Here is a 144179-nt window from a genome sequence, read left to right on the forward strand (position 1 = left end):
GCCCTAGAGGAGGATGAGCAGACCCACTACCCCACCATGAAGGTGGCGCTCATAAGAAAGTTTGGACTAACACCCGAAAAGTACAGACAGAAGTTCCGGGGTAGTCACAAACTGGGCACACAGAATTGGGTGGACTTCCTGGACTATGCAAAGAAGGCACTAGAGGGTTGGATTCAGGGCAGTGAAGTGAGGAACTACGAGGGGTTGTTTGATTTAGTACTGAAGGAACACCTGCTCGAAAAATGTTTCCCTGAACTGCGTCAACACCTGGTGGATAGCAAGCTGACCAATCCCCGGAAGCTTGCTGAGGAGGCGGACATTTGGGCTAGTACCCGGGTGTCCACAAGGGGGACTGGAGGGGATACTCAAAAGGCCGGACAGGGCGCCCCCCAGAAGAAAGAGGGAGGGGAAAAGAAAAAGGAGTTCTCCAAAGGCCCCCAAAATAACTTCCAAGGGAAGGGAACAGGATTCACCCCTAGGGCTAACCCACCCAGAAACCCTAATCCTGGCCAGAGTCAGCAGCCAAGGGTTGTCCATTGCTACGAGTGCGGTGGCGTTGGACACTACAAGGGAGATGCGAAGTGCCCAAAATGACCACCCCCTCCCATTGGAGGAAAGGCCCCCGGTGTAGCTAGTGTAGTGCTCGGGGAGGAGATGCCTTTAATTAAGGGAAGGGAGTGGGCGGGTGTCACTTTAGTGTCCCTGGGAGAACGGGAGATGGTTCCTAAGATCCAGGTGCCCGCAAATACCGTAAAGTATGGGCAGTGGGTCACCATTAACGGCCAAAGAGGGGAGGCTCTGAGAGACACAGGAGCCAGTATGACTATGGTGCGTAGCCAACTGGTGTCTCCAGAGCAGGTAATTCCCGATGTACTCCACCCAGCCGCGATGGCTGACGGCAGAACAGGCCACTATCCAGTGGCCGAGGTTCCCTTTGAATGGGAAGGGGTTGCAGGTTCACTTCGAGTTGCCGTAAGCCCTGCCGTGCCAGTCGATTGTCTGCTAGGGAATGACATGGAGCACAATGCTTGGAAGGAGGTGGAATACCGGACTCATACTGAGATGCTGGGTACACCTGACTGGGCCTGTGTCAGCACAAGGTCCGCGACTACCCGGAGAGGGAGTTCGTTTCGGCTGGAGCCTGGAACAAAGGCCCAGCCAGCTGCCAGTCAAGGGAAGAACCGAGGACAGGAGGAGCCTGCCTCGGCGTCCGCACCCCGTAAGACGGATAGGCCACCGGAGGTGGTGGACCAGGAGTCTGCGGTGGGGGATGTCACCGAACTGGAGGACCTACCCATCCCGGCCGAGTGGCACGTGGAGGGAGGCCCGTCCAGGGAGGAATTCTGCCAGGGCCAGAGGGAGTGCCCTACCCTTGAGGGGCTGAGGCGTCAGGCCGCAGCCCAGGCAGCAGGGAACATTGAAGGGAACTACAGTGTTTACTGGGAGGATGGCCTCCTCTACAGTGAACCCAAGGCACCCCTACATGGATCGTCACGAGCCTTGGTAGTTCCTCAACGTTATCGAGCCTTCCTTCTGGAGTTGGCTCACGAGATCCCCTTGGCAGGACACCTGGGGCAAGACAAGACCTTCGCCCGTCTTGTCCCCCACTTTTATTGGCCTCAAATGAAAGTGTCGTCCGATACCTACTGCCGGACATGTGTGTCTTGCCAAGCCAGTGGGAAAACAGGGGTGAAGCTGAAAGCTCCCCTGGAACCACTTCCTGTCGTTAGCACCCCCTTTGAAAGGGTGGGCATCGACATTGTGGGTCCGTTAGATCCGCCAACGTCAGCTGGTCACAGGTTTATCCTGGTTCTGGTGGATCATGCCACACGGTACCCAGAGGCAATACCTCTGAGGACCATAACAGCACCTGTTGTGGCTAGGGCCCTGATGGGAATCTTTACCCGAGTGGGTTTTCCCAAGGAAGTTGTGTCCGACAGGGGGACCAACTTCATGTCAGCGTACATGCGGGCCATGTGGAAGGAGTGTGGAGTGACCTACCGGTTCACCACTCCTTACCACCCCCAGACCAATTGTCTGGTGGAGAGGTTTAACAAAACCTTGAAAGGCATGATCAGAAGTCTGCCTGAAAGCCTGCGGAGGAAATGGGACGTCCTCCTACCCTGTCTATTGTTTTCCTACAGGGAAGTGCCACAGAAGGGAGTGGGCTTCAGCCTCTTCGAGCTTTTGTATGGGCACCCTGTACGTGGACCTCTCAACCTGGTGAGAGACGGATGGGAAAGAACTCCCAGAAAGCTTCCCCAGGACGTGGTGAGCTACATGCTGGCCTTCCGGAGCCAAATGGCTAAGTTGTGGAAGCAAGCTTCTGACAACTTGGAAGCCAGCCAAGCAGTAATGAAGGCGTGGTATGACCACAACGCTCACCCGGTGGAATTGGAGCCTGGCCAGAAGGTGTGGGGGATCGAACCAGGAGAGCTTAGCGCCCTCCAGGATCGCTGGTCAGGACCCTTTGAGGTGTTGGAGAAGAAGGGTAAGGCTACCTACTTGGTGGATCTTAAAACCCCTCGTCAGCCCCTACGGGTGCTGCATGCCAACCGCCTCAAACCCCACCACGAGAGGCCCGAAGTCATCTTGATGATGGTGACTGACGGAGCAGAGGACGCGGAAAGCGAGCCTCTCCCAGATTTGTTTGCGTCTCAAGAGAAGGATGGGTCGGTGGAGGGAGTGATTCTCTCCCCATCTCTAACTCCTGAACAGCAGGAGGACTGCCGCCAGGTCCTGGGGCAGTACTCTTCGTTGTTCTCCCTTGTTCCGGGTAGGACTCACCTCTGCGTCCATGATGTGGACACAGGAGACAGCCCACCTGTGAAGTCCAAGATCTACCGGATGTCAGACAAGGTGAAGGCCAGCATTCATAGTGAAGTCACTAAGATGCTGGAGCTAGGAGTGATCGAACCTTCTAGCAGCCCCTGGTCCAGTCCGGTGGTACTAGTACCAAAAGTTGCACCAACGGGTGCCCAACCGGAACTGAGGTTCTGTGTGGACTACCGGGGACTGAATTCAGTAACTAAAACTGATGCTCATCCGATCCCTAGGGCGGATGAATTGATTGACCGGCTGGGAGCTGCCCAATATCTAAGTACCTTTGACCTTACTTCTGGGTACTGGCAGATCTCTTTGACTGATGGAGCAAGGGAAAGGTCAGCCTTCTCCACGCCCAATGGCCACTACCAGTTCTGTGTGATGCCCTTTGGGCTCACGAACGCACCTGCCACGTTTCAGCGCCTGGTAAACCAGATCCTCACCGGAATGGAGAGTTTCTCTGCTGCTTATCTGGATGACATAGCCGTCTTCAGTAGCAGCTGGGAGGATCACTTGCGTCACCTGCAAGCTGTTCTCCAGGCCCTGAGACAAGCTGGATTGACGATCAAGGCCAGCAAGTGCCAGATCGGGCAGGGGTCGGTAGTGTACCTTGGACACTTGGTGGGTAGGGGAGCGGTGCAACCCCTCCAGGCGAAGATCGAGGCCATCATGGCCTGGGAACCCCCCAAGACACAGACTGAGGTCCGAGCTTTTCTGGGCCTCACGGGATACTACCGCCGCTTCGTGAAGGGGTACGGTACCATCGTAGCCCCCCTCACGGAGCTCACGTCCAAGAAACAACCTCGACGGGTAGTCTGGACGGAGGCTTGTCAGCAGGCCTTTGTGAAGCTGAAGCAAGCCATGTGCGAGGCCCCGGTCTTAAGGGCCCCAGACTTTTCCAAGAAGTTCATTGTCCAGACAGATGCATCAGAACATGGCATTGGGGCAGTGTTATCGCAACTCAATGAAGAGGGTCTGGATCAACCCGTGGTCTTCCTATCCCGGAGACTACTTCCCAGGGAACAGAAGTGGAGTGCAATAGAGCGTGAAGCCTTTGCAGTGGTATGGGCTCTGAAGAAGTTGCGGCCATACCTGTTTGGCTCGCACTTCCTAGTTCAGACCGACCACAGACCCCTTCGTTGGCTGATGCAGATGAAGGGGGAGAATCCCAAGTTGTTGAGGTGGTCTATTTCCCTACAGGGAATGGACTTTCAGGTGGAACATCGGCCTGGAGTGGACCACGCCAATGCAGACGGTCTCTCAAGGTATTTCCGCCTTAGTGATGAGAACTCCCAAGGGGTTGGGTAGCTCTCCCCACTTTCAGCTGGGGGGGGACGCGTGTTAGACCTGTCAGCCCTTTGGGTGGTCCCTCCTCATCATTATTTATTTTGTCCCACTTTTGCCTCAAACCCTGTTAGTATTTTTCCTTTTTGGGAACCACCAGACTTTTTCGTATTGATGCAGATTCAGGGAGCCATTTTATCTACCCCTGGAACTTCTGTCTGAGGGCCTGGAGCACAAAATGGTGGCCACCTCTGACATCATCAGAACCCACTGGAACCTACTAGAACCTTCTGCAACATTCTGGAACCCTGTGACAGTTGGAGGCGGTTTGGAATGTTGGGAAGCTAAGCCAGAGTTGACAGTTGGAGCTGGCAGTTGGCACCTGACTGGTGAAGAGAGAGCAGCAGAAACCTGAAGGAGGAAGGAGTGAGGCAGCAGGGGTGGAAACTTGTGCCTGGAGTGGGGTCCATAAACCCACCCTTGATACTAGTCCCTACTGACTGAGCCCAGCCTGGAGCCCTGTGTGGGAGAAAGCAAGAAAAACCATCTTAAGGACCTGGACAGCAGGAACAGGCCTTAGAAGTAAAGAAAAGCAAGAATCTGACCTGTTTATTGGTTTCCCTGGAGTCCGACGTCGAGAAGCCTGAGACCTGGAGCCCGAGGTGGAGAAGCGGCGCTGACTGGAAAGCAGACGTCGTACCCGGAGCCGCCAGAGGTCGAGAGAGGGCGCCGACGGAAGTCGTGGAGAGTACCAGAGGTCGAGGAGGAAGACACCTGAGGTCAAGTGATCGGCGTCGACGGGGGAGTGAAGTCCGCCATCCGGAGTCGCCGGAGACCGAGGTGAAGCGTGCCGGAGGTCGGGAGTGGAGATCGCACTCCGGAGTCGCCGGAACCTGAAGAGAATCGTGCCGGAGGTCGGGAGTGGAGGTCGCACTCCGGAGTCGCCGGAACCTGAGGAAAGGAGCACCGGAGGTCGGGAGTGGAGATCGCACTCCGGAGCTGACGGAAGTCGACATCGAGTCAAGGCCGGCCGACGTCATCGAACCGGAGCCGCTCGAAGTCGTCATCGAGCCAAGACTGCCCGACGTCATCGAATCGGAGATCGACATCGAGCCGAGGCCGCCGACATCGAACCGGAGCCGCCTATCGACGTCGTCAAGAACTGACATTGCGCCGAGGCCGCCGACATCGAACCGGAGCCGCCTCATGGCGTCGACACGACTCCAGCGGCGTCGGAGCTTCATAAAAAGGGCAGTAAGTGGAAAAGAGGGCGCCTAAGGCCCTGTGGAGCCCTGAGAGACTACCCTAGGGTGCTGGAACCAGCTTGATTGTGCCAGGGGTGAGCTGAGACTAATACAGAGGGGTTGTGTAGTGTGGGAGAGCCAGATCTCTAGATTCCCCCTTTATCTACCTCAGTTTAGGCCTCAGCCTTGTCCAAGCCAGGGAGTATACCCCTCAGGCCATCCAAATCTTTACAAGCTGGGATTGGGTCAAATCATCCCATAGTACCTCAGGAATGTGAACTGATTTACAAGTGTCACTGTTGGCTTTTATTATTTATTGAGAGCACTGTATTTATTGTATTTATCCTATTTATGGCCTCACAGTATTTATTGTTTCACAATATTTATTGTCGTACAGTATTTATTGCCTCATAATATTTAATTGCCTGTAATGTAATGCACTTATATTTATGCCTTGATTATTTATGATCTACCTTATTTATTGAATCGTTAAGACAGTATTTATTTGACGTACCCTTCCACAGAAAAAGCCTTGTGTACTGTAATTGTCTTATTATTTATTTAATCAGTAACTAAGAGAAAAGAAGATAAAGAGATATATTTTCAGTATAATTTTTAAGGTGTAGTGTCGTTTTTGGAACGGATGCACGCATGGTTATTGTGTGGGTATGTCGTAGGCTTAACACGGTGCCTGACCCCTGACCACTCGAGCCAAGCTACCACTGTGTATGTCTGGAAAAATCCTGTTACCACCACCCTTCCCGGTGTGGGAGTGGGGTTTTTCTAACAGTGCCTGTGAGTGCAAGGTACTGCGCATGCATCCTCATTTTTGATACACCATGTCCATTCATGGCCTAGTAAATAACGCACTTTAGTTTTTGGGGAGGATGGCAACATGGACATTTCTACAGTCCTTCTTTAGCAATAACAATACAAACGTTGGCCTGATACTGGGTAATGTAATTGTTTGATACACTGCCTAGCATGCTGACTTCAGGTAAATGGGGTGTGTAGCCTTATTTCTACAGATACATGGCTGCACTTAAGGACGGAGGGACATGCAGTGTTTTTGCAGCCATACAGTAACACTGATGGTTTGGACAGTGGAAGTCTGAACAAACATTGCCTGTGCTAATGGATGTCATAGTCCATGAGGTTTTCACATGCTAATTTGTGACATTACAAATGTGCTTCGTCCAGAGGGTACTGAAGGATGTGTCTACAATTTTCATATTGCCACCATGGATATGTATGCATTGTGCACAAGATTGAAATGTCTGAGTGTAACACTCTTCGTGGAAATTCACCTATGACACATCAGATTAATGTACTTAGGAAACATCATCCTTCCATTGTTTTCATTATGTGTTTTGACTCGCATGTGTAGGCACTGTTTGCCCTCTCTTGTACATGCATGTGAATGTTCTGATGGCCCACGTTTAACCTCAGTGTGAGTCCCCCTGGCCTGCACAGACACTGCCCAATTTGACAAGGACCCATCAGTAGAGAGAGTGAAACATATGTGTTGTCTGCCCCCCCTATTTCTCAATTAGCTATCTTAGGCCTGAGGATTAAACAAGAAAGACCTTGTGAGAAGAGTGTGAGAATGTAAGATCATGTCCCTAAATGTGATCTCCATGACACAGGTAGCCATTCACAGGCCAAGACATTGAGGGGCCTGTAGTGTTGGACACAGTGAGTTTGCCCCGACACATCATTTCCAATGTATTGTATGTCTTGCTCCCTCACATACTGCATCAGAGATGAGGGCCTTCTTCACTTTGCTTTCTGTGCTGGCTAGGAGTCCCTCACGAGTCAAATGCTTTTGCATTTGACTCATGAGGGACACTTAGTAACGACTAGTGGAACTGCAGCTTCTTGAAAGGATTTCAATGCTTTTGCATTTGACTGGTGAAGGACACCTAGTTACGACTAGTTGAACTGCAGCTCTTTGTAGAATTATTTTGATATTGGATACTATAATATTCACTGTTCACTGCTAATCTCGTCCCATAATGCTTTGCAGGGCATTTGGTTGGGATTGTATTTTTGCCCATAACTGTGCTTGGGGTGATCCTAAGAGTATGGGACCACCACCGAATTGTTCAGCAAGATGTGTTCTTTGTTTTCAAGGCATCTGCTTGGTTCTCTCCCTAGGTTAGGGAGGATCCCAAAATCATCACCTCTCTCACTGCCTGCTAAATTTTCATTTTCACTTTTGTGGAATGACTATATGCATTTTAGCATGTAAAGATAGAGATATTTGTTATTTTACCAAAAGTATATGAGGTTTCTGTTCAATTGGGAGTCCAACGAAAGGAAGTTGCGGAATTCACAGAGTTTTTGTTCAACTTAGTACCCCTGCAATTACACCCACCCTTAGTAATCTTTAAAGCATTGAGACCCACCCATGACAATGTGTCTGCATTAGGGCTAGTGATAATTGTAGCCATATTTGGGGGGAGAACATGGTGTGAGTAAAAAACTGGGGAGGGTGTGTTCTAGGGCCAGTTCAGCTCACTATTTGGGTGGATCCTTTTTTATAGAGACAGTCTAGGTCTTGAGATAACAGACTTCCAGTTTCCCAGATGACTATAAATGGGTGTAAAGTAGGCTAAATAGGAACTGATTAGATAGTGATTGGAACAAAGGTGCAACAAGTAAGGTTTGATGGGAGATCTGGGTAAGAGTTTGCCAATCCGGTGTGGAGACATTAATCAAAGATGGTCCCTCGCTCTCTGTACGTAACTGGGATACAGACTGGTCTACTTTCCATGAAGAGTCAGATGGCCCAGAGTCATCCTTTTTTTATTTCTGTGATTTTCATTGGTTAAAGTCCTATTTTATTCCCAAGGATACAAGATTCTAAGATGACTTCTCCCTGTACATAGCTGGAATTCAGTCCTAACTTACTTTCTACGAGGAATCAAATGTCCTAGGGTCCTTTTTAGGTCTCGCCTGCGAACGCAGCGCGAGGCGCTGCTCGCAAGCGAGATCTATTGTTGCTGACTTGCCTCGGAAGTGGGACAGGAGATGTGCACGCGCAGGCTTTTGGCGGATTTGAGTTGGTGTACGCGCCTACAGCCACGCGGCGTGCACATCTCCTGTCCCGCTTCCCTCGCAAGCCAGCTTGCAGTTTCACTTTCGTCAACACGCACGTCCTAGGCAGCCTCATGCTATTTAATATTTTTTTTTTAAATGCGCACGCGCGCTCCAAGCACTTACCGTCTCTTGTTGGGACTCTGCGCTGCTCCTCTGCTTTTCCTGCCGGTCACTGCAGCAACACGCGGGGCTCCGTTTTGCTCACAGGAGCCCCGCCTGAAATCCTGCTTTGTCCACACCATGCACCATTCACGAAGGCGGGGTGGGCTCCCGCCGGACTTCCTGTATTGTTTGGCGGCCCCCTCCCTGGGCCGCACGAGCCGCGCAGCACTCATTAAAAGTCCGGTGGTGTTGAAGTCCTCACACGCCGCTACTGGGCACGAGCTGCAGAACATGCAAAAATTACATGTACCGCGCATGCGCGGGCAGCCCTCGCAGGTCTTCTCCCCGGCCCGGATGTGGAGCTGCTTTCTCTTTGGCTTGTTGACATTCCTAGTGGTGCCAGAGACGGATGAAAGGGGGCTTCCTTGACTTCAATTCATTAAATCCCGGTCGCGTGCGTGCAGGTTTGTCTGTGGTTAAAGAGAGCGAGGGAGGACGCGCTGCTGTCATGGCATTACAAAGGGGTACGTGCTTTGAATAACTTGTTTTCCTTGCATTCTTGTGTTTAATTTTTTTCGACCCTCACAGCCGGAAGAATGTGGTGTCAGCAGGTCGGGGGTGGGGACATAGCATGTTCCAAGCTGTGGATCCTTCTAGTTTTTATATTGCCTGTGACTCCCAAGCCAAGAGAACCTTTCAATATCGGGTCAGAAGGGCAGAATATTTTATATCATCATTAAAGGCATGATCCGGGGTGCGCAGGAGTGTAAGCAGGACAGAGCATAGACAATGAACCGCAGGGCCCACCCTTGACTGCATATGCTCACCTCTGTGGCACTGTGGTCCGAACTGCCTGACGTTCCCCTCTGCTGCCCTCACCGCATGCACGAGGTGCCTTGAGTTTAAACTTTAAAACTGCTTCCCTTTAAAATGCAAAGCGAGTCCTCGCGGATGTTTCTATTGCTGGGGGCAAAATAAAATACGGCGGCCTCCCCGAGCATGAGTCAACAGCACGTTGCAAAGGAGCTGCGAGCTCTGCATAAAGAGTGGCAGGAAATCCATGCTCCGGGTCCCAAGAGCTGATTTGCTTTCTACACACAACATAGCAGGGCAGGGCCTCCAGCTTGTACGTGCAGACCCAAAGCTATGCCGAATCCCGTCTGATTTGCTTCTAAAGACCCGAGGGCAGGCAGCAAGCCTGCTGCTTTCAGTTATGCATAGAAAGTGCTTATAAACAGTAAATCAGCATAATGCCGGGCAATTTACTTCAAACTTGATAACATATGGTACTGTGTATTGAGGGGGCCCGGTGCTCGCAGGGTCCAGTCGCATCAGACAGACCTTCAGTCAGTCCTGTCTTTTTAGTCAGTTATGTATCAATGGGGTAACCCGGTAGACCACTGGACCAAGGGAAGGCTGAGTAAATCAGCACAGACACTGATCCATTGGTGTCCAAAGCTCAAGGGCCGCGTGAGTCGGTCTGACAGCTAACTGTCAGACCGACTCACGCGGCCCTTGAGCTTTGGACACCAATGGATCAGTGACTAGTATTGGAATACTACACCTTCGGAGCACTGACTGGCCCCTTCCCAATTTTCCAGCTTGATGCTTGCTGCTGATGCTGGTGTAAGCCCTTTCCCTGGTCCTGATGAAGACCCCAACCCCAAGCAAACCAATTTGCTGGCTCTAATAGGGGTCGAAACGTCGACTTACTTCTGTCTTCAATCAACACAGGAGATTGTCAGTGAATGTACAACTGCTGTCTTATTCTGTGTTGTCTGATTTAAATTTTGTGGCCATTTAACTGGCAGGTTAGGTTCTTCAACGAATTGTGGATGTTCCTAAATTTTTCGCAACCTCCCTCCCTCACAACGCCCTGCACTAATCCCAAAATCTTGCACCTATCACGTACCTTACACCTATATATATTTGAAAATGTTGATATTGTGATGTTTTTGGCTTTGATTTAAATTGCTGATCTTCTGTTTGACTGAAAACTTGGATAATCAATTAAATGATGATCATACATGCAAGTAATAGGTGTTGTCGCTAAATTTGTTTGAATTGCTAACAAATGTATGTTCTTTTACATTTCCAAATTTGTTTCCACTGTGACAATTCTTTGTGTACCTGTCTTTTTAGTCAACAGACCGTTATGATTTAAGGCACATATGCATGGACACTGGCGAAGGATGACCAAATTATGTGACAGGGTTAAATAAATTATGTGGCAAGGAAAAATAAATTATGTGGTGTAATGTGGTACATTTTACTTGATTATTGTGTCTTTTAATAGCCGTTAACACAATCTGAGCAAAGTTTTCATCTCATTATTACCAGTTTAACACACAAATGCAACAATGAGCAACACAAAGGTGACCAGTCAACCTCTGTCTTGAGCCTTCCACTCCGTGGCACCATGCGTTGCCGAGTTTTTAATAACTCTTGATCCATTTGAGGTAGAAACAGATTTTCTTTAGTTAAAATGTGCAAATTATGAAGCAGCTGATGGATAAGGTGGCAAATGCAGCAAATACATAAATTTGAGGAAAACACCAAGGTTACAAAATCGCATAAGATACGTAAAGTAGTATGAGGATATATATGTAGAAGGTAGTGAGTCGTAGCATGGGAGCCTCAAGAGAGGTCTGCTGTGGTTGGTTCTCTCCAAATGACAGAGTCCTCATCCAAGGTGATTTAAGCGTAACACCCCAGGGCAGTTTCTTGCTGTTCTGAGAACTCAACTGGACTTTCTATGTTGCCAATGAAAACGGAACTGGGCATGTCCACTACCTTTAATCTCAAGAGCCTTCAGTATGTTGTAGTTGGGGCTCTGGTCAGCTGGAAATGGGATGGGCAAGCAACCCTCCCCCCCGCATATCTGCTACACAAGCTGCATAACATCATAACTGTGCTGTACGCAGCACACTGCTGCACACCGCACACTGCTGCACGCCTCACACTGCTGCACGCCTCACACTGCTGCACGCCTCACACTGCTGCACGTCTCACACTGCTGCACGCCACACACTGCTGCACGCCGCACACTGCTGCACTCCACACACTGCTTTTATGCGAGTTTATGCTACTGACATTGTAAATGACAATGCCTTTTATTTGTTTTAAAACCTAAACATAAATAAAAGGCATTGTAATTTTACAATGCCAATAGCTCAAACTCTTATAAATGCGAGACCTATTGCATTGCAAATGCTTGTTTACTTTCTGGGAGTTTTTTGGGCAAAAGTCCTATCCTATTTTCATTGCCGAGTCATATGTCCCATAGTCCTCCTTTAGTTTCTGTGATTATCTAGGGCTAAAGCAATAATCCTATGTCTCTGTTGAGCAGACTGATGGGACCACCATCTTGCAATAGGGCCTTTTGGTTACGGATGGTCTGAGCAGGAGAGATGGCTTCGCTGTGCAAACGGACTATTCTGAGCCATACACATCCACCATAAGCAGAACAGTGTTTAGCAACAGCACCAAGCTTAGTCCAAGCAAAGACCCCACTCCTGCCCGATACTCTACAATCAGCCCCTGTCCTCCTGCGGGCACTCACTCAGCTCCCCTGCAGTCAAATGTAAGCAGGAGAAGCAATCCACAATGCAATGTCAGATCGAGTGCTCACCTCAGTGGAGTATGACATTCAAATTGCTCAAGCAGTGCGAACCCACAGTCTGCAATCCGATGCCGACAAAGCTAACTGTGGTCAGGCTCTCAGTACTCACTCGGCATGAGCGCCAGCAGCATCAAACAGCATCCGTGATCCGAGGAAGGTCATGAACCATGTCTTGTGGCCACGTAGATGCCGGCCTGCCACCCTTGATTAGCCACCTCATTGAGAATTCACAGTAAGTAATATAGGCAGGCAGGGAAGTGTTAGATGGCACTGGTCATGCAGAATGTTCGCCACTCGCGATCCTACTCCCAGGAGCTCCCCCTTGTTGCTCCATCTTTAATCTTTAATTCCAATAGCCCTGATCTTCACCAAATGCCTTTCACTTTCTACCCTGACTCCAAAGAGACAGATGAATAATAAATAAGATACTATGTCACACACGTCACAAATACAATAGGGATACTATTAACCTGTCTGCTGTAAGTAGATGAAGGAGAAAACAATGCACTGAACTACAGGGAATGAAATAGGCTATATAGATGGTATTTGGCATCTTCATCACAGAGTATCCCATACACCAAACGTGAAATTAAAACAGGCACTTAGTTTCACTTTACTCACTGACCTTACCCAACACCACAAAATATTTTCAACAAATCAATTTGTTGGGCAGTAAGGAAAGGAAACTTGACTTACTCTACTGCAGGGTAGGTACGTAGAGCTTTTGCTATAGAATTAGACTGGTGTTTCTTATCATTGATTCGTCATGTGCCTAAGCTTTGGCTTATTTAGTCACTGTAATAGATGAAAGACTAAACGGAAAATCTGAACAGGTGTAAAATAAATTTGGTATGGGAAACCATTAAATATATTTTAGAATCACTTCAAATGGCCATAGAATGTGGGGCATGCTGAGAATGGATTTGTCAATTTTTTGGTAGACTGGAACAAAAGAATTTATTAAAGAATAAAGGAGTGAAGTACTAAGAGGTGACTGAGTCGGTGAAGGGAAAAACACCTTGTGTGTTCGTTATGCAATACATTGAAAACATTATAAATGCCACATACATGCCATATCAACTGAATAAGATGCATGTTGCACAGCCAACACTGCAGTCACAAATTGAACCATACTGCACTTCAGTCATGGGTGGTGAAATGCAATTTGCAGGGAGGGGGGTGATGAATGCTGATGAATGGAATACATGTCTGCTTCACTTAACAAATACAGTGAGTCAAGGGATGGATTAGAACAAAAATTAAAATACCCCCACTTTGAACCATAGTTTTGATAGCCATAAAACAAAGTAAGCAAAGTAGGTGAACACTATGCCCCTCTCCAGAAGTGCTCCCTTTTTTAGTCATCCAAGCAATTATTCAATCATCCTTTCATTCTTCTATATTCACCCATAGCCACCACGATTTAAGGTTTACTTTCTCTCATCTAGTCTTTCACATCAATTTCCAATCCATTATTCATCTATTAAGCATCCACCTTTCTTTCAATCATACTTTCACCCATCCATCCATTTACTCAATACCCACGCACACATCCTTTTACCCACCCACCCACACATCCTTTCCTTTCACTCATATACAATTTCATCCATCTTTTTTTTAAACTTCAGTTATTTCCTGTTTCCATGAAGCCATTATTTTTATTGTTCATTATGTGAGCTTTTGCTGAGTTGCAGATAGAAGAGCCCATAACTAAACCACCGCTGTAGCGCTAAAGCGGGGGGGAGTCAGGATCACGAGTCAAGGCGATGCCCTGATGCACCTGTAGTTAGTGAGCATAATAGTTATTGTCCATAAGCAATCAATGTGATTTACCACCGCCTGTCCCTGCTGCCATTTCTCCCCCTCCAGCAGAATCTTCTTCTCCTCCTCCAGCGGCACTTGAGCTAGTGGCACTCTGTGTGGCTAGAAAAAAAATCATTCAATTTTTAGATGTCAGATGTGCCTCCCCTTAATTTTTTTAATCAAAATATTATAACCGCAATACATCACTATAGTTCAGTTAGTACTGCAGTATCTTCTAGCAAAAATATCACTCTGGGCACTTTGTTGGTTAACAATGTTAGAAAACCAGGTAGTCAAGCCTTTGAAAAACCTTTTGTTCTGGAGGGGCAGAGCTATAGCCTATGATGATGATGACTGTGAGTCATTGAAGCTCAATGAAGAGGTGGAATGCTAATGGTCTATGAAAGACATATGGTGTTGGTTGGCAAATGCAATGGGACCTCGTACTTTCAAGCCATGTTGCACAGTCATGGGAACTGCTGGTCTATTGTTTAAATGAATTACACAGCACAACATTTGGGGATGGGGGAGGTGGTCCTTAACCATGACCACTCTCTTGTTAACTGTTAGAACATAAGCTAGACAAAGAAAGCCTTCTCAACAAATATAAATGAGGAATATTATTTATAATACTAGCTTACTTGGGCCTGCAATCTTCACAGTAGACAGAAGAGTACCAAAAATCTGTACTTAGTCTTACAGTACCACAAGATGTATCGGGGTAAGGAAAAGATAACCAACGAAGCACAAGAAAACTACAGACTAGTACAGACCGGAAAACATCAGCTACCAAAAAAAACCATGAAATAAGGAAAAAAAGATAATGCAGGGATAACAGGAATTAGACAAAAATTGGATAGGGGAGTTGGAAAAAAAGGAGATAGTATTAAAAAGTAAACAAGGGAAAACTAAATATAGTATAATAGTGGGCAGAGGTAAAAGTTAGAGAAATGGTAGAAGTTAGAGAAATGATAATATTAAATATTAGGACTTGCTGGGCTGAGAAGAGCCCCCAGCAGTGGGGCTGGTGGTTGGCACCCCCCCCAGATCTTCCCAGACCCTCCTCTGGCTTGCCCCTCTTCTTGCCTTTGGGTGCTAATGTAAGAAAAGAAGAAGATAAAAAAAATAGATTAGTTGTACAATTAATCCTAAAAATTATTATGACAGGCAAACGTGGTAGCATTGTACTTATCTAAATCAGATCGCCTATAGTACTAGTATCGACTGTCATTGAGTTGGTCATACTGACCCTAAAATCCCTACTCCAAATTTCCTTAAAAACTACATTTGGAATTAATGCGTTGCATTGAATGATCTTTGATTCTATCCTCATTTCTCATCCCACTTGATGTACCAACTCAGGCAGATTGATAAGGAGGGCGGAGGATTGAAAAGATTAAGAAGGGATTCAAAAACAGGCCCAGTACCATGAACAGAGTAAGAAAACAGGATGGCCGCATTCAGGCACAATTTCCAAAACGATGATGTACTCCACGTTATGTATGAAATAAAACATGAATGGGCGCATGGGGAACTCCACCTGTCTGCAGAAGTGTACGTAGTGTGGTGGAGTTTTTGGACCACTCCACAGAGTTTTGTGTAGCACAATTCCACAAACTCTGCCCAGGTCTAATGTACGTGTCCCATGTTTAGTACTACTCTTTGATCAAAGACAGCCTTCAAGACCCAAACCTGTCAGGGAAGCCTTGGGAGGGGTGTACTGTTGGGCCTGCCACTCCCCCATCCCAAGCACCATAAAAACTCCGGCGCTCGCCCCTGACTCTGGGGTAGGGCACCATATGCATCATGCCCCCAATTATTGAGTGCACCACAAGCTGCACTTTAACTTCTTAACAGTGGAGGTGTGAATCCGCCAAACATCCCGTTCAAACTCTCGTGAAATTACGACCTCTCATGAGAACAGGTGGCCATGTTGGGTGTAGCTCCTGTTTAAGCCGTGCCCACTTTCGAAAATCTGTTCACTATTTTACACCACACCTGGGCAGGATCTCCATGTCGGTCTCCACACCCGAGGGCTCTTTACACCTGGATAAGTCTTCAACCTCGAGGCTGCAAAGGAAACACAAAGAACTTCAGAACTATATAATGCTGCAATGCGCTTATGAGGGTGGCGCACAAACACAGATTCTTAATTATTTTGTTTTCAGGAACTCAGATTACCTTGTTTGCATGCCACTTGAACCCCAAAAGGGAAGTACTACAATTTATTTTACTCTGCATTAGTCACTGAAAATAACATTGTTTGAACTGTAAGCTTGACAAGTTTACGATGTGAGTGTGATATTTGGAACTGATCTTTTTTCTCTGAGAGTTTGAGTTGAACATGTCTTAGAGTGTATTTCAATGTCTGCAGTGAGAGTCAGATTTCAGTGTATCTAACCTTGGTTGCAGCAGTTCTGTTCAGTAGCATGCCTATGTTACAGCACAAATTCCCAACAGTCATCCACATCTCAGAGTCAGATAGTTAATACTAACCAGTTGACAAGACGAATTGTCATAACCAGAACTAACCAGAACCCAAGGGTCTTGAAAGTTTTGGTATGTACACTACTACTAACCTACTAGCTATTTGGGGAGTAGACAAGTAGAGCTCATACATTATAATCTTCGTTGTGTTTCAGCACTTAGGATTCTTTACCCGGAACTTACAAGAGAGAAGGAGCATCAAAGGCAGGAAAAGGGACACTATCAGGTACACCAGGGATTCACTGGCAATAAGAAGAAAAAAACCCGGGGGCATATTTACAACAAAATGGAAGAGCATGACGCTGGAAGAAATTTTGTTGTGTCGCTATTCGTCATTTCAAAAATGCAGGGATGCGCCATATTTACAAGAATATGGTGCACTCCTGTGATTTTCCTTGCGCCAGTGCTAAAAAAGCAGCCTAACACCAGTGCAGACACCCTTGCACCTTACGTTGCAGAGATGACTGTTTGTGCAGGAAGGAACACTTCCTCCACAAAAACAATCATTCTATGTAGACTGCAGAATGCAGGACACATAGAAAGAGCAAAAAAACGAGGAGAAATAAAAGTTTTCTCCTTGTAGCTCCTCCTCGAGTTTGTATTTGGAAAAAAAAAAGCTTTTAAGATTTTGGTGTAAGTATCCATTACTTTCAATGGACCAAAATCTTTCACCGCAGAGCAGGTTCTGGTCTCTATACTTGGCAAAGAGTAAAGGCAGGGTGGCAGAAGTAAAGTCCTCTGCAAAATTGACTGCCTTTACTCCATCCACCAAACTCTAAATCCAGCGCTAAGCTTAGGTAAACGTGATGGATGCACGCATTCTAAATATACTCCTCAGTGTTTTAACTCTGAGGTGTTGACCATGCACAGCAAGATAGTTTATAGTAGACTTGAGAACATGCAGAATCTGAACCCAATATTCCCTGACTCGAATTTGCAGTTTATTCTCATTAAGTATTTATGGAAAAATGTACACATTATAGAGACATTAACCGCGGAAAAATGTATGTATATACAATGATGTATACTCTATGCCAGGGTGAAATTTCCGCTATGCAGGCGTGATCTCATGTAATGTTGGTATATTTGCATCATGCATGTTATGTGAAATTCCTGAAATTATGCGATTCAGCCACTTTACATAAATATGTGCTGGTTGCTGAAAAGATTTAGCGTGAGCGCTCGGGAGCAGAGAGAATGACGAGTGCGAGCGGCTGCTGTATGTGCCATGTGGATTTTTTGGGGATTTCATTTGGCATGAAATGCATCGTTGTGTCCCAAATGGATGCAAGGACACATTTTGCGCTCAAATATAGGTTCCGCTGGCTGTTTTGCATATTGCATAATTGCTCAGAATTGTATTCTTTTCCCCAAAAAATTTTACGTAACTCTGTAAAAGCAAATTACATGCATTTCACTTACCCGTAGACAGCCACAAGATGTGAAGCAGACATTGAAATCTATATTGCTCACAAAGGGTAAGACTCATTCACTCAAACACCCTCCAGGGTAGTATGTTGAAAATGCAGTATGTCAGCTTTGTGCTTCTTGTACTGTTATTGCCCTGGAGCTGCAGTTTCCAGGCAGATGTGATCCTTGGACAGGATCTGTGCTGACACTGCCTGCAGCCCTGAGCCCTTGAAGGAGTGGAACATGAGCTGATTAGAAGGAGGGCAGCATTCCCCCTCAAGGTGAATATGATGCTATGTAGCCATAGTCCATGCATGCCTGAGGGTGGGGAGCTTAGATTCATGTTTTACTGATCCCTCAGATTCGTTTTTTTTTTTAATTCGCTAAAATGTATTACTGTAATCTGAACAAAAGATCTCCATTCGATCAAAAGTATCTAAATATAGGAGGGGAAAGAAATTGAAAGGCGGGTGAATAGAAGCGTAGACTAATTGATGCAGATTAGACGAGTGGAAGAGAATATAAAAAGTTAGAACGATGAGAGCAGGAAAGAACACGGGTAAATAAATAGAGGTAACGGAAAATATGGAGCAGTGAGACCAATAAAAGAAAGAAAAAATGATTAAAACAGAATGAGTATGACTGTGATAGAAGGGAAGCAACAAAGGAGGGGAAAAGGAAGAGAAAAACAAAGAGATGGATGAAGAAGAAAATAAATATCGACAGATTTAATTAGAGAAGAGCAAAATCGTACTTACACAGAGAGGGAGGGGAACCAAAGGAACAAGTAGGGCAGAAAAAGAAAGAAAGTTAGTGACTGAGAAAGGCTGGACCAGCTAAACAGAGAATATGGTGAGAGAGAATGAGAAAGAGAGAGAGAGAGAGAGAGAGAGAGAGAGAGAGGGAGAGAGAGAGATACTTTTTTTTAACTATAGGAATTTCTCCAAGTTCTTTAGCTTCAGAAAGTTAAAGGATGAACTAAAGATCATCCTAGTCCTTGCAGAAGATCCATGGATGGCAGAAAAAAGCAGTGGACTATCTGCAGCCCCTGACAGAATCAGAGACCAAATGAAATGAGTGAAACTATAGTGATGTTGAAGCACTATACTTACCATCGCAATCCAGTGAGAAAATCGACTGGAGCTAAATAGCTTCAAATAGAAGCATGTGGTGAGACAGGATTGCTGTCTCGGTTCAACGCTAATCAACATCTAAATGTCCAACTAAGTAGTTAATATGGAAAAAAAGCATTAACCATGGGGCTACCCTTAGACGATGCAAATATTAGCTGCCATTTCTACACTGACGCCTGGTCCTGCTGCCTCTACACATCAAAGTGTGCTACCAAGCCTTGATATACTTCAAACCTACAGCAAGCTGGTGCTTCAAAATAAATACAACAAACTTCAAAGTAATAATCTTCCCAAAAATCGAAAAAACATATAATAAATACAGGTGAACGATAAACCTGAAACCATTGATCAACCATGGAAATACATTCAGCAAAACTTACAACTTCACCCAAGCTGTGAATTTCCACCAAAACCACACCACACATGTGTTCTACAAGGCATTAACACTGTGAAGCACTGGATGAAACTATTCAGTGCTGTTACTAGCTCAGTAGTCTCACATGACTGTGGAGTCCGGGGCTCTGCAAACACAGATATTTAGCCCAAGTGGGAATCCAGCTAAAGGAAACTATGCATCAGCTGTACTACAAACAAGTACTGATGGCAGGCAGCCATGTTCACAACAATTGTCTGCCAAGCAGAACAAGAGGGACACCCATTAAAACAGACGGACATTTTTTAGACTGAATAGTAAAAATATTCTTACAGTACAAGGCCCAAAGATACTCGAAAGTTGCTTGAAATATAAATTAACAGACGATCTGTGTCCTCCTTGGAAAAGAAATGGAGATGGTGTAAAAGACAATCATAATAACTGTCAGTTTTTGACACAAATACCCTCTCACAAAGTTATTAAACAACTTTAACTATCATCTCTATCTTTACTTGTATTTGGTGTTATTCCTACCTGCTTCCTTTCACCTTTGCCTGACCTTTGCAGATACAACATATCTGTGATCCCCAATTTTCCCAGTCTGTGGCTAGAGAGCCCCCTTTGACCCTGGTCCGATATTCTCCGATCACAGGGGAAATTAATTGTAAGAAGACTTTCGCATTGTTTTTTTTTTTTTTTTTTTTTTTTTGAAACCGTTTATTACAAATCTCAAGAATATACAAATATGGGCCCACAACCTTCCGGCCGGCCGCTAGGAATGGCGGAAACATAAGGCATACGTTCATAGAACACTTGGCGTTACAAAGGAGCATAAGCAGGAGTTATCAACATCATGGGCCACAGCCATAATACCCCACAGTACGGTTTCATTTTATACAAACAACAAGAAAACAACACCCACAAGGCTACCCACAGTCAGAAGTAGCAGCACGTGCTCCCCAATGGGGAACCCCAACTATCCAGAGGAGTCCAAAGAGGGGAAGGGAAACAGAGCGAGGACTGGGGGAACCCTGTGCCCGGGGCTAGGGGAAGGAGTCAGCTAAGGGGACGGGGCTGGGGAGGCAGCAGGCAGCAACGGTGGCGCGCAAATACTCCCACGGTAGGCGTTCCAGGGGCCCCACACTTTCACCCATGTCCCAGGCTTACCCCTCGCAACATACACCACCTTTTCTCGAAACATGCACCAGTCCATGTGCTCTTTCCAGGCCGACAACGCCGGGGGGTTCTGGGATCCCCACAGTTGCGCAATATCACGCTTAGCAATCATATATCCCAGAGTCACCCACCACGTTTGCGGAGCCGAGTAGTCAGTTGGTTCCCACACATTCAACAGGCATCTCCTCGCTTCCGGCAGCAGCGCAACACGCGTAACCACTCGCAGGACCTCGTGCACACCGCGCCAGAATCGCTCCACCTTCGGGCATTCCCATAAAATATGCAGGAAGGTCGCCACGGCACCACAACCACGCTTACACAATCCATCCTCAGTATAGCCCATACGCTGAAGCCTTGGCCCCGTCATGTAGACCCGGTGGAGTATCTTAAGCTGGACGAAGCGAAGGCGAGCCGGTATAGCCACCTCCTTCGGAGAGGCCACCGCGGAGGTCCAGTCCTCATCGTCCAATTCCAGACCGTCGGCAACCCAAGCCTCGCGAAGGCCAATCAGCAAGCCCGATCGATCATTAATCAGTTTTTTATAAATAAGGGAGATCGTGCTGTCTGGGACGTGGCCATCTAGCACTCTATCCTCCAGGGGGGAAGACTCCGGGATGGAGGCGACGTCTGGGAAGACGGAGCCCAGTGCATGACGGATCTGCAGGTATCGAAAGTATTCACTGCCCTGCAACTGAAACTCCGTCTGCAGCATCTCGAATGTTTTAAATCCTCCCCTCGACCAGAGATCCCCCACTTTACTGATGCCTATCATGTCCCATCTCCCAAAGCCCTTCGAGGTCCAGAGAGAGCCCAACTTCTCAGACGCATACAGCGGTGACGCCCGGGTCAAACGGTCCTTCCACCCCATAGCTGCATTAGCCGCATGCCATACTCTGACCATGACACGCGTAGGTCCCGTCAAGCGAGCGTCGGGCGCGCCAGAGTAGAGCGCTCGATTGTAGTCGCCACCGGGCAGTAGCATCTTGTCCATCTCAAATGCCGGGTTCAAGGCGGGCCCATAGAGGCCATGGTTAATTGCAGCTAGCTGGGAGGCCCTGTAATACCGTTTAATATCCGGGAGGGCAATCCCCCCGTCATACCATGGGAGCGTCAACTTCGCCAGGGCAATGCGCGGCCTCCCGTCCCAGAACAGGCGGCGCTGTAAACTCTCCACCTCACGGAAGTAGCGCGCCGGGACTGGGTCCATAGTGTTCTGGAGAGCGTATAAGAAACGTGGCAACGACATCATCTTAAACAACGCCGCTCGGCCGAGCGGCGAAAGCGGCAGGCGCCGCCAGCGCACGACGTCCTCCTTCAAGCGCTGGAGAGGGGGAAGCAAGTTCCGCTCGTAGCGGGCCTCTGGGTCCAGAGTAATGTAGACACCCAGGTATCGAAACCCCTGAGAGGCAATTTGAATCGGACAACCCCGCGGAAGGACAGGAGCCTCCCCAGAGAGCACATACACGCATGATTTAGCCCAGTTGATGACAAGGCCTGAATTCCGGCCGAATGAACGTAAAACATCAACCAGGACTATGAGTGACTTACGTGGGGAGGCTAGGTACAAAAGGATGTCGTCAGCGTATAGGGACACACGGTCCTCATACTCGGGGGTCCAACGGAGACCACGGATGGAGGGGTGCCACCGCAGCCACTCCGCCAGGGGCTCCAAGGCCAGCGCAAACAGGAGCGGCGACAAGGGGCAGCCCTGTCGCGTGCCCCGGCCCAGCTCGAATGGGGCCGAAACTCTTCCATTCACCACCACCTGCGCCAATGGGCCCGAATACAACAATTTGACCCAACTGATGAAGCCCGGGCCGAATCCAAACTTCGCCAGCATCGCCCAAATGTATGGCCACTCAAGCGTGTCAAACGCCATAGTGGCGTCTAAGGACGCCAAAATGGCCGGCTCCCGCACGAATGGGACACGTGCGAGCACCCCGTGCAAGCGCCGCAGATTAAGGGCCGTGTTGCGATGGGGGATAAAGCCGGACTGGTCTTGGTGGACCAGGTCGCCCACCACGCCGACCAGCCGATTGGCCAGCACTTTGGCGAGAATTTTGGGCTCCGCATTCAAGAGCGAGATAGGCCGATAGGATGTGACCCGGTCCCGAGGCCTCCCCTCCTTGTGGATCACCACGATAGTAGCCAGACGCTGGTCCGGCGGGAGGGAGCCCAGCGAGTGGGCCGCCAGGAACATCGCACGGAGGTGGGGTGCCAGTACATCTGGTCGCAACTTATATAACTCGATAGGGATGCCATTCGGGCCCATGGCCTTGCCAGAGGCAACCGAACGTATGGCGAGGGCAATTTCGTCGGATGTAGGAGCGGCATCCAGCGACACCCTGTCCTCCTCCGAGAGGGAGGGCAGCGCGATATCCCTAAGCAGGGAATGGGAGTCCTCCTCCGAGCAAGGAGAGACCGGAGAATACACCTCGCGGAAATAATCCGCGAAACAGGAGACAATTTCTTCTGGCTCGGTGACACTCACACCATCCGTCCTCTCAATCAGCAGGACCACACGATTCACTCTCTCCTTTTTATCCAACCACGCTATCAGTTTGCCCGCCTTATCACCCACATCATACAGTCGCCCCTGTTGCTCCCTACTGAGGCCCCTGGCCGCCTCCGTAACGAGGGCCCTGTAGGCCGCCTGCTTAAGTTGTAGGACATGTAGTGCAGCATCCGTCACTCCGCCCTCTAAATCACCCTCCAATTCAGCAATTTCGGCCTCCACCCGGGTAACCTCCTCCCGCTCGCGCCTCCGGGCATGGGAAATAAGGGACAGGGCCTCTCCTCTGAGAACTGTCTTGAAGGCTTCCCACAAGGAGATAGCCGAAGGGACGGACCCCACATTCTCATCAAAGTATCGCTGCAAGGATTTAATCACATCAGCGCGAATGGTGGGGTCGCGCAGGTACCAGGCATTGATGGGAACTACCCTGCCCTCACCCCTCGGAAGGACATCAAAATGGAACAGGAGCGGGGAATGATCTGAGATACCCCGCGCCAGATGGCGCACCTCCCCCACACTCCCAGCATAGGCCGCCGGGACAAGGACATGATCAAGCCGTGAGAGGCTACCATGGGCCCCCGAGTGGAAAGTGTACTGCTGCTGCGTGGGATGTTTTAAGCGCCAGCAGTCCACCAATCCCAGTGTATCCAAGAGGCCGGATAACCACGCCTGGGCCCGGGGGAGGTCCCTAGGGGGGTGACGATCCAGAGTCCCAGAAACCACCGCATTGAAGTCCCCCCCAACCACTAGGAGTCCCCCCGGAAGGCCCAGGAGGAGGCGCCCCAGGTCTGCAAAAGTGGTCGCCTGTAGCCCCGGTGGGACGTATACTGATACAAAGACCACTACTTTGCCTTCCATTCTCCCCACTAAAACAGCATAGCGTCCCCTATCATCATGGCGCACTTCATCAATTTCCAACGGGAGCGAGTTCTTCACCATAATGCCCACACCCCGTGAGCCCGACGTGAAGCCCGAGTGGGCCACCAAACGATAGCCACGCCGATTCATGGCACAAAAAGAGTTTCCAATAAGGTGTGTCTCCTGCAGGAAGACTACATCGGGTGAGATTCGTTTCAAATACTGCAGGACCACACCTCGTTTGATCCTATCCCCAGTCCATTAACGTTCCAAGACAACAAAGTCAAATCCCTACCCCCCATCACACACAGGAGCCATCAGTCGTCCCCCGGAGAGCACCTTAAAAACAGTACAGAAAAGGGTTTGCCTTGTGGTAAAAACGAACAACACCCCACCCCAACTCCCCCACCCCAACAGAACTCCCCCCTCCCTGCACCCCTGCATGAGCCCAAACAGCCCCCCCAAAGTGCAGTGTGCCTGTCGCCCCATAGATGGTGACACTAACTAGACCCCCAGAGGAGGAGGGAGAACCCCCAAGAGACCCCACACGACCTCCACAGGAGGAGACTTACTCGAACAGGCAAACAGTCAAAAGTGACATCAATTTTGTCCAGAGCGAGGCATAATATTAGTCCCTCAGTCCTGATCCGGCGGGCCCTCTCCCCCCACCGCTCCCCCCCCACCCCCCCCGATCCCGATCCCCAGGCAAGGTATCTAGCCAGTCCCCGGCTGCTTCGGGACGATCAAAAAAGTGCGTGCGGCCATCCAACTCCACCCGCAGCTTAGCCGGGAAAAGCATAGCGTACTTGAGATTTAGGTCCCGTAGACGACGTTTGACTCCGAGAAAGCTTAGTCTCTGCTTTTGGACCGCTGGGGTGAAGTCAGGATAAAAATTTATATCCATATTGTCGAGTCTGACCGGCCCCTGTAGTCTGGAGGATTGCAGGATAGCGTCTCTGTCCCGAAAGTTGAAAATCCGGGCGATGAGAGGCCTCGGGGGGGCTCCGGCCTTGTGCCTTCCCCCGGGAACCCTGTGGGCCCGCTCCACCGCGAAGAATTTACTCAGTCCCCGGGGCTGGAGGTGGGTGAGAATCAAGTCCTCCACGAATAGATCCGCCGCTGCCTCCTCACGTCCCTCAGGCACCCCGAGAATACGGACATTGTTCCTCCGGGCCCGACCCTCAGAATCCTCCAGGCGACGATCCATCAGCGCGCTCGCCTGGCCAAGCCGGCGCACCTCCTTTTGGAGGGCTGCCACATCCGTCGTGAGGCCCGATGTGGTGTGGGCCAAAGAATCGACCCGGTCATTAGTCTTGGATAGATCGGCCCTTACTAGGCCAACATCCACGAGGACCGAGTCAATTTTCTGCGCCAGTGTATCAAAACGCTGATCCACCGAGGCCTTCATCTCAGCGATGGCGCCCATCACGTCCCGCAGGGTCAGATCCGCGGGCAGAGCAGGAGCATCAGTCGGGCCCTCAGGGGACCTACGCGGCACCTCGGGAGATCCCTTCTGGAGGGTATAGCGGTCCATGCTGTTAGACTGGTGGACTGCGCCACGTCGGGTCGATTTCACCTTTGCCCGATCTCCATCTTGCTTTGTGGACATGGTTCCAGTCCCACGGCCGTGCCAGGCACGTCGTAAAGGGCGGGCAAGCCGGTTCACGGGATCCGGGGGGGGGGTAACCTCAGGGCCGCGGGGCAAGTCACAGCCGGCGGGCCGGCAGGGCACCCCAACGGGGCCACACCACCTCACAGTGCCCAGCGACCCAACCTCGCCGAGACAGCAAGGAGGGTGCAAAAGCGAAAGTGAAAGTGCGGGGTACGCGAGCCGCCGCGCCCAGCCCGCCGCTGTTGTTGACTTTGCCTCCGGATCACCCCACAACTCCAATCCGGGGTCCGGCGTGGAGAAGGCCGCAAATCTCAATCGGTGCTACCGCCGGAGTCCGAGGTCCAATTTGGAAGCGGAAAGCGGGTGCCACCTCAGCTCGGGCTCACCAACACAGTCCCCTCATCTAGGACAGGATATTGTCAGGATATATGTAGGAGGTCGCGGAGGTCCTCGGGAGCCTCGCACCTACGCGGCCATCTTGGTTGCGCGCTAGGCTCCTCCCCATTGTTTAATTTCTTGATGTCACTTGGCCCTACACCTTATGGAGCAGGCTGTTCAGTGTCAATGAAGGATACCTAAATGGCATATTAAAAGGAACACTATTAGCTACTGAACTGGTCAATTTCAGACCCATTTCTACCTATATTATCCTGGCCAAAATCATAAAAAATATTGTTTGCAGACAACTCCAAAAACTACTTGAACTACCTGGAGTGCCAGGTATTAACATATTGTTTGTCCACCTGGCAGGGGTTTGGATAGAACTGCTGAATGGCTCACTTCCTCTCTGAAGAGCAGGGCACGGGAGATGAAGATTGGTTTAATCTTCTCGGAGACAGTAACCATTGGCTTTGAGGTGCCTCAGTGATCAGCACACTCTAGGCATTTATCTCACCCCTCTCTTTAACTTCTTGCCTCAAGTGTCCATTCAATCACACACAGATGGTTCACAGGTCAGTCTCCATGTAAGAATTTAGAACTACCTATGTCACACATGATTGCTAAATCCCTGCAACTTAAGAATTCCAAAACAGAAAAAAATCACCATTTTAGAGGGGCTCAAGGCAGACTCAAAGTAACCGCTCCCAAGCCTCCTAAAAAATGTTGCCATTGAATTTATTTTGGTTGACAAATGAAAACCTGAAGGGTGTTTTTTGATTCTTAGGCAACACTGTCACTTGTCCTTGTTAGGCAAATGTTTAGTACTTGCTTTTCCGGTTAGTTAAGCTAAGAACCCACTTGTCTTTGGTGTCGCTGCAACCATATATTCACTCTCATTTCGAAGACTTCATTGCAACTTATTCAAAAAGAATATCTTAGAAATTCAGCAAGTTCAATAAACTGTTAGTAGGGTGATTAAAGTAATCAGTGTGAGGCGCAAAGATCATGTTTTGACTGGTAGGAGATCGCTGCACTGGCGTCATGTGGGCGAACGTAAGGGCATATCATCAAGGTGCGGCAATGATATTATCGCCGCTTTAGCGTCCATTTTCGGGCAAAAAGTGGCGATAATATTATCGCATTATTTACAAGGACACGCTAGCGCCTGTTTCCTTGATTCTGCTCCCGTTTTGTGAACGCCTCGCTTTGCATCTCTAATGAGATGCAAAGTAGGCGTTCCCTGGGAAAACAGATGGGATATTATCGCTAACTGTCCTTCGCCGTATTTACAATACGGCCCTGGACACCCTTAGCGATATTTAAAGACGCGCTAACAACAGTTATCGCCGTTATTGAACGTCTGCTTTTTTCCTGACTAACATATATTTTAGATGGGAGGTGGATTGAGTGACTCAATCCACATCTCCCTATTATCAAGTATTCCTCTATAGCTGCATTTCGCAGGCCATCACCGGATTTCACATCACCATAGAGATAAGCGTTGTAAATTACGCGATATCTCGGCGATCTGATCCGGCGATAGCTGGCGTTAGGCAAATCTTCGCTAAGCCCGCTCAGCGCTATTTAACGCTGTTCTTTGATAATATGCCCCGAACTATGCAGAAGGTGTTTGGGCTCAACAATTCTCCTTAGGGAAATGAGCTCTTCAGACACCTCTAGCAAAAAAATATCACTCTCAGAAATTCGTTTGCATCCTAAAGATTGTTTACAAAGACATTGCATCATTGGAGTTAATAAAAGAAAATATGCGCCCACTGGGAAAATAGTTATGGAAATTATATTTAGCACATAAAATGTATGCTAATAGATATTTAAGTATAAAACATTCTGGCATACATCCCTGCAGGCTGAAGTCCCTTCCATCATGCGTGGGGCATACATCAATGGGGATTGGGTCAGATGAAGTTCAACTACTTAAAAGACAAAGAGTAATCGAACGCCCTAACCTACATTTCAGTCAAGCTAAGCATTGTCCATCAAAAGTGTATAATGACATAGTTATTTTATATTTAGGAAACATTGCATTAATTCTGTAACTATGTGCACACTTTATCAAAGGTAGTGCTTTTCTAGGCCACGTTGCACGATATCTGTCACATGTATTCATCTTTTGCTTTCTAAGAATGTGCTTTCAGTTCAAATACCATTTGGTTCTTTGAAATATTAAAACAATTGTGGACTCTCTTCCCTGATAGATACTGTGGAGTTTTAACTCGCATATTTTAGTAAATATTATTTGATACTGATATTTTTTTTTTTTAACAAGAAGCACATACGATAACCACCTCTGCTATCTTAATTATTTCTGCTTAAAGCTTCAGCTGAAGTATCTTGTGAACTCAGACATTGGTTTAATACGTTTGTCCAGCCTTGGACTGCGCTAACAAAAGAGATTAAAAAGGGACAACCTGCAGAAAAGCAGAGATATATTTGGAAGCCCATTGAAGAAGAGATGGGGGAGAAGAATAGTAGATAAAAGATGTGAAGAGAGAGGTGTAAGTGCATCTTGTCAAGAAAGTGTCTCTAATGAATCGGGCTAGTATCCATCAAAAGTAAACCTTTCCGTCGCAGAAGAAAATTGTGGTTGAGCTGTGTTTCAATTTCTTGCTTCTGCTAACGATTCTCTTCACGAACAGCTTGGAACCTATTTTCAACATCCTTAAAAAAGAAACATTTGCCCATAAGAGCTCTCTAGAAATGTCCTCAGAAAAGAGGATTTTTAGGGGTTTTGCAATAATGAGTTTCTGGCTGATGCCATACCTTGCTTTAAGAAAGCGCTGGCCCTGGAGAGACATTACAAATCTCCCACAGCTGTGCATTGGCAACTCATTATTGACCACATTAGGGCTGAGTACTGGGGCTGAATAATCAATGGCCTTCTGTATATTTGAGCACCTCTGGTTTCAGTGTCCTGCCATGCTGCTGTGTAAGGTGCCTGGTGGCCTTCTTTGGGGTGTTTCACAACAGAGAGCCACAAAAAAAGAACTTTGCAATGTAACTCTAATGTGCTTGTAATCCATTTATCCTGTTACTACAGGGAAAGGTCTTGTCATGACACCAAATAAAACACACCTAGTGCTGTGAGGACTTGATGCAGCCACGGTAAAATTAACATCATCTGTATACTTCAGAATTTCGATTGTTGGAAGCTTCAGGTATCTGTATAGAGCTCGGTTAAGTGTAAGAGATTGACCTCACCAGGAACATGTTGCTGTTGTCATTACCCCCAGGTCCCTCCTGTCCTCGTGCCGTTCAGAAACAAGTGAGATAATCCTATCTCTTTCCAACAGAAATAAAGAACGAAGGAATGCTGGCCCTACCCCACCCCTCCCATCGGGAGTGCATAAACGTACCTCACCCAGCATTCCCATTCTTTTTTTGATGTCTACGGACAGAATGGGACAAGTCAGGAGCTGGTGGGCTCCAGAGGGACTCACGCCCCTGCTGCCGGGCAGTGGAGATGTTGCTGGTGTTCGTGTCTCCCTCCCTGCCTGGCTTGGAGGAAGACATGCTGGGTGCCTGCTTGTCAGTTTTGCTTACGGTGGTGTCCGGCCACTCCTCCTGGGTTGCTGGGCACCTGTGGAGGTGCAGCATTTCTTCCTTTCATTGGTGGCCTCTGCTATCTGTTTCCTGGCTGTGACCTGGGCGGGTGTTGCTCCCTGCGTGCGGTTCCTTTCCAGGTGGCTTTGCTTGACTTCTGCCGTCTGCCGTCTGAACAGTACAGGAAGTCAGGCGTTTTGGATGCCAGGAGGCTGCGGTGATGATTTGGAAGTTCCTTTAAGTATGTCCGCAGAGGTAAGTGCTGCATAGCGGTTTTGTGGTTCCTTTGTTCTGGTGCCTGCAAACATACTGCCCTGAAAACGCCTGGTCTCGTATGATATTAGGAGTCAAGCAGAGTTGGCCGTGGTTAGTGCTTGGATGGGATTCCTCATGTGAATACCAGGTGCTGTTGGCTGCCCTGAAAGCACCTGTTCTCACCTTTTCTCAGCAGGATCAGGCTTGGTTAGTTCCTGTTTGGTACTTTGTGATACCAGGTGCTGTGGACTTTTGGATCAGTGGCTGGTTCCTGGTGCGCCCCTGTTCCTGGTTCAGTTTCTGTTTTAGGTTCCTGTTGTAATTTGGTATTTGCAGCAATGGGTAAACATTCCAGGAGGCACAAACAAGTGGAGTGCTCCTCCTCTTCGTCTTCTTCTGCTCCTTCTCAGGCGTGATCTAAATGCAGCAGAGATTGGGATGATGCCAGAAATAAGAGACTGATTAAGGAAACATTGCAGGATGTGGGGGAGCCCGTTCCAAGGACTCTGTTCCAGTTCAACCCTCTCATTCTTTCAATTCTGAGGAGGATTGGATGAGGGATGAGCAGCATAAGGGTGAATGCATTGATAAGGACATGTTGCCAGACTTGCTGAAGCATGTCAAGTCCAGGTAGATAAGAAGATGGATGCTTCCCTACAGAAGTTTTACTCAGGTTCCCATTTGGTCCTGCAGGCAGGCATTTATGGTACTTAGGGAAGGGAAGAGGTATGGCGCTGCGGCCAGGGCAACTGACACCGGACGCTGGGGCTCACGGTTCGATCCCTGGCAGCAGTGGCAGGTCAGCCCAGCACCATGTGACTCTGGGCAATAGCTCGCTTAATCTTCCCGACAGCCCCCAGCGCCGGGATGCCTCCGTGTAGCTGTGCGCTTTACAAATACTGGATTTTTACTTAGGTAGCGCAGTCTGTGATTTCGGATATCAAGGCTCTGTATCAGTCCCTGGATGATAAGTCTGACTGTTCTGGGCTTTTGGAGCATATCGAGCAGCAAGTGGAATTTCTTTCTGATGCGTCTTTTGACGTAGTGCAGGCCTCAGTCCTTTCTTGGGGGGGGGGAGAGGGGCTGGTGAAGAGGCATGCCACAATCTGGTTTTGAAGGACTGGAAGACTGATTCTGCTCAGAAGGCTTCTGCCCTACGCTTGCCATTTCAAGGACTACGATGTTTGGTGAAGAGTTGGAGGGAAAATTGCACAAACTTTTTAAGCTGAAAAAGTTCTCTACTTTTAAGCAGTCCTCCGCGGCGGCTGTTTCTTCTAAGCCTAAATCCCTCTTTCATCCGCCCTCTTGAAAGACAGTTTTCTAGAAGTCATGGGTCATTTTCTTCCAGCAGGGGTCTGGACAGAAAAGCGAAATATCTCCTGCCAAAACCTTGTTCCTGACTATATGGTAGACGATTCAGGATTGTTGATCAGAGGTCGGCTTCAGGTCTTTCTTCCGGCCTGGTTGCAGTCATGTTCCGATGTTTGGGTGCTGGACATTGTTCAAATGGGGAATTGCATCAAGTTTTCAAAGCATCCTCTGGATTCAGGGGTTTGTCCGACTCCTTGGCTGTCCTGTTGGACCAAGAGGGCTGAGCTGTCTCTGGGGGTCGCGTCCCTTTTGGCGAAGGGGGCAATTAAGGAGGTACCTCCTCTGGAGATGAGGAGGGGGTTTTCATCCCTGATTTTTCTTGTGCCCAAAGTGACAGGGGAGTTCCGTCAGGTGCTGGACTTGAAGGCCCTGAAGAAGTTTGTGGTTCATCTGCCCTTCAAGATGAAGACTCTTCAGAGTGGTCAGCTGGCAATGAGTTGTAAATATTTCTTCTAGAAACAGTATTGAAGATCCATATCACAAAGTTGGTCATAAATAATATGCGATAAAGAGAATTTTGCATCCCTGGGGCTCCCTCCTGTGGGTACTCTGACGTAACCAAACCACCGATCCAGGAAAAGGGGATGTTTCTCTGCTTCTTTCACTGTTGCACCACTTTCCATGTCTCTGCACCCTTCTGAACCCCTCGACTACAATTTCCCACTCAAGTGATCTGACCTCAATGAGTTATATTCATATTGACTCACTACTCTTGACCTCTAGGCCCATATTAACTATCTATGTATAAAATGAAAACTGGCCCAGAGGAAGAAGAAAAGAACATACACTTTTCTTGTAGGAATAATTCCTAGGGAACCCTCTTGAAACAATCAGGATTAGGATTACACACTTGACTCACTCAGTGGCAACCCTATAGTTCAAAGTAGGTGTATTTTATGTTTCTGGCCATTCCATTGGTGAGCAGTAAATAGGGTGTTCCCATGGGAGGGCACTGAAAAAAGGTATGGCGTAAGTGGTAAGCACCCACAAATTTATGGACTTTAATCAAAATTGTCAACTCAGTTCACCAGGTTCATTGCTCTTCTAAACGTGTGCAGCAGGTGTGATGAGAGTGGTTAAGTGCGTTTGGCACTGCCATTATTTCACAAAGTGCAAGAAAAGAAATTTCATTGTGTGAAAATAAGAAACATGAAGATAGAAAGAGAAGCTGTACAGTTGAGCTGAAAGGAGTACTTCATTACTACAAAAATGAAACATAAGAAAGAGTATGACACTACCCGGCATAGATGTAATACATTTTCTTATTAATAATTCTGTCATTATTCTTTTGAAAAGAATAGTCTATAGATGGGTTGAGATCTATTACCACAATAGTAAGTAGCCTACTGCTGGATTGATGTCACTTTTCATTTTTAGTCCCACAGTTTGTTGCCATCGATGTTGAACACCATAATTTCCATGACAGTTACATGAAGGAAACTGGCTTCTCGAATACTTTGGTCAACCAGTCGGTAAGCACCTTTACTTCACTTAGTCAATTGCTACACTAAAGGGCCACTTACAAGTACACCGGAAATAAGTGGGCAGAATCAAGTTAGAATGACTGGTGTCCATAGTGGTTCCTTTTCCTTAAGGCCACCCCAACCCTATGGTTCCACTTGGTAATCCCTGTTAACTTCACCCATCAGAGTTACTGATGTCCCTTGTATCAGTAACTCCAGGGTGGGGGATTTAATGGGGCCAGCACAGGGGCACTTGTAACATGGGTCTAATTCAGACATATACTTGTGAAAGTGTCACCAAACCACTTACCTCTTTAGGAAACCAGTCCAGCCTCCTATGGGCTTGCTTCAGTGTGTATCAATTGAATGTTTTTATATCACTTTCAACGTACACAAAATACAACTAATCCAAAATGCTGCATAAAGACTCCTTCTCTGTCCTCACCCAATAGGGCGTATGACTCCTGCCCTGCAATACATCCACTGGATATCTATCGCTAGTTAGCAACATTCAAGACACTCTGTATAGTCCGAAATTGCTCTGAAGGAAAAGGAGCACTCACTCAACTCAAAATTCAACTAAAAATCAGCTTTATTCAGCTTAAAAACAAACCATAGAAGCACAAAAAAATACAGAAGTTAGTAATACATACATCAATATTGGCATCATACACTAAATCACTTTTCCACAATTTACAGGAGATACACTTCATCTAGTATATACAGAAACAGAATAAAAAACAATACAAAGATCTACATGCATGTGGCTACTCCCTAATTCTTTCTAACGGACAGTGCAAATGATTCAAAAGTGGCAGGCATACCCTTGGTGAATTAAATTTCTGCTGGAACACTAGTGCTGGTTTATACTGTCTAACGTTTAACACAGTTTAACTCAAGCTCCTGAATTCATTGCAAATATTGCCATAAAAGATACATACATAAGTAAGAACAGCATAATATCCATATAAAGTGTACATAGGATATCAATCATTTCATTTTGCCAAAGATCATAGTGAACTCAGGTTTCTCCCCTGGTCAACATCAGGGTCCATTTGCCCATGCCAGGACAAACAACGAAGAAACTTCACTTAACCCTTTTCCTTGATCTCCCTGCTGCCTTTAAAAAAGCACAAACACCATAGCAAATGTCAAGGGAGCTTAACAATTGTAGCTAAAGTAAGGCATCCCTACATTTCCCAAGCCGAAGGGAAAAGGACCACTTTAGGGGTGCGCAAAAGTCAGGTCATTTGCTTTTGCATAATTGCATGAATTTATGGCACAATTACACATAATTACAAGAAATTATAATCTTCCATTCTGTGCTATATTTTACCACAAAATGCTTCTTTGCCTCAATTTCGTAGCAAGGATGCATTTAAATAAGAGCACCACGAACAACAGCTGCTTTCATTCTATTGTTCCTTTGTTTTTGTGGTACATTTTCAATACAGATTACTGCAAATTGCATCATTTGTGGTAAATATTTACTGCAGACAGCACATAATTACACAAAGTGTCATTATGGTGTACTTTTGGGAATTTTGTGTAACAAGCGTAACCAGTAGTGGCCCATCCCCTGCCAAAGTGGCGGGGCAGGCCGGAAGAGGGAGTGAGGTTGGTAGGGGAGGGGAGGGGTTCAGGGATAAAAAAAAAGTAAAAAAAATAAAAATGCACCTTAACGTCGCAGCCATCTCCCTCCGCATTGCGCTATTCCTGCTTCTGGGCACAGGCTCCCAGACTGCACTATGATCAATTATGATGCTGCATGAAAGCAGCATCAGTATGGGCCTGAGTGCTGGAAACTTGCGCTCCCAGGCAGACTGGGAGCCTGTAACAGCTCTCTCCAGCCTCAGTAACGTAGCTGGGGCTGGAGAGAGCTTTACTGCGCATGAAGGTTTGGCCGGTCTGAGACAACTGGTCAAAACCTAATGCACAGTGAAGGGAGTACACTACCACTCCCCCACTAGCAGTGTCATCCCCTGGACCCGCCCGAAGACTTGTCAGAGTCCTGGGGTGGCTCCAGGGGATAAAACAAAAACTATAATAAAACGGGGTTAAAACCCGTTTTAGTATCATTTTATTTGAGGGTGGTGGCGGGGGGAAGTGGAGCTTCTCTTCCCTAGTGAAGGGCCGACGCTGAGCGTAACACAAAGTTCCTGAAATTACAAGAATTACACCAGTGTCATTTCTATTTCGCCCAGACCTAACCATTATCATGATAAGTCAAATTCAAACAATAGAAATAAAACAGGACTCTGTGCTCCAGGTTTGCATCATGCATCATAATCCCACCTCCCTGTTAGAAATACATAGGAGGCATCACTTTCTCGTGGAATTCACCAATCTGGAACTCATTATCAAACAAGATTCTAGGCATTCAGTAGCAAACATACTTCAGCAGATAGCTGAAAACATGGTAAATTCCAAGATAACTACTTCATCCCACAACCCTGGATAGAACTCAGAAGGATAATAGCACATTGAAGAACAATATGCAGTCTACACTCCACAGAGGTGGACACAACTTTCTGTCCAGGTAAGTTATGAAAAACTGAGCTATGTGTAGCCTGGGTATTATATACTAATGTGAATTCATTTATATAAAGAATGGACAAAGCAAGGGCTGCCTTCATTCAGATAAAGAAGATCTAGAGGTCCAAGGGCCTAACACTGCAAACCAAGATAAGGCTTTTTAACACCAAAGTAAAACCGGTCTTCCTATATGGAGCATAAACTAGGAGAACAGCATGACCACCACCAACAAAGTCCAAACCTTCATCAACACCTGTCTGAAGAAATACTACAAATTCGCTGGCCAAACACCATCAGCAACAATGACCTATGGCTGCAGATTTTCCAACTCCCTGCTCATGAAGAATTAATGAAAAGAGTAGACGCTACGGCTGGGTAGGTCACACCCTTCACAAATCTGCATCAAACACCACCAGGCAAGCCCTGACCCCGAACCATCAAGGGAAAAGGAAAAGAGGGAGGCCAAGAAACACCTGGCGTTGAAGCCTTGAGGCTGACTACAAGGAGATGGGTTACACCTGGTGTCAGATTGAAAGGACAGCCAGCACAGAGATTTCTGGAGAATCCTGCTTGATGCCCTATGCCCCAGGTGGGGTGCTAGGCATACGTAAGTAAGTTAGTATTACATATTTAACCCTCATGGACCAAACTAATACAAATATCATAACACTCAAGGCCTGATTCACAAAGGTAAGCTTACACTTTTTTAAAGCTTACAATTCTTTGCAATTCACTAAAGAATATTCTGGGTAATATCTTTACGACTGTCTATTAGGCCTGGGTGGTAAACTCCGCTCCGTTCATGGTGCACGCGGAGTGGAGTTTTATCCTCGCTAACACTTGCCAACGTTAAGTTGGTGAGCGTGAGCGTGGAAAATCCAATGCTAGACCACCTCCCAGGGAGATTTCTCAATGCGGGTGGTCGCGGATGGTCATGATCGTGCGCATTGAGAAACCTTCCATTTGCATTGAAGAAGCAGCCTCTCAAGTAGAATATCTACCCGAGCAGCAGCAGAAGGAAGCAGCGCCCTCTTGCGCTACATAGGGTGCAGTTCAAGCCGATTTTCCAGCACAAGACATACACCTCACTAAAAATCAGCACGAACGGTGTGATCTAACGTACTTCACTGCTTGTGGAACTCCGCATAGTGCAGCAGAGTTTTTTGGTCACTTTGTGGAGTTCTGCATAGCATAACACTGTTAATTCTGCCCAGGCCTGCAGCCTATCTTTGTATGGGCGGAGTCTCTGCCATAACTGCAGAGACTCTGCAGTTGTAAAGATGCTACTAGTAAAACTCCTTTCTGAATTGCATAAAATAGCAAACTTACACAAAAGTGTTCATTTACCTTTGTGAATCAGACCCTCAGCATTCATACAGACAATTGTAGTTGAACCAGGCTGCATAACAACTCCCTTCTACAGTTTGAACCTCTTGCACTCACATAAGACAGAATCCCTATGGGTCATGTCCATCACCCAGTACTGTACGAGTCCACAGCAATAAACTACTCATCACCATCTGAACAGGCATAGAATAACTAGAGACCTTCCATATGTCAATGGCCAGTGGAAGACTCTAATTTAGTCCACCACTTCAGGTTCTAAATACTATGATCACTACTGACATTCACAATGAGAATCAAATATGGGATGATAGTAACAAAGTTCATCCCAACAGTTCTCCCCATCACTTTCCCCCTCCAGTCTATGCCTGTTAAGGACCATAAACCTTGATAAAAAAATACGTTGGAATAGATAACCCAGTGTAGCAATCCGCTAAGTGGACTACAAACATAGGAAGTACCATAAAAGGACCTGAAGAGCTTCTCAAAGCTGCCAGATTACTTATAATCATAAACCTAGAGCCTATATCTCACAGTTCTTCACTCATCACACTACTATGTTATGAGTTCTATAACACTATAAGCGCGCCTCTGTGGGCATCAGCACAATGTGGAATCAATTCCTACATAGGATCAAAACCTAGAAAACATCCCTCCAACCATGCCTCCTACAAGAGATAGTAAGCCCTATCTATATTCAACAATACAAACTACATAAAACAATGCACAGTATGTCAAAGGTACATTCAATTGGTAAATATAACAGGCACTCCCCCTCATTAATGGAAAGGGCTGGATGGATGTTGCATGTGTACCATGCTGATGTGTGTAGGTATCTGCCTCGGTATTTTACATGGAAAGAAACAGGCTTTAAGACATCACGAATTCTCAGCAGAATTGAAAATCTGTTGTGGGGAGTTGCCGACACCTGTATGTATGCGTACTGGAGTATTGTGTGGGACAAAGATGGAAAGAGGTATGTCTGATTTAGATTAAAACAAACTAGTGAATACCTGTTCAAAGGAAACTTTCTCCACACAAGGTTTCAAAACATTTCACGAACTGAATTTTTTTATTTCTCAAGTTGTCAAATACAACCTGATGAATGTCTTTGATTTTGAAAAATTTTCTGCATTCCCTTTATCGCCAGAAATACATAGACCATTGTGTCGCATTAACTCTCCACCCCGTTTTAGTTTTCTTTCCTTTTCCCCTCCCTTCCAAGCCGATAGAATGGTTAACTGCGCTGATACAAAATACACAACCGCACAATGTAACTACCCAGCATGCTTAACATTGTCCATACTCCAAATGTTCCGCTTTAACCACTTCAGCTGTGACCTTCCCCACTTTTCAGACTAAAAATTATTTTTCAGTGAGCCCATTCGAGAGCAAATGCATGGCACTTTATGTAAGGCCTCGGAAGATGGGAAAATTGCGTTCAGTAAGAATCAAATTTGATTAACTTAGACTTTTTCCTTCTCTTTTCTAGATGCGCATACTGTCTGCAATTCTGCAACTTTTGGAACTTTGGGTATAGTCACAATGTGTGTGTAAATTCGGCAAATTTCACCATCTCTGTACCTTTACACTTTTAATAGGTGCACATGTACTAAACTATCACAACTAGAGCTGACAATTTACCAAAAGTAGAGTATTAGTTGGACAATTACAAAAACACACAATTATTGGAGGAACCTGCTAATCCACATTCAGTAGTAGAACAATTGCAAACACAGGCAGGAAATGAGAATAAAGAAAAGAGTTGTCATGTTCCTACATTAGCAAAACTGTGGTGTTTGATTTTAGAGTGGAACATTTCCCAAGCAGTAAAGTTCTAGAAAATTAGCACTTTTCCTCTACCATAGTGGCCCATATTTAGGTGCATGTGATTTCGATGCCTATAATAATGTATTTGTTTTCATAACTTAGGTGATTTTCTTGACTCTGCCTCCTTTATCCTAATTTCTGCCAATGTATGAGGGTGTGCTTTGAGTAATACTCATAACAAAGCTGAGATTGCTTTGCCTGCACTCATATCCTATCTTTTACCTTTTGTACTGCTGCTCTACCTTTTCCATGTTTTCTTGTAGCCTTTATTTAACAATTATTTGACATTATTTGCACAGTACTTCATTGGGATTCATCACAGTCGGCTTACTTTCATTTTTCAAAATCGTATAGTTGACTTTTGTTTGCTCATTTAATTGCTCTACCAGTCTTTTCTTAAATTATTTATTAAAATAATTTGTACAAAGTTTTACCTGACTTGGCCCTCTACTACCATTCCTATTATTCAGTGCAAATGTGAGTAAGTTACAGCTTCAGATTTGTTTTGCTCGTGTCTGTTAATGACCTAAGTTCTCCACAGTGCCGGACGTATGAAAATGGGCAGATTATGATGCAAGTAATGAGTGAAATGTAAATGAGCACATGTATTCTATATGCACTATGCACCTATAAAAAAAAAAAAGTAGGACTGGGCGGTAACCTCCGCTCTGCTCGTGGAGTTTGGGGAGTTTTGCCTCACTCCACACTAAACAGAGAGCACAGAGTTCCAAAAACACTCTGAGTAGCAGCGCTGGGTTTTTCCTCTCTCGTGAGTGGGAGCAAGTAAAATCCAATGCTAGACCGCCTCCCCGAGAGATTTCTCATCACGGGCAGTCAAGGCAGGTTGCCACTGCTCGCGTTGAAAAACATGCCACTTGCGTTGAGGAAGCTGCCGCTCGAGTAGAACCTCTACCTGAGCGGCAGAAAGAAGCTGCACCCTCTTGCACTGTGTGAGGTGCAGTTTGTGGAACAAACGCCCAGCACTAAAGCTCATCCCGAGCAGTGTGACTTATCTCACTCCGCCACTTGCAGAACACCGTAGATCGTGGTAAAGTTTTATGCAGAACTCTGTGAATCCGCCCAGGCCTACAAAAAAGTAGGGTTTGCAAAGTTGAATAATTTTCTCTGAAATTTTAGGACATTCTTTACAAAACATTGTAAGCTTGACAAAATGTACGGTTATTGTAAAATGTGTAAAAAATGCAAGAAAACAAACCTGCAAAAGAAGGTTTTGGGGATAACACTGTCAGCAATATTAGGAAGAGAACTCTCTTACACAAAATGTTTCCCTCAAATTTCTGATCACAGATGAAGTTTTTTGTCCTTCACAACATGTCAGAGGTCAATTTGACATTCACTCACATCTACCAAAAGACAAGTGGACATAAATGAGGGCAAATTTGTGATGTGCCTTGAATCACAATATGCAGTTCTTAATCACTCACGGGTAATGTAAAAAGCTTATGGGTTGTGGAAGAGTGTCTGCAAGGCCCTTTAGTGAGCCACCAAGATAACTAATATAGCCATCATGCACACTGGGTAGAGGCAAATAAGAGTCACTTCGAGTTAACAGCAATTAGCTAATGAAGAGCTATGTGAGAATTCAGCTTGACTTTGGCTTATAAAAGTACACCTTTAATAGCCAGGGTCACTGGAAAAAACATTATTTTGCTGCATATGTTTTTCCGCATGAATGTGATGTCAGTCAGCCGCTTCATAATTTCCAGATTTTAACAAAAATATTTGTTCCTAAAACAAATAGACAAAACATTTGTAAAAATCTGCAACCTTGGTGCAATGTAGTGCCAGATACGTTGTGAAAGTCGACTGGAAATCATCAGCTGTTAATTGTTGTATTCAGGCATTTAAGAAATGACAATCTTGGCCAGGGATTGCTATCTTCCCCATATGATGAACTGGGGTGAGGGTTTTCTGCAGCATGACACAATATATACTGAGAGGTGATGTAAAAAAGAGGAAACACTCTGCTTAAGGGATTTATGATAGAGGGAAATTGCCATTATACATTTATGCATGACAGCAAGGAAAGATTGGTAAGATGCCCAGAAATGTGTCCTTCCCTAGTTAGTCTTAGTACCAACAATGCTGTCATATTATGAATCATCATATTTCGGAAGACCAAGTAGACTACATTCTTAAAATTACGATTACATTTGTCCTACTCAATATGTTACACACCACCTTCAAGATATCTGCAATAAAGCAGCAAGGTTGGTATTAAGCGCTTGATAACCATGTAACAGTACACCTGTGTCACTGTTCTGGGTCCATAATACACGCATGTGCAGTCTATTATTATTCTCTTTTCAAATGTATGACAGAATTCTGCATGCATTTTTCACGCATGCCGTAGAAACTCCGTCATTTGAACGAATGCGTCTTTAGCATGTGACTCTGGGCAATAGCTCACTTAATCTCCCCGACGGCCCCCAGCGCCTTGAGGCCCTGAAGTGTGATTAGTTTGCGTTCTACAAATACTGGATTTATTTACAATTTAGCACACATTTTTTCTGCACGCAAGTCATTTTAACAACTTGCCTTAGGGGGGCGCTGGATATTGGAATAGTTTAATTTGCTATTCCACCTCCAGTCTGCGCAACAGCAGAGAAGGTATTGGACTTTAATTCCAACACCACTTCACCATTGCCCCCTCCTAAAGCAAGTTGTTGTAACAACTTGTGTGCAGAATGATTGCATGCTAAAGACGCATTCGTTCTGTTGCCAGCGCTGGGAAAGCACAGGGTGATACCCGCTTTGTCCTAAAGGACGTTTCCCCTCTTTTCAGTTAATATTGTCTATAATTACAAGAAATGGGTAGTCAAAAGAGTATCTCATAAAGAAAATGAAAGATTGTAACATTTAGGAAAAAGATATACCCAATAACTCTTTTCTTTGACTTATGCATTGCATTGCACAGTGGTATCTACAGCAACAACACAGAGATGCAAGAACAACCACCACCACTGTTGAATTCAACTAGCAGCACAACACCATTCCCATCTCCGCTCTCTGGTACAAATAAGCAACACTAGCATGTGTAGCAGGATACACAAGAAAATAATTTATCCACTATGACAATAGAGAAGATGTTACATGAGTACCTGGATGACCAAACAAAATGTTAAATAGATCATGAGCCAATGATGTATTAGCATGGAAACATGTACCAGTGACTAGAAATCAGTAGAGTGTCAATACAATATATATTCTGTCCTATAGCCAGTGTATCCTTTGAAAGTGTTTTCAGTTTGGCTAGGGCAATTGAAACTGCCAAGAGGACCAGTCTGCATCCTCAAAATGTGAAGAAACTGACTGATCAGAATGAACAAGGATTTAATTCTTTTGAGTCTTCCACAGAATAAACAGAGGTGGATTCTTCAGGCATCATTGTGACCCATATTTCAGAGCCTCTGTTGGAGATGAAACCTACATTGTGCGCTAATACAGTAGTTGTGGAAAGAATAACAATAGAGTAAAAAGGACTTCTTCAACTAAAGTCCTCTCTTTGTCTTCTTGCATAATATGATGTGTGATTACTTTCGTACTGTAAAGTATAAAAGGAGTAGTGTGTTCAATGTGCAAGGCACATCGTTGTATAGGGATGCAGTCATGTTCAACTTAGAATTAACAAAGACACAATAAAATCAACCTTCAGGCCAACAACAGATGTTTTCATGATCAACAGCTTTTTCGATGCATTCTTTAAATAGCTGAGAGTACTACATGCCTAACCTGGAATTTGCATGCTGCTCCATTGTCACTGCATATTGTGATACCTGCACTGGTTGTTTGAGAACTATGGAAAAAGAGAGGCAAATCACTCTAAGAGAGAAACTGAAAAAGGTGAAATAAGTTCTTACAGTTGCAAAATGCTTAATGAGATGTTTGATTAGAGGCTTTCCAACGCTAAGTGCAAAATTAATTTTGTTTCATCTGATTGATAAGGGCACATACTGCATGTCTAGGAGGGGTACATGATTCACTTTGCTGTACGCCAAAGTTTATGCTTTATTTTATATGGTCAATCTATCATATATTAGTTTTTTTTGAGACATTCCTGTTTACATTGATTATCGAATCTCATTTTTCTCATTCAACATAAAACATCCAGGCAAGGGACTATAATAATCTCATACCAGCTGATGTCTAATTACCAGGATCATGTTTTTGATCAATCAGCCAATAAGTGGTCAAAAAACACGGACTATAATATTTCAACCAATGATATTTTTCAGTGATCAAAGAGCCTTATGATACTAAATATTTCCTGCCTGAGAATTGCAGATCAAATTTAAATATTTCCAAAATGCTGAATATTATACAGTACAGGAACTAGTTGGTTGGCAAATGTAATCAAATAATGGGCATGCATATTATGTGGGACCTAAAGACTATGCTGCTGGGCTACTCTTGGAGTATCCCAGTGGAAAATTCAGTTTTCTTTTTTTTACTATATTCACTTCAAGACTTAACATAGCCTGTCTAAGAATATAGGTGGTACGTTTAGTTTCTAGCACCTCGTAGAGGGAATTTGTATTTCATCGTGGGTAGACTTTTCTCTCCTTCAAAGGGATTTGAGCATACAGACATTAAGGGGGATATTGCCCCCCTTATAGACAGGTTAAAAGTATTTTGCTGGACACTGTGATGAATTCTGTTAAATCTAATATTCTGTACATTAATGCGCTTTTTATTTTTCTGATAATTGAAATTTAAAACAATGCTGCTAAAAAGTATATCTTTTTACTTCTACTCTTTAGAATTAATTATAATGTAATTCTACTTAATCTGATTTCCAATTGAGCATTGAAATGTTTATCCTGTAAAGGCCCAAAGTCCCATCTGCACTCTTCTGGCTAGTATCAAAAAAGAGAGGCACACATTGCTGGAATAGAAGCAAGTGATTTTAAATGATGGCTTGTTACTCTGGGGGAGGGTAGATGATTAATGTGTCTTGAAATTAGGAGCTTTCCAAAGCTATATGAAACATTTGTTTTTTTAATATCTTGGTGATGTGGGCTCTTGCAACATGTCTTTAAGTGGTACTTGATCCACCTTCTACTGTGCCAAATGTTGTGCTCTTCTATAAATGACCAGTTAGTCACCTGTTTGGTCGCCTGAGACCTTCTCATTTGACATGCTTTTCATATCTCATTCTCATTTAACAGGTCTTTTGAAAATGTCATTCTTTTGTTCTGTGGTTTGACCTTGCAATCACTTTATTTGCCCAATGAGAAGATACATTCACATTTTTGTAAAAACTAACTTTTTTATTATATTTTATTGTTCCCTCCTAACTGAATTTCCAATTAGGGAATATCTGTACCTTAGGAGTTTGCAGGCTTTTAAAGTACAGAGATTCAAGGGTTACTATGAATCCATTTGTGTGACAGATGTGCATGTCTCACAACCGTCCCCATAATTCCCTCTTCCCAGGGACTAAATGTTTCCAACATGAACATATCACACAATTGGTAGGGTAGATGCGATGTAAACAATTGTAAACCTATGAGAAGGAGGCCAAAATGCAAAGTCACCCACATTGTTCTGTGCTCAGATGCTCCATGCTCAGTCCAGCACAAAGAGTTGCATTCATGGTGGAGGGCACCACAAGGAGTAGGAAAGCATCGCATGCAGCCTTCATTATGGTGCGAAGAGCAGGCCAGGTGTCTCGGCAGAGCGTCACTGCAGCGCGAAAATCCTGTTTTTGTCCTGGCCGATCGGGCCAGAGCTTCACGGTGGCGCTCCCTGCAAGCGGTTGATGTTGTAGCATGAAGGGTCTGGTTGATGGAACTCCATGTTGGAAGAAACAAATCCATAGATTTCTATGGACTGAACTTATTTAACTTTTGAAACGTGATATCTTTACTTGTGTATGTTGAGTTTTAGTCATGTTGGTCTTGTTTTAATCAGATAAATATTGACTATTTTCCTAAACTGGTGTGGTGATGAGGTGGCAAAGCTGTGACGTTTTATCTTTCTAATTTAGCAATTTCCAAAGACATACATGTTTGCCATGATTTTTTTTACCCCAGGTTGTTATGTTCCTATCGTTACGTGAAAGTCTATATTAGTTATTGATTAGTTAACTGAGTATTTGTATGGGAGAGTGAATGTGTGTGTGTGTTTCAGTGGGGGGGTGTGACTGCACAAAGATGTGTGAATAGTTGATTCAGTAGGTATATGAGGTTAAGACTGCATGTTATAACAGTTGTTTGGGTGAGTGAATTTCTTTATGGGTGAGGTGATGAGCAAATATATCTCTCAATGGTACATGCCCAACAAACTAGAAAAATAAAAGGCAGTGTATGTGACAGTTGTATATAAATAAGTATACATAAGACTCAGTGATTGTATGAGTGACTGTATGGATAACTGTATACTTGTAATAGTGATTTTATAACACACTAAGTATGAGTTACTATCTATATGAATAAACAAAGGGGTGTTTGTATAAGTGTGTAGCTGACTAAATGTAAGTATGAGCCATTGTTTGCATAAGTGAGTAGGATGACTGCATAAGTGAATAGGATGTGTGCTGGTGTGTAATGTCAATATAGGTGTATAAGTATATTTGATAGTGTTCTATTGATCATTGACAGCATGTATAAGTGAATCTATAGGTAAGTGATTAGATGTGTGTGTAGATCTAGGAATCACTGAGTGGGTTTTTAGAAACTTTTATTGGTGTGTCAATGGATTCAAATATGGTACTCTGTATTTTACAGTGAGTGATGAAAGGTTATACTAGTGTATGATGAGGTATATCTGATTGTCACGTGGATGATGTCATCAGTGATGTCATTTGAGATGTCATCAGTGACATCATCAGCAGTGGATTGCGGGCGCGCGAGTTATAGTTAGCAGAACTAACTGTAACGGAGGAATTTCAATGGTTTTGTATGAGTGAAATGTCCAGCTAACTATAACAGCCCTGAAACCTATGGTTTTTTCAGTGAATTTCTAAGGTTTTTTAAATACAGGTTTCCGGCTCTCTCTTCCAAATACCAATGCAGTATGCAATGACAGGGCGGGAGCCTCGTGGCTCCCACCCTGCCTTAGCAAACTACAGTGTCCCGGGATGGGCACCCCGGGACACTGCAGAAGCCGACCCTGGGGGGTGGCGGTCCCCAGGACCATCAAAGGCTCCAGGAGGGGGCCCCCCTCCCAACAATTTACAAAGCCCCGGGGGTGGTGGTCCCCGGGGATGGGGGGTCCGTCACGGACCCCCCAATTTGAATATTTAGAGCCTCGGGGAGGTGGCGGTCCCCGGGGCGTGTTGGGGGGCTTGAGCCCCCACACAGGTTTTCTATAATTTATTTATTTTTTAAAAGCCCCCGGGGTTGGCGGTCCCCCCACATATATTGACAAAAAGCCCTGGGGGGTGGCGGTCCCCGGGGCTTGGGGGGTCCTTAAAGCCCCTCCACCCTTGTTTTTAAAAGCCCCGGGGGGTGGCGGTCCCCGGGGCTGGTGGGGGCTGAGAGCCCCCCCACATAATTTTATAAAGCCCCTCTGGGCCCCCATTACATTATGCAAATTGCCCCCAGAACTTCGTTTTTTTTATTTCAGCTGAAATTCACGCTAGGTGTGGGAATCTCGACGATTATTTAAAAAAAAAATTGGGTGTCCCTGGGGTTCTTGTGGGACCCCCTGAGCAGGCCTAGGGGGTCAGGGTGTTTCTACCCTTCCCCCTTTTTGCATTTTTCGCTTTCTTTCACTGCTTTCTTGTGCCTTGGGTCTACCGAGGCACAAGATGGCTGCCAACACTTCCTGGTTTGAAGTGTTGACAGTCAATTAGCATAAAGCTCGTGATCGGGAGGATCCGCGGCCCTAGATATACATGTGATTTTGATTTAGATTTTCTCAGGAACTACTGAACGGCTTTACACCATTTAACCAAAAGGCATGACTCTGAACCAAGGTCTACCTTTCTGCCAAATTTGGTGTAATTCCATTTAGCAGTTCGGGCTGTAGCTGCGATTAAATGTTCCTATGGGAAATTGCATGGGGAAAACATGTTTTGGGACCCCCTTTTTTCTTGGCTCCCGCTTGACGAATCACTCGGAGATTTTCAGGATAGGAGCGGACCGGAGCGCCCTACCAGTTTTCAGATTTTCGCAAAGATTCGTCAACCGGCGCCAAAGTTATTACAAATAGAATGTTGCGGATTTCCTATGGATAATAGGTCCTAACTATAACTACCTACTAGGTAATATATGTGTGTATATATATATATATATATATATATATATATATATATATATATATATATATATATATATATATGTATATATATATATTTATATATATATATATATTATCTACTGGCGGTCGCCAGTAGATAGTTATAGTTAGGACCTATTTTCCATAGGGAATCTGCAACATTCTATTGGAAATATCTTTGGCGCCGATTGACGAATCTTCGCCAAATTCTCCAAACTTTTGGCCAGCTCCGCTCCGCTCCTACCCTGAATGTTTTGCGGTGATCCATGAAGCGGGGGCCAAGAAAAAAGGGGGGTCCCAAAACACGTGTTATATATATATATATATATATATATATATATATATATATATATATATTCATACCAAAGAGCGTCCACATAAAGGTCTTGCAAGTGTGGCGAGGTCTGCCTGTTCTTGAGTGCACTTCGAATGTGGACGCTCTTTGGTATGAATTATTGACGGCCTGTCCAGGTCGTGAAGTAGCACCGCTACCGAATAACAGCGTGGACTGCTGATCGCGGATACACGGCGATCACTTGGCAGAGGAACAGGTCTGTGGCACATGAACCAAAGGCGTTGCTGGGGGCCCATTGGAGGGCATAAGAAAATAAAGATTGTGTCTGGCTGGCGGAACCAATTGCTGGTAAAAATTTCACGAGCACTACAAGTCCCAGAAGGCTTTCGGGACTAATTCATCAGTGGGAGGTACAAATACCATGACACCTGGTGCTCATTTCTGCCGCCACTGCACAGCCCGTGAACAAGAAGCATTGAAGATTCGAAACGCGTAGGGCTACGAAAAGAATTCCCCGAAGACTCTGCTGGTTCAATCTGAATAAAGGTCTTGCAAGTGTGGCGAGGTCTGCCTGTTCTTGAGTGCACTTCGAATGTGGACGCTCTTTGGTATGAATTATTGACGGCCTGTCCAGGTCGTGAATTAGCACCGCCACCGAATAACAGCGTGGACTGCTGATCGCGGATACACGGCGATCACTTGGCAGAGGAACAGGTCTGTGGCACATGAACCAAAGGCGTCGCTGGGGGCCCATTGGAGGGCATAAGAAAATAAAGATTGTGTCTGGCTGGCGGAACCAATTGCTGGTAAAAATTTCACGAGCACTACAAGTCCCAGAAGGCTTTCGGGACTAATTCATCAGTGGGAGGTACAAATACCATGACACCTGGTGCTCATTTCTGCCGCCACTGCACAGCCCGTGAACAAGAAGCATTGAAGCTTCGAAACGCGTAGGGCTACGAAAAGAATTCCCCGAGGACTCTGCTGGTTCAATCTGAATAAAGGTCTTGCAAGTGTGGCGAGGTCTGCCTGTTCTTGAGTGCACTTCGAATGTGGACGCTCTTTGGTATGAAATATATATATATATATATATATATATATTTATATCTTCTCAAAGGTGCCCCTGCAATAAGAGACGCACTCCTCCAGCCAGTGATTTCACAAAATCATTTATTTAAAGGAGCAAGCATTGGTCCTCAAAATCGTTTTTATGCACACCAACCTACTGGAAGGTATAAATCAAATGGGAAAACAACTGCAAGTCCCAGCGTGCACCTGAATACCACGTATGGTGAAAAGGCACACCTGAGGCCAGGTAACTAATTTTGAATGGCGCAGGGGACTGTGGGAATCCTGCAAAAGTGTGTGCATTTAAGCTGCCTCTGAGGAAAGAGCATGAGAGCTCTGAAACGCGTCAGGCAAGGGGACAGAAACTATCGGACTGGCAATGCTTGCTCCTTTAAATAAATGATTTTGTGAAATCACTGGCTGGAGGAGTGCGTCTCTTATTGCAGGGGCACCTTTGAGAAGATATATATTTATATATATATATATATATATATAATCTTTTCATTCATGCCAGATATCGACAAATGGAACAGACTCAAATGCGGACAATAAGTTTCAGTTGAATCCGTCAGCCATAACGCGTTTCAGCTGCTGTAATGGCCTTGGTCACATGTCATGTACGCTTTGTTAATTTCTTTTCATGTGCAGCAGGAAATTAACATGAAAGAAAGACTTTTACCTCCATGTACTTCAATTAAAAACAACAATTTAAATTCATTGTCATCAATTTAAATAATAAAAAGGAACATCTGGGCAAGCTTTTCTTCCTAAAAAATGTCAGACAAGTGTCTTATTGTAGTTGACATCCCTGGTAATAAATGATCAGTCTAGACATATAATATCAATGATGGACAGCACAATCCATTGGTCACTACTGCAGTTATGATGTATAACATTTTAAGCATCTGATTTGTTTCAAAGTGCTAAATACATAGAAACTCTCATACCTTTTTTATAAATATAGATATTGTCAGTCATTCTTTCGCAATAATACCACATTAATACCAGGCTAGTGTCCTTAACATTTCATCTGATTTCTTAAAATAAATCAGCATTTGTTGTACAAAATGTGCATTATTATATACACTAAAGTGCTTAAGTGCAGAAGGACTGTACCATCATTCGGCAAGTGCCAAAACATGTTCACATCTGAGTCCTAAAAACAAATCACTGTTCTGTTGTGCAAAATATGCATTACTATATACAAGAAACTGCTTAGGTGCAGAAGAACCATACTTCCATTCGGCAAGTGGCAAAAGAGTCTAACATATTCGCACCTAAAACCATCTTAAAAAATATGTCTAAAACCTATTATTTTTCTCCTTACCACAATGTCAATAATCTGTACTCAGTCCTTTTAAAAGGGTGGAACCTTAGTTTAGATTCCTTTTTCTAAAATCCCTTATCTTTTATCTATTAAGTTAAAACGGAGGTAAAATTTATAACATTCTAAATAGAAACTAAATAGAATAAAACACATTTTTTCCATATTGCTTAATCCAAGAGTCAGTTTATAGACAGTAGTGCAATTCCTCATCAAAATTTAACCCATTGGCTGTTTTACTGTCTAATATGATTATGTATCTTGTTTCCAATTCACACAATATCCTGGTACAGTCGCCCCCTCTCTTACAAAGTGGTACTGCGTCGATCACAAAGTGTCTGATTTTTTTCATGAAACATTTCAGAATGCCGTGCCATTGGATAAGATTGATCTTTGTTGGTTAGCGCCCTCATGTGCTGTAAGATTCATCCATGTACTTGCATGTCAGCACATAGACTGCAAACTATTTTGTAATTGTATGCCCCACTGATTTTTACCCCCTCTTCTGTGAACGGGTTGTAGTATGTGGTGGTATTCTGGTCTATACTGCAAGCCTTACAACAAGTATATTTCTTAAAACCACTTGGGGGTCTTAACCAACTTTGTTTGCGCTCTATCTCCGGGCTACTGCTTACTATTGCATCTCTAAGAGATGGGGCTCTCTGATATGTAATAGGAGGATGTTTTGGTAGTGCATTTCCTATAACTGGCTCTGATCTCACTATGTGCCAGTTTCTGTTGAACAGACTTCTGAGCTCTTTATCCTGCATATTGCATGTGGTTAGGTATCTCAATGGGGCCTTACTTACCAAAGCCCTTGATTTTTTTGTGGAAAATACCATCGCCTGTCTTTGATTTATGTTAGCTGCTTTGCGGGCTTTCTCAATTACAGAGATATTATATCCCCTTTCTAGAAATCTGTTAATCATTTTATCCTGGCACTTTTGTAGGTCATTCTCCGTGCTACAATTTCTTCTCACACGCAGCATTTCACTATACGGAATGCTTAGTTTGGTGTGGTTAGGATGGAAGCTAGAAGCATGGAGGGTAGTGTTCCCTGCTGTTTCCTTTCTGTGAAGGCTTGTTTCTAGCTTTCCTCCTTGAACAAAAATGTCTATGTCAAGAAACGTTACCTTTGCCACACTGATGTCATATGTGAATTTCAAATTCAGTTCCTTCCTATTCAAAAGTTTCACAAACTGCTCTACTGTGCTGACAGTACCCCTCCAAATTAACAAAAGGTCATCTATAAACCTTGCCCACATTACTATGTGCTCATCTCATATTCTTGCATGTTCCCTGTGCAGCACCTGCTCCTCCCATATATGTAGTTGTTATATTGGTATATTTAAAAAACATTAGAAATTTCAAATATAGATTATAATTATTGTTTTTAAATAGTTTTATATTATATATGTTTATATAAATACAGACACATTCATATATATGAGTGTGTGTTTGTTCAAATAAGTTGGAATTTATATACACGTTTAAATATTACTAAAACATTTAAATTACAATATAATATTGTTATATGTTAAAATAGTTTATATTTACTGTTTTTAACTATATATATGTATACATATATAAATGTTTATTATCTACTGGCGGTTGCCAGTAGATAGTTATAGTTAGGATCGTGTTTCCATAGGAAATCTCCAAATTCTATTTTGAATAACTTTGGCGCCAGTTGACGAATCCTCGCGAACGTTTCAAAACAAATGGGGCGCTCCGCTCAGCTCCTACCCTGAAAGTCTCGGCGTGATTCATCAAGCGGGGGCTGAGAAAAAAGGGGGGTCCCAAAACACGTTTTCCCCGTGCATTTTTCCATAGGACCTTTAGTCGAAGGTACAGCCCGAACGGCTGAACAGAATTACTTGAAATTTGGCAGAGAGGTAGTCCTCAGGTCAGGGAAGTGCCTTTTGCAGGTCTGGTGTCAATCTGTTCAGTATTTCCTGAGAAAATAGCATTTAAAAGCATATAAATATCTATACGCGCGCACCGTGCGCGCACTGTGCGCGCACGGTGACGTGCGCGAGCGTAATTCTGATTGGTTGTTAGATGTCAGTCAACATTCGAATCGGTCGAAATCAGGAAGTGTCGGCCGCCATTTTGTCCCTCGCACTGAAAAGGAAAGGGGGAAAAAAGGTGGAAAACGTGAAAAGGGGGCAGGGAAGAGAGTGCCTGACCCCCTAGCCTTTGTCAGGGGGTCACAGAAGGACCCCCCAGAGGGAAAAAAATCATTTTATTTATTTTTTTAAAAATCGCGGGGTGCGCGCACGGTGCGCGCACGGTGAAAAACCTTGAAAAAAAATATATTAATAAATACATAACTTAGCATTTAAAAAAACGTACAAATTCACTTAAAAAACCATAGGTTTCACACATGTTATAGTTAGGAATTAGCATTTAAAAAACCTTGCAAATTCAATTAAAAAACCATAGGTTTCACACAGGTTATAGTTAGGTGGATATTTCTCTTGTAAAAAACCAATGAAATTCCCCCGTTATAGTTAGTTCAGATAACTATAACTCGCACGACCGCCACTCTATCACAAGGATGATGTCATCATTGATGTCATGAGTGATGCCACTGACCATGTCATGAGTGATGTAATATGTGACGTCATCAGCAGTGGATTGCGGGCGTGCGAGTTATAGTTATCTGAACTAACTATAATGGGGGAATTTCATTTGTTTTTTACGAGAGAAATATCCACCTAACTATAACCTGTGTGAAACCTATGGTTTTTTAATTGAATATATATATATATATATATATATATACATATTAAAAAACAATATTACTGTATATATTTTTCTTTATTAGTGTAAAACGATATTTTGTCCTATATTTTTGTACTTATCATTATATGTATAGAAAATAGATATTTTTGTGATCGATATTGTTGATACAATATTTCTGTGTCACGAATGACTGCCTTTCCTTAAACTCTCTCTGAAAGTTTGGTATGACAGAAGAGCAGTCAGTCACATATCTGCTTTATGACCCCATGTTAAATGTTACACCTGCAGTCATTTCTGACTTATTAACAAATAGTGCTTCATATGCTAAGGCATTGGAGTCCACACTAATTAGGAAAAAATCAGTATGAGTTTCTGAAGGCAGAATGGTGCCATCCTGTGTCTATAAGTTCTAACCCACCGTACATACAATGCACGACGATTGTTGGGTGTAATCTGATTATTCCTATACAGCCACTGTGTATCTAATGCTATGTAATGTTACAAAACTCAATATAGATTGTTTAAAAAACATGAGCTACTGAATGCAGAATGCTCATTGTTAAAATGTCCAGGCTGTCTGAAGGTATCATACATCAGATGGGATAACTTGGCAGCTCTGTAATTACCTGCTAGAATCTACTCTGAGAGTCATCACACTTGGAAGAGAGTCAATCACATGTCAACCGTACCATTGGCAGTCTGCATAACTGAGAAATAGTCAGGCACATGACAGCATCACCTACAAAAGGCCTGCAGAATGGGTAAGCGTCAGCCCCATCTCACTGAAAATTGGTAGAGCTGGATAAAATGATTTATCAGGATCACGTCTGAGAGGCCTAATGGGTTACAGTTAGGCATATATCAGTTCGGCATTGAAATGGACGATAGAGTTAGGTCAGAGATTGTCATTTCTCGTTCACTATCAAATATCCTACTGACTACACTCCCGCACTTTGTGATGAGATGGAGGGTGTGGCACAGAGAGGAGAACGCCTCAGGGCATGAAAGCAAGTGAACATGCTCCCCATCAGCTAGTATAATTTCTCCCACCCACTGATGGAATTACTGCAAGGACTGCTATGCGTCCTTTCTGGGGGACGAATTGGCACAAATATAACTGCTGAAGGTCTCAGGGTGAATTGTTGCTTGTGGGTTGTTGAGGCATGTTATCTGCAGCCTAAATAAACTACCAAGGAAACTAAAGAAAGCTCCACTATTCCTGCTTAGTTGATGACCTCTAGTGTCACCTGCTGGTTAAACCCATCACAGCATCCTCCCACAGTTATTATGAAGCCTGACAAGATACTCTCAATGCAAGATGGTGAAGGAGCCCTTCAGGGTCACGGTATTATCTCCTTATACTGTTATTGGTGGAGACAGAGTTATTTATTTTATTGCCTAATGAATTTTTCCTCTCTCAAGGTGGCATCAGTATCTTCTTTGAAGAAAGTTCATCCCACCCTTTTTGGCACCTTGTCTTGCCACAACTTGTTGTTTATAGACAGTAAGGTGTGTTAGGAAGGGCACGTCCTTATATGCCTATCTCAAAGAAGAGATTATACAAGAGAAGTTGAGGTAATAACCTGCCATTGATACACCACTGCACCGTATGATGAATATTAGGAAACATATATGAGGTGGATTTGTCGAGCACACATTCACTTTGATGGAGCTCTTGGGTACCTGTGACAGATAATGGATGTATATCATCATCCAACATAATGGTACTAAATGTATCCAGCTCGGAAGAATGAAAGGCCGAGTGGACCTGCAAGGATTTGAACCTGTGAGTAACCATGGGTCAAACACAACTTAGGCCCTTGCAAATTTGTAATTACATCAGCGCAATTTGCATATTTTAAGGTTTTTTAAGTTACTCTTGTTACAATAAATTACTGAAATTACGCTATTATCAACCTGCATCTTTGTAGTCTGAAATCCTACAGCCGGACATTGGTCTGCATGGAATTGTTTTTCCTGTTGACACTATTCTGCACGTAGACCTTTGAGTGGCAGAAAGGAAACACATAAACTAACACCACAAGTGTGCAACTAGTAGCACACTTCAAATCCTCTCACTTCATAATCATAGAATTCTGCCTAGATCTGGCGATTTGGGAGTACACAGCTCATAGTCAGTCAGGCCACGCACAGGAAGAATGTGAGTTGCTTCTAGTGATGACTAGCTTTCATGCAACTTTAAGTGGCAGCTGGAACATTGACACAATCTTGTAGGCACCTGTGTTGCCTCTTTTTTACTTTTGTAAACTGTACAGCTGCACAGCTTTGCAAATTTGGCGAAACATAGAAAAAAGTAAAGTTTAACAGCACCTTCACACATCACCGAAATGCATGACGGATGCTGCAAAGAAAGACTGTAGCTAAATTTAAATGATTACATTTATGAATGATTATGAATTTATGAATAAATAAGGGAGCCATACCATCTGGGATATCCCTTCAAGGTGTACTGACAGCACCTTACCATTTAACAGACTGTGGTCATCCAAAAAGGAGGAATAAAAAAAGACAGTGATTAATAGCGTCAACTAACAGACAGTACATGTTAAAAAAGTTAAACAAGTTTGATTATTCAAATCCTGACACTTATCCATCCCACGCCCCTTCCCTCATTGTTATTCTACCAGTAGATCCTTGTATTACAGATATTATGCCTTATTTCACTCTGAAATTAGGCCTGTGTGATAAACTCCGCTCTGCTATCGGAGTTTGGGGAATTCGGGCGCTCCGCAGAGAAGCACGAAGTTCCAGAAGTCAGCCTTGGGAACTTAGTTTCCGTTTGTGTGCTTGAAATTTGTTTTGACTCTTGCTAGTGAGCGCCACAATAATCTTGGGCTGGTAGCAAGCTTGGGCGATACTTCGCGCTTGCTTGTGCGGCTTTGGGCCGCGACGGGGCCAATTTAGCGCTGATCACGAACACACCATTCAAGCACCTTTTGTGCTCAAAAAGCAGCTGAGAGGCTTTTTGGGTGGATTTTCTTCTCCAATGGAACTGCAACTTTCTGTTCCCGTTGAGCAGGCTTCTCCCAGTGCTTTGTCCATCTCCTGCTCACCTTTCATTTTGATTTGGAGCCGGAAGGATCACTCTCCTTGTCTGCTGCATCTATACAATTGGATTTAAGGATTTTGAATTTGAGATTTCACAAGAAAGTTCAAAAACTGTTGTATAAGTGTTGTTTGTTTGGATACATGAACTAGAATTTATTTGTACTTTTATTCGATTTTTTTAATTTATTGTGGTGGGTGGCCTGCAGTTTCAGTGGTGGCCTAGTTTATTTTTTGAATTTGTAGTTTTATATAGCACAAACAAGGCACAAAAATATCAGAGCCCTTTACAATAGCACCAGTTGCGTTACAAACAGACATATTCTTTTTGTTAGGCATGGGGAGATTAAGTGTTTTGCCCAGAATCACCCAATGTTGAGAGTCCCTGCTGAGACTAAAACCAGGTTCCCCAGCTTATTGTTTTGCATTTATTTTTTCTTGTTTTGTAAAGGAAAAATGTTGCACAGTTTAGTACATTTCTCCATGTTATTTAATAGATTTGCAATATTCATTTAATTCACTATGTGACCTAGACTGCCGATGGGCCTGCCAGCCAGTAGGCCCAGTAATAGTCATGGGTGCATGAAACAACTGTTTCTGTGGTGTCTGTTGAATTGAAAGATAATTTAGGTAATGGATAGCATTGGATTACATTTCAAAATGTGTTATTTGGGGTATTTTAAGTTTTATTTCTGCAAACAGTGTAAAGGTGGGTAATATATTTGATGCCTTCGGAGGATGTGTGTTTACCCCAGTTAATTTGTTTTCGGCATTGCTGAATTAATTGCTGTTTTTTCCTGTGTTACCATGCCTCCTGTGTCTGGCCAGTGTGTGAGTGTGTTTGCCATATGCCACCATTTGTCTTTTCTCCCCATGCCATGTGGCCAAGGGCCATTTTTTGAATAGTCAGTGTCCATAGGCCTGTGCGTGTTCTTTGATTTCCATGCCTCCTGCTTGTTGCTTGGCCATGTGGCTAGTGGCCATTTTGTGTATGCAGCCAGTGTGCTTTTGCTATGGCATGTGTTCTTTGTGTTCCATGACTCCTTCTTGTTGCTGTGACAATGTGGCTGGTGTCCATTTTGTGTAGCCAGCCAGTGTGTTTTTGCCCTTGGCCTGCATGCCTTCTTTTTTATGGCCATTCCACCTTGCTGGTTGTTCTTGTGATCATGTGGCTGGGGTGATTTTGTGTAGCCAGCCAGTGAGTTTTTGCCATAGGCCTGTCTGTCTTCTTTGTTACCCATGCCTCCTGCTCAGTGCTGTCGTTTGACCATGTGGCACTGGCTGGCAGCCATTTTGTGCATCCAGCCAGTGTGCCTTTGCCATAGGCTTGCGTGAATGGATGCAACATCAGTTTAATAATATGCTTGAGGATCATTGAAGCGTGTATATTCAGAATATGATTTTGATGAACAGTGCTTATTTATATACATATTACATGCATTGTTTGCATTTATTTATATTTTACACCTCCAGTAGGTTTATTTTCATCCTCCCATATAATCATCGGCAATTATTGATTTTTATTATAATTTTATCTTTGTCAATTGTAATAAACATTTTTTATTAAGTTTTCATAAAAAAATATTACCTTTTTCATTTTGATTTTTCAAAATGTAATGTTCTTTTAATTGTATTCTTTTGTTCATTTGGTTTTTACATTTCAATTTTTTGATTTACATTTTTTAGTTTGTTATTTTGTTTCAATTGTTATAAAAAATGTACATTGATTTTTCCATTTTGCCTTGGTCTATCCATCCACCATAGTTACACAACCACACAACAGCATTCAGTTTTTTAGGTATATATGCGCAACAGCATTCAGTTTTCTAGGTATATAACTCAAATTTCTCCTGAATGTCCTAGTTGCGATGCATTTTAGACACATCAGTATCATTCATTTGTGTAACGATGATTATTCCATTTCCCCCTGGACCATATTGCCTGCCATAGGCTCACACTAACCTCCACATTTTTAAAGATTACTATTTCATTTGCCCATGTAGTTTCCCGAGTGCCACAGGTGTCTCCTTTAGAATATATAGACATAATAGAAAGCGCTCCATTATTCTGTATATTGTGTGGTACTTTGATGGGGATTTAAATGTTATGGTAGGGTTTTGAGGTTTGACTTTAAATTGGTTATTGTTACCTCAGTAAGCAACTACACTAATATTGTATTTGTCTTTACTAATTCAAACTGCAAACAATGCCACGTTTCACTCTAAATGTTTTTCGTGGTTGTTTGCTTAGGAGCACAAGAGAAGAGACATCACTCACAGTACTGCCAAACAGAAGGCCTGTGTAGTCACACATCAGTCCTCCAATCTCTCCCGCTTGTGTAGCTTAGTGCAACTGCCAACTGAGAGCTTTAAAATGGCCACAAAGAAAGATGTTTCCAAGAAAGTGGTCAGTGAGACGAAGCAGCTTCCAATCAGTGGCATGTCCCCACCCCCAAACCTTTTTTGAACCACTGTGGCCTCCGGGGAACAAGCTGAGAGCAGCACTCCCCATTAACAGCAACATCCGGACCTAAGCCCAAGACCATGCCTGTCAAGTAGGTGGCCACTGAAATCCGGTGACGCCGACAAGCAATGACGCTGAATTTGATTTGGCGCTTTCGCAAAGTATTACCCAACCATTTCAAGAAACAGAGCAAATTAGACAGCAGCTGTAGCCAGCAATAGGACAGCTTCCTGTTGTTGGAGCTGAAGAGGAGATTGAGCTTCCTTCAAGGCAAGAACCTGCCCTTTTAGAATCAATTGCTCCCAGATTTCCAGAAAGGAAAAGAAGGGTACTATCCCACCATCTTCTCCAAGCACCACTTCTGATGATGATGATCATTGGGTCATGGAGTAGACCCCTGGCAGAGTCTAGGAGACAACAGGGAAGGCAAGAGAAAAGAAATGTTCCTGATAACCTTAGACTTATGGAAGGGGATGATGAGAATAATGGCTAAGAGTCAGTCATTGTGGAAGGAGACACAGAGGACTTCGATCAACCTGCTGTGAGGGATGTGGCACAGGTGCACCGCCAGCTCCAATATTTGCAAAACCCCAGCTGAAGCCTGCACCAACCCCTACCTCAGAATGCACTGCTGAGAGGCAATCGACGATACGCCCACCTATCTCCTGTTATTCATTAGGGCATTGGCAGTGGCACAGTAATAAAGTACTTCTTCCCAGTTTGGGACATTATGTACGGTTAGCAAAAGGGGGAGCCCATTGCAGTATGCAACATTTGCAACACAAATGTTTGTCAAGGTAAGCCTGGTACAAATGATGGTACTGAAGGCTAAATGACACATATGAAAAACCATATATGAGCAAGAGTTCAGGAACTGTGAGACCTGAACAACCAATGTACACTGCTTTTTGTTGTATGTGAGACACAAAAATACTTCTATATTCTTCTAAATTTTAATTACCTATTGCATTATCATAAAAATTAATTCATACACATACCCTTTTTAATGTGTTTATGTTATGATTCGCTCATCATCATCTTCATTTTCAAACTTTTCCACATTACATTGTAATCATTATACAGACATATTTACAGCATTGTGCTTATGAAAAACATCATTTGTTTGCAAGATATACATAATTCACAAATTCGAACATAGATTATTTTGGTGACTGTCGTTGCCTGCCCTATGCATTTCGGGATCCAACGTCCCTTCGTCAGGGCCCGCTGAAACAATAAAAAAAAAAAAACATATCTTACATGATGTATCAGGAAATACTACACACCAAATACAATTTGACAATCCAAAGAGGGAGACATGCCACAAACCACAATTCCTGTGTTTGTCATCAACCATGATTCTAGTGAAATACACCAACTGTGAGAACCCGAAATACTACTTTGCCTAAATCTCATACCAATCACCCTGACAGTGATACCAGCCTAAAGTTCATAACATCCCGGTGCGGGGAGGAAAAACATGGTGACTCACGTTGTAACGTGTATCTCAAGTGGAGTATAGATGATTTTTTCTATGATGCGGACCTGTTGCCACTGCAACCAAGTCTCACTGTCTGGAAAGTAAACAGACCATTTGAGTATTGGTTCAACCACTGTTGTACTACCTATAAACTCAAATCACCGTAGATTACTTTAATTACCCGGTAGTTCGTTCCCCAATACTCCTCCTTCTGTGGCTCTCTGTGTGAAAGACGAATGCCATTAAAATTAGAGAAATGGTGTAAACTTAGCCTCAATAATGTAAAATATTGCAAAACTCCCTCGTACCTGAAGACTCCACCATCACCTCCGTGCAACCGATGCGTACTCAACTCCATAACGCGTTGCGCCGAAGTTTAAGTAGTTCACCTGACTATCAACAATGGACTCTCTACAGGTACTATGGTCCATTGAAAACATATGAAGACCTTCCACACAATCAAGTCGGAGGAGCACCTACAAAAAAACTTACTGAACATGTCCATGGTGGTAGGGCAAGCCGGGGAACATGAGCTACAAGTCCAGTCACGGTGGTGGAAAGGTGATGATGAGAAAGAAAAGGGTGACATCCTCACACAAAGCAGCTCTATCCCCAGCAGTGAGCCAGCAGAATCACCCACCTCAGTAACTTCACAATGGCAAAAAAAGTCTCAGAGTGAGATGGAGACACCACGGCATACAGTGACTGCCCCACCATGACGCACATTAAGTCTACCACCACCTACTTCTCAAAAGTCAGCTGTGGCCCCAGAAAAGAAGGAAATCCAGGCTACTGTTACGGACATGTTTAGGCAGGATGGTCCCTACGATTGCAACCACCCAACCCTGCATGTGTACAATAGGAAGCTGGCAAAAGGTTTAGCGCTGGACCTCATCACTGTTTCTTTTGCTAAAGGAGTGGGATTCTTTGAATTTGTGGCAGCCTTCTGCCCTAAATGGAAGGTTCCGAGTCGGACCTATTTTGCCAGTGTTGCTGTTCCAGTGCTGCGTCACGATGTGCTGCAATTGGTTGGACAAGCTTCGCAGCAAAGTGTTGTTCACACTATCCACCTGATGACAGACATGTGGACCAGTTGTCAGGCGACTGATTACATGTGCATCACTGCACACTAGATCTCTTTTGCGGGGGTAAATCAAAAAATATCTACAGGCCTTGATCCTGAAGATAGTTCTGGGAGCGTTCGGCAGCATGCAACAGTGGCCATGTTCACCGTGGAGAAATCACATACAGCTGTAACCATTTTGGATCAATTTAACATCAAGGTGTATGAATGGCTGCAACCCAGAGGTCTCAAAATTGGATTTGGTGCCATGGACAATGGCAGTAACATAGTCAAGGCCATGTCAGATGGTGGCTATTTCAGGGTCCTGTTTTTTTGCCCATTGGATTAACCTGGTGGTGCAAGACTTTTTCAAAATAGAAGACAAAGTCAGCAACATACTGCCCACCTGCAGAATCATCTGCACTCATTTGAGCCATTCTTTTAAACTCCGGAAGTAGTTGCAGATTATTCAGGGTATTAATAGAGCACCAGTTTAAGCCCTGATACAGGAGGTGCCAACACGTTGGAACCCTATCTTATATGTTGCATCATCTGTTTGAGCAATACAAACTAATCAATGACAATGTCATTCAAAGGAGAGGGGATGCAATTGTAAAGCTATGACCATGGATAAGGACAAATGGGGCATAGTCAAATGTCTGACATATATGTTACTTCCTTTTGAGGTTTTCACATGGGAAGTTAGCAAGGAGGACAGTACGATGGTCCAAGCTATCCTCTTGTTGCATCTGCTACAGGAACAGCTAAAGAAGGTGTCTGAAAGTTTCACCCTAGCAGGTGTGCATGGAAACACAGAAGCGCATGCCTTGAAAGCCTACTCCTTCGCTTGGCTCGTAATATAAGGTTGCAACATGACACCATCTTGTCTAAAGAGTACATCTATGCTACACTTCTTGATCCACAGTGCAAAACATTATGCCCACTTTCATTCCTTTTTCTGAAGGGGTGTTTCAAAATACAAAAGGTGGATTGTTGAGAAAGCTGGAGACCTGGAAGAAGAACAGCTGTAACTTAGAGTCCCACCCCTCAGTTCTGGGGTGCTGCTTTCAACTTCCAGCGAAGGCAGTCTTGTCTCACAGCAGCCAATCACACCATCAGTCAGAATACAGGCAACAACAGCAACAGAAGGGCCAAACCTAACCTCTGCATTGTATTGGTTTCAATCGACAGGGCTTAAGTCCAGTGCAGAGACAATGGCAAAAGAGATTGAGCAAGTGGTAGCACCAATGACCATCCACGGGATGTTCCAGGAGCATTTGGATGATCCAAAAGAGGTATGTGTGCATCAAAACAAATGGATGTATAGGTATGGGAAGATGCAGCAATGGCCAGAGCTCAGCAAGCTGGAAAGAAAGTATCTGGTTTGTTCTGTAGCCAGTGTGTCTGGTGAGCTTGTGTTTAGTGCAGCTGGTATGGTTTTTGTAGTGAGAAGGACCAGTCTCTCCCCTCTAAACATAGAGAGATTGAATATGATCAAATTGAACCAACATTTCATACCACACAATTACACCATTTCTGAAATAACAGAGGAGGAGGATTGGTCAGATTCAAGTGTGTTAGCTGACTAATTTTTGGGTGAACCACCTGTGTTTGAGGATAAACTTTACATCCCGGACTAAGTATGCCAGTGCCCCGTAGAACACTTCACTTTTTAGATTTTTTGATAGGCTGGAATGGAAAAACTTAGGAAAAAATAAATGAGTGAAGTACTAAGAGGTGACTAAGTGGGCATAGTGACACACGCCTTGTGTATTCGGTTTGCAAAGAATTGACTACTTTGTAAATTGCCACATTAACGGAAGCAGTCACTGCAGTCTTGAATTGAACCATACTGCACTTCTGTCATGAATGTCAAAATGTCATGGGCAGGGAGGTGGGAGGAGGGTGAAGAATGATGATGGGTGGGATACATCTGCCTCACTTAATAAATACAGTGAGTTAAGGGAGTAGAACAAACATTTAAAAAATACCCCCCACTTTGAACCATAGCTTTGATTACCCTAAGTAAACAAAGTAAGCAAAGTAAGTGAGCGAGAAGAAGAGCTGCCTTGCTTGTTCATCCAAGCAATCCAAATATTAATTAATGTTTGCATTCTAATTCACCCATAGCCACCATGATTAAATATGTACTTTCTCTCATCCAGTCTTTCACCAAAATTTCCAAACCATTATCCATCCATTCAATATCCACCCTTTTTTACAATCACCCTTTCACCCACCCACCCTTTCACTCATATACCATTTCCCTTTCTTTTAGCCTTCTGTTCTTTTACATTTCCCTCAAGCCATCAACACTCAATATGTGAGCTTTTGCTGAGTTACAGATAGAAGAGGCAATAATTACTCAACCACCTGTATCTGGTAAAGCTGGGGCATTCAGTCACAAGTTTATGATGCCCTGGTACTAGCTAGTGAGTATAATAGTTATTGCCAATAAGCAAGCAATTATGCAACTTTACCTGTGCTTGTCCCTGCTGCCACTTCTCCCCCTCCAACTGACTCTCCTCCTGTAGGGGCACTTGAGCCGGCACCACTGGTGGTCTTTGTCGCTAGAATAAAACATTATACATATTTTAGATGCCAGCTACACCTCCCCTTCATTTTTTTTCAACAGAATAATTCAACTGCAATATATCACTGTAGTTCAGTTAGCACTTCTAACAAAAATATTACCCTGGGCATTTAGTCAGGTCACCTTATTTTCAACCAGGCTACACGGCGATGTGCTCACCGTGCTCTTGCCCGATAGCTCAAATAGCTGCTGGTGCCTAACATTGAAGGCTGCCCCCACAGGAGACTAACTGGTGCTGCCGCCCCTGCGCAGCTTGGTGTGCCTGATTGCACCTCGCAACAGACTCCTGATGCCCAGCCGCATCATGTCTCTGCTCTTATGGGGACCACTGCACCTCAGTGGCGAAGCTCATGGGCTGTAAACTTAAGAAATCTTTCTGCCTTTCAATGCTCCCAGTTCCTGCATGCTATCGCCAAGAGTTGTTGTAAAATCAGGCCGTTGCATCTAAACTAGTCTACATCACAAAATGATAGCCTCAGGCAGCCATCTTGGGTGAGGCGCCGATTTTTTGACTTCCAATTATAATAACTAAAAGTATTTGTTATCTTTCTCAAACCGCCTGCCTCTTAATTGGCTGCTGCTCTGCACGAGAAGATGGATCATGGACAATACCTTCAACCAAAGAAAAACATTCTCCTGCCCGTAGTTGATAATGGTCGATCTTTGAATTAGAGACATCTGCATTTTTTCTGGAGAGAGCAAAGAAATCTAGAGGGTTTATTGTGAACGTGAAATCTAATGGATCTATTGGGACCTCAGTGGAAGCCAAACAACTCATTTTTCAGAACAAAAAAAACTGTGGATGGACAATAGACCAAGAAGTAGGACTGTACTTTGGCAGCGACCATGCCCTTAGCAAGCAGTACAATGACAGATTTCTCCATTGAACATGAAGAATAATCTTACACGGAGCACAAAAGACATGAATTATCATGCACCCATCACTTTTAAAACAACAAAGTACCCAAGCCATAAGTGCCAAAACAATTAGCCGTTTGTAAGTAATTGCATAGGAAAAACAAGCATTTGCAAAGCAATAGGACTCACATTTACGCGAGACCTATTGCATTGCAAACGGGAGTGCAGGCGGGCGGGGTGGGGGCAGGGGAGCTAGAAGGTGGGAGAGGCACGGGAAGAAAATAGTGATAACAATGTAAATAAACTTACCTTGCAACACTTGAAGTAAAGGGGCCAGTAGCCATGAAAGGATAGAAATGACGACATGGCCATAATAAGGAGGGAATAACAAGCCTCATATTAATCTATCAGACGGCAGCAGTTACGAAAGACAATGACATGAGCCAATTAAAAACATGGGCGTCGAGTGGGCAGAGCTTCCACAGCTTAAATTTGTCTACAGTTGTAAACATGCCGTCCCAGGAGTGAACACACTGGTAGAGAGGAGGTGAGATTACCAGCTCTTTAGTTCATGGGGCCTCTATGACCCAAAACTGCGAGTCTTGAGAAGTTCATTAGAGACAGGCTAACAATAACATTGGACAATGGCGTGCCCTGGGATCTGCTCTGGAAGGGTTTGCCTGTAAATGTGGGAGATGGGAGCATGTTTAGCAACGAAGCTAGTACAATGTTATGACATGCGAGCTTGCAGCGTCCTCACCCACAGTAACTCCGTGACTGCACTTTTTGGCCAATGTGTACTGGAAAGAACTGCATTTTATGGGCAAATTGGCTGGTTTTAAAAATGAAATAAACAATGAATAGCCACTTTAAATTCAACAGACCTGAATATATTAGTCGGAACACTGAAAACATTCTGCAGAGATAAACAGAGGTATTTTTATGTATCCCCGTATATACTAAGGGTGGGCGGAATTTGCGAAAGAGCCTTTCGCCAAACATTGCGAAACGGCAAAAAATCTCCGCGATCACGCTAAATTTCGCGTGATCGCGGAGATTTTGTGCTGATTAATGCGTTACTAAATTTGACCTTCAACTCGGGCACCTGCTTTATTTATATCTGTAAGTGCTTCCTGTTGAGGTTTAATTTTTGTGACAGGAGCATCGTGCCAGAATGAATCCTGCCCTGCATATTTATCCAAGAAGAAGCCACCGTTTTGTGCAATACCTCTACTCAACTGGAGTACTTTCTACTGGCTAATCACTAATCAGTAAGTGCTACCTCGGGTAAATGTATAGTGCTTTTACTACACTACAGCTGCGCAATGGGCCAGAAGAGTTGTCTCCAGCGACCATGTGTGTCTGTAACTTTGCCACCACGCCGATGGGCACCGAATCCCTCAAGTGAGCTGTCCATCATAGTGGGGAAAGGGCGGGAAGACGTTGCACACCACCAGTGTGTGGGGCGGGGCTTCTATGCAGTTCACATGCCTCTTGTTTATAAAGGGTCAGAGACCGACCAGAGCAGCAGATTAGGAGACAGAACCGCCTGGTGTCAGGAATTACATGGGGATTGCGCTCGAGAAACCCATGGATGCAGAGACTTCCATCAATGATTACAGCAAATTGCTGACAGTAGATATGGGGAGAAAGCACACCTGTCTAGCCTCGACCGTGCTCACGAATCTTTTGTGCTGATTAATGCGTTACTGACTTTGACCTTCAACTCGGGCACCTGCTTTATTTATATCTGTAAGTGCTTCCTGTTGAGGTTTAATGGCAGGAGCATCGTGCCAGAATGAATCCTGCCCTGCATATTTCCGTTCCGCCGCGGATCGCAAAAGTTTCGACATTTTCGCGTTCCACGCGGAACGCAAAATTGTCGAGTTTTCACAATTTCCACAAGTAGAACGGAAATTGTCGCCCACCCTTAGTATATACTATAACATACATATCAAATCAGCAATAGGTTGTATTGTTGTAATGGACATGTAAGAACCTGCGTTAATTAACTTTTAGGATCAAACGAAAAGGCAGAATTAAAAGACAGCAAAATTACCATGCCACCTAATCTAAAATACAATTATAATTTGCGTGCATGACCACGTTAGTGTTGAATTAAACTGGTGTAGGGCATAATCTACCATTAGTATGGCATCGAAAAGACTTCTGAAAGTATGGGATACTATTTTCTAAATGTTTATATGGTAGCCAATGTGTCCACAATGCCAATAAATAAAACAGACTGCTAGACAGAACTTACTGTGAGCCTCCTCACACTGAAGAACAGCTAGACACTATTTGGTGTCCGAATTTTACTGACATCTTGGCCAGGACAGCCAATCATTAGGCATGCTTGCGGAACCTTATTTTCAACCAGGCTACACAGCGATGTGCTCACCGTGCTCTTGCCCGATAGCTCAAATAGCCGCTGCTGCCAGACATTGAAGGCTGTCTCCGCTGGAGACCAACTGGTGCTGATGCCCCTGGGCAGCCTGGTGTGCCTAATCGCCCCTCACAACAGACTCCTGACGCCTAGCAGTATCATGGCTCTGCCCTTATGTGGACCACTGCACCTCAATGGAGAAGGCCACGGGCTGTAAACTTAAGGAATCTTTCGGCCTTTCAATGCTCCCAGTTCCTGCATGCTATTGCCAAGAGCTGTTGTAAAATCAGGCCATATCATCCAAACCAGTCTATGTCACAAAATGGCAGCCTCAGGCCGCCATCTTGGGTGAGGCTCCGATTTTGTAGCTTTCAATTATAATAAATAAAAGTATTTTTTTTATCATTCTCGAACTGCCTTCCTCTTAATTGGATACTGCACTGCACGAGAAGATGGGTCATAGACAATGCCTTCAACCAAAGAAAAACTTTTTGCTGTCCGTAGTTGATAATGGTCAATCTTTGAATTAGAGACATCCACATTTATTGTGGAGAGAGCAAAGAAATCTAGAGCCTGTCCCTGCTGCCACTTCTCCCCCTCCAACTGACTCTCCTCCTGTAGGGGCACTTGAGCCGGCACCACTGGTGGTCTTTGTCGCTAGAATAAAACATTATACATATTTTAGATGCCAGCTACACCTCCCCTTCATTTTTTTTCAACAGAATAATTCAACTGCAATATATCACTGTAGTTCATTTAGCACTTCTAACAAAAATATTACCCTGGGCATTTAGTCAGGTCACCTTATTTTCAACCAGGCTACACGGCGATGTGCTCACCGTGCTCCTGCCCGATAGCTCAAATAGCTGCTGCTGCCTAACATTGAAGGCTGCCCCCACAGGAGACTAACTGGTGCTGCCGCCCCTGCGCAGCTTGGTGTGCCTGATTGCACCTCGCAACAGACTCCTGATGCCCAGCCGCATCATGTCTCTGCTCTTATGGGGACCACTGCACCTCAGTGGCAAAGCTCATGGGCTGTAAACTTAAGAAATATTTCTGCCTTTCAATGCTCCCAGTTCCTGCATGCTATCGCCAGGAGTTGTTGTAAAATCAGGCCGTTGCATCTAAACTAGTCTACATCACAAAATGATAGCCTCAGGCAGCCATCTTGGGTGAGGCGCCGATTTTTTGACTTCCAATTATAATAACTAAAAGTATTTGTTATCTTTCCCAAACCGCCTGCCTCTTAATTGGCTGCTGCTCTGCACGAGAAGATGGATCATGGACAATACCTTCAACCAAAGAAAAACATTCTCCTGCCCGAAGATGATAATGGTCGATCTTTGAATTAGAGACATCTGCATTTTTTGTGGAGAGAGCAAAGAAATCTAGAGGGTTTATTGTGACCGTGAAATCTAGTGGGTCTACTGTGACCTCCGTGGAAGCCAAACAACTCATTTTTCAGACCAAAAAAAAAATTGGGGATGGACAATAGACCAAGAAGTAGGACTGTACTTTGGCAGCGACCATGCCCTTAGCAAGCAGTACAATGACAGATTTCTCCTTTGAACATGAAAAATAATCTTACGCGGAGAGCAGAAGACATTAATTATTATGCACCCATCACTTTTAAAATGACAAAGTACCCAAGCCATAAGTGCCCCAAAAAATTGCAGTTTGTAAGTAATTGCATAGGAAAAACAAGTATTTGCAATGCAATAGGACTCACATTTACGCAAGACCTATTGCATTGCAAACGGGAGTGCAGGCTTGTGCGGTGGGGGCAGGGGGGCGAGAAGGCACAGACTGCAGGAGGGTGGAAGAGGCACAGGAAGAAAATAGTGCTCACAATGTAAATAAAACATAACGTGCAATACTCAAAGTAAAAGGGCCAGTAGCCGTGGAAGGATGCAAATGACAACATGGCCATAATAAGGAGGGATAAATAAGCCTCATAATCAATCAGATGGCAGCATTTACGAAAGGCAATGACACGAGCCAATTAAACACATGGGCGGAGAGTGGGCGGAGCTTCCACAGAGCTTCCACTCCATTTTAGATAACTGGATGCTTCGCAAAGTGAGCAGAGCATGCGCTCTGCCGCTATAGGCTCGACCTAAAAAAGATAATGCAGTGATAACAGGAAGGAAGCAAAAATGTAATAGGGGAGTTGGAAAAAAGGGAGGGTATAAAAAATAAACTAGGCAAAATGTAGAAGTAGCATAGTGGGCAGAGGAAAAAGAGTGAATCCATTGTGCTATGCACAAGTTGGTTTGTAACCCATCCTTGTCACAACATGAAAGGAAGATGGCAGTTAAGGGTGTCAGAGCAACTGTATTTCTCAACAGTAACATCAGCATCCAGCCAACAACTCCCGTCCTGGATCCAAGCACCAACTTTCCAATATCTCGAGGTTGTCATTCTATTAAATTATGGCACTGCCATCACAAAACTGAAAGATCAGATAGCCAGATGGATCAGACTACCCTTGTCCCTAGCTGACCGACTTGCAGTAATGAAATTGATTATCCCCCCCAAATTTCTATATTTCTTTGTTAATATTCCCATTCCCCTCACGCTCGACTTCTTTGAGATATTGCAGTCTTGTATGGTGACATTGGCCTAGGCAGGCAAACAACCCCATATTAGCTGGCATATCCTTATTAGACTGTATGCACAAGGTGGGTTTAACGCCCCAGACTTCTATTTATACTACCTCTGCGCCCATGGTCATTTTGCTCACTATTGGTATCAACCCCACAATTTTATTGCCCATGTAGCAATTGAATTTGGATGGTGCATAACCTGCACCATTAAATGCCATAGTGCCACAGGAGTGCACTCTAACACACCTGAAAAACGCAAGCCCGCTGCAGAGCACACTGAGAGCATGGCACACACTGGTGGTGCGAGCAAATAAATCTCCCATATATGCAGATAAAATGCCACTGCTTCACCACCCCTCAATCTCTGTCACAAGAGAGAACGGCTCGCTGGTCGTGCTACAGGAGGCAGTCTTCCATACGATGGGTGACATTTTCCCATCGGGGGAGTATATCAAATTAAAGGACTTTTTAAATGGCCGTAGTGGCACTTTAATGCAAATATTTGTGTATCACAGGTTAAGAGCGGCCATAATAGTGTTATATCCCAGCTTCCCTCAAGTCCTGAATTAGTTGCTATCACTTATAACTATGCTGGCTAGCAGTGACAGAAACCATCTAATTACTAAACTATACAATGCCGCTCAAAAGTAAATCAAAAGTCCAGTTGATGCTCCTAGAGACAAATGGAATGCGATACTAGATACACATATCACACCTCAGGATTAAGAAACATGCTGTAATCTATTAGACAGACTGACAACTAATTGTGATTTAAAAATTATTAATTTCAAATACCTACAGCTATACCCTCAAGCAACTCTACAAATATGGGTTGAGACAGGATGGCAAATGCCCACGCCGTAAGTTGAATGATGCAGATTTTATCCATCTTGCATGGCTTTGTACGCCCATAGCAACATACTGGACACACTCTCTGAGATGGTGGGATAGAAATTGCATGTACACCAGCCTTATGTCTATTGGTCATGCTTAAATTGATACCACCCGCTCACTGTAAATAGGTGGCCATCGCACTACTGCTAGCCAAGCGTAGGGTTTCAATCTGTTGGGGCGGGACGAAGGTAGCGTATAAAATCGACTGGCTGCAGGACCTAGCCTTTTGTAAAATGCAACTTGAAACCTATGCAGAGGAACTGCCTGCGGCTTCTCATGCAAAAAATCTTTGGGCCCCTTACGAAGTTTACATGTTAAATGCAAACTTAGGCACCACTCCATGATTGCATTATTCTCTCGTAGGTTAGGTTAACTTAAAATGACCTTCTATAGCACCGGATAATTGTTCAGTATAGACAAAGAAGCAAAGAAACATGCCACTAGAATGCAGGATAAATAGGCAACTGAATGAGTTATTGTTATTCTACAAAAAGCTAATTGTATTGTGCAACTGATATTGAAGAAATGTAAATGTTCATATGGGGTGATGCCTTGCCCTGTGAACAATGATGTATATTGTTTATTACAATCAATAAAAAAGGAGAAGAAAAAAGACAAGGAAAAAAAAACGTTCCAATACCTTAAGATTCTTCCCTAAGCCCACAATAATCATAAAACCCAACATTAGGGAAATGCTAATAATAAATAATAGGACTTACTGGGGTTAGCAGAGGCCTCTGCAATGGCGCTGATGGTCGGTGTCTCCTGATGACCATCTTCTCCGTTGACATTGCGGAGATGGGTTCGGCACATCTCCACAACGTCACTCTTCTTGCCCTTGGGTGCTGTAAGAAATGAAGAAGATAAAAATTAGTGATTCAGGTAATCTCCACAAAATAATCATGACCAGCAAATGCATTCAAATTGTACTTCTCTAAAAGAGATCCCCTATAGTCCTAGGGGCAGATTTATGTTTCCTGGCGCATCCCTGCAAATCAGCAGGGATGCGCCAGGAAAGATGCGTCACGCAAGTTTACCCTTGCGCCACCACAGATGCGCCGCATTTACAATGCAGCGCATCGTGGCGCAAGGATAAACAGATGCGTGACGCATCTGATGGCGGAAGGGCGGCGCATTGCTGGAGTCGTGTCGCAAGCACGATGCAACTCCAGCAATGTTTAGGGGCTGCCCATACCTAACATGCTGCGTCATGCCTTACGCCTGCTTTAAGCAGGCGCAAGGTTTTGACGCAGCAGCGTCGGAAAAGTGACTGAGTGAAATCTTGTAGATTTCACTGCGTCACTTTTCCGAGGCTTTTTCCGATGGAACGCCCACCCTGCATACATTAAACCCGACGCAGGTTTAATGTGGCGCAGGGCTTTACACCTTGACGCATCTCCATAGATGCGTCACAATGTAAATAGGGCGCAACGTAGCGCAGGGTTTACGCCGCTGCTGCGTCGCAAAAGTGACGCAACGGCGGCGTAAAAGTGGCGCAAGTCTAACATAAATCTGCCCCCTAGTTTCTAGTCTACTGACTATCGACGAGTTGCGCAGACTAATCCTAAAATCCCTATTCCAAATTTCCTTAACAAAAACTACATTTGGAACTAATGCATTACAGTGAATGATCTTTGATATTATTCGTATTTCTCAACCCCCTTGATGGACCAACTCAGTCTCCCTTGTTTGCAATGCATAGATGCACACTACACATCGCTGTGAAATAGCTTGGAACTGTACGAGCTACATAAACAAAATCACAGAGAACGCTAACTCACTGATATCACTGATTCACTATGGCGACAGGAGGACAGAAGAGTCTGCAATGGCTTCTTAATTATTCAGTCAAAGCGAGCACCAATGATGAGTACAATAAGGTAGTGCTGAGCACCAGTCTAAAAGAAACTGCGTCATATAATAATAATATTCTTAACATAAACTAAAAGTAGTGAGTAGTAGCTGCTATCCGGATGAAAAATGTTAGCATTGTAGAAACACAACAAATAATTAGTACTCACTGAGCCTGGGAATCTTGACACCAAGCAGGTCGAGCAGGTACTGTCCCCGGTCAAGGAAATCTTCCCAACGATACATCAGCTCCTGAATGGTGCACTGAACCTGGCTGGTTCACTACATGCACCGGCATACCCTCTCCCAGTGCAGCCGATGTTCCTGCAAGGGGTATCCACTATGAGGCGTACCACCTGCTGTCAGCCTTGAGGGGAGGTGATGCTGCACAAAAAAACTAATGCTGCCACCTCCTCCTTGCTGAAGATCGCCTAGGGCTGCACAACTGGCCAGCAGGGCATTGCAGCGGCGTCCTAATGAGGAGCATCCGCCCGATGATGAAGCATGACACCCACCGGGGTGTGTGAGGGCAACAAGAAACAGTCTTGACTGTCTGTCATTTGGTGTGTCCTTTACCTCTTTTTCCGCCTCTGCAGGAACAGTGACCCCTCTCCCCCTTGTTGATTGACCATATATTTTGGCACACAGGCACTAGACCTTCAACAGCTCCGAATCCCCCCTCTTCTCTTTGTTAATACCCATTTCCTTACTTTACCATCCTGTGTGCCTCTGACTAGTTGTTTATTGAGCTTCTGGTGTTGGAATGACAGGAGCTGGGGATGTGCAATCACTTTAGACAGTCACTGGGGGGGGGGGTTGAGGTGTGCCCTGCCTTGCCTGGGTGACTCATAGCTGGGCTGAATAGACCTGGTCTGCATTTAGAGTAGTGGGAGGAGTTTCGCTTGCACCTGAATAGGCTGTGTATCCATTTCACAATGCTGCCCCCCTGTGGTCATGCTGCACCAAGGAGGACAGGACTAGTTTGGACTGGGTTCAGAGACCCTTGCCACAAAGAGAACAATGACAAAATGGGGTATTAGTATTGGACCTAAAACCCCAAGACTTTAGATTACTACAAGAAAAAAGAGGACCCTGCCAAGAAGAAGAGCAGAAGGAATCTGTGAAGAGTGCTGCCTTTTTTTTGTGAGGGGTGTTTTGGCTTACACATGCTGCTTCTGTCTGTGGAGGAGGCAAAGTATTGGCTCTTTTTGCCCTGCTGTGGTATCCTGCTTGGGAAGAAATCTCCAAGGGCCTGTGTGTGCTAGCCTCCTGTTTTGGAAGACTCATGGACATCAAAGTCTTCCTTTTGTGCGCTACCCTTTATTGTGCACTCTCAGTTGGGAAGGTTATGGTGCTTGCTCGTTAATTTCAAGGATCTGGTGCATGCCCCTGCCTGACAAACACGGGCAGCAACCAAGACGCTGCATACCGTGCAAAGCCATGCGGTCTCCAACCTCATACAACAGAAGGGTGGCCGCTCCCCAGTGGCACGACTGAGGCTAGACCGGCCAGCGTTGCCCAGCTGCAGGGCCACAGAAGACACCCTAGGGGCCCGGCAACGCCTTTCCCAGCAGTTGGGAGGAGGAGCAGCCTACCCCTCAGCACGCTCAGCTTCAGCCCTGCCCATCACAGGACGGAACCTTGTGGTTGAGCCGGGAGTCCCAACAGTGATCGAGGAAGGACCAGGGAAGCGTCCTACCTCTACACCAGGCTGACGCAGGCCCCTCGTTCAATACGAGGTCAGTCAGCCGAGTGGGAAGGAACCCTTGATGGAGGTCCCGCTGGCCCCAGTTGACCCGAGCAGCCGTGCCCTCTACAGCTGCCAATTGAATCACTCTGCATGCATGGGGACCGAGGGAGGTTCCCTGCCGAAGCAGGAGGAGGGCACACCCCATCATACAGTCAACTACCTTGTGGGGCAATTTTGAGTGTATCATAGCCTCCCCTGTGCCGGCAGCAGCTGCACAGTACATTCGCAGCCAGCTGCACTTCACACCATCTTCATAGGTGGGGGACCGAGTGAGGTCTCCAGCCCTCCCATGTATGAATCAGACAGATGCCTGGGGCGGCGCAGTTGTGAGGGCCCTCACACCAGGTGGTCACTTACATTGGGGGGAATTTTCCCTAATTCTGCAAGAGCCCGGGATTGGCCCCCGATTGGAAACTGGCCGCATTAAAGGGAAACCTTCCTGGGAGTACCGTATTGACCCTAATAGGAGAGCAGGTGTTCCTGCACTCGGTGAAGCCAGAAATTACTGTATTGCCGATATTAGGCACGCAGGTGCGGCTCCTTGGGTGTGTTATGTGTTAGGCCTCAAACCTAACTACTGTATCTTGTTTCATGCCCTGATGTGGTGCTCTGTGGCATCGTATGACTAGTGACGGGGTAAAAAGTACCATTGGTAGGAACTACCTATTATGTACCATGATAATGTTTTCCTGATGGTTCTTTTATAACATGTGCAGTCTATGAGTAGTCACTTTGATGGCTCTCACAGTAATGTTAGGCATAATGTTTTTAGAGGGTGTTGGTGACGTGTGCAACTTATGAGCATTTACTTCATTACAGTAAATGTGATGTTATGACAATTGCCTTGTTGCAAAGAGAATTTTGAATTATGTGATTACGGTCAATGGGCCACATGCATCAAGCAAATACCCTTTGCGACCGGTATTTTGCCCTTTGGGATGCATCAACCCAAAAGCAATTTGCAAAATAGGTAATCGCAAATTTTGCGATTACTTATTATGCAAATGCAGTTAGGGAATCGCAAATTGCAATTCCCTAAATGCGATGCATTATGCATTAGCAAATTGCGTTTTCACAATTTGGAATGCAAATTACCATCAACTTCAAGTTGATGGTAATTTGCAATTCCTTTGAAAAAGGCATTTTTAAAGTGCATTGTGATGCATACACACAATGCACTCTAGGCCCATAGGAATGAATTGAAAGCCATTCCTTAATAGTGAATCGCAATTTGCGATTCGCTATTAAGGAATATGTAGGAATTACAATTTTATTTGCGAAACCTACATGCATAGGTAATTGAGACTCCTTAATAGAGATTCCTTAATAATCGCTATTTAGGACTCGTAATTCCTACCTTTGATGCCTGTGCCCCAAAGTGTTTTATGTATAATACAAAGGATATTTTTATATAACCTTGTGTGGAGTCTCTTTTTGGTGGTGTGCCTAGAGTGTCATTGGTGTGTGTTTGTTGCGCTACCGCTTTACACATTGCCTCTGGGATAAGCATTACTGCTCTGCCTAGTTACCAAGGGGGTGAGCAGGGGTTATCTTGGGTCAGTAACTCCCTTACCCTGACTAGAGTGGTGGGTTCTGCCTGGCTTATGTACATACCCTAGCCAACCAGAAACCCCATTTCTAACATCAATCTTGATAGAAATTGATAGTAACAATCACCTTGTTGTGAGAAGAGGCAAACAAAACAGACTGTTGTAGGTTTAAACCAATGATATTTCGGAGTTGAAGATTGGTAATCTCTCTGGCGGCTCTCTCAGACGCTGGGGTGGGGAGGTGTGAGGCGAAGAAGCAACACTGAGAAGGAGTGGGTTGGGAGGAGACGAAAGCCCCACAAACAAGAGGGTTGAAGAGGAAGAAGAAATAGTAACTCAATCCCAGCGCGATCAGCTAATGGACACTAATTTAGATGAATCAGTCTGTGCTTGGTTCATGCTCAACAGACAGAAATGGGAGTGATGGCTGGCACGAGCTAGCCAATTAGGAGGTGGCAAAGAAGAGTCACAATGCAAGTGAATGGTAAATAATGGGTGGGCTCCAAGCCCTTTTTTAGTAAACAATACCCCTTGCAGTGACAGAATGCACTGTCGGCAGCTGAGACCTAAAAATTTAGTAAAGCAATTTCGCTTGTAGAGAACATGTCTTGCTGGTTGGTGGAAAAATGGCAGGAGTCCTCGCTCCTGTTATGCTGCTGACAAAAAAATAATAAAACCTACTAACTAAAAAAATGCAAAAAAAAAACACAAAAACGAAAGAAGCAACCATGTGAAAGGAAACAAGGGGGGGAAGTGTAAGACTGCTGGAGGGGTCAAAAAATAGAATAAAGGCCGACTGCAAAAAAAACTAAAAATTAAAGCAGGTCATCACCAACCAGCAAGTAGGATAAAATGCAGTGGACAATTCATATGTTCCTTTCAGTATCTTGCATGTTTTCTAGTGTGTGCCATGCTTTTCTTGTGACTTAGGCAGCACACCTAATATATGCAAAATCTATACTTCCCACAGGAATTACGTATATTTTGCATATAAAAAATCAATTTTGCCCGAGTCTGTCGTGCATAGTCTAGTTTGTAGCATCTACTTTCCGATGGATTTTTAGGTTTATGACCCCAGCATGGTGGCATTGCTAATGTGTTCGCTATTTGCCTTTATTTCCAGACCTGAAACTTTTCTAGTGCTTCCCTTTCCTTTCTCTTATATGTCCTAGGTATCACTGTTTAGACAGTGGCCAACTCTCTGGCATGGGGCTGCTCTCTGGGACCTCCGACAGGCTTGTCTGGGGCCCTTTAGTAACCTTCCTTGAGATTGTCCTGGTGAGGCAAGTATAGAGACAGATGGTGGCGGAGAGCTTTTCACACGCGAAGAAGCGCTGAGAGAGACAATCACCGAGCAAACTCCAAAGCATATTGGCGCTACAGGTTGCTTTGGAATATTTATTTTGAGGGGACTACTGGCCTGGTTCCCACAACCATCTATTCACAGAGAAGTGGATTCCCATGCGAGAAAAACATCTCTGTGTGAGCCTGGCTGGTTGAGATGACAAATCTTGCAAAAAAAGAAAAAGTATTTCCAGCAGAATAGTGTTAACATTTCACCGCGGAGATATGCGTGCGTGTTCTATTTTTTGAGCATTTTGGCTATATTTCAATCTTCTTTCCCTCACTAAACAAAATTGTGTCATCTGACTGATTTCCAAATGTCTAATTGGAAATACCCCGTAGAGGTAACTGCACAGCCTGGAAATTGATCGGCTTGTCTTGTCAAACGTTTGCATGATTTTGCGCTTTCTCGCCTTAATGGCGTTTTGCCACAATCAAGAGATTTCACCTGCGGTTTTTACTCGATTCTTGCTCCGTGGGTCGTAAATAAATGCCAGGCATTTTGTGTATTTTTTTCTTTCTCTGCAGGTGCTGATGCGCGTCGATTGTGAAGAACAACTGCATATATTAACAAGGAAGGCTCAATTTAGATCAACCACAGAGTAAGAGAGGCTGCCTGATTTCTCCATGTGCAAGGCTTTCACCCAGGCCTGTAAGCTCAAATTTCATATGTAGCCTGAGGGCCAGAGTTGGTCGATTCTGTAACGTTAGAAACACACAATATAGCGCTTGGCTTTTTACACACACACACCCCAGACTGACGTTGTTCCAAGTTCAAAACAACCAAATCTGGGATGGGAAATTACCAAAACATGTTTACCGTCAAGTACAAATTAGCAAATTCGCGATTCGCTGACCGACTAGTAGTGGTACCACATATTTGGCAAACTACGGTAAGTGGGCGTTCATCTACTTTCCTGTTTGCTTCATATTGCATCTGGCTTCTTTTAGCCTTACTTCTTCAGGGAGAGCATTTGAAGCTTCAGATGTTTTTGAAAACCTGGTGTAAGAAATTAGGGGCATATTATCAATGACGGCGTTAAAATTATCGCCGGTTTAGCGGCAGAAAACTGCCGCTAAAGCTGCGATAATGGGCTTGTTAATGTGCCTTGAAGAATTCCAATAGAAGCCCATGTTCACACCAGACCATGGACTTCTATTGGAATTCTCAAGGGCATATTATCAAGCCCATTATCGCAGCTTTAGCGACAGTTTTCTGCCGCTAAACCGGCGATAATTTTTAACGCCGTTCTTGATAAAATGTCCCTTAGATTATTATTTGGGGTGGGTAGCTACCGACTTCAAGGAATAATCACAACCCTTGTGAGGGTGAGCTCTCAAAGTCACTAAATTAACCAGAGCTCCACCCCCTGGTACCTGTGCCACAGAGCAGACATGCTTAACTTAGGGTAATGGTCGCTGTGGACGGGGGCCTAGGTACATTTTGATACTGACCATGACTGAGCGTGGGTAGGAGACGCCAACTAGGTTTGCTCTGGTAAAAGATTTTACCTTCTAACTAAGGGGTTGATTTAAATGTTGGCGGAAAGGGTACTCTGTCACAACTGCGACAAAGTACCCTTTCCACCAGCCTGCCTGAAGGTCTGAAAATGCTAGAGATGTTCACTGGTCTAGTGGACATCTCTAAATATGGTAGACAGAGTACCATTGCCATGGTGGGAGTAAAGTACTCTGCCATGGCAACAGTAATTACTCTGTCAGCCAATAATTAAATCAGCCTCTTAGTCCTTTCAGTCCCAATCTACCACAGGAGTACACTGTTAAAGCCCCCTAGGACCTCAGGGAGGCACTTAGAGACTCACAGAGTGTCAGACAGAGGACAAAATGGGAATCTGTAGTCAACATATCCCAAATTAATCTGTTAGCCTATAGAGTCCATAAGAGTTTTAGGTTAAAGAAAACAGTAGTTCCAAAGCCAGTGACCTCTTGGTATTTGACAGAAGTCCAAGAAGACCCTCAAAAAGAACCCCTTGAGCCCTAAGGAGAATCAAGTATTTCATTGCTTTTGACCAAAGTAACTTTCCTGATAGCAATAGCACTAGGTAGAAGGATAGGTGAGTTGGGAACATTGGTAATTAGTTATCCATAGCTCAGAATGTTCCAATTAAATTAACAGCGGTGTTCAACCCAGACCCAAAAAACAGTTTCACCTATCACAAGAAATAATTTTCCTGGATTTTGGGGAAGCTTCTTCACCATCAAGTCCTTCGCCTTTAGATAATAGGAGGGCATTGTTAACATACTTGCAAAAAATTAAGATTAAGATTTATTTCTAATCAAAAGACCTTTTCATATTTTATAGATTAAGGAATAATGGGGAAAAGTATCCATGTTAACCCTCAGAAGTTCTTTAAGGGTTGCATAGTCGCTTGACCAGGCCTATCTCAACTCCATGGACAGAGGTTACTGAGGTCTCCTTGTGGGGTATATTTAGGTCAGCTATGTGGGCATGGCCAAATACATTTCTAAAACACTGTAGACTAGAGTTAGGCACCTATGAGGTAATTAATTTTGTTTCTAGCGTATTCCAAATTGCAGTGAAGTACTTGCATGTTTTTTATATTGAATATATAGCAGATATCAGTCATTTAGTGGGTGCTGAAGGGATTAATTCTTTTGTGTATCTTCATTTATTTGCCATCTCAAAGTAGGTCACTACAATGTCCAGACTGCACAAGGCCCCTGGAGGTGTGACCATTTACCTGCATCACCTGTGACCTGAAAGCGCTAACAAATGCGAATGCTTGTTCCGCACGCAGGTGTTGTAGCCATTTGTTTGGCATCTCGAAGCAGGACACTACAAGGTCTAGACTGCACAGGGCCCCTGGAGGTAGCCCTGTTAACCTGCATCACCTGTGGCCTGAAAGTGCTAGAAAGCGCAAACGCCTGTCCCACAGTGCGGGTGTTGGAACCATTCATTTGCCATCTCAAAGCAGGACACTACAAGCTCCAGAATGCACAGGGCATGGATTGCTTCTGATTTGAAAAAATAGGACACAACTAAACTCAGCACTCCAGAGAGGAGGCAAATGTACTGCTGCACCTTTAAATAAAACACATAACTCAGCATTCCCTAAAAACGAGGACCCAGTACTCTCTCAAGGTGAGGCAAGAAAACAGATTCAGGTGCTTTTAAAATGAAACACTTGTCTTTATTAGTCCAGTTCTTTTAGAAGGTAGGCAAAATATATTGGTTAATGCAGATTCCCAAATATCAAGTAACTTAGGCACAAAACAAAATAACATATGGCATATATACAAGGACCAGAGAAAAGTATAGCTTATATACATGAAGTAAGTAAATAGAATGCATCACTGATCTCTCTCTCAACATTCTTGCCAACTCGGCTGGAGGAGCCCTTGACAGCCAGGCAGAAGTTTTGAGGGGGCAACACGTCTGCGCCACAGTGAGCTCCGGTCTGGGCGCCATGATTTCCTGCCTTTAATAACTTTTACTCAACCTGAGGAAAAGTTTCTAGAAACCTCAACCCCTTTCTTCTGTTATGAAAACTGAGCTGACCATACTGGTCTGAGTCGGGGTCAAAACAGAAGCTGGCCAGGCCCCTGTATTTTGACTCAGAGACTGAGCTACACATTTCTCTGGCAACAACTATCTCTACCATGAAAGGTACCAAGCGCGCATTCCACACAACATGTTCCAACTTACTCTGCGCAGTGAGGAGCTAAAACAAGTGAAGAGCAAAAACATCCCCTCCCCATCCTCTCAACTGCACAAGTGCCCAGAAAATGAAGTCACTTACACAAGATGGAGTCAATGGTCAATGAATCTTTCTTAATGTCATCACATTCCACCCTTTGACAATTGACACTAATAACCTATCGATCTGAAATCAACTGCTTTAGGTCGAAGCATAGACAAAAGATTAGGCACCCACTGGATACAACAGCATAATGATATCAAAATACAAATTGCTAATATCATCCCTCCTAAAACAGCGAAGTTTACCAAAATCAGTCAACCATCCAAACAACCGATCCCACCATCTGTTTTCTATATATATTTTTTTGGGGGGAAAATGTTATATAGCGCGAACTAGACCCGGTAAATCGGGTATCAGAGCGCTTTACATAGCACCGGTTTCGTTACACAAGGACAAATTAATTTTTTCCTAGGCACAGGGAGATTAAGTGATTTGCCCAGAATCACAGGATGTTGAGCGTTGTAGCCGAGACTCGAACCCGGTTCCCCAGCTTTGACGTCGACCCCTCTAGCCGCAAGGCTACATCCTGCTTGACATCTTTAGCCAGTTTGTTTAAAGCTTCAATGTGAGACTGAATTGATTTAGAATGATCTGAAAGGTTGAAACAACACATTCCATCGAAATCTGAACATCCATTTTTTTTTTAAACAAATCATATGGGATAATCAAATGGGATCCAGTACAGTTCAATCATTCAACAGATTTTACATTCAGTATCTGAACACATTATTTTGTCTCCTGTTAGTGTTATTCACTTATATCATGTAAAGTAGTTCCTAATCCTATTAATCCCTCCCAACTTTGCCCACCATTGCAGGCCTTTTCCATACGCTAATGATTAATATATAGCTTTTCTGATATTTAGTTGTATTATTGTCCTATCTGTGCTATCTCCCACCCCATTGCTGTATTCTTTGTGTGTGTTCTGAAGCATCCCGGTTAACTTGGTGTCTCTCCCCCTCCAAGGCCTGCAGTGTCTGGCTCCTCCCTGGAGATGTACCCACTGGGTTGGATTCCCCTGCTATTGAGTCTGTTTTTTTTCATTATCTACCAATGCCTCCAAGGCCTTGGCTCTCTCAATTGATCCGATCGCCGAAGGGCGTTTCTACGGAGAATTCTCCCCTCACATCCCATCCACGTCCTCAGCTCTCTCCTCCAGGCTGCAAGTCGGGGTCCCTCAGGGGCCTTCCAGTGTTGTGTTATTTCTCTTTTAGCTGACATCAGGGCCAGATCCTAAAATCTACTCTTGACCTGTCTTTTGGCATTGGGAGGGAAGAGGCCCAAGAGGCAATGCGCAGGGTAGCAGGGGACAGGGCACTCTATAATCGTTCTGATTGTGCTGGTGACCTCCTCCCAGTAGTTTCTTAATTCCGAGCATGCGCAGAGCATGTGAAAAAGTTCCACACCCAGCACCCCGCATCGTGCTCATTTCGCAACCCCCCTGTGAAAGAATTTATTGATTCGCCCCGGGATGAGGTGTGCCTTGTGTGTATAAAGAAGTTAATTAGTCGGAACCTGGAATTTCTCAATACCCTAGGGGTGCCGGCCAGTATCGTTTCCCAATCTTAGTCTTCAGCTGGATATTCAAATCCACATCCCATCTCTCGTGAAGGCCAGTGAGTGGTTAGAGAGTATCTTTACCTTGAGGCCCATATATGTTGGTGACTGCTTTGATTCTACCTCCCACCGTGCTAATGTAATTACAACAAGCATGATATGGCGGTTCGTTCCCTTCAGTCCCCCAGCGTTCGCTGATTGCTGCCACAATTCCCTCGTGCAGTAAGAAATGTCCATGGGGAAGGTCAAACCCTTCTCGTAATTCTTCAAATTGAAGCAGTTCCCCACCTCTATTTGGTCTCCTAGTCATGATGAGATCCGCCCCTGCACCCAGTCTCCAAGGCCCTCCCACTGTCCCCCATGTGGAAGTATTCTTAGTATTTTTATGAAGAGGTTAGGTGCGCAGGGAACCCACGTTTGCGTCATTGGAAGGCAGCATCCCCAGCATCGCCATATCAACTTGCACTTCACCTGTGTCATCTATCGGTATTCTACCTACCCTCATCAACAGTTTCAATAGTACATGCAGGACTGGTGTGAATGGTCTCACTTCACGTGCATGCGCTTGCTGATCAGCCAGCCAAAGAGCTAGCCACTATAATTGAGCAGCAAGATAATATATTTCAAAGTCGGGGAATGCAAGTCCCCCCTCTGCGGTCAGACGCTGCATTGTTTTCAGTGCTACCCTTCTACGTCGCGTGCCCAAGAGGAAGTTTGTAACTAAGGATTGTGAATCAGTATGCCATCATGGGGGTATCCATATTGGAACCACCGTGGAAAAATATAATAGTCGCAGTAGTGCCACCATTTTTAACAGGCCACCTTCCCCGTTAGTAAAAGCGGACGGTCCTTCCAAAACTTCATGCAAGTCTTCAAAGATCTTACGGCTGGTCCCAGGTTGCCCTTGAACAAGTCGGGGCTAGAGTGGTATATTTTCACCCCTAGGTATTCTAGGCATTTGGGTTGCCACTGGAGGTTTCGAAGATTGGTAGGGGAGCCGCTGTCTCTTGCCAACGAAAACAGTTTGGATTTTTGCCAGTTAATCTTTATCCTGACATTTTCCCAAATTTCGCATCCAGTGCCTTGGCTCCCTGCAAGTCTTCTCTTATGCTCCACAGAAACATCAGTAGGTCACCAGTGTACATCATTCCCCAGGTGTATCCCTCAGTACCTAGCATCCGTCCTGACTAAGCATGCAAGTGGTTCCATAGCCAGGGCGAACAACAGTGGGAATAGGGGGCATCCCTGTCTCGTGCCCCTCTCTACTCTGCTCTGTTCAGTGCAGCCAGTCCTGATCTGCGCCGAGGGTTCTGAATAGAGTAGTTTGACCCATTTCAATAACACTTGTCCCAATCTCAATCTGTTCACAACCCCATATAGGTACTTCCATTCATGGCTGTCACAGGCCTTTTCAATATCAAGAGCAAAGACCGCTCCCTCTCCCCCTGTCTTGTCATACGCCTCCATAATTGCTATAAGGTGTTGCATGTTGAGCACAGTATTACGACTTGGGATAAATCCTCCCTGATCCAGGTGTATAAGTTCAGGCATTAATGGCTGGAGTCTGGTTGTTAGTACTCCCCTAAGTATCTTGAAATCCTAGTTGAGTATGGATAGCGGTCTGTATGCCCCACATTCCAGAGGGGACTTCCCTGGTTTCAGGAGAGGTATTATCAGTGCCTCCCGGGTGGTACTAGGGAGGTGGCCTTCATCCAATGTCGCTGTGAACAAGTCAACCAGTCTGGGTGCTTATTCCTCTGTATAGGCAGCATAAAACTCTACTGGGAACCCTTTCATACCAGGCGTTTTACCCCTAGCGAGCCCCTTAATACCTGCTCTAATCTCTTGTATATCTACTGGCCCTAGTGTAGGGAGAGGAATAGCATCTATGTATTCCCTAATAATTCCCTCTTCCTGTCTCAGTCTGCTGCTATAGAGAAACCTCTGGCTTATCCCCTTCTTGCCGGTATAGTATATGTCCATCACTATCCCCTACCTCAAGTATTGAGGAACCCCTTTGAGCAGGGTAAGCCAGCCAAGCTAATAAAGATCATGTTCTGTCTTGTTCCGCGTGGTTTCACTTCAAATATCTCTTATAATCGAAATACCTCAATCATTCCGTATGCTAGGCCACTTCCTCCTTGGCATCTAGCAGGGCCTGGCTTAACTCTAGGTGCCCTGGTATTTATCTTTCTAATTTTACAGGCATCCGATTCAGTGAGCCTGGACATGGTTGTGTTTGAATTTTTCAGTGAAATAATTCACAATGTGCCCTCTAATTTCTTTGAGTAAAGCCTGGTCCTCTAGAGCTTCAGTTTTGAGTCACCACATTGGGATACGTTGGTGAGAGGGCCCGGTTATGGTGAGATATTGCGTTTGTTAGATATTCGTGTTCAAAATAATTTATTGAGCTTTGTAATAAACAAGGACAATACACAAAAGAGTACCAAAATAAGTACCTTGAAGAATTTTTCTATCCAGAACAATAAATATGAATATAAGAGGTACAATATAGTGTGAAGAATAACAAATTAAAAAGGAAGGAGAAGAAACAGAAAATAATATTATTAAATGATGCGACTTTCTTATTAACCGCGCTACATATGAATGCCACATGCGAGTTATAATTAAGAGAGAAAAAATAAAAAATTATAGGTATGAAGTGATATAATTATTAACCGGTTGCCTAAATGAATGATAAGAAGGATCATAATGAATAATACCAGACAAAGATAAATTAGCACCTCTTCTAGTAAAAATAATCCATGACCACTAAACATGAACCGATAATAAGGACACATGTTTCCAACATGCAGAAATGGACTTTAGAGCAGCCGACAGTAAAAAAATTCAAAAGTTCACAGTTCAAGTCAGACAGTTTGTAGAAAGAGCAATGGATTTGCAAATCAAAATATTAAATGGAAGCATTTCAGAATTTTTTTTCTTTTATGACATCCCAGACATCCTTCCAAAATGCGTGAGAAAAATTACTTCCAAAAAGCATATGTTTTAATGAGCCCGGAAATAATTTACAATGCCAACAATTCGAAGTAGGTAGAAGCTTAGCTTGAAATAACTTTAACGGAGTCCATGAGCAGTTAAAAAGAATAAAGGAATTTGTTTGTTATAGTGATACTGGTAACCATACGGAAATATTATTTAACCATATTTTCTTCCATGTATCATGTGAGAAAGATGTTGAAAGTTCATTATTCCAAAACAATGAAATCAAATCAATATTGTTTCCTTGAAAATTATTCAGTTTTTTATAAATTAATGAAATAGCATGAGATGAAGAAGATAATGCATGAATATAAGTCATGGAATCTGAATTATTATTTAATGGAAAATTATTAGGAAAGGAATTTAGAATAGAATTACATAAAATGTCATATTTAAAAAAATCAGAAGGAGATAAGCTAAATTTATGACATAGATCATCAAATGATAAGAAAGTATTATTATGGTATATATCCTTTAAATAAAAAATACATGCTTTGATCCAGGAATTCCAAAATGTTACTGATCAAGATAGTTTTAATTTAGGATTGTGCCTTAATGACATATGAGAAGAATATGAAATAGTCGATTGAAAAAGAGCCTCTAGATCTTGAAAGAAAAACTTTGTAGATTTCAAAATATTAGAGTTCTTAAGTAATATTGATTTATTAGTCATCGTTAACAAAGTAGGTAAAGGGAATGGCTTTATTAAATTATTTTCTATAAGAAGCCACGTAGGGGGATTATTAAAATGGGAATGATTTTAAACCAAAGAGAACTTTGTTTTAATATAAATGCTTTACGACAGTTAAAAACAGCAGGCAGGTCAAGCCCGCCATTACATTTAGCCATTTTTTATTTTTTTATTTATTATTACAAAGAAACTTAAGAAAAATGCTGATCAATAGTCTTATAAAACTGCATAGGAAATTGACTAGGAATCATGGGTAAGGAAAGATGTTTGGGGCTATCACCATTTTTATTGAGGCAATTTTTCCCCACCATGAAAGATGTAATGCAGACCATTTGGAGATTTTTTCTTTAATATAGTTTATGATTGATTCACAATTTAATGTATTGTTTTTCATATAGGATTGGTAAACTAAATCCCAAGGTATTTAATTTTATCCCTTTGCCAAATTATTTCTTGTAAAGGTAACATATCAGGTGTACAAAGAGGATATAAAGGAAAACATTCAGGTGTGTTAGCATTTAATTTATAATCTGAAATCTGTGAGTACAATGAAATAATATCTATTAATGGAGGGAATGAAGATTCGGGATTGCTAATAAACAAAAGTATATCATTTGCATATGCTAATGTGTTGATGATAACATCCTTAATATTAACACCAGTGATAGCAATACATTTTCCGAAAGTAGTAGATAGGGGTTCAATAACAAGGGGAAATAACAAGGTGGACAAGGGACAGCCTTGTCTAGTACCTCGTAAAAGAAAAAACTGATTAGAAATGTGACCATTAATGAATAGGTGAGCAGAAGGGCTAGAATAGAGAACAGATATCATGCAAATAGATCACCAAAGTTAAATGCAGATATGGTATGAAATTAAAAATTGCCAATAAACTTTATCGAAAGCTTTTTCAGTATCCAATGCAAGCACTCCAGATGGTAAAGATAAAGAGGACCCTTGTTCAATAGCATGTAGTAAGACTCTAGTGTTATTTAACTGAATATCTGTTTTTAATTAAACCAGATTCATCAGGGTGAATAAGGGAATCGAATACTGAAATAATCCTGGTTGCAAGAACTTTAGTGTAGAGTTTACAATCGTGATTTATTAAGTAAATGGTCTGATAATTTGATATAATGGCAGTGTCTTTGTTAGGTTTTGGAAGAACTATAATCAAAGCCTCCGTAGAGGAACCAGGGGTTGAGCCTGAAGCACCAAGATCGGTAAAAAGTTTAAACAAATGAGGAATAAGTTGCAAGGAAAATTCTTTATAAAATTCTGCAGGAATTAGATTGGGACCTGGAGATTTACCCTGTTTAAGGGATTTAATAACCAATTGAATTTCTTCCAACGTTATTGGTGAGTCTAATTTGTCTTTGTTTAATTGCAAAACTTTAAGTAATCCACATTAATGCAAAAAATGGTCAATATAGGAAGGGTTTTCTAAACTAGATTTATTATATGAGGTTGAGTAGTAATTAAAAAAATTCATTAACAATATCCATTTGAAATAATGCAATCTTTCCATTGGAACAATGAATTGAATTGATTTGGATTTTAACTTTTTTAATACGTAAATAGTTTGCTAATAGCCTTCCAGATCTATTGGCATTAAAGCAAAACTTGGCTTTAGAATTAGAAAGTTGTATACAAGCTTTTTTGCTTAAAATTGAGTTAAACTCATAAAGCAGCTTTTGCAATTTTGTTTTAATTTGTTGATCATTAGATGTTATAAAACGTCTTTCAAATTTTGCAATTTGTTTGTCTAATTCTTTAATTTTGGAATTGATAGATTTGTTTTCATGAGCCATAAGAGAAATGGATATCCCTCTAACATATGCCTTAAAGGCATCCCGTCTAGTTACCAAGGATGTCGAGAGTTCTGGGTTAAAATCAAAATAATCCTGAAGTGCTGATAACATTTCTGGTTTATTATATTCACTAAGGACAATGTGAGTATTCATACCCCTTCTGGATTGAGCTTGAGAGTCTGTCTTAAGTTGTAAAGCCATAGAAATAAGAGCATGGTCAGAAATAACAATATTATGGATATGTGGTGTAGTAACTGAGTGAATTAATTGATGAGAAACTAATAAATAACCTAATTGTGAGTGAGGGTTATGAGGGTTTGAAAAAAAGGTAAACAATTTGTCAGTAGGATGATGCAGCCGCCAAATATCAACCAACTTAGTTGATTTAAAAAAAGACTTTAGTGTAAAAAAGCTCTAGGTGGTCGGTATTTAGTTTGGGACATTTTTTCTAATAAAGAGTCACATATAAGGTTAAAATCTCCTCCAACAATAATTGGAACATTGCCTAACTTGGGCATTTCCGTGGTAAGGAGAGACCAAAAATTGGGGTTTTCAGTGGTCGGGCCAAAAACATTAATTAAAATCATAACTATGTCTTGAATTTTGAGTTTCACTATAATATAACGTCCTTCGGAATCCTATTTAAAAATTTAGGTTTTTTGCAAGAAGGGTAGCTACACCATTTTTCCTATTAGCAGCAGGAGAAGATATAACAGTACCAACCCATTTTTTTCATATAATCTAAAACTGTATCATCTCTATGAGTCTCTTGCAGAAAACAAATGTCCGCCTTGTAGCCTCGTAAATAATCTAAAGATTTTATATGTTTCACAGGATGTCTTAAACCATTAACTTTTAAGGATACAATATTAATATTATTGAAATTAGCCAAGTTGAAGAAAAGATTATATAGAGAAGAAAGAAGGGATGAAAACATTTTTTAAAGCATGAAGGGATAAAAAGTAGCTCTAATAATGAACAATAAGGAAAAAGGGAAAGTAAATATATGTACAAACAAAGAAAAGGACAACATTTAAACATTAATAACAATGTTGAAACGCACACAGGCTTCGTAAGCATGACCGGACCATTAGTACCCTGCGCAAAAATTGAACAGATAGGTTAGCCGGAGAGAACAATAAAATTAGTATTCAGGGAGCAGTTTCATGTGAATCCATGCGAATCTGTGGTTACTGATCCAAAAAATGACAAAGATTTTCAGGGTTCTGAAAGGACTTCGAGAAACCGTCTTTCCAAATTAGCATAGTCGAAGGGTCAAAAAGACCATATTTGAAGTTAAGACTTTGAAATCGTGGTCGGAGATCAGAAAAATCTTTGCGAATCTGAACAGATTCCTTTGCGAAGTCCTGATGAATGAAGATTTTGTTGCCATTAACCATTAAAGAAGGAATTTCACATGCTGCTTTTCTTATCACCACCAAGTGAATACGGCGTAAAACTTTAAAAATCATTTTTCGCGATTTGTTTTGGTGTGGATTACGATGCGAGGGAAACCTGTGAGCTTTATCAATTTCTAATTTCTCAGGAAACTTTAGATGTAGGAGGCCAGGAATCAAATTCTTCAAGTATAATCTACAATCGTTACCTTCTACACCTTCTGGTAAATGAAAGATACGTAAATTATACTGTCTATTATGGTTTTCTAATTCAAGAAGGTTAGACATAGTAGGCATTTTTGCCACAAACTGTGAAAATCTATCAATTTTGGCTTTATTAGCTTGAATTTTAATTGCATTGAGAGGTATTTTCATTGATAGACTAGCCATGTCCTTTCGTATATTTTTAATTTCAGAGACAACAGTGTCTGTGCTGGAATGAATAGCTTGAATTTCATCCAGTAGTAAAGCCAAAGAAGGTTCATTAGATTCCACCAATTTTGATTTAACTGGAGGTGGAGAAATATTTTGCTTCCTTTTATTATGTTGAACATTTGTGTTTTTGCCCTCCATATTTCCTTAAAATAAAATTCTGTAGTAGAATGTACTAGAATTGAAGAATATAAGTATAGCAAGGAAAACCTGTCAGAATAGGGAGGTGCAGCAGCTAAATCTGACTGTGGGAGTGACTAGGCCATGGCCTCGCCCTTTCATCAATGCGGCTCCACTCTTCTGACTGGAAAACCTGGCTGTACCTGCTCCAGAAGACCGATGGGGAAGCAGGAGAGAAAATGGACACCTTTTGTTCTGCACATGAAAGAAGAAAGCCCCCTGTTACTAGCAAGCAAAGGCAGGAACTGCTACCATCAATTTAAGGTAAAAACCGGCACCCTAAACATAGTAAATCGACAAAAATCGGGCAGACGCGATGAGGAGCTCACCAGGGGGCGGCCATCTTAGCTCGCGTGCTCACACGAATCCTGTGTTTGTTAGATATTCAATGGAGTGAATCTGGGTATGTACATCTGGGGAGCATGGGAACGTGTCCAATCTGACGTGGAGATCTTGCACCAGGGAAAAGTAAGAGTAATCTCAGCCTTCAGGGTTCAGTCGTCTCTAGCAGTCTATCATACCCCACCTTCTCCGCCAGTTCTTAAATGCTCTTGCTGTTTTATGTATTGAAGCATCTCTAAGCGGGGATGGGAATGTCTCTCTGAAGGTCAGCTATTTATTAAAGTCCCCTTCAACAATTACAGAGTCAGGGAGTTAGGCCACCAGCCTACACAATATCCCAGCCAGAAAGGCCCCTTGATCTATATAAGGGTCATACATGCTGACTATTGCTATATCCCGTCCATCTAACCTTCCTGTGATTTCCACATATCGACCCTCTGGATCTATCACCTCCCCAGTGCTCTGGAATGGGACCCCTGCTCTGATGCAGATCTTAGCCCCCATGGTGTATGCTGAGTATGACGTGTAGTATGCATGCCTTCGCCATCTCTGCCTAGGTGCCTACCCTTCTTTGGCTAGTAGGTGGGTCTCCTGTAAAAGGGCTATGTGACCCCCGTTTATTCAAATAAGAGAAGACTTTATAGCCTTTAGACATATTTTGCATCCCCCTTATGTTCAACGTAATGATCTTATAATATTGAAGGCCAGCCATTTTTGCAGATCGGGAAATGTCCAGCGGGATCCCCTAGGCTTCGGTCTCTCCATGCATAAGGGTGGAGGCACAGTTGCAATTTCTGGTGTATCATTTGCTGGCCGGCAATGTCTGCAATTCCCTTAACTATTTTAACCAAACAAACAAACTCCCCCTCCCCAGGACACGTGAGCAAACCCACCTCATCCAAACCTATGCAAACAATGCAGAAACAGTCCACTCGCGGGGTAGAGCTAGCCTTCCTCGCATCAGTAGTATCCTAATTCGTGTCCCCACTGCCCTCTCACCCATCCAGCTATTGCTTCAGTCTATAATCTTCACTCCCTAGGGAGTCAAGCCCACCCGCACCTCCCCATTCTCATCCCAGGGTGTATTTGTGAGTGTCTTCCAATCCCTCCTCATAGTCCCCCAGTATACTTGCGGCTCTGGAATGAGGTTTGATGATCTCGTCGGCCTTCCCAGGCGTGACTGGTGGCAATTCTTGGCTGTGAACCCTCCATCGTGCTGGAGCTGTGATCTGAATCTGAGTCTCGCGGGTCCTTCCCCACGGGCGAGGATGTTTGATCTGTGTCAGGTGCGCTCAGTGATACCACTGCCACCATCACTTTTTTATGCTCTACTTGTTTTGGGCTCTGGGAGGGGTCACAAGTTGGCTACTCTGCCTTCCCCGTCGCTGAGTGTCCCCTCTTCCTTATTGATCCAGGGGGGCACATCCGGTGGGACGCTGATCGATCCAGTCCTGTTCCTCTTGGGGTGTATTAAAGAATCGGGTGCCCATCGGAGCCACCATCCTGAGCCATGCTGGGAAAAGCTACTATTAGGTGGTCTTTCTGTTGGGCCTGTGGGAGTATTTAGTCTCAGTCCATGTAAAACACAGACCGCAGTGGGCCTCCTAGGAGTGGCGGCCTCGCAGGGTTTCTATGAGCTCTTTTGAGGTCATAGTTGGGGGACAGACCCTCCGTCGCCACCTCGTCTTTAATCCACTGCTCCAAAAAGTCTATCATATTTCCCCCTTCGATCTTCTCTTTGAGACCAATAATTTGCACATTGATGCGTCAGGACCTGTTTTCAGCATCCTCAGTTCTCATCTCGAGTATCTTCACTTGTACTTCCAGCGTCGATTGTCTATCAGCTGTCATGGTCAGGGTCAGTTTCAGCTCTTCCATCTCTGTTTCCGTAGCAGTAACTCGTTCTTCCAATCGGCAGTGGTCAGCTCCCAAGAGTTCCAGTTCTTCCCTCACAGTATCAATCCTATTTTCAACAGCCACCCTCGATGGTCTGCAAGATGTCCTGTAGCATTGGCTCTGCCTCTGGGTCACCATGTGACATGTTAGTAGTGGATGTCAGGTTGGTATCTTCTGTGGTTGTCCGATCCTGGGTCTGGGTCCCTCCTTCTGCCCGTCTTCCCCATTGATAGCAGTAGGAAATAGTGGGGGCTTTTCAATTCCCTCCAGTTGGGTTCCCAGTTAAGACTCACTCTCTTTCAGATGGCTTCAGGGCAATGGAGGACTGTCCACACTGCTCTAGTAGTTGATCTCCCCTGCAGCAGTTCCTTTTCCGTACAAGGCTACCTCCTCATAGGGCTCAGTGCAGTAGGCAACAAGCGTCTATCCACGGGTCCCTCTGCTGGGTTGTGTCTGCCAGTACCGCCACCTTTGTCCATAATATAGGGCCGTCTCAGTTGGTGGCTCCCTTCTCTGCAAGTTCAGACCACTGCCATGCCCTGCGCCAATATCTTCTATTGCCTGGTCAGATTAGCTTCTTCACATCGGTCCTATCAAATAATATATGGTGACATTTTTGGCACACCTAGCCCCAATCGAGGTTGTCGTAGAGTGTTCAATTTGCATACTGGCCATGTGCCTAAGGGCAATCACACTTCTCTGCCTCCGTAATGATAACCGCCTGCCCTATCTATCTCCAGCCAGGGGAGCATATTGTCTCTCCTCTCCCTTGCTGGACCAATGTTCGCCAAGGGGGGCTTTCCCCTCCAACACTGGGCTAGCCTCCTTCACGAGCTCCATATCAGGGCCCAGTTACCCAGTTCATGCAGGGCCAATCCAGGCTGCAAGGCACTCTCACGCTCCCAGATTTGCCTCAGCCCTCTCTCGTATGGCAGTCTCTGGTAACTCGTGTGCTCCCTTGTGGCCCCCAACTTTCTGGAAATCCTCCGCCAGCACCAAAGGACCACATCCGCTTCCCCCAGGGGCCTTTACTCCGGTCTTGCAGTCATGCGCTCCATATTTGGGTAGGGAGCTCCACTCGCATCCCAGGCTGCTCCTCCACCTCTCTGCTCCCCAGCTGTCAGGTTGTCCCGGCTCTCCTCATGAGGCACGACGTGTCTCAAGGGATTACCAGCAGGCTCCCGCTCCCTCTCCTGTTTCTCCTCCACCTCCGTAGTTTGGCCCTTGGACCCAGCCAGGGTCTTAGGGCACGCCGCAAGTGACCACAGTGGCCCAGTTTCATCTGATCTCATAGCAGAGGCTCGGGGGTCTCACCTCCTTCCAAGAAGTCCAAAGGGGGCCGCCCACGGCATCAGCATTGCGCCGCCTCTCTGATGATGCCTCCGTAGGTCTGCCGCCAGTTCGGGCTCCACTCGGGTTTCCCCACTAGGCGTCGGCTGCCATCTTGTCTCTCGGCCGCATCTGTGTCTCGGCCTTTCAATTGCCGTTCTGCAGATTTCTTGGGCGATCTACCCAGTGTTCCAGCCCCTTTTAATGTGGGTAGTGCTAAGGGGCTAAGTCGGGGCCCCTGGGGCAGTCTAGGTCCGCAGGACATTACTGGATGTGGATCGACTGGCAGGAGCCACCCAAGGAAGTCTCCTACTCCATCGGCTGCTAGCCACGCCCCCAAATCTGAACATCCATGATTATGTTTTAAGAGTAAATAATCATTCGCAGCTCTGTTCTGTAAGATAGCTTTTCTTGCCCTCTCACATGTAATAATAATTCTGCTAAAGAAGCTGATGTATGATTACAATATTTCAATATCAAACATGCTAATTCACTAACAGTCCTGGAGTTATAAGTGGCTAGGACTGGAACACCTACTATCGAAGCAGCTAAACTGATATATTCAGACTTAGATAATAAATAAACTTCAGAATCTCAATGTTCACTGAGCTGAACAGCTTCCCTCGTATCCCGGACATTCGATGTTGGGTTTAATGGAAACATCATGAGACCTAATCTAGTAAAAGCACACAGTCCACCTGTTATATGTGCTGGAATATATGTGTATGTAACATTACCACAAGAAAATAACCACCCTCTAGGCAATTTAATGTGTTTAATATGACTGGCAGCAGATACTACATCCATACATGACATATTATGCATATTTGTACATACCCTCATTTCGATTTTTGCATAGGGTTTGTTGTTTCCACTTCATCTTTGAATCAGTTCCTTCAAGTTGCATTTGAGCACATTTACCAATGTTAATTGGGTCGCAGGTTAGATTATATCAAATGTCACCTTCAGTGACATTGTACGTTATTACTTGTGTGAGATTATTCCACGTATCATCAGTAGTTTTTGGAAAAAACAGCAAAACTCATAAGGTGACATGTGAGTTCTCACATCATTTTGCTCCACTGCCCAGTCTGCCTTTACGACATTGAATTACTCCAGCAGTACATTGACGGGTGTAGGTATAGCTACTAGGCACATGGAAATAATATCCTTGGTGCTCTTCACTTTCGTCATGCAAAAGTATGACCTGTTGAGGGCTGTCATTGCAAGATAGGACCACACGTTGTCAGGTTGATTCAACAACAATGTCAGTCTGCTCTGTCACCTGGTCACTTCTGAGTAAGGGGCTCACCGTCCCTCCCGGCCCCAATCGAACACGACCAAACACACTCCAGTGAGTGCAAGCAGAGTGCAAACACACCATGCTGTGATCTAAAAGAACAGAGAACAAACAAGTATTATTCATTCTTGCAAGTAACATTTATCAGCAGGCACATGTTCCCACTTCCCTTGTCCTGGTTTCATGATTAACAGGACATTGTTCCTTCTTTTTGCAATAACTTCTGCCTGTTCGGTGGGACAATTTGGGGTTACTATCCACACCTTGGCTCCTGGATTCGTGTCAGTGGAGCCAAACCCTCCTTCCCCTCACACGGTGAGAAGGGCTGTGGCAGTCCCCTTCTTGACAAATCCTTCATAGACTCGCATAACCACTTTTTGAGCGATTCTGTCTCCAGTTTGTATTATTAAATCAGTGTTTCCACTGTTCAGTAGGATAACCTTAATTTCACATTGAAAGACTACATCAATCACCACTCCTAGCACTTGAATACTTTTGAGAGCCAACCCAGATAGAGGAGCGATCAATCCAAAGTGCTTTGGGGGAATCTGGATTCTCATTCCTGTCTCAATGAGTGCTAAATCTTTTGGTTTGAGTCTGTACAGTTTCAGGGCATGCAAATCAAGACCTGCAGCCTTTGGTGTTGCCTGGAATGGAGCTATGGCTTCAGGAGCTGTCTCCCAGTAAAGAATAGTATTAGTGGCCACATGAGTCTGGATCTGCAAAGCTGGGGTTGGCATCCGCATCAAAGGGGTCTCTGCATTTGCCGAGAGGCTATTGTTCTATATCTGTAAGGTTTATTCAAATTATCTCTCCAAATTTTTAATGACCCATCAGATAACTTTCTTAATTGATCTTTCAACAATCCATTCATGCATTCCATCAAACCCGCAACCTGTGGGTAATACTGAATGTGAAAGACCCACTCAATGTTGTGTTGTGCACAATAATCGTACACCAATTTGCCTTTTAAATGAGACCCATTATCACTTTGGATCTGCAACAGAATCCCATACGACAAAATCAAGAAGTCTAACGTTTTCAATGTGTTCAACTGAGTAGCACGTTTACATGGATTTTCTATCAAATATCCAAAGTATGTGTCCACCGCCATGCACACATATTGACATCCTCGACTAGTTGGCATGGGCCCAATGTAGTAAATCTGCCAGATCTGTGTAATTTCCTCTGCCTAGCTGACCTCTCACTATCTGTGGGACTGGTCTGTGTTGGGTATGCTGACACATAGGACACTGCATAAATATGGTATTTATCAGATTTAGGGGAGCATGTATCCTTTCTTCTCTGCCCACCTGCTAGTGGCTCTTTCTCCCAAATGTCCACCCTTCTGATGTGCCCACTTAGCAATTCCAACAAGATCAGAATCTTGCCTTGCCACCTCGGCCTCTGAAATTTTAGCTTTTTCATCTGTAAGGGAATTAAACCAGCGGTCAAGTGAGTTGGTGGAACAGTGAGCATCTACATGATGCACGGTAACTATGCATTTTGCTGTAAAAATGTTCAGATTTCATGTCACAACTCCTTACCCTACACTTCCTGTATTTTTTAATGTATCATCCAGTTATAGACAGGCCATGTGAGAAGCCAAGTGGCTAACCCATTGGCAATTCTATTTTCATGGCTTGATACAGAGAATATAGTTCTGCAAACTGGCTACTCTTTACCTCTCCAGCAGTAGTCAACACTTTCTTGGTCATAGATTGTATGACACCACTTTCCATTGCCTCTTAGCCCCCACATACCTGGGTGAACCATCGGTAAACTACACATGCTTCCTGTCTTCTGAAGAAAATTCTGCAAACGGCTCCTCCCACTTCACAGGAAATTCCTGTATCTCAGGCAGATCATGCAATACCTCTGTATCTCCCACTGGGGCTTGTGCTACCTGCTCATGCAACACTGCTGTGCCTTTGAGACCTACTCGGGCCCAGTCCTGTATGTACCATTTCCACTTGATTATGCTGGCATCTTGTGAATGTCCTATTCTGTGAGTCTTGGGGGAACTCATCACCCATTACATTATAGAAATCTCAGGTCTCAAAATTGCATTGTGCCCTAGGGGTAACTGCTCAGTATCCACCAGGTTCCAATAACATGCAAGCAACTTTTTTTCAAATTGGGTGTACTGTTCTCCAGCATCTGGAAATTTCTTTGTCCAGAATTCTAAAGGTACCCTCGTCCTACCTTGCTTCTGCTACAGACTCCAATTAGCATGCGGAGCTTGCACTGTCACATTCAGCTCAATATCTCCCTCTCACACTGGCCACAAATGCGAAGCACGCTGTATGGCCACTTTTACTGATTCAAATGCAATTTGTTGCTGCTCTCCTCATTCAAACCCATTTTTCTTTCGAGTAACTTTGTACAAAGGGGCCAAAATCTGACTTAAGTGAGGGATATGCTGTCTCCAAAAACCAAACGATCCAAAGAACCTCTTAGCTTCCTTCCTATTCTGTGGCACATCAAATTCTTTGACCTTTTGTCTCACTTGTGGCACCACCTCTCTGTGTCTCTGATGCCATTTAATACCCAAAGACTTCACACTTTGAGAAGGTCCTTGTACTTTTGCGGAATTTATCTCCCACCCTTTACTCTGCAAATGCTCCACAACCCTGTCCAGCTGAATCTGCACTAGCTCTTGTGTCTCTCCCTCTATCATCACGTAATCAATGTAATGGCAAAGATGTATCCCAGGAATAACTGGTACCTCATCTAAGTGCTCCGCCACCAGCCAGTGACACATGGTAAGACAATGCAAATACCCCTGAGGTAATTTTTTGAACGTGAAATCTCTACCAGTCCATAAGAAAGCAAATTGCTCTTGGTTCTCAGGGGGTATTGGTATAGAGAAGAAAGCATTGGCAATATCAATAGTCGCATACCAAGTCCCAGGATGCTTCTGTATTTTCTCAATTAAGGTAATTGTATCTGGGACAGGTGCAGTCAAAGGAGGTGTGTGCTTATTCAGTTCGTGATAATCAACTTCCATGGGCCAACTATTATCACTTTTGCGCAGAGGCCACATGGGGTTATTACAGGTGGTAGTGATTGGAATCACCACACCTGTTTCTATCAAGTCTTGTATGGTTGCACTGATCTCCTCATGCCCTCTGGGAATTTTGTATTGTTTCAAATGAATTACCATAGTAGCCTAGGGCACCTTCGCTGGAGGAATCTTCAAGTGACCCACCCTTACGGCGGCAATTAAAATGCACCTTTTTAATCCAAATTCATAGCACCCGTCCTCCAGATACAGAGTCATTCCCTTCAAGATATCAATTCCAATAATATATTCAGAGAGGGGCACGATCAATACAGTGTACTCTCTTTTTGGTATTCTCCCTTTTTTCATTTAGACCTTTGTCTGCACAGCTGGTGTCTCTTTTCTACCTAAACCTGTGATAGTGAAATACTGTCCCTTTAAACTCTTTCGGATTTACATATATCAAAGTGGCCTTCGCTGCGGTGTCTACTAGAACTCAGGCCTTCTGAACATTAAGTTGTTTCCAATAAATTTCGATGTCAGCATAAGCTCTATTATCCTTGCAAGCCCATGTCGGTCCCAGAGATAGGCCTATTCTCTAATCTGCTTTCAATCTGTCAACCCTTGCACAGGTTAAATCCGGGTACAACCTGTCATTCTCTTGGGGGAACTCCTCCTCCCTCCTGCTCTCACTGAGCCATTCACTTTCTGAGTCTCTCCCTCCCTCCATCTTCAAATTGGCAGTTCTATCTCCCTCCTTCTCCTCTTCCTTCACCTCTGGCTTTCCTTGACTCACTTGCTTTTTATTTTGTGCATTCATTTTCTTACTTCCTTCTGTTTTGTCCAACCCTTTCTTCTGATACATCTCCCACAGAATCTATGGGGCATATTTACAGCAGAATGGAGAAGCATGGCACTAAGCAAACATTGCTAATGCCACACTTTTTCATTCTGAAAACACAGGATGTGCCGTATTCACAAGAATGCGTTTCCCCTAGCACTAGTGCTGAGTTCAGCTGCCTAGCGCCAATGCAGGCACCCCTGTACTATAGTGCAAGGGTGTCTGCATTTGGGGGGAAGATTGTTTATGTGCAGGAAGTTCCCCCAACATTTAAATGCCGTTTTGTAACTTCTGTGTGCTGCTTAATGCAGCACACATAGAAGTTACAAAATTGCATTTTTTTTATATGATTGTTTATGTGCAAGAAGGAGGACCTTTCTGCACATAACAATCATAGGCAATTTGCTATTTCTATGTGTGTTGCACAAGGCAGCACACATGGAAACAGCGAAAACGAGGAGAAATAAAGCATTTTTCCTTGTTTCGCCTCGTTAAGACCAGGTTTTCTCTGTTCTTAATTTTGGAGCTGCCTCCTATTTACGCTGCACTTGTAAATTGGAGGCAGCGTCAAAATCAATGGGTGTTGCAGTGGAACTTCCACCACAACACCATTTGCCTCACCTTTCACTCTAAAAACAGCGTGAAAAGATACCTTATTTACAAGGCAGCGTTAAACCAGATTAAGTGGCTTAACTCTGACTTGTAAATAAGGTGAGGCCCCTATCGCCATCACAGCATCACTGAAAGTGAAGTTGTGGTGGCGATAGGGGCTTGTAAATATGCCCCTTAGTCTCTGTTCCATCTACCTACTCTTTCTTCACTCAATCCTCCAACAAAGCTATAAACATATCTCTCTGAGATAGCCTGTTAGTGTCTGTATGGGTAGCCACTGCCAATTGTAACAGGCTGGTTTGATTATTGTCTCTGTAATTCCTGCACAGTATGCTCAGCACTGAGGGTGAAAAATTTCACTGCAACTCCGTGATCCAACATCACCCCAGAGACTCCCATATCAACCAGTCGCACCATCCGTGTATGCAAAGCCTCTGTCGGAATCTATCTAGAATGTCATTAATCTCCTGCTGAGTAAAATCCTCCATGGAATCCATCGCAACCCCCTTTGAATGATTTGGACCACCCTGCATTTTCCGTCGATATATGGGCTGTGCCTGAGCTTGACCACACTCTCCAGCAGAGTCTGAAAATTCTGAAGAATCCCAAATATTTATATCCCATGTTTCTGGGGACCAATCAATTCCTACTTTTGTGATGGCTAAATGCACTTTTCTCTTGTTAACCCTTCCCCTCCTCTTCTTATATTAATATTGTGAGATGCGTACTGCAGCTCTCTCCTCTATAGTCTGGTAAGTTTCCAACTTATCTTGTAATAACTTAGTTTGACAAGTTAACATCATAGAGCTATTCTTGGCTTCATCGTACTCATTTTCGAGTTGCCTGTGCTCCTGCTGTAGCTGAACACTTTTTTCATGCATTTTACGATAAGCACATAAGAGGATCCAGCCTTTTTGCCCTAACATGCTAAGCTCTTTCCCTTTCTCAAAAGGCACTTTTTGCAAACACGCAACCACTTGTACGGGCTCAGTGTCAGCTAAACGTACATTCCAATTTTCACTCAGCCCAGTGCAATGAGCCCACTCGTGGGCAAGCATACCATAGGGGGCTAGTATCTTGAATGCAATGGTGCACCAGGAGGATATTATACTTTCAAATAATGTACAAGACGCTGTATTTTAAAATAGCAAATGTATACCTCTTATTTCTTCTTAATCATGGACATATACATAAACAAATCATCCAGCCAACGCGTTTCATTCAAAGAAAAGGTTTTTTGAACTTCCTCAGGGCTGTAATAAAAATGTATAATCACCACTATACAATACAAAACAGTACAGACAAGTACAAAGACAAAATAGGCAGTAATGAGTACTGATTGAAAAATTGTAGAACTGGCAACAAACCAATGCATTATACCAAACAAAACGTCAATTGATGACAAACCTGAAGAACATGAACTTGAACATAAATATGACAATGAGCATGATGTCATAGTGAAAAAGGACTAGGTATCAAAAGACAAATGAAAAATGGAACAGCCATAATCATGATGCAATTCCAGCAAATCCTATCACTGATGGAGCATGAGTTGGGGGGCCTAACAATACAATCTCTTGATTTGATAGTTTGCATCAGCCACAAATGTACTAACTATAAATTGATAAGAAGTTTATAAATGTATATTGTTTCATAAGTCATCATTTGTGCAAGATATTAATGGTAACTCCCAAGGGGCTGGGATTCAAAACATACCTTGATTAGTATTTAGCTTTAAATCAATGGTGAGCGTCATGCACAGATCGTATTCCACAATTTCTTATAATGCTTATGTATTCATATGTCCGAGATCCTTCTATTTTTCCATATCTATTTGAGCCAGTTTCCCATGAACACAACAGTGGGGAATGTATTCTCATCCAATTAGCCTATTGAAAGGATACGTAGGGTTTAAGTAAAAATAAAAAAGGGGGAGAAACAGCAGTAGTTCAATAGGTCAAAGTTTTTTGTACATCATAGGGTAATTCGAGTTCTGACAAGGGTTCAACAAATGATAACCCTAATTAATGTTCAAATGTATCAATATCACTAAGCATAAACACCGTGTTGAGAACACACAATGGGTGGCCACTTTTTGAAAAGACCGCCTAATAGGTCCATAATAAGCCCATTAAAACCACCGTGTACAAATCAGCATGGCAATGTGAAATGTCAACATAGAACTGTAATCATTAGTTGGTCCAATAATAAGGTGCACTGTAGCAATAAACGTATACAAAAAAAAAACAGGACACAAGTCTCGTCTGATTGTGTCGTGGGGGGTAAAGCAGCCAAGCGTCCGCTAGGACATTTGTAAAACAGTATGGTTAAAAATAAATCATCACAGGGCACGAGTCTCATCTGATAGTCCCGTGGGGGCGGTAAAGTGGCCAAGCTTCTGCTAAGACGTTTATATTACAGAAAGGTTAATTTGATCAGGGTGTTAGAACTGTCAGGTCACCTCACTCCACCTGAACACCGGCTGAGCGGCCCTGTGCCCGTTAGCTTGCTTTTTCTTTGTCAGTGATTGCTCCACCAACAGTGCCACCATTCAGCAAAGTGTCAGTCTCCACAGTTCCCTCTCCTTTCCTATTAATCCTCAAACGACCACTTGTACCTCTAATAAATAATCTTGCATTGCAAACAGGCCTAACCTACTGAGCATACTGGCAGCCCTCCCAAGGGGCATATACCTTTGTGGAACACACACCTGGTCCAAGAACACTAGAGCTATCAAAGTTTCCTTCCTGCCCCTCTCAGTGTCACGAGGGCCTAAACAACAGCATTTCACTTTGCACCTGCCATGAATACCCTACCACTATCCCGAACCTACAAACAAAAGAAGCCTTTAAATAACCTTAAGCACTAACCAAAACTTTGATGCCAAAAAAGTAAAACCCACCAGTAGCCTGAGTAATGTGCTGGCACCTATCCGAAATAGGAGCTACAAATGTCAGCAAGTCACTTAAGACCAGGTTAAGACCTACCCGATTTGGTCCCTTGTCAATGACCACCTGCAGAGTCATTTCTGGCCGTTGCTGCGTTCTACAGCACTGACCAAAAATGACTGAAATACTCCTGTCCCCATTCTCTTTTGGGGAAGCCTAATAAATAATCTACTCAGGGCTTTCCTGTTGAAGCTGGGCATATGATGGGTTGTGTATATTTCCTAGTGTGCACTGTGTTCCCTTCTCCTATGCAGTTTCATGTGATTTTTCAGCAGTTACATCTCTATCATCGCTCACCTGGGGTGGTGTCTCATTCTTTTATAACTGGGTGCATTTCGGTTGCAAGGTAGCATGCAAAAGTAATCTTGTGAACGTGTGTATCTCACATCTCAATACTCCCGTTGTTTTGGAGTCTCCTGATTTTGTAAGGTCCTTGTAGTGATATTCGATTTCCCTGCGTAATGTTTCCTAGACATTGCTTCCCTGAATTTTTTGGCATGTCATTGTTTTGTTTGTCCTTTTTCTATGCTCCTCATTGTTTGGCTACAGCCTGAAGGGGCCATGTTCAAGACTTTGCATAGCCCCTCAACCCAATTCTATTGGGAGGGTTGCAGGACATCAATTCACTGCTGTCTCAGATTTTTGCAGGGTCGGACATCCCTATAGGGCACTCAGGTAGAGCCCGATAGGTCGTTTGGAAAAGTGTGTGTGATGGTCGGGTTTTTTTGCTGTTTGTGGGCCTGTTCTATGGTCTACTGGGCCAGTTTTTACTGTTGATTATTAAAACAAATAATTCCTGCAGCAATTCTAAATGCATGCTGCCTCCCATAACTTACAAAACATCTATACAGCGTGTCTTTAAAAGATCAAAACTGTTATGATTTCCAAATGTGGACCACTATTTTCGCTATTTAATTTGCTGAGGGGGTGCACTTTTATTTTGGTGCCCAAGACTATTTTCTGTCCTCGCCCAACCCTGTATTTTCCCCATTGATGGTGGTGTTAAGGCTGCTTACAGGAGAGCACGCTGGTATCGTGGAGACTGCTCGTAGAAGGGCTCAATGTACTAGCCAGTTTCCACTTGCTCCTGGAGTGATTTGCAGGTCACAAGTTTAACTCCTGGGGTTGCCGACTCATCTTCCTGGATTGAGTGTATTGAGTACTATTGATCTAGGTACTTTTGGTTGTTCTATGTTCTGCAAATTATGTTTTGCAAGTGTAGTATGAAGCGCTATATAAAAACATGTTACTGTGATGCCCTGGTAATGTAGCGGCTTACAGATTTATTCTTTTACATTCCTCTGCTTGTGCCCTCTGTTTGTTTCATCCCAGTTCGAAGGGACATATTTGGGTGTTTTGGGGTAAGCTTGGCTCCTGTTGTCCCTGCTTTACAAGGATGATGATTCCTCTGTTTCTTTCGTTGTGTACGCCTTGACATTTTGCCAGTGTGTGGCCCAGCTTTAGTGGACATATTGGGCTGGCCCCTTCATCAGCTGGGTTGTTTGTTCCGTTAAATGCATGGTACCTGCAGTTCGTTTGCTTAGGTGGTTCTGCTCTTTGGTGAGTAATTATTGGGGCAGATTGTGTGGTTTCAGAGATTTTCTTTTTCCTTCAGGGATGCATGTCTACTTGTGGGCGTTACGCAGATCCACTGTTGTTGCACTTCAGCTTCTATATTCGGGTTGGGTCCAATTTTCTCTGGGATACAGTCTGCTGTTCACAGCAAGAATTGGTCATTCTGGTTGCGTACTGCTACCTGTGTTCATTTGCACGGCCCTCTATTCTGGTGTTACCCTTGAAACTTTCTCCCCCTTTTGTTTGCCCTTGCTTTTTTCTCCTCTGAGTGTGACCACTCTGTTGGTTGCTATTTCTGAGTCTGTGTGGGGATGTTCTCGTTGGCTGGTGGGGTTCAAGTACTCTTCCAGCTTTTCCTTACTGGTGCCTCACATTGCCAGCTGTTCTTTCAGTTTTCAGGTCTTGTCATTTCTCATCATGGTGTAAAGATAGGGTTTGTGTTCTTGGCTGGGTAATATGTTTCTTTCACAGGGTGTGGGGCCTTATAGTAAAATAAAAATCAAATAAATTAATTCATTCATTGATGCAGTAGTGCCCCATATAAATATAAAAATAATCAGTTCCACTTTTTTATCACCCTTTACTATTGGGCTTCAGACTTCTATATACTAAGGCTCTTTTGGTTAAAAAAATATTGTTGGGCAGGTCTTCTCTAGCGCTACTAAATGTGGCTCGATTTGAACAACTTCTAAAACGTTTCAGTTGAAAGCAGAGAAGTCCCATTAACTGTAAAGTTTTTTTAAAAAACATGATGTTCTGGGCTTTGTTGCTTTTTTCTTTCAATAAAGCCAATTTATGAATTATATAAAATTTTGGCTGAAGCAAGTGGCACTGATTAAAAGTTGTTTGTTAAATTCCAACACCTGTGCAAACAGGAGGGGTGAGAATACCAAGTTGTGTGATAATTACCACCTCTTTGTTGTTTTCCCCAATATATTTAATCAGGTCTAACCTGACAAATCATATGAGTTGAAAATGCCAGTAAAAAAGCAAAACGTGGAATATGGTGTGTTAAATACTAATTAATTCCTCATGTTATCCCTCTCATGCAAGTGGAAATCTCGGAATAGAAGGTAATTACTACTCCCTGGAAATTATATTAACCAGACGTGATAAATAGCCCAGTCTATTTCCTATAACTCGTAAACAGTACTGTAGAGGGGGAGGGAGCAGACAATGCCCAAGAAATGTCATCAAAAAGTTATGTTAACTGCTTTCTTTTATTATCTCACAGTAACATATTTAAAATATTTCAAAATGTTGCGATGAAGCTTAGCTTTCATTTTTAAGCAGCAAATTGTTCCACGTTTATGAGTAAAAAACAATTTTTTCAGAGCCACATTTTGAATTCACGTGGAGTGCTCTTGTCATTCTTGGAACAGCCTCACATCCCACTCTGCATTCTTCACCTCGAGATTCATGTCCCATATTTAAAAACACTTCAAGAGATAGCAATACCAGTTCTATTGAGGAGTCCATTCCATAACATACAGAGTACACTGTAAATCATGCTTTCATAACTGATGAATGTGATTCTACCACTCTTCTTCAAATCTCAGTTTATATCTTTGTACTTTCGTTATCTTCTGTGAAGAACACATCCGTTGATAACGCAAAATAGTACCTTTTTATTTTCACATATGAGGTTCTTAAGAACTCTCTCATCCTGCCTCGCTTTAAAGCAAACAACACTTAGGCGAAGACTCCTTAATGTTTTGTTTTTCCCTTGAGCCACACAAGGGAAGACGGTGACGCAAAGCCTAGAATGAGATTTACCAAGCTACGCAAGGTCACTTTGTCGCTGCCTTGCATTACTCTGTGTGGTAGGGGCATCACATGGGTGGAGCGTGGGTGATCCCACACATCCAAGCATTTATTGTGAAGCATTCGAAGATTTACCAACACTGAAAGAGTTGGAAATGCATCAGAATTGTATGTCTTCTCACCAGAGGCGCAATGAGGAGAAATATCTTAATTTCTCCTTGTTTCCTCATTCTAAGTGTGCTACAGAAAGCAGCACACTTAGAAAGAGGAAAATACATCTAAGGGCTGTTGGTCTGCACAAAAACATTTTTCCCTGTAACTTAGGCACCCTTGCTCCAAAAAACAAGGGCGCCTGCATTGGCACTAGGCTGCAGATTGTGTGCAAACACAGACAGAGGACAGGAATATATGACGCATTAATGTCCTCTCCCTTTCACGTAGCTCATTGCAGCAAGTTGTCTTGCTGCGTTGCGTGAAATGTTTTTAAATCTGTCCCCAACAGACTAAGTCCTTCATAACAACCCACAAAGTCTTTGGAATTTTGTCAACACGCCATCTTCCTGATGAAATCAAGTCTTATCTGGAATTATCTTTCTCTTAGAAACTTAAATGGTCATGACTCCAGTAGTATCATCTGATTGCCTCTCAAATGGTGTCATCACTCTAAAAGGTAGACCCTGGAATCATGTGCCACAGTATGGGTCAGTACCACAGTATGTCAGTACCACAAGGAATAGTGATTTGGATAGCTCTGACCTGTTTTAGAGCAATCTCTGCTCTGTTTCAATTTAATGGTGTGTGAAATTCACTCAATTATGTAAAAAATACATTTCGGCACAATTACGTGAAACAATGAGTAACCACACAAAATGCAAATCTGGCACTTACTGGTATATTTTAGCATGAAATTCATCCTGCATCAAATTTTGACACAAGGAAGTATTTCACACTAAACAAATAGCATGAAAAATACAAGCAGTTCATGTTCTGGTTGCTCGTGTTGTTCCCACTCTCCAATGCTGTAGCATTGCCGTGAACAGTGGTGTAATTAAGCAATAAGGCATGATGGCATAAGGCCGAAGATTTTGATTGACAAGAACAATGTCATATTCCCCAAACTGACAATTGTGCTGGTGTAATTTAAATTTTGTGCAGACCTTTTTCAGGTTCCTTCTTAAAGCCAAGATAGACTACTTTCTAGTTGATGGTACTATTCTAGCATGCTTGTCTGTCCTTTATCGAATTCTCTCTTTTCGCTTGTGGAGAACCCAAAAGACTGAAAACTTGCGTTTGGGACTCTAAGAATATAAACCTAAATAATTTTACTACATTCCTTTTATCTAGTCTCCATTGTTTCCTTGGAGATCATGATGTGAATGATGTTACCAGCATCATTACCCATATCATGACTGAGGTCATCAAACACTTTGCTCCACGCAAGAAGAACAGAATAATTAAAAGTAAAAAGTCTGCTCCTCCATGCACCAATGAACTTTACTATGAAAAAAAAAATGTCAGAAGGGTCTTCACCCAAAATCCATTGTGTATATTAAACACATCTGTGCTACAAGAAGTTCATAAAAAATATATTTTTAGTCCTACTCATCATCTATTCACTTTTGGATTAATCCGGGCAAAAATAGTCCTTCTAAGGTATTTGAGAAAGCCAAATCAGTCAATATCATGCCTAAATTTACTGGATTACAGAAAAGAGATGTGAAACATACACCTAGTTCTTTGACAAAAAAGGTTAACATGATTGAAGCTTGTGTTGCATGTTTTTATATCATTGCATGCCATGCTTGGGTAAACCACCAAGCAACTGGTCTCTTTTTAAAGCAGTATGCTGTATAGAACTCCTCAGCACCATTTCAAAACTTATATTGTGTTTACCTCCCCTCATCCCAAAATCATTTGGCAGATCAATTACCTGGTAATGTGGACAAAGAAATGCACAACGATCTTGTGTCTCACTAGTATAACCTTATTAGTCCATAACAAAGGATGTTTCTGGAATGTCTAAAAGTTGAACATATTTCTCCTTCCTTAAAAAATGTCGGTGGATTTAGGTGATTTAAATAACTTCTTCTATTAATCCAGTGTACCTTTCACCATTAAAATTCTTCAAAGGTATGTAAACAACGGTAATATATTGGGTTATTAGTTGCTTGAAGGATGTTAGTCCTTCAAAAGTAATGTCAGCAACTCTCTCTTTATTGGGCACCAAGTACCTCAATGTAGGACTTGACTCTCTCAGGGTAGAAAAGCAGAGAAGTACAAGGCCAGTATAGTATAAATGTTAGACTGAAAAATCATTCACTTTGTGATAGAAAGCTGAAAGTTGGTACAGACATTCATCTTTGTAATAGTAATCATATAAGAGCAAGACCCCATGTGGATCTTGCATATTTTGTCATATAGTCTAATTGAAATCAAAGATGGCTGACAAATATCAAACAATAATTTTAAACCTTCCAATTTGCATCACATTTGGCACAAACTTTCATGTGTACATGATAGTACATGTCATGTGAATGTCATGTGCATGCATATGTTGGATCTAGACTATCACATCATAAATATAAATCTAAAATGGCTGCCAAAATCATGTAGAAAACTTTAAGATTCAAATCTATTATAAATTCAGTATAAATATTCATACTAATTGACATTTAGCTACATTTATTAATATATATTATATATTAATATGTACCTGTCTTTTGTTTTCAGCTTCAACACGGGTTCTGTAATGTCTGAAAATTAGTAGCATTTCGAAACAATATGTTTTTGCAACACAAACAGTGGTCAGGCTGTCCAGCACGATGATGTTGTTGCAACAAATTGGTCCATCTGTGCTGCTTGTCAGGAAGGTACTTCAGAAAGACTCATTAGTTCAGAAAATGCTACACACAAACATTATGGGTCTGAATATAGTCCCTTAGACCATAACCTGAAGAAATTTAAGGGATTGAAGACATACCTATGAATATCAAACTAGAATTGCTTAGTGATAGTTCTGGTATTGAGCAGACATTAAGGACTAACAGCGCAGTGTGGCATAATTTGTGTTTTAACAAGTGCGACAATCTAAAGTTGCAAAGGGCCCAGGCAATTAAATATAGTAATGCGGTTCTATATGGTAGCCCAGTTAGAAAATGTTTGGCAATTCCAGTTCCAAATAAAATACCTGGAAGATTTTTATTTTTTTTGTTGCAACTAATCAGATACATCTGTAATGCATAAAGCAAATACAGATGATGTGGATGCTAAAGTTTGTCAGTAGGTCGAGTTATTTCAGGACACAACACTTATTGCAAAATTAGCTATGGGTGATATGCACGCAGGTAAGGATAACTCGACAAGACTAAAAGAGAGAGTTCTCAGAAATAAAAGGGGTTTGAAGGCATACAATGAAGGAGGAGATGTCCTGTTAGCTTTTAAAGATGACATGGGATCCGCATTAGTATTTGCATGTGACACATCAGATTCTGACGCTGTAAATATTACTAATGCAGCAAAAGTTGTTAGAAGCAACATAATGCAGAAATTCAAGAACTTCAATAGAGTGTTCGGGGATGATTGTAGAAACTGATCAGTTCGGAAATCACTTCTTGCCCGTGTTAAAATTATACTTGATGGATCTGACATAAGAGATAAGTATTCCTGTTATAAAGCTAGTACCAATACAGCATTATCTATTTCCGAATAACTGATGTTTAACAATGTAAAGAATATAGGAACAGACTCTTCTTCAGTTCCTAGACATAACAGCAACAAAGAATCTCCTCTGTTCATATACATTGTTCTTCCTATCCACAGTCAAATGAGAAATTGAGAACTTATAGACAAGTTCCATAAACTAGGTATTTGTTTTTCATATGATAGGGTTTTTTAAATATCTGCTAACTTAGGAAATAGTAATTGCACACTGTATGAGAATGAACAAGTTGAGTGTTCGCCAAAACTGAAGTTGCAAGAACTTCGAAGTAGAAGTATTGATAATTTAGATCACAACCCAAGTTCCATGACAGCCAAAGACTCTTACTATGGAACAGCAATTACTCTGACACAACACCCAGAATGAGAACTAGAATGAATTGATTGTGGTATTGTGGGGATTAATCCTAATATGGCAAAGTCATAACAGATTTCAAATCTTCCAATACTGTATACAAATATCGAACAAGCTTCAACGAACAATATAGGTTATCATGTTCCATTACTACCTGTAGTAGTTGATCGCCAAAGTGGTCTAATTAATACTGCTAACACCTATGAATATAAATGGCTTGAAAGTAACCCCCCGCTGGTAACATCGTTCCACCAGCGGAGTTTGCAGATTTTTGCCTACTCCTCGCTCCATTGGGAACGCGGAGTTTAGGCAAAACTCACCTCCGTGGCGGAGCGTAATTAGCTAGCCCCTCCCTCCTCGCCGTCCTTCTTCTATGAAAAAACCCTATGTTGTACATCTTGCGCACAAGACATACAACGTAGGGTTTTTTCATAGAAGAAGGACCGCGAGGAGCAGAAAGGATAGCAGCCAGGCAGAGGAGGAGGCAGCCATGTAGGCAAGTACCTTCTTTTTACATTCTTGATTAATTTGGGAGGGGGGAGGGAGAGGAGCGGAGTTCCACAGAGTTTTTTTTCAACTCCGTGTAGAGGCACTACGCCAGCTCCGAATACCCTTACTTGAAAGAGCGATGCACAATGTTGAGAGTGGAAATATTTCTTCTGATGAAAACATATCTTCGGCAGCATATCAATCATCATTGCTACCACCTATCACTAGACCACTGTCAACTACTGCATTGTTAATGCTGTTCACTGAAAGTGTTCATTTTAAATTCATGGTCTTGCATTGCATGAAAGTCATTAAAGAGTCTGTTCATTATCTCAATCAGGGGCAAACACCTATTATTGCAATTCACCAACTTTTCTTCACATCTATATGGTGAAGATAAATATGTTGTGATGATGGGGGGGACTTCATATTGAAATTATTTTCTTTAAAGTACATGGAGACTGGCTTCAAACATTAGATGGACCATTATGTTAGTTCGAGCTTATATCACTACCATAGGGAAAGCTGATGCTATATTGAAGGCTTCCCACTCTGTACACGTCATGCTCATCAAATTACTTTTGCTGCGCTGTAAATGTTACAGAGAAAGGCTTATCAATGTTATCTTGAATCTAGACAGTCAAATGAAGAAATAAGGGAGTTTTCTTACTGGATTAAGAGGAAATTGAACGAGCACCCACACTTCAAATTTTGGGAAATTGCTATGGATCTGCAGATACTTGCTCTTGAATTTGTTCATTCAATTAGAGAGGGTAACTTTGATTTGTATGTACAAGTACTTGATCAGATGGTTTCATGGATGTTTGCTACAAATCATAGTCATTATTCTCAATTGTGGCGTGTACACATTCGCGGCAGTAACAGAACGCTACCCACAATTTCATTCAGAGTTTCATAAAGGAAGGTTTTTTGTCAATAAACGCAACCATGCATTCTCATCAATTGCTCTAGATCAAAATCATGAGCAGGAAAATGCTATTGTCAAGGGAGATGTAGGTCTGACGGTAAATCCAGGAGCTCTCAGAAGATGGATGATCTGAAGGTCATTCCAAAGTAATGAGTCATACAGTAGATACCGATGTAGCTATTCTTGTGATTGATAATTTAGAAAATATTGAATGCCAAGAATTATGGTCAGCATTTGGTACAGGAAAAAAGTTCCGCTACATACCAGCTCATAGTATTGCAGCAAGCTTAGGCATTGATTTATTTGAATGTCTGCCCTCTATGCTGTTACCGGTTTGCGACACCACATCAGTTTTTCATGGGAGTGTGAAGAAAGATTATGACACCTGGATGGCACTATCCTTTGCTACTACCGCATTTAAATGTCTGTCAAATTGACCAAGTTCTGTTATTCTGTTCACTTCTGAAGATGCTGATAGATTAATTGTACTAATGTATAGCCGCACTTGACCATTGCAGTTGCGGACTGTATATAGTGGCTGAGAGGCCATGCCCCCTCACCTTTTACAACTCAAGAAGAGTATCTGTCAGGCTGAGCATAGGTCAGCCTGAAAGACCCTCTTAATTTTCAGGTCAGGCAGCCAGGAGCTAGACATGCGCTAAATGTGCAGGCTCCTGGCTGCCTGAACTGAACTTTGCTGGGCTGAGGATTTCACAGGTCCTCTGGGCGTAACCTCCTCAGCTCAGCAAAGGTCTTCAAGGTCCTCCCCCTTGTGACGAGAGGAAGCGTCACTCGTTACCTTGGACCTGGGCATTTTCAGAAAACTTGGTCTATTTTCCTGTGCAGTTAGTCACCTTTATATACAAACATGGACAATCCAGGGCTGAGCTTCGATGACGAGACAGTAGCTGAGAATCTTAGGACACCCTTACTACTAGCAGAAGATGGGAGTGCAGCCACTGGCAGTAAACATGACGATTTGAAGTCTTTCCAGACACTTAGGAAGTTGCTGATAAAAACGGCATTACATGGCACAATTATGACGGAATACCTTAGGTCAAACATCACCCCTAACGGTCTCCTGATTACACTGGCCCGAGAATATTCTTAGAGGACTTGACCTTCCACCAAGAGTGGTCACGGATCTCCTGGAAGTGCACACGCGAATGATTGGTGTTGATAATCAACACGGCCAAAAGTCTATCGGACGAACAACTGATCCAAATCACTCTATCTGAGAATAAACTGAAAGCGGGGATATCTATCACGCCCTTCAAGTCAGGCCTAGCAGAAATAAATCAAGAGATGAATGACCACACAGAATACCTACCGAAGCAGAAGATTAACCAACTGCAGAAGGATGTCAAATACTTTGACAAAGAAAAATTCTACCCCTATACGAAGGAGGATTATGTCTTTCAGAATGGCGACACCACATCGGATGATGCGAGTAGCAGTCACTCTACGAGATCAGACTCAACCAGTAGTGAGTCCAGCTACGAGAACAGACAATACAGACCCAGAGGTGAATACAGACACCAGCCACCATCATTCTTGTTTCAGGGTTTTCCAGCTCACCCCTTCCAACCACCCATATGCCAGGGTCCATGGATGGGAAAACAACCCATGTGGAACGGGGTGAGCAGTCTAAATATCGAGTTTTAAATGTCGACCTACAAGTATATCGAGTTGTAAATATCGTAGGTAAAGAATATCGAAGTCAAGAATATCGATGGACAGAATATCGACCCCAAGGTAAGTATTATCGAAGTTAATAATATCGAAGTCATTAATATAGATGTAAGAAATATCGTAATCAAAAATTTCGATGTCAAGAATATCGATATTTTATTAGTGTAATGTATTTTAATTTGTATTTTATTTGTATGTGAAAGATTATTGTAATGTATTTTAATACATTTAAAAATAAATGTTTAGAGATTAATCATTATTTAAAATATAATTTAGCGTTTTAGTATCAGAGCGGGTTGTGGGTTTATAGGGGAATAGGGTGGGAAGTAATTTAATTATAATTAATTATTAATATGTATTGTTTAATTGGTATTTATGATTAATTAATTGTTAATTAATTACTAATTGTTAATTAAATATATTAATTGATTAATTAATTGTTAATTAATTAATAATTGTAAATTAATTGTATTAATTGTTTAATTATATAATTTATAATTAGTTTAATATTAATATATCTTTATTGGTATTGTTAACTAATTAATTGTTAATTACTAATTAATTGGTGATTTAATTTTATTAAGTGATTAATTGATGCTTAAATTAATTATGTGAATTTTTATGTGTAGTGGGTTGTGGGTTTATAGGGGAATAGGGTGGGATGTAATTAAATAAAAAAAATTACTGATAATTTTTAATTATTTGTAATTAATAATAATTATTTGTTAATTAAATATTAATTGGTAATTAATTGTTATTAGTACGTTAAATATAGTAAATATAAATAATTTATTATTTCATGTTCTTTGTTGTTATTGCTAATTAATGTATTGTTAAATAATAATTAATTTGTGAATAATTGTAATTTGGTAGTTAATATGTATACATTTGTAAATAATAAGTATATTAATTATAAAGAATGTATTATTAATTGTAAATAATAGATAAACTGATATTTAAATGTATTGTGTATTTTGTATGTGTAGTATGTTGTGTGTTAAAGGGGGAATAGTGTGGGATGTAATTTAAAGTTATTTATATAAATATTTATTTTAAATAATTGGTATTTAATAATACATATTTTGTAAATTAGTTATTAATATGCTATTTTTTTATAACTAATTATTTAATTGGTTATTATGTTTATAGAATCCCTATGCTATCCAGTGCTTTCCCAACTGTTTTACTATCTGGAGTTGGAATAGTAATTTTTAACCCTACGCTATCCAGCGCTTTCCCTAGTGTTTCACTTACTGGAGTGGGAATAGTAATTTGTACTCCTACGCTATCCAGCGTTTTCACTACTGTTGCACTCTCTGGAGTGGGAATAGTAATTTTTACTCCTACGCTATCCAACGCTTTCCCTTCTGTTGGACTCACTGGAGTGGGAATAGTAATTTTTACCCTTACGCTATCCAACGCTTTCCCTACTATTGCACTCTCTGGAGTTGGAATAGTAATTTTTACCCCTACGCTATCCAACGCTTTCCCTACTGTTGCACTCTTTGGAGTTGGAATAGTAATTTTTACCCCTACCCTATCCAGCGCTTTCCCTACTGTTTCACTTACTGGAGTGGGAATAGTAATTTGTACCCCTATGCTATCCAACGCTTTCCCTACTGTTGCACTCTCTGGAGTTGGAATAGTAATTTTTACCCCTACGCTATCCAGCGCTTTTCCTACTGTTGCACTCTCTGGAGTTGGAATAGTAATTTTTACCCCTACGCTATCCAGTGCTTTCCCTACTGTTTCACTTACTGGAGTGGGAATAGTAATTTTTACCCCTACGCTATCCTGCGCTTTTCCTACTGTTTCACTTACTGGAGTGGGAATGCTAATTTGTACCCCTACGCTCTCCAGCGTTTTCACTACTGTTGCACTCTCTGGAGTGGGAATAGTAAATTTTACCCCTACGCTATCCAACGCTTTCCCTACTGTTGGATTCACTGGAGTGGTAATAGTAATTTTTACTCCTACGCTATCCAACGTTTTCTCTACTAGTGCACTCTCTGGAGTTGGAATAGTAATTCTTTTCCCTACGCTATCCAACACTTTCCCTACTGTTGCACTCTCTGGAGTGGGAATAGTAATTTTTACCCTTACGCTATCCAACGCTTTCCCTACTATTGCACTCTCTGGAGTTGGAATAGTAATTTTTACCCCTACGCTATCCAACGCTTTCCCTACTGTTTCACTCTTTGGAGTTGGAATAGTAATTTTTACCCCTACGCTATCCAGCGCTTTCCCTACTGTTTCACTTACTGGAGTGGGAATAGTAATTTTTACCCCTACGCTATCCAACGCTTTCCCTACTGTTGCACTCTCTGGAGTTGGAATAGTAATTTTTACCCCTACGCTATCCAGCGCTTTCCCTACTGTTGCACTCTTTGGAGTTGGAGTAGTAATTTTTACCCCTACGCTATCCAACGTTTTCCCTACTGTTGCACTCTCTGGAGTGGGAATAGTAATTTTTACCTTTACGCTATCCAACGCTTTCCCTACTATTGCACTCTCTGGAGTTGGAATAGTAATTTTAACCCTACGCTATCCAACGCTTTCCCTACTGTTGCACTCTTTGGAGTTGAGATAGTAATTTTTACCCCTACGCTATCCAGCGCTTTCCCTACTGTTTCACTTACTGGAGTGGGAATAGTAATTTGTACCCCTACGCTATCCAACGCTTTCCCTACTGTTGCACTCTCTGGAGTTGGAATAGTAATTTTTACCCCTACGCTATCCAGCGCTTTCCCTACTGTTGCACTCTTTGGAGTTGGAATAGTAATTTTTACCCCTACGCTATCCAACGTTTTCCCTACTGTTGCACTCTCTGAAGTGGGAATAGTAATTTTTACCTTTACGCTATCCAACGCTTTCCCTACTATTGCACTCTCTGGAGTTGGAATAGTAATTTTAACCCTACGCTATCCAACGCTTTCCCTACTGTTGCACTCTTTGGAGTTGGAATAGTAATTTTTACCCCTACGGTATCCAACATTTTACTTATTGTTGTTTTTGTTGGAGTTGGACTAGTAGTTTTATTGTGTCTGATATTTCATATGTTTTGTATTTTTTTTGCTATTGTAATATATCATTAATAATAAGAATTAATCACATTAAAAATATTGATTATTATTTGCTATATGTAATTATTAAATATTTATTAATGTTATTATTTTATGTGTATAGATGTATTGGTAATTTTTAAAAACATTTAATAATTTATTCGTTACAGAAATTATTAGTAAAATTAATTATTCAGTAAGTATATATATTATATATTATATGTACATGTTTAATTAAAGTTTTATTAAATTATATATATTAATAATACATTTTAAATATTATACAATATATTTAATTATGTTTATTTAATTTCTAAGTATAATTTGGTTTATTTTACATATATTTTTAAAGTAAAAGAAAAACGATATTTTTAATAACGATATTTTTGACATCGATATTTAATTTTCGATATTTTTATACTTACCATGTTGTAGATAGGATGTCGATATTCTTGACATCGATATTTTTGTTGCGATATATTTGTAGGTCGATATTCTGTCTGTCGAAATTATGTCATACAACCGTGGAACGGACCACCCGGACAAAATCCTCATATGCAACAAAACCAACAATTCCAGAACCCCCCTTTTTTCAACAGAGGGAGGGACAGAGGAAGAGGCAAAAGAAGAGGAGGACCCAAGAATGTCCATTGGCAAGATCAGGAACATATGGTATTGAGGAGCAAGACAGTGAGACCCTAGTGGTAAACCTTTCCTCCAGACCTTTGGTGACGGGGGAGCTAAGACTCTTGGAGAAGGGCCAGGGCTTTGTCCCCACGCCCAAGGAAGATGACTTTAGATTACACCATGAACTACACCAATTTTTCAGAAAAGTGCATCTAAAAGCATTTTTTCAGGATAAACCCAAGGTTCCCGCCGTGGGTACTGGTTTTAAGAAAAAATCCAGATTTACTCCCACCGCTGTGATGACACCTCATGAAGTGTTGAACCATCCTGAAGGATGTGAGTGATATCACCACCGACCGTTCTTTTGATAATCTCTCCAAAGAAGAGAGACGATTATTGAAGAACATCACTGAAGACACCACAATCATCTTAAAACCCGCTGATAAAGGCGGTGCGATCGTGATACAGGACAAGGACACATATGAAGTTGAATACCTGCACTAACTTTCCAACACCAGGTACAATTGACCTATTGAAGAGGACACTACCCTACGGTTATCCACCAGGATACAGAAACTGATCTTTGAAGCCGAAACGGAATGCTGGATCTCACGAGACGAAGCAGCATTCCTTACCAACAACGAATATCGCATCCCATATTTCTACTGTCTACCTAAAATTCACAAGGGGGTGAATCCACCACCTGGACTCCCAATCGTCTCTGACATTGACTCTCTGTTAGAACCCCTCAGCAAATTTTGCAACTTTTTCCTATGTCCTTTGGTCACTAAAACCCCTACATACCTAAGAGACACTACAGAGGTTGTCAACCTAATTGAACATTTCGTGGAACCAGGATCCATTAATATCCTGGTTACCCTAGACGTCGAAGCACTTTACACCAATGTTCCCCAAGACGCCACCAAAGCAGTCATGGAGAAGGCTCTCCAAAACATCGACCCTTGGCCGTATGTCACACCGATTACCTTAATCTGCGACTGTGCTACCATCGCCCTCAAAGAGAACTTTTTTACCTTTGATAAAAAACAATACCACCAAGTTCAAGGCACCAGCATGGGCAGCACCTTTGCGCCGAGCCTGGCGTGTCTGGATAAACACCATTCATCCTTTCCTTAAATTTACGGGCACAATGTCGGAGGAGTCCATTCCATTTCTAGATCTCCTGATCTCCCTATGTGATGGCACTCTTATGACAACCAACTACAAGAAACCCACAGACAGGAATAGTTGCCTCATGTGTCACAGCCACCACCCTAAAGCATTAAGGGGCAACCTCCCTGTGGGCCAGTTTGTACGCCTCCGTAGAAATTGCAATACACTCACTGAGTTTGAAAACCAAGCAACTACGCTCACGGAGAATCTGACAGCAAGACAATACCGTAAAAAAATCATTAAACATGCACGGAAAAGAGCCAAGAATAACCACAGAGAGGCCCTCTTAGAAACAAGACTAAGACTTAGAGAAAAGACTAAGACCGACACTCTGACCTGTGTAACCTCATTTACACTGAACTCTAACGGAATCCAGAAGATTGTAAAAAAACCTTGGAAAATTCTGGAGACAGGTGCCTTCAACCCGGATCCCACACTACTATTTGCCTTCAAATTTGCCTTCAAACGTACGCAGAACTTGAGAGACAGTCTTGTGCATACACGCCCCAAGAACATCATTCAACAGCAACCCACCTTATGGACATTGCCCCCAGCAGTGGGCCATTATCCATGCGGCTCATGTGCAGTTTGCCCACAAACCAGACCATCCAAGGAACTAGACTTGGGGCTCATGAGACCCTGGCAACAGAGACGTCATACCAACTGCAACTCGAAGAACTGTGTCTACATGATTACATGCCCCTGTGGCTCCAAGAACATAGGCATAACAGCCAGACCAGTCAAAGTCCAGATCGGAGAACATAAAAGTACAATAAGGTGTAAAAAGACCACCACCAGACTACAGACACACTTTTTAGAGAAAAACCACCCCCTTGAAAGTTTACAGTGGACTGTGATCGAGTCCAACCCCAACTGGACAGCACCAGCCTTGTTTAGACAAGAACAATGATGGGTTTTTAGACTCCAAAGCAATGTGGGAGGGTTGAACGATGACATACCTTGGGTGGAATTAGTATCCTGAGTTCCTCAAAACCATTCCCCCCAAACAGCAATACGCAACAGCAGGTATGCATTACGGATACCCCACCTCATACCTAGTATGAGACGAATAACACTCCTCTGCGTTAGGGGTCATCCTATACACCCTTCACTGCCCCTTCAATCATTGATGAGAATAGCGTATCCATAAAAACACACACTAACAAGGGGCCACGCTAGTCACGCTTGGAGATGCCATATACATTATCACTGCATGTATATCGTTACTCATACTAGTGATGCCACCTCCGCACCATGAGCCCCGTTAAGTATGAACAGTATTTGTCACAGCTATTAACGTGATCCACTAGGATCAACACCACAGCAATCTCTTGCTGTTGATATCCTCTTGATGAATACAACACCACAATGATCCGTTGGAGTTTTTATGCACTCGATCAACACCATGTGGGCACTGATTAAGCCTGGGCAAAGCACTACGCTACGCTCGCGTAGTTTGCGAAGTTCGCGCTACTTCGCACTACACGAATTGCAAGTAGCACAGTGCGAAAATGCGTAGCGTAGTGTTGCGTAGTGCTGCGGTCATTTTTTGCTTGCTCGCGGACCTCAACGTCAAGTTGGCGACTGCGAGCAAGCAAAATGACATCCCGGCGAGACTTTTTCCTTGTTCACGATCACCAACATCAAGTTGGCGATCGCGAGCATGGAAAATAAACCTCCCGGCGAGATTCCCAACGCGAGGAGGTCAGGTTTCTTATTGCGAGTTGTCGCGTATGCTCGCGACCGCTCGTGATGTGAAACTACCAGTTCGCGTTGAGAAAGCTGCCGCTCGAGTAAAAATCTACTCGAGCAGCAGAAAACTACAGCTCGCACTGTGCAAGATGCCATTTTCAATGATTGCACAGTGCCGGTTGCTTGTCCGCACTGTGCAATCATTGAAAGCGGCATCTGGCACAGTGCAAACAAGGTACTACGCAGTTCGCGAAGTGCTACGCGTAGCTCGCGTAGTGCGAACTGCACTTTGTGTAGCTTCGCGAAGTAGCACTTCGCGAACTACGCCCAGGGTTAGCACTGATACCATTCTCACCATAACTGAGATGTTCCAAGATGGCCGCTATCGGTTTCATCAACTGCGCACTGTATCAACTGGAACAATAGACACCACACAATTCCCTCCATTAACACCTAGCAATTACCAACATAATTGAATATTGTTACTGACACCTCCGTGCCTCCCCAGATGAGCCACTACTGTGTGAATAGACTATAACACATGCTTAGATATACACATTTAGGACTCCTGGAACCCTTCCAAGATGGCCGCATTCCTCATGGTCCCTACTACACCACTTTTTCCCGCATGCTTAGGTTGCATTTACTGTGATGAGAGATATGTTGATTGGTTCGACTATATCTAACAGGGACTGCCTGAACAGCATAACAGGCGGACTGGGCAGGCTGTTAGGTCTCCAGGATTCTGGTGGAGGGAGATAAGTAAGTTTTCTTCATGCTGCTGCATGCGACAGGAGATTAAGGTAACACAAGATCGGCACTGTTTGTTACATCATGATACGGTAACTAGCGCTTTCTCCATTTGCCTTCTTACTTACAGCTTCCTCTCCCCACTCGGCCGCTAACCGCCGAAGGAGCCCTACTCCACCTCGGGGAGGGTATGAAGTGCATATATTGTTTTTTCACGATAGTGCGTGTCTGTTAGTTTTTCAGGCACCGACGATGACCCACCTTACCTTCTCTTAAGCGCGTAGCACCAGATTCCATGTAGCTTACGCTTTAGCCCCTGAAATGTGCCCAGACGACTTATAATTTAGTTAGAATGTTTTATCTAGGTTGCGCTAGTGTTGTTTCATAATGAGTATTTCTTCTTGACAAAGTACTTGGTCGATGCATTGATGCTCCCAACATACCATTTTTAAACATATCATCTCACTAGTTCTCACCCTTGATACCCAGCGTCACACCTTTTAATGTAAGTTTTAATGTAAGTTGTATGACTGCGTAACAGTACCGTTTTTTCATAGCCCCAGCCCCCTCAGTGAATTTACTGTCAGCTTGGATTTCAGTATCAGTCTGGGCCCTACAGCTCCAGTTCTTAGAGATATTTAGATGTAATCTCTAAACCTACTGCCACGTCACACCGTCTTGTGTATCCCTAGTTACTTCATGTATGGTGTCGATTTCTTTAATACGAAGATAATGACTTACAGTAAACAATCATATTTCTCTCCATCACCATGACGTATGTACTGTTTTTCTTCCCCTTTTTTGTCTCCTTTAGGTTTGAACTAGAGTACACGAATAAGACGTGTCTCAAACATATTTTGTTTACACAACCTCATTGAAGGTATGGTAGAAATATAGGGCGTCTTTCCCTGATTTCTCCCTCTTTCCACTAGTACTCATGGTCCTGATGAAGCACGAAGGGATCCATTAGGGACTCACTGACAGCGCAAAACATGTCGACCACTCCTCACTTTTAACACCTCAATAACACTGTCACACGGGTTGAGAGTAGTGGGAATATATATGATTTTTCCCCTCTTTATTAGCATAAAGTGCATCTCCATCCCCGTCCTGATTTTAGCTCAACCCAGAGGACCCTCTAATAAACCTATCAGGGTACCAACAGGTTATTTTATCTTCAATCACACTCACTACTTGGCCCACACACCCACATGCACAACTGAGTCAACTCCTAAAAGAACTCCACCAGAGAGCCCTCCTGTAGGGTCCGTGAGGGACTGCAGCGCCACCCCCACGAGGAGCAGTGCCCAATGATGATGCTTTACATTCGAAAGGGTGTGTGAGGGCACAACACACACAGGAGTACCACTCCTCATTCTTGCACACGTATTCCTTGTTTTTGGAGACACCTATCCTTACTCGCAACCAAAATAGGCTGCCGTCTTCTCACTTTTCTCTAGGAACTGGTACCATTTATAGTATTTTACCATTTCAGTTTTAAGCCTTGAAGTGCCCAGGGCCAAGTGACCCAGAGTGGGGTGGGGTCAGCAGTCGCACTGACCCCATCCCACTCGGTGACAAGGTTGGGAATGCTGTCTTCCCTCACTGGATGACCCAAGGTCAACCAGTGAGTGAAGGCAGCAGTCCCAAACCTCCTGGGACCTCCGAGGCAGAACTGCAGGTAAATGTGATTTTTTTAAATAATGTTTGGTGCGTTCGTGCATGTATGTTTGAATATTTGGTAATGAGTGTTGTGAATGGATGTGTGTGTGTGTGCATGCATGTGTATAAATAAATGCATGGGTGTAAGTGTGTATATGTACATGTGTGTGTTCCGTCCACCCCCCTCCCTCCTAAAATTACAGGCCGCTACTGGTCCATTGCATGAAATAAATGGTGCTCACCAATTCATGTTTGCAAGTGGCAACAGAACTATTGAAAACATCCCAGAGACACAAGAAGCTCTTCTTCAACACGTTAAACGATCTGGGTACATAGGGGGCCATATTTGGAGTCAGACTTTAGTGCCAATACCAGAATTTCCAAATCTAAATGACTGGTGCAGATTGATGGAGTAATGGTACCACATTGGACAACCATTCCGGAGGCACCCATAGCATGAAAAGAACTTATTTGTTGTGGGTGCAAAAAGTCAAGCTGAAACCAATGCAAATACTCAAAGGCGAGCCTCCCATGTACTGACCTTTCCTTTTGAAGTGGAAACTTTTATCAAGATTAAGACAGCATACAAACTCGAATCATCCTTGTTTCATATTATAGCAATGTTATCAGGGTTTAATATAGTCTTGTAATATTTAAATTCAATGGAAACATTATCCACATGTTCATAGTATGTGTTGTAAGGATACAAATTATGCAAATTATAAGTTTACTTTCACTGTAGTGTGTGTTACCTATTCCTGGCATCCTTATTGGTGGTCATTTTGAATGTGTATTTATGACATCATAGTCTAGATCCAACGTGGGCATGCACATGACATTAACTGACATGTAAACATGAACTTTTGTGCCAAATTTGACACAAATCAGAAGATTTAAAATATTTTTTTGATATTTGTCGACCATCTTGGATTTCGATCACACTCTATGATGTCCTAGGCAAGATCCACTTGGGGTCTTGCTCTTATGTGATTGTTGTCACAAAGACGAATGTCTGCACCAATGTTCAGCTTTCTATCACAAGTTGAATGATTTTCATTGGAAAACAGGCTTAACAGCTGTACTAGTACAAGGCTTGCTCATAGGACGTAGCGAGGGCTACTACCACCAACTTTGTTTTCTTAGAAAAAAGAAAAGGTACATTTATTACACACACACTACTAAATACCACACATCAATTCACAAATATATGCAATCAAGTAGATGGAAATGCCATTGGTGAAACCCCCAGAACACGTTATGCTTATGTCCCTAGTGGGTCCTGAACCCTATGCTCACATTACCCCTACCTACACCATAATCAGTATGACAATATAAGGCTGTGTCCTCACTAATGAGGCAGGCCTACTGTCTTTGTCACCTTAATAGTAAAAGCAAAAACATCTTGTAATCCATCATTGTAATACAGTTTAAATCAATGGGGATACTACCAACATTCAATGCTTTTCATTATAATATTAAACCTTGCAATTTCAATCAACAGCGTTGTCAATACAGCCTTCTGTTGAATAGCATGCATCCCCGATTCTTATTTTTATGTTTAAGATACTGACACTGGATCTTTAAAAACAACCAAGAGAGGTCCTTTCACTTCAGTGCAAATGTTCAAAGGTACTGGCTCCAGGAGTTCCTGAAAGCATAGAAAGCCTTTCCCGGGACTAGGGATTCAATCCATGGGAGACTTAGGGTGTCATGTAGTTCCTACAAATATATAGGATCTGCGTGTTTAGACAACATGAAGTAAGGGATTGGTGTCCAGACTGATTCCTGGCACTCCCAAAGGATATTTCAGCCTTTAGACCAGCTAGCTCACAGTGCCACCATAAGTCCCCTAACCCTACCAAGGAGCAAATTGTTTCTGGCAACTATCGAACATGGCAATCCTTGATCCTTCAGGGATTGTGGAAACAGTGCAGTACTTTTTGCAAAGTCGCTCGTGCTTACTTGGTCTCAGAGAGATACACAGAATAAACGATGGGGACGTTTTCAATAAGCATTTATTGAACCAGCGTAGTTCTAGCATAAAACATGTTTGCTGCAACAGTCATTAGACAGAAACAGATATATAAGATTTCAAGCACCAACAGAGTAAATAAAAGGTAGAATTCTACAGTAGTGCTAAAACACTGAATATATTCAGGCATATAGATACATGACAGTAATCAAGAGTACTACTAAGATGCAAGCCCTACCTAAGTGTACTTAAGTGTACCTAGCATGTTTGTGGGTGTAAAGCCAAGAATCCTATAGGGAAGAGCCAACCCCATTACTTGATGGGCGAGAATGAAGGATCCTGTCTTGGTATCGAGGTGGACACCCCGCAAGGGACGTCAGACCACTGCGTGCTGGAGCTTCTGCAGGCCGGGACCTCTGCGTCTTGTGTCAGCGTGAAGTTTCTCCTCTGTCTATCTAGTGTTGGTATGAGTCTTTTATATCATAAAGATAGCCTTGGGGTTCCTTACATAATCGATGTGTTGTAAGCATGAATATGCAAATGAACCTAGAACAATACCTGAGATTATGCAAAGTAGTTCTTTCGCCCTAGAATGAAGATGACCATGACATTCTACACAGAATATGTTCATGCTGTTAAGTACGTCATGTGTAGGGACTTTTCTAAGAATCCTCATGCATAATAAATGAGGCCAGTTTCCATGAAATTAACTGACATTTATTCAGCACAGAACTAGGTAAAAGGTCCGTTCTAGAACCGTTATGCAGAGCAAGGTAGGACAAATGTAGGTAAAAGGTTGTCGAGCTACCTAGGCCTAGATTGGAAGTACATTGGGGAACATTACAAGGGCTACTTAAAGGGCATCTTCTGGGGAATTGCTGATAATCTGGCAGCCCCCAAACACTCTAGAGCCAACGTTGATTTATTAGTAGCTTTCTTCTGTGTGTTTGTCTCTATGCTACAACAACGATGTGGAACAGGAATGAAAAGACCTTCCGCTGGAGCCTCAGCTCCACCCCCAACGGACACAGCTGCCTGATCTATTTTAAGCAAAACTTCAAGGTGGTGTCGTTCCTGTGTTTGGCTGCAGAGGGCTGACCTATTTCTTTTGTTTCTGTGGGCTTGGGCTTGCCCAGGCCAGGTACAGTGTAAAGAGTTAATTAGCAGATGTGGATTTCAATCCCACCCCTTCCTTTCCCAGGAACAGGGAAGGCAATGTCAGCAGCTCTGTTGTGTGAGAGACCTCTGATCCTCCTGCTGGCTGGCAGTGTACTTAACTTGGCCTAGTATGGGGGACAAAGGCTTGGAATTTGAATCTGATGGTGTCTGAGCCAGTTAAAAATAAAAATTCTCAAAGTGCCGTAAATTATATAGTTATCACAAAAGTAACTGTGGATCTACAATCTGGTTACACATTTACCCTAACATTGATACCTGACCGGGAACGTAAGGCAAAAGTATGCCAAAAGTATGCAGTAGTTCAGATTTCGTTAATAAAGACTAATCCAGAGAGCTCACAGCCTTTTCAGTAAGCTCTGCATATGTACACTAGGAATACCCACTCGCATTATAAGGCCTACAGCAGGTCAGAACCAATCTATGAATGGTCCCTTCTGCCACAGGCTACCTGTGTGCAGAGGCCGGGCTGAGCTAGATGGTAGTCTCACATGTTCATCTTGCACACATGTGAACACACATGTACATAAGTGCTTACTTGTACCCAGCCCAGAGCGTCTTGCCCAGCTACAGCAGCCTTTTCTTGAGAGGGGGACACAGATGGTTAGCACTCTCAGTCCATTTACACAGAATTTACTGATAATGAGACTCAGATAGTAAGACTCAATCACAGTAAAAGCCCAAAAAGGGGTAGTCAGGAAAACCCCTCTTTGCTACAACAGTCACATAAACAGTCTGTCAATGAAAATAATCTTTTTGAACAGTCACATATCAGTAATGATGCACTGCACATTTTGGATATAGTGACTCTTGCTTGTTGGTATTGCTAGATCTTCCTGCAGATTTGGAGAACATCAACCATGATATTCTCAATCACACTTTAATAAACTACATAGATATTGAAGACAAGGTACCAGATTGGTTTAAACCCTATCTTACAAACTAGTATGCCAAAGACTCTCTCCTCTCTTTGGAACTTTCCTCTCCTGCTGATGACTCCTTATTGGCTTTTACTCTAGACAACATACAGTGGTGAATGACCACATAGCACCTCAAGCTCAATCCTACCAAAAATGCATTCCTACTTACATCACCCCAATATACCCCCACACCATTTCAAAACAGTTGAACTCCATTAATAACTTATTTTGATCTCTGTCTATTATCTCTTAGATCAATTCCTGACATTTAATTAGGCATCAGTAAAACATCAATAGCATGGACAAACATACCAATCATTAGCCCAGACAAATCTGAGGTTCCAAACCTTCTTTACTGGAACAGAATGTCAGTAAAATAGTCCAGGTCGTGGTTCTCTCCAGTTTAGGCTACAGAAATGTCATCCAGTCTGGCTTTTGCCTCATGCATTTCAGAGCTACAGTTCATCCTGCAGGACTTCTTAAGCCAGATATTGAGTGCTTTGATCACATTACTCCTGCACTGCAACAAGGTTATTTGGTTTCCTCTTTAGTCATAACTAACTATAAACTCGAACTATAAACTTGTCTGCTTAGAGCACAAGCTCAGACATTCCAATCACTTCTGTTTCCTGATAAAGAGCTGAATGTCTCAGAAGGAACTTCGCAGCTCTGACACTCATTTACTCGATTCTTTGTTTTCAATAAAAACGGCACTTTTAAACTGTCTTTTTCTCCCTGCTCACCCCAACTTTGGAACTTAAATACACCTTTTAGCCGTACTACTTACCTCTCTGCATGAATTCAGAAATTAACTAAATGTATTCCAAGCTGTCATTTCCTTTCCTTCTACCTCCAGCTATTTGCTCTCTTCTGAAACCTTTGAGTTTGCTATTTCCAGGGGACAGCTGGAGTCCTTTTGAAGAGGGCCTTTGGGGCTTATTTATGAGCCCTTGCGTCACTTTTACGCCGCCAGTGCGTCACTTTTTGTGACGCACCAGTGGCGTAAAAAATGCACCATATTTACAAAGTGACGCATCTAGGTAGATGCTTCCCTCTGTAAACGCATGCGCCACATTATACCTGCGCCACGTATAATGTATGCAGGGGGGATATTCCGACGCATGAAAGAGTCATAGAATTGATGCAGTGAAATCTATTTCACTGCGCCACTTCTAGGACGCAAATGCGTCAATATCTTACGCCTGCCTAATGGCAGACATAAGACTAACGCAGGAACATTCCACATGGGACTTGCCCATGTGTAATGACCCATTGCTAGAGGTGCGTCACTTTTGTGACACACTCCAGCAATGCGTCATTTTTCCGCCTACAGATACATCAGAAATACTGAAGTATCTGTAACTCCTTGCGACATGATGCGTCATACTGTAAATATGACGCATCCTGCATGTCGCAAGGAGGGCGCTATGAAAAGTGACGCATTGCTGTTTTCTCGCAGCGATGCGTCACTTTTTTATAAATGAGGCCCTCTATTTTTAATTCTGTCTTGCTTAGTGCATTGTAAATGTTCTAAACATCATTTGTGTTCCCTGTTTTTATGACCCTACCTTGTTTGTGTACATAGTTTCAGACTTGTACTTGAGATTTCTGTACTTAGACCCTGAACTTTACGTTACTCTTTTCAAAGCAAATGTTTTTCTATGTATATACAGCTTTTTATTTAAAGTGTTCTGATGGGTTTGAGCCCTGTATGCGCTCTGTAGGAATAGTATTTAAATAAAAATGCTAGGGCTATTCAGATTCAGGTTCCAGCTAAGATTGCAAATCTTCCACAAGTACTTATTTGCAAGTTCCTATTAATGTAAGTGTTTATAAAATACACTGACTTATCACTTAAAGCCACTCTGCCGCATAGATTTTGATAGGCAGAATGCCTGCAGGTGTAAGTTCAACTTTCCCAATATTGCTTTAACCTGATGTAGCACAAATTAACAGTGTTGTGACTCCGGCAAAGCAGTATCAAGATCCTAATTGCCCTCAGGTGAAACACACAGGTTCTGAAACCATTTTATAAGTGTAAAAATGTTGAGATATTGCAAACATCCTCACGTAGCACATTGTAGACTTTATCTATTTAAACTGTCCATGATTTGGTCTGGGAATATCAAATCCCGAATATGGTTGGGTGAGAATATTGTTACAACAATATTGAGGGACAAAATATCTAAAGAGAAGTCCAAAGAGGGAGTTAATGATTTACTATTCTTATCTCCAAATCTACCTACCTTGAAGATATATGCATCACCAAAGTATGTGTATGGGGAGTTAAGTATAGAAAATGTATAAAACCTTACCTTTTGATATTTTACACCTCAATATTAGTGTGATGTCATTCTTCCCATTGAAATTCAGGGTCCATTATTCCGAGCCTACATGGAGAAACTCACCGTGCTGAGTTGACCTTCCTGGATCAGTGAATCACCATGAAATGTTTAAATTACAGTTAGAGTGAAAGTGTTGACCAGTAATACTAGACACTGTTGACCAAGCAGACAGTGCAAAGCATCTATAGGAGTGTGTACAATGTAAAAACATTAAACTGGATCCTCTTTGACTGGGCATGAAACAAAAGTAACAGATATCTAGTAGCAGATCATCTCTTTGACACCTGCCTTTTGCATATGCTATTGCCTGCCAATAAGGTAGTCTGCCCTTCCAAATCACGGTGGAGAACATTCCAATATCATGAGGTTTTGGTGATGATCTAGGAATCAAACAATTAGATTTTTCTCCTTCGATCAACTCCATTAGTTTCTTCCGTGGACCACAATTGGGTCCTAAAATAGGGCATTGAGAAATACTGCTATAACTTGTGCTGAATGATAACAGTGACACTTCTAATTGCAAAACATACCAGGTATCTTCTCTTCAGCAGTTCAAGTGCATATCTAAGGGGTCGATTACGATGATGGTGGGACCGCCACTGACAGCCCGTTTCACCACCATCTGAACCATATTATCTGCACTCCATATTTCAATGGCAGGCGGATGGTTGGCAGTCGGCAAGACCTACTGCCATGCATCCAATGGACTCCTTGAGCCCAACGGTGCAGGGGAGGGTGTTGTATTCCCTACCATGGTGGTGGTGCCTGCCAGGCACTGCCATAGGAAATACAATGTCCCTTTCCGCCCGCCTTTTCATGGTGGTTAACCTGCCATGAAAAGACAGGCGGGAAGGGACTTTGGGGGAGTGTAGAGGGCCATCATTCCCTCCTGGCCCTCTGATATGGGCACAGGGGGGTTACCATAGTGCCCCCCTACATATCCCTGCACCATGTGGCAGGCACCCCATGATGCCTGCCACGTAGTGCAGGGATATGTCAGGTGTCCCAATTTTGCATTGCAGCAGGTGCTGCAACCAGCAGCACCCTCCGCAATGCAAAGTATAGTCATTGCGACCGCCGTGGTGACGATTACATAATAATGCCTATGGCGGGACTGCCGTCAGCCTGTCAGGCGGTCCCGATTTCCAGTAGGGTGGCGGGCGGACATTAGCCTGCCCACCATTCTGATCAGCCCCCAAGTTTTGGTTACACATTTTTGATTGTGCCCATCAAATAATTATGGTTCAAATATGTTTCGGCACAATCAGTAACAGATGAAGTAGTTGTCCAACTTGACCAAATCTCAATAATGAGATGACTTTTGCGTTTTCAGTTGGGTGTGTTTTTCACTTGGCTCTGACATTTTGGTGACTGATGTGTTGTTTTCGAGGATGAAATCACGCTCTTTTTTATTAGTTCAATATCAATACTCCAATTCTTTCCTTTCTCGATATACCATGAGATTTACACATATTATATGTTATGGCTTTCTGTAATATTGCCCCGAAGATAGTCTCACAGATTTACTCCTCAGAGAGAAAGAAATTTCGACAGCTTCACCACATTAGCCTGTGAATTTTCCACATGCTAGATAATCTGGACTCTTAACATAGAGACAGTTCACTTATTGGATTCTTTGCCTCATCATGTAAGGCCATTATGACAAGCATCTATATTGTATTTACAAGTGTCCTTGTAGGTGTATATGTAAACATGTGACCCACTTTACTTGCATGTAACTTGATTACTGTTCTCATTTTAGTATTGAAATATTATATAATGATACATGCATTAGATATTGAATAAAGTTATTGGTCGGTAAACTTATGTTTCTTTCAAATACTGGCATGTAGTGTGCTTTCATTCACTTGAAAACCTTAATGATGATATTTTCTAAAAAGGAATAAGACTGGATTTATTGACCATTTCTATAGTCATCAAAATTATCTGTATTAATTCCTTCAGGAGAATTTTATGTTATTTGCAAAACCTCAGTAGGAAGCATTGCAAACATTAGATTCAATTAAGTAATTTTGTGATAAAGGGGGTGGTATTGCTCTACAAAATAATTGGACTCTGACAATGAGATCTTGGCTCGTCTCTCCTAAATTACACAAAACTGTCCTCTGATGCTACCAGATTTGTTTGAAAGAGATACTACAACTGGCATTTAAAAAATCTTTAGATGATGCCTGGCTCAGTGACAAAGAGTTTGCCTGTTTTAACAATCCAGCTTTACTCTTACAGCATTTTATACTTTACCTAAAATACATAAAAGCTGCTCCAAGCCTCCTGGTCATGCTTTAATAGCAGGTTGCCTATCTAGTCCTTAACCTCTAGCTGAATATATGGACTTCTTTCAAAAAACATATGTCCCCATGACTCCATCCTAAATTAAAATAAATATGTCTATTAATAATGAAAATGAAGGTTTTGATTTTGATAAATCTATGGATTTTCTAGTTACCATGGACATTGAAATTATTTACACCAACATCCCTCAAGTAAAGGTCTTTACAGTTTTAGAGTCAGTTTTAGAACCAACCCACACAAGTTACCTACTTCATTTATCATTGACTGTTCAAAACAAAGGAGTAGTGATGGCAGTCATTTTTACACCTAACACAGCAAACCTACATGTGTTTAAGTTCGAGAACATTACCATTTATGAGGGCACTAACCCATTAGATCTAATATATTGAAGTGGTAGGCTATATCGATGATGTTCTAATGATCTAGAAGATATCAGTGCAATATTCACGAACTGCATTTTGTAATACATATAATAGTACTGCCATGGTCCTACTTACTTACTACAAAATGCGGATCACAAGCCTATGAGTGAAAATCTCCACTCCAGCTTGCCAATATTTTCTAAGAGGAGGTCCTCACACCTACAAGCTTTCTACTAAGAGGTCAATTAAGATGCCATCTGGAAAGGCACTGAGCGGGATTCGGCTAATCCGATTTGGAACCTATGTTTCCAACCAGGGGGCCAATCACGATGTTGTCCGGAAACTCTTCTGACCAAATCGGTTTCGGAATCGTTTCAGAACGGTTCAGGCTCTGCGAGTCCAACCGAACGATTATGATTCTTCGAGACAACGTTCGGTCGGACTTGTATTGACTTCAATGGGAGCCTGTGCTCCCAACGAGAACACAGGCTCCCATTGACAAAAGTGGGGGGGGGGTTGGGGAAACCCTTGCACCCTGTGGCGGGCACACCGGTCAAAGAGTTCCCAAACGGCATCAAGGCGAGTAGCTGGAAAATGGGGTAAACTTACTACTAAAAGGGAGACATTTTGGGATGGCTACTAGGTGGCTTCGAGGAGGGTTAAGTAAGGATTTAGACTGGGATAGACTCCCACCCACCAAATAGAAAGCCTATCGCTATTAATAAACTGCACATCTAAAGTTACTACAGCCAATAGGAGTCCAAAACAGTAGAAAATGTACTCCAGCTCAGACCTGAAGTAAGTCCTGTGCCAGACATGGGTACCCACTAGTGCTGGAACACTTTCTCATAGAAACTAATAGTTGTAGGTATTTACTAAGGACCCTATAGGAAATTATGTTTAAATACATTAATTTATTTAGACTTTTTAAAAATATATATGCATTTAATTAAATATCACAAATATACATAAAATTAATATTATTTAATGATACAATAGTTTAGAAAACTTTTATAACGTGAAAATAAATTAAGACATTTTTAAAACATTTTATTTCAATTAATTCTGCACATAATATTGTGTAATTATTAACATATAGTAAGTATATATAAACATTTTACTTTAGATGGGACTTGCTTAATAAGTCATTCAAACATTATATTATTGAATGTAATATGTAAATTAATAAATATTTAATTGAAAATGAGATGATCAGTCTTGTACCGTTTTTTGTTTTGTTCTGCAATTAAAATAAATATTCAAAATGAATTTGCCTTTTTATTTAATATAAAAATATGTATACTATTGTTTTAAAGATTAATACACTTTTTTAATTTTCACAATACTTTACCATAGGGAGATCTCCTCCATTGTAGCGGAGAAGTCTGCTTACACGTACTGTAGCAGAGAATTCTGCTGATACGTGAAAAGCTACTGATAGTAACTTTATGCAATTAACTTAGGGGCCTATTGAAAGGCACGTCTCCGCATTCATGCTAATATGGATGACGGTGTCTTGCAGACACCGCCACCATTTGGAACCCTTCTCCGCCCGGTCGCCTGTCCGACCGGCGGAAAACCGGCGGGTGGTCTTTCCCTCCGCCGGGGTCCCCCTCGCCATCATAATATGGTGGGGGGAAATGGTAGGCAGGCAGTGGGAATTGACAATGCGCCGCTATAATAATGACCCTTTAATTTTGAACTCAATATTTAATTAATTTACATATATTATATTAAATTAAAGTTATTTTAAAGATGTTTTTGTAAGGTTCAATATCACATTAGAGAGTTTAACTTTTCTTGTTGATTGCTTGCCATTCCATGCTGGTGCTCATTTTTCCTGGTATGTGCACTCAGACATCTGCATGCTTTTTTTTTGCCTACCATACTTGGCATTGGGAGATGTATGCGTTAGACCCTTTCCCGCCTATCATTATGCCTGAATATTCCTGGTTACAAAGGTGAAATACTTTACTCCCCTTTACAATTTATCTTAGGATGTCCATTCTTTTTTGTTTTCTAGTACATTTAGTGCATTTTCTACTTTGATAAGAGGTTATATAAAGTCTGATTCGCCCTACCTTGCAACTTTGAACTTTTCCTTTTCTACCAGTGGATTTGTCCCTTTACTATTGGTAAGCAGGACGGATCACTAGATGTGACCTTGTCTGATAATTTATTCGATCTATCCGTTTAGGTTTGTCTGTTGTTGATTCTCTAGCAGTGATGTGTAGCGTTTTCCCCAGCCTGGGAGCATGCAAACTTGAATAGACCACACACGGAGCTCTGTAACAGAAGTCTTTATTCCTCATCATACGATCACACGCTGCACACATTGCGTCATAACTTTTATAACCACACCTTATCATCTCCCTGCAGATTATGTGATTCCTATTTAGAGTTCTCCCCCAGAACCACGAGAGTCATGTCGATCATAGTATCAAGAGAGAATGTTCACTATGGCTATTCACTTCTAACTCTGTTGGACTTGAGTCCTGAAACTGTAGCTGGGTGACCCACTTGATTTTGCTCATTGTTGATGACTGGTCCACCATGTAATTCCTGTTGTTACATACAACTCAAATATATTTCTTTCCATATCTTACATTTACATCACTTTTTAGGAATGCATCTGTTTTGTTTATTTCTGTGTGTTCTCTATTTTGGTATTTTTTACACCAGGCTAAGTGGGTTGCCCATTTTGGCACTATGTCACCTTGGTCTGAGGGTGTTCTCACGTATTGATGACTTTTGAGATCGAAGCATTGCTTTGGAAATATCTAAAAGTGCCATCCCCGTTGTAAATAACAGGCTTCTTTGACAATTTTGATTGTCAAGTATAATTAAACTGTTTTTCCTACTTGTGTATAAATGGACTTTGAAATTAATCACTGTGTGCATTGATCAGTAGGTGGTATTGATTTGACCCTATAAGCTTGCTCTTCTTACTGATTTAGTCATGAAAAAACACGTGTTTGAATAACTCCTAGATGTTTGTAAATTGACAGAATCTATCAGAATCCTAAATCTAGTTGTGCATCAGAACATATTACCAATTTGTTTTAATTGGTTGGATTAATTTGATTCAAAGCCTCTGCAATCTCCTTCGCTCTCTTTAAATTATTCCTTCGGAGCTTTTTGGTATTTGTGGCATTAGTGGTTTGGCATCCTGGTATTGCTGCCAACAGCTATGAAAAAGTGCAGGAAGGGCCTGAACTGGAATATGCACAGAAGTGCATCTTTCAAAAGTCAGATTCCATAGCTGATTATCCGCTACTTGGAAACTTGTTTAGATTGATGCAGCAATTTCATTAAATTGAACACGGAAAGACATCAGAACCCAAGCATGCGGCTGCTTTGATTTTAGAATTTTGCGCGAGGAAAGAAAATCTATTCTGGCAATTAGCTGTAATTTTAGTGCCAATTATGGTCAATTAAAATAATCGCATGTGACGTTTAAACGTACACAACTGCGACACAGGTGTACTCATTGTGAGCTCCTGATTGGAGGTACAGAGTGAGCTGCTCCATGAAAACCAGGCTCGTGCCCTGGTAACTTTTGTGATTGGTTGTTAAGGCATGCCACATCATAAGTGGATAGGGTTTTTTTTACTAAATATAGGATCGCATGATGGGCAAAATGATGAATTATGTATCACTTTTAAGTTTCTTTTCGAAATATGAAAGTTACATTTTATTCTATTAAGAGATCATAATACCTATGCACAGTGGTTATTCAACAATAATAACTTTGCTCCACGGGGGCTGGAGACACACCGGATTTTCAGGATAGTTTGTCATTTTAATTCAGTGTAAGAAAATGAATCTGAGGTGGATATTCTGAAAATATATCTACTTTGAAGAAGTGTTCTAAAACTCTGCACGGCACATAGAAAGAAAAGCTGTAATGGGGAACAAGCAAGTCACAAAGTCTTTTTCCTACAGTTCGGTCTTTGGAAGCTGGACTTCTCGCTGAGGGGCGGTTAGATTGTTGTGTATAATATCCAAAGGGTTCTTGCTCATGATTTCCTGTATACTGAAACGCATTGACCACCCTAGCATTGGATTTGTTAACAGAACAATTAAGTGGCATAATATGCTTGGTTTAACCTTAAACACCATGATGAGGGGCAGGTTAACCCTATAATATTAGCTGCTGAGTTTACATTGGGTTGGCATTTTTATGGGGTACATCTGCTGCTAGAATGATCTTGCAACACTATTTGCTGTCTGGTTGTGGATTCCTACATGGTCCTGATCTTTCTCACAGCCCAGAGTCTGGTTAGGGGCATATTGTTGTATTTTGAGTTCTCTAAATTTGCTTGACTATTATCAGGTGTGCTTGGTGGTACGAGTGCGAATTTCGTCCATTTTCTATGGTTGGATTGAGGTATGAGACTCTCTTGGTTTTATTCAAGCCAGTTGCTGAATGCACTCTGTCTATGAGAGCTTCAGGCTTTTGTAAGTGTAAGAGCTTGCATAGTTTAACCAGAGATGGTCTGGAAACGTTATTGTTTTGGCTACTTATTATGTGGAGCTGGTAGCTGCCTATTGCCCTGTATGTTAGGTTGGGCCATGAATTGGTCTGTGATGTATTGGGGACATATCACTAACTGTTTTATAGTTTTGCATGATGTGTTTTCCTCTTGCATGGCAAAATGGCTGTATTAAGTATGTTGGGTGTTTTGATAATTATGTGCTGTTTTCTGTTTAGTGCTGTGGACATATATGCTAGTGCCATTTGCAACAGTGTATGTTTGTGTTTGCCGAGTGAGAGAGTGTTAGACCTGGCATCTGTGGTGTGGTTTTCCCCCTAAATGTTTGCCTTCAAACCTCCTGTTTTGCTGACTTCATTATTGCTGGCTTTCGGACTCTGCGCCACCCAATGCTAAAGTGCTTGTGCTCTCTCACTAAATCATGAAAAAATTGACTTGTACGCAATTGGCATATTTAATTTACTTGTCAGTCTTTACTAAGGAGGCACAACTTGTGCCCAAGGCCTGTAATGTAGATGTTACTAGTGAGCCTGCAGCAATGGTACTGCAACCCACTCTAGTACCACTTTAAACATGTCTCAGGTCTGCCATTGCAGCCTGGGTGTGCAGTTTATAAGCTGTAATGTCAATCTGGCAAAAAAAAACTAAGAGGGAAGGGTGCAGTGTAAAAAGTAGGACATGTATGTTTATGTTTCACACATCCTGGTAGTGAAAAACTCTCAAATTCCTTTTTCAGAACATCAAGGTCTGTCTCCCGCACAGTATAACCTTGGGGTTACCCTATTATATTTAATAAGAGATGATTTCCAAATGGGAGCAGGTAACCAACTCATGTTTAGCGTCTTTGAAATTGTAATGAAAAATCCTCTGCCATGGAAAAGTCTGATTTTAAATTACAAATTTAAAAATGGCACTTTAAAAAGTTGACATTTTCTTGCCATAGCCATTTATTGCCTGCAGCCTGACTCTGGGTCACACGACCGGGCGTAGTTAGCAGTTGGGCTTTGTGTATTGCTCCTAGACAGACACACACAATAGATAGCTTATGTGTGCCTGAATGGGCCATCGCTGGCAGTATCAGAGTATGGAGCTGGGCACAGCCCTACTTACACTTGAAATGGCTGTGCCCTGCCTCCACACAAAGGGCTGAATACCCCCTGCAGTTAGTCTGGATCCAGGGCCGGGAAGGCAGGACACCTGTGCATTTCAAATGGGAACCTCCAGAAGTTTCTCCCTCTTCCAAGGCAGAACTGCAAATAAATATTGGAACCCAGACACAAACTCTTCAGTACACTACTGGACCTGTGGCTACTCTGCCAGGAAGGACTGCTGTTCTGGTGAAAGGACTGCCACTCTGATGGACTTCTACTCTGAAGGACTGTGGATAAGCTGTGCTTATCTGCTGCCTGTTGCCCTCTTATCTAGGTAAAAAGGACTGGATGTGCAGGACCCCAGAGTGACTTGAAGGGCTAGTTGGTTGGACTCCTGACTACAGCCTCAGGGTCATAAGGCTCCAACAACCTTGAACCCAGCACCTGGACTCTGCCGTCTGTGGATCATGCCCTGCCAAGGGGTGCCACCACAGTCCGGGAGCCTTAGAAGTGGGCCCAAAAGGTGCTCTGCCAGCCCAGCTGTGGACCCAGAAGAACCAACGCATCTCCACTGTGGTGCACACCTGAGCAGAACCGACACAACACCTCTGATGCGAGAGTATTATCAGCACAAGGACTCTGCATTGACCCCACAGCCTGCATCAGAACAACTACTGTGCAAAGCTTCCCTGATGCAGGCCCTCGTATCACAAACCCCTTGTGGATAGTAGCTTTGACAATGATGCAGGATCTCGCATAGCAGCCTTGCAGCTCCTCAGACTTGATACATCACCTCAACTGCATTACACACCCTGAAAGCACTCAATCTTGGATTGGTCGGCGATAACGCAGAATCTCTTATTGCAGCTCTGTAACGCTTTAAAAATGATGCATCACTTGGGCTGCGTGATGCATCCTTGGAGCCTATCCTCGCAATACTCTGAAAACCAGGATTTAAGGTACTCTTGTTTAGCAGGCCTAATTGAGTCCCTGTAGACAGCCCATGTGCCATCACAATCAGCCTGAACTTATGAGTTTGTCCCAGTTCGGTGGGACCAGATTTCCACAGTGGGCTCTTTGTGCTTTTTGGTGCTATTTTCTTGAAATCTTTAAAATTGTATGTTTCCGGTTCTACTAATTGGATTTTTGTTGTTTTGGTCTTATTTTATTTATTAAATTTAGTCTAGTTTTCCAAATTGATGTGTGATGTTTCTTGTATTGTCTTTTCACTTTGTTACTGTTTGAAGTGCTGTATAAGTACTTTACACATTGTCTCTAAGTTAGGCCTGACTGCTCTATGTCAAGCTACCAGAGGGTTGGGCACGGATTAATTTGGGGTTTGCTTGTGCCTCACCCTGACAAAGATTGTGTTGCTGCTTATGTAGGGTTTCACACTTCTCAACCAGTAACCCAATTTCAGTGAGCATGTCTGATTGTTGCGATTGTTGTGGTATGGGTAGGTTATTGTCTACAGTGATATATTGATGTATGGATGGAATGCCCCGCTACTTTTGAAGTCGAGCCTACCAGGCTATGCAAGCTGTCGACTGCAAAAGTCATGTTACCAAGAACTCACAGTAGGCTTAAATCTGAAGCCCTGCTTACCATTGGTTGCTCACTTTAAGGGAACTACTTTTTTTCATTTTGCGCAAGCACTGCACTCCTGCATATGTTTTCAGTTGTTTTACAGCTGAGCTTGCTCCCTTGTGTGCTTCTTCCCCATCTGTTCCATCTTGCTCTTTCTATTTTGTGTGCTTCTTTCCACCAGCACTGCTTCTACCCCCACAACTGCTCTTCCATAACCTCCTATCTCTCCAACACTGCTTGCCCTTATTTCTTTCTATTGGTGTTTTTGCACTCAAAAGTGGCATCAACCATCTTGAGCGTACAAATGAAAAATGAAAGGAAATGGTGCATGAATCAGTAGTCTTCTAGTCTGAGGCTTTCTAGTTATGCGTTTTGGTGTTGGAAAGGAATTTGCTTCCATCTCTACGACCATTGGCAATGTATCAATTGAACGCTTATAACATGCATATCCCATCGGGGAGAAAATACACTTTTCAACTCATTTGCATTAAGTGCATCAGCTGAAAAGCAGTTTTGAGCGAGTGTACTTGATATAAGGCTGAATTCAGCACTGAAAAGAGAATAGTTATTTGCAACAGAAAGCCCATAACTCCTGAGGTCTGAGTTCTTCCACAGTATAAACTTATAAAGAATTCAGAAGTGCCAGTGAGGACACTATAAACCACAGTAAAGTGTAAACCACAATAAAATGCTTCTACCACAGAATACATTTGAGGCAATCTTCTAAACACATTCTGACATTTACACTCATTAGGAGCATGTGCTGATTTAAAAACCGAGCCAGGGGCTCAATGTATTTGAATTTGTATTGACTGGAGTTTATTTAATGCTATTATCCAAACAACTTTACAGTAAATTAATGTAATGAACTGGTTCAAAAGTTCACCTTTGTAGGAGCTGAACCCCAATAATTACTTAAACCCCAAAAATGTGTCACCCCACAATCCTTATTTGATCTTTCAGTTGACACTACCCTTCTTATCAATGAAATAATTCTTTAGCAGAGTTAAAAGGAATAAAATATTAAGCACATAATAAGAATGAGTTCTAGAGCAAAAATAGGCAAAGGGATGTTTATTACAGAAAAATTAAAAGATCATGCAATTGAGAATAAGCAGACATCACCATTAGTGTGGTCATAGCAGAGTTATAGGGGAAAAATGCCAAATCATAAAACTTAGGTATAATTTTAAACAAAAGTCTGAGTATCTAACTCATGAAGAGTACTGACAGCGCAATAAAATACACGAAAATGGCAAAGTATCCCCACCTATGACAAGAAGAGAATAAAGCTCACGAAAAGCACAAGGGTCAAAATAATGATTATCTCCTCCAAAACAAGAACTCAAAAGGTTTTATAACAAAAATACACACTTCTATTAGTAGATTCAATGAATTCAGCATAGCATGATTATGGTTCGTGTCACATTTGACAAGCCAGGACCAACATAATCATGAAAAACTAAACAATTAGGAGAAATCTTCCATTGCTTCCTCAGCAACTGCACTCTGGAGATGCATGCGGCATATGAAACATTTCTTGAACAACAGCTGATAGAACTCTCACTTCTTCTGCAGAACTTCCAACGGAAGCTCTTGAAAATGATACTTTGGGTACATCATGGTGGCCTCATTCACAATACACACTTTCTAAGATGACATATGATACAATACTAATTAATTTACGTTATCTGTTTGATTTTCAGACAAACAAGAGGAGGGGTGGCCTTGCAGTGGGACACTGATTGGGAGGGGAATGAGCAGGAGCAAGCTGAGTAGAACACAAAAGCAGCATCTAGTATAAAATTAAAGGCGTATAGCTCGAAAATGGGGCCTAACTATTCATAATATAATCTAAACTTCTATATCACCTAAATATCTAATTTTGGGAGCAATCTGATCAATTCTTTAGTTACTAGTCTATATATTATTCAAACTAAAGCATTTCAAAAATAATTTTCTCACAATATTTGGACATACTACATAATTTGAAAAATGCTACAACAGATCCCCCCCCCTTTGATTCTTCTAAATAATCACTAAAACCCTATTAAAACCCTTATTTATCAATCTTAAAATCACCTTTGAAAGTTTTCTGCTTTTTTGATTTCCGGACATCCTCCTCCAATCATCTTAACTGCTGGTATGTCAGGTTCCAATAATCCTCTTTCGCAAAACAGTCCTTTGATCTCTTTCTTTTCAGATATTTCAAATCATCTGCTTGCTTCTTTTTCTTATCACCACACCTTTCCACCATACATTTTATTAGTGTTAATAAAATCAATAAAGAAATTGCACGAATCAGCATTATCACTTTTGTTAAAATTGCTTGCAAAATTCCATTTCCAATACTACCTATTCCATAAACCCTTTATCCACGATCCTACTGTTTCCCATACACCAACTCTTATAAAGACTTAATTGTATTGTTCTATTAGTTATGTTAGTACTGTATGAACCAATCTTTCTACTATAGACTGGATCAAAAGTACAACACTTCTTTGCCCCAAATATCTTTCAGATCTGCCCTCCTTTGCCAAGATAATATCTAAGGCAAGATTGTTCTGAATCACCATTGACCTCATTGCCCACATATCTACATTCACTAACTTAAAAGACCCTGCTATATTATTGGAAAGCCTATATATAATTCTAGATAATTGTATAATGTTGATATCATTCTCAGCTATCCCCATAGGAGGGATAATAGCCCCTAAAATATATATAACTATTTGCTCAAAACATCTCTTTACTCTTCCCAAACCAAGCTCCTCATCCAATTCCTCTACATGATAAATTCTAGGAAAAACTAAAACTAAGTATAATGAACCCACCCAATTCTTCAGCAAATGAAAATAGGCAGACCCACAAATGTAACCGACTCCCTTTAACACAGGTTGCCATTCAGTCAGAAAAGTCCCGCTAACTTCATATATTTTATCAAATGTACTCTCATCTAAAAATTCTACCTTCTTCCCTTCTACATAACTCCGCCTCACCATACACATTTTACCTCTCATTTCTCATTCCATTCTCAACCTTGGATATATACTGAAAAATCTAAATTCTTCTTCATCCTTGATCTCCTCCATTGCAATCTCATGCTCTTCTCAAGTCCTTACCACTTTTATTTCTCTATCATTATATTGCAAAATAAAATCACACTCTTCTTTAGTCAATAAACATCAATGAGCAGCAACTTTATTAATCTCATCACCAATTTGTACAATCTCTTTCAACGAATTTCCTTATTTTGTCCCACCGTTATGCTCACTAATAAATATGTTTTCCAGTGTCACATTATAGTTAGCCAGATATGGAGAAAGAAACTCCCCATAATTTAAAATCGCCCCGAGCACACTTCAAAAGAATGGGTAATAAAGTTCTACTTATTCATAACTGGTCCCTTCTCCAGCCGATCTAGGAAGTAATGTGCAGACAAAACAATCAGTAATACACATTATAATTATGTATTCCCTAATCATTGTTGCACATACATTATTCCTAAAACCTTTAACCAGCTGCCTATTATGTATTGGTATTCTTAATTCTTTATGATTCTTTCCAATGGCAGCTTCATTTGTCATGTGTTGTGAATCATTTCCCGCTGGAATCAGTTAGCAGACCCACAGGCCAACTAATATCACTAATAATACGATTTATAATATACTCCTTACAATTTTACAGTCAGTGCTATATCTCATTTTCATAATAGAGACAATAAACAAAATAAATGCAAAACAACATTTTTCTTATAGGTAAAAATCAAGGTATTCTATTTTTTTCCTCTCGTTTTTTTTTGTCAGTATGTAATTTCAAAAATCAAAATCAAAATTAGTAATCAGTTCCAAAAAGCAACTTGTTATGTTTTCTCTGCAACGGTCTCTCTCTGTTTTTTTACCCTTGATCAGCTTTTCATCTTCTCTTGAAGTTGTATTAAACCCCAAACAAACAAAGTCTTTAGTTTTCCTCAGGGTGGCTCTTCCTCTGCATCGGTTTCAGGTTCTACATTTCGATCCTTCTCGCAACAGTCACAAAATGTGGTCAATAGGAAATAATTATCCTCATCTGTGTGATCTTCTGGATTGAAGCCAAATACACTCATTCTGGTAAAGCATACTTCTGACTAGGAATTCTTTCTTTGTTTGATACTTTACTTGTCAATATTTTACTCTCTAGCTTACAATACTTCAGGTCATAGGTTCTCTTTCTAGGTGTTTCGTCTGCACTTACTTTGTAAGTGACAGTCTCTAGTTATTGGTGGCTCTCAGAGCTTTGGCTCTCACTTGACCGTGCATATTGTTCAGGCTTTTGCTTGTCAATTCTTTCCAGAGCAAATTTCCTTTGTCTAGTGTGAGGCTTTTCGAGTCTGAATTTCAGTTGCAACTTCTCAGTTTCATTATTTTGATCAAGTTTTCTTCTTCTAGCTGATATCTATTATTTGGTCTTTTGCACTGCAACAACACTTCACTCTGAAAATGTTATAACTGTACTTCTGGAAACTACCTCTTCATCAGAACCATTACTCACTTGGAGTTGTCTTTTTAGATTTCTTTTTGAATTTATAAGTTGATTTTCAACTTGATCTTACCCAATTACAAACTAATTTAATTTTCAAACTTTACTTCACTCCCCTCTGGATACACTCTGTGAACCTGATAAGGTTGGTCACTTGAACGGTCACTTTGTTCAGCAGTCAGCAGTGCAACCAGAGCATCTGCTTCTGCCTCATCAGCTTCTGTCTCTTTCATGTTTTCAACTGCTCTCACTCCCTTTGTGTGAGATCTGTGGATCCACTGAGGCACACCTGAACATTTGACTGCACAACTTGTTGTTAAAATGACTTGAAAAGGGGCACTCCAACATTCATTAAAGCATTGCTTACGAATGTGTTTGCAAACAAGTATCCAATTTCCAGTATTCAAGCTTAGACAAGGAGCGTGTTTGTACTTTACTGTGGCTCTATCCACCTAGAAGACGACAGATTTCACTACATCAGCTGGACCTTTACATAGTCCAGGACAATGTCATGACTCATTGAAATTAATGCAGCTGAAGAGACATTTGAAAGTCTTACTGTCCTTCCTATGATGATCTCATGGGGCGATAATCTTGTCTCTCTGTTTGGAGTACTTCTTATATTCATTGATACCAAGGGAAGTGCCATCAGCCACTTTAAACCTGTTGAGGACAATCTTTTGATAGCTTATTTTTGAGTGTGCCATTCATTCTCTCAATGATACCAGAAGATTGAAGTGGATAACAGCAATGGAAACTATACTTAATCTCAAATGTTAAATGAATTTTTTAAATGAGTGCCACAATCAGTCTCAATAGAAGTTGGGAGGCCGAATATTGAAATCAATTCCCACAACAACAATGAATCTATTGTAAGCCTATCTACTCTTCTTGTGGGAATTACTTCAACCCTTTTTGGGAACAAACAGACTATTACCAAGGTATATTTAAGGCCATTGCAAAGTATCATCAAAGAAAGTCTGCTTGTAACCTATCAAATAGGCCTTCTAATTTGCCAGTGTGATTCATGATAGCAATAGTCTTTTTCCCTTGATTGTTCAACTAACAAGCCAAACACCTTCTGCAAAATGTTCAAACCCTGAGTTTTTCCCATATTTTGGGAACACCCTTTTCAGAATATCTCTTCCAACATGAGTTTGTTTATGCAAATATTTACACATGGCTTGCAACTAGGCCTGGGCGGCAAATTCCGTTCCGCTCGCGGAATTTGCGGAATTTCGCTAATTTCGCGTTCTGCGGAGAACGCGAAATTGCCCAAAATTCTGCTTTCCGCGACTTCGCTAAATTTTTTCTTGTTCGCGTTCTCAAAATGCGTGTTCGCGAGATATTTCTCCCCGAGCACGCAAACAGCAACTGTGAACAGGAAAAAAGCATCGCGAACAAGCAATTCCGCGTGTTCGCGGAATTTCTGCATGTTCGCGGAGATTTTTTACCGTTTCGCGGAGATTTGCGTAACGCGATTACGCAAATTCCGCCCACCCCTACTTGCAACACAGAGTCCAGAAGAATATATTTTGTATCCTTGTTCACATATAAATCCTCATAACTTTTCTTGTAATCCAATGCAGAAAAATCCATAAAGAACTTGTTCACATTTTTTGAACTCTGTATTTCACCTATATATACAAATCCGCAAAATACCTTGCTATTTGATCAGCATACTTGCCCCTTAATGTGACCAAAATCCTTGCCAGCCTTAAGGGTTTGACACTTCACCACTGCCACTTCCTTTGGTTTCTCAATCGCATCCAAGAAATCTAATTTGTAGGTACTATTTTTTATTGGAGCACTTGAGGATGTTATGTACCCTCTTTGTAACCAGAGCGGACCATAGTTATGCACTAAATCCATACTGACTATCTGTATGAATAGTAATATTCAAATTCTCTGATTTAAGCACCTAATTCTGCTACTTGTGCTGAAGTCACATTAGGTAAAGAAGGCTCTTAATATTTCTGAAATAGAGCAAACAGCATAAGCAGCTCCTAATCCTCCATAGGGATCTCTCAGACATGAATCCTCAACAAAAAGTGTCAAATCGGAGATCTCTAAAGGAACTTCTTTAATTTATGGTCTTGATTTTGTACATAACTCAGTCATCCCAATACAATTGTGCTCCAATTCATTATCAACTATGTTTTCCCAGCTTTCCCTTTGTCTGAAATTGGAAGGACATTACATCTTCGAATTGAACTGTTCTCTGCTCCAAGTATTACCTCCTCATATCGAGATAATCTGTTGTTTGTAATATGCTGTGTTTTGTCCTTATTAACAGGATTTCAACAGAATATGGAACATAGACAATCAAGGTATGACTCATAAGAATCCCTTCACATTGCTCTATTGCCAAACAAACTGCTGCAACTGATTTTAGACATCCAGGAAGACTTACAGCACCTGGGTCCAATGCTCCTGACAATTAAGCTACTGGACGCATTAGCGCTCAATGCTTTTCAGCAAGAATTGAAAGTGCACTTCCATCCTTTTAATGACAGAATAGGTAAAAAATCATATTGTAACCAGGCATCTTGGGTGCAAGCGCATAAACTCTTTCAACTTCTTAAATGATTCAAGACACTCATCATCAAATGGTATCGAATCTTAGACCTCACTTTATGTTAACCTTACTAAAGGTTTCGCTATCTGGGAAAAATGTGGAATCCATTGTCTACAATAACCAACTTTTCCCAGAAACATCTGATTCTACCACTGGGTGGACAGGGTATTCACTTTCAGAATGGCAGAAATATGTTTCTTTGAGACGTTTCGCACAACCTTCTAAGTATGGTGTCTGAGATAAATTACATCTTTCTCATAGTATTGCATTTTTGTCAGGGACACTTTATGGCCAATTTCAGCCAGATGATTCAACAATGCAATAGTGTCTAGTTTGCAATCCTCTTTTGTCTAACATGCCAATAAAATGTCATCTATACACT

The sequence above is a fragment of the Triturus cristatus genome, chromosome 4_1, assembly GCF_964204655.1.
Source record: "Triturus cristatus chromosome 4_1, aTriCri1.1, whole genome shotgun sequence".
NCBI classification, from domain to species: domain Eukaryota; kingdom Metazoa; phylum Chordata; class Amphibia; order Caudata; family Salamandridae; genus Triturus; species Triturus cristatus.